The 144,179-nt window shown below is 43.3% G+C and overlaps 5 protein-coding genes across 13 annotated transcripts; 1 reads left to right on the plus strand and 4 right to left on the minus strand.

The window, feature by feature from the left end:
- Positions 1-15,310: 15,310 nt before the first annotated feature.
- LOC135504244 (cartilage intermediate layer protein 1-like) lies at positions 15,311-22,711 on the plus strand. Its single transcript, XM_064922628.1, has 10 exons — positions 15,311-15,528; positions 16,103-16,186; positions 16,614-16,759; positions 17,871-17,936; positions 18,178-18,447; positions 18,632-18,829; positions 18,991-19,305; positions 19,397-19,505; positions 19,615-19,772; positions 19,953-22,711. Exons 3-10 carry the CDS (start codon positions 16,699-16,701, stop codon positions 22,301-22,303), a joined length of 3,528 nt encoding a protein of 1,175 aa, XP_064778700.1. The 5' UTR covers positions 15,311-15,528; positions 16,103-16,186; positions 16,614-16,698; the 3' UTR covers positions 22,304-22,711.
- Positions 22,712-22,882: 171 nt separating this feature from the next.
- Positions 22,883-27,486, minus strand: LOC135504250 (eukaryotic translation initiation factor 3 subunit J-A-like). Its single transcript, XM_064922636.1, has 8 exons — positions 27,382-27,486; positions 27,142-27,233; positions 25,625-25,676; positions 25,281-25,372; positions 25,092-25,197; positions 24,829-25,005; positions 24,527-24,600; positions 22,883-24,276 (listed from the first exon to the last, which is right to left on the minus strand). The coding sequence occupies exons 1-8, from the start codon at positions 27,401-27,403 to the stop codon at positions 24,145-24,147; spliced, it is 747 nt and encodes a 248-aa protein (XP_064778708.1). The 5' UTR covers positions 27,404-27,486; the 3' UTR covers positions 22,883-24,144.
- Positions 27,487-36,278: 8,792 nt separating this feature from the next.
- LOC135504259 (CTD small phosphatase-like protein 2-B) lies at positions 36,279-74,641 on the minus strand. 8 transcript variants are annotated; one of them, XR_010450119.1, is made up of 20 exons: positions 74,288-74,641; positions 71,450-71,523; positions 64,694-64,884; positions 59,113-59,251; positions 58,810-58,974; positions 58,309-58,542; positions 58,097-58,190; positions 53,099-53,210; positions 52,683-52,769; positions 52,414-52,476; positions 52,218-52,297; positions 51,809-51,935; positions 50,301-50,396; positions 49,925-50,048; positions 42,217-42,282; positions 41,175-41,284; positions 40,842-41,003; positions 40,316-40,551; positions 38,993-39,108; positions 36,280-38,750 (listed from the first exon to the last, which is right to left on the minus strand). XR_010450119.1 is itself a non-coding variant. In XM_064922649.1 (14 exons), exons 3-14 carry the CDS (start codon positions 64,859-64,861, stop codon positions 49,983-49,985), a joined length of 1,431 nt encoding a protein of 476 aa, XP_064778721.1. In that variant the 5' UTR covers positions 64,862-64,884; positions 71,450-71,523; positions 74,288-74,641; the 3' UTR covers positions 47,192-49,982. The 8 variants fall into 8 exon arrangements, 2 of the variants coding, with proteins under 2 accessions (XP_064778721.1, XP_064778731.1); XR_010450120.1 differs by having other exon boundaries at positions 36,279-39,108; positions 40,316-40,501; XR_010450115.1 differs by having other exon boundaries at positions 36,279-39,108.
- A 1,398-nt stretch (positions 74,642-76,039) lies between these two features.
- LOC135504282 (protein GOLM2-like) lies at positions 76,040-92,988 on the minus strand. Of its 2 annotated transcripts, XM_064922692.1 has the most exons (10): positions 91,497-92,988; positions 82,398-82,452; positions 81,962-82,064; positions 81,710-81,800; positions 81,360-81,465; positions 81,166-81,246; positions 80,764-81,060; positions 79,408-79,554; positions 78,345-78,512; positions 76,040-77,489 (listed from the first exon to the last, which is right to left on the minus strand). In XM_064922692.1, exons 1-10 carry the CDS (start codon positions 91,821-91,823, stop codon positions 77,413-77,415), a joined length of 1,452 nt encoding a protein of 483 aa, XP_064778764.1. In that variant the 5' UTR covers positions 91,824-92,988; the 3' UTR covers positions 76,040-77,412. The 2 variants fall into 2 exon arrangements, with proteins under 2 accessions (XP_064778764.1, XP_064778774.1); XM_064922702.1 differs by lacking the exon at positions 78,345-78,512.
- A 16,632-nt stretch (positions 92,989-109,620) lies between these two features.
- Positions 109,621-121,101, minus strand: LOC135504290 (protein ENTREP2-like). Its single transcript, XM_064922714.1, has 6 exons — positions 116,020-121,101; positions 112,381-112,459; positions 111,529-112,212; positions 111,262-111,333; positions 110,700-111,019; positions 109,621-110,550 (listed from the first exon to the last, which is right to left on the minus strand). The coding sequence occupies exons 1-6, from the start codon at positions 116,176-116,178 to the stop codon at positions 110,335-110,337; spliced, it is 1,530 nt and encodes a 509-aa protein (XP_064778786.1). The 5' UTR covers positions 116,179-121,101; the 3' UTR covers positions 109,621-110,334.
- Between the last annotated feature and the right edge of the window lie 23,078 nt (positions 121,102-144,179).

Here is a 144,179-nt window from a genome sequence, read left to right on the forward strand (position 1 = left end):
TGGCTCAACAACCCTAGCCATAACCTTGACCCCAGGCAAACTTGTTGCATGTCAACAGAGTTGTAGTTGATCATTTCTTATTAGTTTGAGCATCTATGTACCATCTATAGGTGACTATCCTATTAAAGTGAGACTAATTTCTCAGCTAGTGCAGTATGTGGGAATTCCAGCCCGAGTTAAATTTAATTTGTATGCACTTTTCTCTCTACGTGTATTCTGATCTTGAATATAAGCATGATAATAGCATGCTATTTACCCGCTATTCATTTGGGGTGGAGATCAGCGAAATGAAGGTGTGTCAGAGGTGTGTCTACAGATACACCGTATTCTGAATTTGACCCTCATAATTCCACCACCTTTACGCACTATGAAACGATGAATAAGGTCAGCAACCTTTCGGTTTCAAGTGGAGCAACATCTACTTCCTTTTTTCGATATAAATAACACCATTCTCCATGCACTGTAATTTACAAATTGATAAGAGCTATTGATAAGAGCTAGCCCACATGGCACAGACGTCAATTCAACGTCTATTCCACGTCGGTTCAACCTAATTTCATTGAACTGAAATGTAGATTCAACCAGTGTAAGGTAAACGTCGTTTGAATAAGGGGATTGTAAATATAAAATACAATTGTTTTAGATCTATTTGACCTTATGATCGCTGGAGATAAATGTGAAACCAGTCATATGACAGCAAACTGAAGCACGCGGTATCAACACGTCACCTTTTCCACAGTGAAATGTATGAAATGCTGGCTTTATAATTTGGGATGAAATGTAGAGACCCAAGTTATAGGCTTAGGTAGCCATGCGCAAATGACAGTATAGCGCCAAACCTACAAAGTTCATTTAGGATTTCTAGAATAATATATTGAATGAAAACTCAATGAGAAAATCTGTTGGCCAGCAAGTGTTCTGATGACATGTATTCAGCGCGCACAACGGAACCACGCCTGCAAAGCCCTTCAGCGATCTGCATAAGGCAATGCCAACTACTGAAAAGTGCATAGGAAAGGCAGAAATTATGTGAGAGATCTTATATCAAATCAGATAGATGCGGTAAAGAGGTCAATGGAACGCAGACTGTGGGGATAGAAGAAGGACGCTGGATTGGTACACATTGAACAAATCTGATCAAACAAAGTGGATATTAATCAAATCCGTCATGATTGATGTATTGTAACAGGCCTACAATGTGGTTACTGAAGTCCGATTTTGATATATTTAGCTGTTTTTGCTGCATTATATTTAGAAGTAGTCCATTTTACAGTTTATTAGATATGAATGCTAAATGCTAACTCCCGTTCGTTTAAGCTGGTAGCATAGCTAGCCCAGAGAAACCGGTGGTGGTAGTCAAAGTCGTTTTAAAAAAACTGTAATGCAGTTGATTGGTGAAGATGACATGAATATTGGGATTGATATCCGTACTCATGTTGTTACCTCAACATAGTGTGAAATACACATATAACAACAGCCTGAATGTAGGCTCATTTTGTTGGGGAGAAATTCTGGATCTGTCCCCCAAGGCATCTTTCCCCCACACGTTTCCATGGCCTTTCCATTGACTTCTTTATAGATGCCTATGGGAAAGTGAACTAAGATCCAAGATTTCAATTCTACCCTGTTTATATTGAGCAACCACAGATGTCTTTACACAGAAAATTGGCCAGTGTACATTTTTCAGTGTATAATTTCTAGTGTTGATTCAGGAGTTAAATTCACTCTGTAAGACTCATTGGTGTAAAATAACCCCCAATGTTGGTGTTAATAACCAGAGTTATTGTGTTACACTTTGGAAAGTAAAACATTCCCATCAAAACCACACCCATTATTATCATATTTCCCAGCATGCTCTACTGCAGGTAGATTTTTTTAGGATTGTTTTTAATATCTGTGTTTTTGCATGTACATCGATTGGTTAATATCTTGCAGCAAAGATAAATAACAGTCATTTTTCTAAAGTAATCAAGTTAGTAAGATTCATTGCACCCGTTACTGAAATTGTTTGTTCCAGTTTAAGTGGTTTAAGTAGGCTTATACACAAACTTTCCAAACCCTGACAGTTATTCTAAATTCAGGTTGTGGGTGAATAAAAATTCCAACTGTTGGATATCCTAACTGGATGGATTTCAGTAGGAATTACATAGCACTTTGGGTAAGGGTAAAATGAGGCCATCAAGTAAGGCCCTATGATGTATTGTCATCGTTACATTTTTATGATAGCATTCACCTAGGTACTCACTTGGTGAAAGCCACAGACCTTTAAAAGGATAATCTGATAATCATGTCTCTGTCACGAACAAATACAGTCATGGGTGGTAACTACAACTCACTCGAAAAGAAAAGGCACTGTGGGAAATGTGCACATTTGGTTTTACACCATACAGTGTTAAAACAACACCCAAAAACAATTTACTGTAACAATACAAATGTTAATTTCTTACACTGAGAAAGTGTAACAGGGTCAGCACTAAGCAAAGTGACTCCAGTTTACTCTAAATCAAGTGTTATGTTTTACAATGTAGGTGTTGCATATTACTCTACAGTAGAGCTATGCAAACACCACCATCAAGTTCATTTGAACACTTTAAAAGTTGAATGGGGAACATTGCAACAGAGTTCAATCTTGAACACTTTCAAAACACAGGAACGTTGCCTTCAAACGGTGTATTGTCAACAAAGCAACATTGGATTGAATCCCAGCCCAAAAGTGTATGAGGAGTTGTTTCATTGTTGCTCCTTGTCATGAACATACTAATCTAGATAGATTGTAAATACTACTTTTTAGACAGTGCTTCCTTCATAATATGCCTATGATAGTGGTTATCCCTGTTGGATAACACACTGAGCTCTTCCATCACTTCCTCACAGACTACCCTGTAATAACAGTTATTGTTCCGCGTTAAAAGATTGGCCAAAGCCCTTTTGACAACATTCACCACTCTTCTTTGTCATTATATGTGCTGCCTTGCCAGGGAAGCCAGTTGAAAAGCTATAAGTGTATTTGCAGTTTTGTGCTTCGAAGATTCCAGACCACCTTTTATGGTCGCATTTTAGTATGAGAGCACTGTGTACATATCACTTTTTATTTCGGTAGGTAATTGTTTTCCTTTCAATGTTATTTTCTCTGGTACAGTGTTTAATTTTTTTTTATCTAAAGGAGTCCACTTGAAATACATTGAACTGTAGGGAGGTCAACTATGACAGCATTGAAAACCTCATTTACCACAATCTTTATGTCATTGTCTTTGTGCTCATATTTTCAGGCTCAGATCACCAGACAATACAGGTATTGTAAAAGCATTAAGCTGGAGAAGCATTGGGCCCCGAGAGAGACACACAGACACATTTGATAGGGTGCTCCCTCCAGACCAGGTTTCATAAGGACCTGTGAGAGTGAGTCATCTGATTCGGGGAACAGGGTTCACCAGCTCCCTAAGAGGATCCTTCTCTTTCCTGCTTACTGACGGCTCTTTCAAGCCTAGATGAGGCTCTAGACTGAGCAGCATGAAACCATTCGCAACCCTTTCCCATGTCTTCAAATGGTCTAAAGCTCCTGTCTTCAGAGGTCTTGGAATGGAGACAGAGTAAAGGATTCGTCATGGTGTAGGTTGGGCTATTTATGGTGTATGGATCGTCTATGTCCTCTCAGAAGCATACCATTTTGTTTCTATTCTTATTTTGTTGATGTATGAGTTAAGGTTCTCCTAAAGATAAGACACATTTTAAATGTATGCATCGCTGCTCTGGGATCTGATTTTCCTTTATTCCCTGCTTCTAACTGAGGAAAGTCTTTCTGAGGGCTTCAGAATGTGTTATTTTCATATCTGTAAGGAATAGGATCAAATAAAAATAAAAACATGCAGTATGAGACACCTGTGCAATGTTGTACTTTCAACAAAACATTTTCTCTGTTTTTCTTCTCCGGAGTGAGTCAATACCTCCTGACCTTTAGCTGGAGGCCTCAGGGGTCTCCGGCAAACAAGAGCGGGCAAAAGATGGATGACCTCGTCCTGCTGATTTCATGAAACACATACCATCCGTCTTTCAGGTCACCCCGCGTGTTTTTAATCTGGCCATTCTTACATGCCTCCATGGTTTATAGCTGTGAGCCAGGCCCGGGCTGGCTAACACCATAGAGGATGTGCCTGAGCCTTTACTTGTGGTCTTTAAATGATGTGTGGGTGTACGTGTTACTCGTGTGGGAAAGTGAAACATATGTCCTCTCAACTCCATGTGCTCAGGTAAAGGGTCTATATAGTGGTGTAAGTGGAACTAGGTTTGCACTTGGTGGTGTGTGTGCATGTCAATGAGTGCACCATAGATCCTTTACAGGTTTTCTTATCTCTGTGATGTTTAGTGAAGAGATCAGGCACCTGTAGGAGAGCAGATGACACTACCGTTTCCTACACAGCTGTGGACGGGGATCTCTGACGCTTGAAGAGTTGACGTGCTTAGGTCCACAGTTGGAATACCGGGTCTTCAATGATTTCAACCTTAGAAACGAGGGTCCAGTAATGTATTTCACCTTTGTTTTTTTTTCTCCCAAAATACTATGAAATCTGAAAGTCACAATGAGACTCACTTGCCCATAGTAGAGGCTAAATTAGATGAGATTTTGTTATATCTTGAATCAATCATTGTTTAGCACCTAGGAGCATTAATTACCAAAAGCTTTCCATTTTCTTTTTCAAGTTTTCTCACTCTTACCACAGCGTTTTCCTTTCGGTCTCCTTCTGTTTTCTATTTCATCACACCTTTTAATGCTTTCAATTCATATGGCATTGTTTTTCGCCTGCTCCTTTTGAAAGGCTTAGACTGAATGACATCTTCGAAACGTTATTGCCCTATTATTATGTAAGTGCTTAAGTACACATTTTGAAACAGTTACTTTTTCCTCGCTTTAATAAAAACAGCCTGTTAAATCTGAGAGAAATCTTGTTGTCAAAGACCAGTCCCGCTTCATCACATGGCAGTTGGAGACTGACCTCTCAACCCTGTCTCCGCTCAGCTCTTAATTATGCACGTCTCTCAGCGGCACACACTGTCCCAACTGTTGGGTTCCAGCAAGACTTTTCCCATTGACGATTAGACAAGAGACTTTGTTTTATAGGTCTGTCAGTGTTAATAGCAGGCATTGATTTAGTCTGAAATGATGATTGTGTACAAGCCAAGATAACGTTATTCAGTGTTTTCTGAAACGGCTAAGAGATTACTTATCCAGGGGCACACATCATCTTGACGTACCTGTGGGTGTGTAATGGAATTTCAAATATCAAAAGCATCCAAACAGGAGTTTGCTTGGCCTAGAGTATGAAGCTGAACCACCCCATCCATTGGCTTTTAACTTTCTAATACTTAAACCAACGGGGAGACGACAAAGAACACAATGAGAAAAGCATTCACAGTTGGAGACGTTGTCCATTTACATTACTGACGTCATTTCTGTAGCCTACATCCATCCATTAAACGTACGCACGTTGACATCCGCAAATGGCGACGTCTTTCTGAACATGTCAGGAAGAAGGTCTCTCTCCTCCTCCATGTCCTCCTCCTGGGATGCGGGCCCCTAACGACAGAAACAGAAGCTGCTCTGGTGGAGTCATTAAGCCCAGGTTCCCCATGAACCCCCCCCCCAGTCCACACCGATACAAACCACTGGAGTCTCCTGTCTGCTCTGGTTAGGTATGGTTTCAACTCCACAACGCTTCAGGGAGACGTCTACTGTTGATGCTTGGCTGGGCCTCAGCAGAACTAGATCTTGGAGGTGAATATCACTGTGAAAATGGGGGTTAGACTGTAAATTGAAGAAACTCTTGAAGTAACGCATTACTTGAACAGATTTGGATTATATCGCTCTTATCCGGGGAAAATGATTCATCCCGTAACGTTTTAATGTAAAATCAGGAGTCATGGATCATGTTTTGGTTCAAAAATCCAGTTCACAGAAAGTTTATCCTTCACCATGCTGCCAGATTGTATTTCTAAGGATCTGATGATCTTGTTGTCATTTATACTTAGGTAATTGTATGGGAGCCATATCATTTTCTGTGCAGAGTACGGAGATTATGGTTATGTTGGCTGTAAAACAAAGCATACAGACCAATTTCAAAAAGCATATCTCCATCCTGCCATAACCATAACAATGTTTGCTCCTCATACTGTTGTTGGAACACTTCTTTATCAGGAACTGTATAGCTGCAGCCATTGACTTCTAAACGATGACGTCATACATACAGACAATGAGATAATGACTGTCACCCTATTAAACCAGAACAACATAAAACAACAAATAAAACTGGACACAGCTTTGGGAGAACTGGAGAATGTCGTTATAAACATGATCTGTCTGGAGTCCAACTGAAGGACAGACCATGTGATGCCCCAGACTGTTGCCTGGAAACGTTGAGTGTTTGCTTCTGTTTTTTTTTGTCCTTATCCCACTTCCTTTCCCCTCCAGCCCGTCCTCCTCATTTAGTGAGAAAGAACTGCCTTTGAAGACTGACAGAATGTCATAACGTTGTCCCCTCTTAACAGCTTGTAAATTGTACAGTTAGTAAAATACACCTTTATAGAAAATTGCTGTCTGGGTGTTTTAGCTGGCAGTACAGCGACATGGGAAATGTGGTAGGTAGCTAGGTGACTGATGGGGGCATGTCATCCAGCCCTGTGAGAGTCCATCTAAGACCACCACTGTTAAGGGCATAATGCTCAGTGAGGTCCTCTTCCTTCAGGTCCCAGTTTACTGCAATCCAAAAAATGCATAACCACACCACATGATTCATTCATAATGTTAAATAACACATGATGTAAAATACGTTAACATGCCTTCCATATAAACGCACCATGCGAAGTCCACCAAGCTACTGTACTGGTCTGCCTACCATAGCATTTTTCTGCTAATTAATGGTCCATCCTCTGTATTTCCCTTTCATTAGTTGCTATCAGTGAAAAGTACAGGAGAGTTTAGGAAACTAGTGGAACACTGTCTGGAAAGAGCTTCAGCTCCCTGGGACCATGTGTCTGGCTCGAAGCCCCGTTCCAAACTACTTACTGATTTTACTATTCTAATGACCTCACACCAAACCAAATCACTGCACAGGAAATGCAATAATTGGTGGCAGGTAAACATGAGGCAAGACAGTGCAGGCTTTTCCATTTGGACATGGCTCTCGGGACACTCCGTAGGAACTTCCTTTTCGACTTGGACAAGCTTTGGTCTGCATCTTTTCATTTGACACAATCTAATAATCTATCAATGTCAAGATCTAAAACCATCGGTGAACATCAAACACAAAGCTCATTAATATCAGTATTTATCGGTGAGGTTAGGGATATAAATAACAGCATCAATACAGCTGTGGTTTCTCTCTGCCACTTCCCCTGTGTGTAAGACTGGCCCCCGACCCAGCTCTAGATGTAGACATCTCTGGGAGAAACCCTCTGGTTCTAGCACAAGCATTTCGCTACACTCGTGTTAACATCTGCTAACCATGTGTATGTGACCAGTAACATTTGATTTGATTTGCTGTCCATTTGAACTTAAGTTCTGTTGATATGCCAGCGGGTGAGTGGCATCCGTCCACTACTCCTGCTGTGCATACTACGCCTTGTAATTTACATGATGAGGTAAGTTAATGAGGCTCGTGTGGAAAACCATCAGACTAATAACTGTCCAGGACCGTTTAGTAGAGTCACGCTGACCAGGTATTTTTAGTAGGTTTCCACAGTTCCGAAAAATGCCAGTCTACCAACCAGCCTTTTCAACCAAGCAATCTTAATGACTTCATCAATCCTAGACAATCCATGAGAAAACCTCATGTCCTTTTACTGATGACCAATAATTGATGAGTGGAGGCAACGATTGCACGATGCAAACATAATGAAGTAGACGTTCATTTCATAAGAACCCTATCTCTAAAGTTGTTTATGAATGTAAATGACTCATGTGAAGGCTACTGCCATTCCATTTCCAAGATTGTGCAGGCCTGCTATAAGGTGATTGAGAAGATAGGGTTAAATGTCTCATACAGGATCCCCGATGATGATGGAGCGTCAGTCAACATTCATCTCTATTAAGGGTTCATGTTTGGTTTCACCGCGATTTAGTGGACGATGAAGAGTGAGTGACAGCATAATGACAAGTGGATAAGTTGTATAAATACAGCCTTTTATTTGGCTTTGATCTAATGTTCCCATAATTACATTTTCTGATCTTAATGAGATTGCGTCTATGAATAGTTTTTTTTTAATATAGTGGATTTGAAAGTTAATTTATCATGTTTAAATACACCTTGAGTCTCTTAAATTCTCATTAGGTAAAGAAACAAACTCGTTCAATTGGATCCAGCTGTTGTAAAATTTTGCACTGATGCCGCACTGTGCTCAGGTGCTAAGTGACGGGTTTCTGGTGTCGACAGTGCAGGGTAGTCTGGTGGTGAGAGGGATGTTAGTAGAATAGGATTCACATGAATAAACCGATGAGGGGCTATTCTGTTCTGACCCACCTTCTCGCAAATGGTGAATCAATGTATGAATGTGTCCACTCCACTGGTTGAATAATGTCAAGTTGAATGTTGTCCTACTCGTATATAGTCGCAACAGACTCCTAAATTGGTAAGTACTTACGTTTACATTCATCATTATAATCAGATAATTTTTTTGTTAACCTTAACCTTCGTTCAGAAACTAAGCAATGAGTCATGGAAGATTTTCCATCACCCGTTCTGTCACATCTTCTCTACAAACTAGCTAGATGTGTGATCGCTATGAACTCATGTTGTTGGGCTACACATGTAAATCAAATCAAATCAAATATAGCTGTAGTTTATAGCTTTTAGTGCTATCATACGTCAATATATTGCTGTTGGCACGCCATTACGGAAAATCACAAAGACACTGTTTATCAACCAATCGAAGTCTGGATAAATGAAAACCAAATCAAATCAAATTTTATTTGTCACATACACATGGTTAGCAGATGTTAATGCGAGTGTAGCGAAATGCTTGTGCTTCTAGTTCCGACAATGCAGTAATAACCAACAAGTAATCTAACTAACAATTCCTAATCTACTGTCTTATACACAGTGTAAGGGGATAAAGAATATGTACATAAGTATATATGAATGAGTGATGGTACAGAGCAGCATAGGCAAGATGCAGTAGATGGTATCGAGTACAGTATATACATGTGAGATGAGTATGTAAACAAAGTGGCATAGTTAAAGTGGCTAGTGATACATGTATTACATAAGGATGCAGTCGATGATATAGAGTACAGTATATACGTATGCATATGAGATGAATAATGTAGGGTAAGTAACATTATATAAGGTAGCATTGTTTAAAGTGGCTAGTGATATATTTACAACATTTCCCATCAATTCCCATTATTAAAGTGGCTGGAGTTGAGTCAGTGTCAGTGTGTAGGCAGCAGCCACTCAATGTTAGTGTTGGCTGTTTAAAAGTCTGATGGCCTTGAGATAGAAGCTGTTTTTCAGTCTCTCGGTCCCAGCTTTGATGCACCTGTACTGACCTCGCCTTCTGGATGATAGCGGGGTGAACAGGCAGTGGCTCGGGTGGTAGATGTCCTTGATGATCTTTATGGCCTTCCTGTAACATCGGGTGGTGTAGGTGTCCTGGAGGGCAGGTAGTTTGCCCCCGATGATGCGTTGTGCAGACCTCACTACCCTCTGGAGAGCCTTACGGTTGAGGGCGGAGCAGTTGCCGTACCAGGCGGTGATACAGCCCGCCAGGATGCTCTCGATTGTGCCTCTGTAGAAGTTTGTGAGTGCTTTTGGTGACAAGCCGAATTTCTTCAGCCTCCTGAGGTTGAAGAAGTGCTGCTGCGCCTTCTTCACGATGCTGTCTGTGTGAGTGGACCAATTCAGTTTGTCTGTGATGTGTATGCCGAGGAACTTAAAACTTGCTACTCTCTCCACTACTGTTCCATCAATGTGGATAGGGGGGTGTTCCCTCTGCTGTTTCCTGAAGTCCACAATCATCTCCTTAGTTTTGTTGACGTTGAGTGTGAGGTTATTTTCCTGACACCACACTCCGAGGGCCCTCACCTCCTCCCTGTAGGCCGTCTCGTCGTTGTTGGTAATCAAGCCTACCACTGTTGTGTCGTCCGCAAACTTGATGATTGAGTTGGAGGCGTGCGTGGCCACGCAGTCGTGGGTGAACAGGGAGTACAGGAGAGGGCTCAGAACGCACCCTTGTGGGGCCCCAGTGTTGAGGATCAGCGGGGAGGAGATGTTGTTACCTACCCTCACCACCTGGGGGCGGCCCGTCAGGAAGTCCAGTACCCAGTTGCACAGGGCGGGGTCGAGACCCAGGGTCTCGAGCTTGATGACGAGCTTGGAGGGTACTATGGTGTTGAATGCTGAGCTGTAGTCGATGAACAGCATTCTCACATAGGTATTCCTCTTGTCCAGATGGGTTAGGGCAGTGTGCAGTGTGGTTGAGATTGCATCGTCTGTGGACCTATTTGAGCGGTAAGCAAATTGGAGTGGGTCTAGGGAGTCAGGTAGGGTGGAGGTGATATGGTCCTTGACTAGTCTCTCAAAGCACTTCATGATGACGGAAGTGAGTGCTACGGGGCGGTAGTCGTTTAGCTCAGTTACCTTAGCTTTCTTAGGAACAGGAACGATGGTGGCCCTCTTGAAGCATGTGGGAACAGCAGACTGGTATAGGGATTGATTGAATATGTCCGTAAACACACCAGCCAGCTGGTCTGCGCATGCTCTGAGGGCGCGGCTGGGGATGCCGTCTGGGCCTGCAGCCTTGCGAGGGTTAACACGTTTAAATGTTTTACTCACCTCGGCTGCAGTGAAGGAGAGACCGCATTTTTCCGTTGCAGGCAGTGTCAGTGGCACTGTATTGTCCTCAAAGCGGGCAAAAAAGTTATTTAGTCTGCCTGGGAGCAAGACATCCTGGTCCGTGACTGGGCTGGATTTCTTCCTGTAGTCCGTGATTGACTGTAGACCCTGCCACATGCCTCGTGTCTGAGCCGTTGAATTGGGATTCTACTTTGTCTCTGTACTGACGCTTAGCTTGTTTGATAGCCTTACGGAGGGAATAGCTGCATTGTTTGTATTCAGTCATGTTACCAGACACCTTGCCCTGATTGAAAGCAGTGGTTCGCGCTTTCAGTTTCACACGAATGCTGCCTTCAATCCAAGGTTTCTGGTTAGGGAATGTTTTAATCGTTGCTATGGGAATGACATCTTCAACGCACGTTCTAATGAACTCGCACACCGAATCAGCGTATTCGTCAATGTTGTTATTTGACGCAATACGAAACATGTCCCAGTCCACATGATGGAAGCAGTCTTGGAGTGTGGAGTCAGCTTGGTCGGACCAGCGTTGGACAGACCTCAGCGTGGGAGCTTCTTTTTTTAGCTTTTGTCTGTAGGCAGGTATCAAACGAATAATACGTTGACATTCATCAGAGTAAGTCGGATTCCCGAAGTTGACACTGCATGGGACTATTTTTATATGAAATTTGTGTGGATTTGTGATAAGCATGCCCCTGTGAAGAAATTTAGAATCAGTGGAAGGGACAGTCACTGGTTTTCAGATAACTTGGCAGAATTCATTAGAAAGAGGAATGTCTCTTGAGCTCAAGCTACCCCTGTTGACTGGGCCTCCTTCAGAGCACTAAGAAACAAATGCGCAGGATTGATCAGGATGTCCAAATCATATTTCTATCTAAATGCAGTCACAGAGAACCTGAGCAACCCTACCAAGTTCTGGACGCTCATCAAATCAGTGTCTTCTGGCCTTCCTGACCATTTAACGATGGATTCTAATGAAGTGAAGGATAAAGCCGACATGGTAGGGGTTTTTAACAAGCACTTCATATTTTCTGGTTCAGTTTTTGATAATGGTGGAGCTCTGTTACAGTAAACTATGATATAGGCCCTCATGTGAACCATTTTAACTTTGAGCCTGTTTCTTATGCTGAGGTCTATAAAGCACTAAAGGCAATAGACACTAAAAAGTTTGCAGGTCCAGACAACCTGGACCCCTACCTCTTAAAGGCAGCTTGTATTATTACTGAACCTGTAACTCACATTTTCAACTTGAATCTCTTGACCAATTCGATACCCAGCATTTGGAAATCAGGTTAATTCCTCCCATTGTTAAAGGGTGGTGATCCCACGGATGCTAATAACTATCCTCGCTAAACTCCCTATCCTGGACAATGTCTATAAACCCCTAGTGAACTCACAGTTTAAAAAACTACAACTATGGCAGTGGCATATGACATCATAAATGCACTTGATAAAAAGCAATATTGTGCTGCTCTGTTTGTTGATTTATCAAAGGCATTTGATTCTGCTGACCGTGAATTGATGCTAGCTCGACTCAGTAACATTGGTCTCAGTGAAGGGACAGTAAATTGGTTTAGGAACTATCTTTCTGACAGAACACAATGTGTATATACTGACAATCACAAGTCTAGCTTTCTTGAGATTAATAGAGGCGTGCCCCAGGGTTCCATTTTAGTTCCTGTGTTGTTCTCAATTTTTATGAATGATTTGGGAAATGGGATGCAACCAGCAAAGATACATCTATATTTAGATGATACAATCTATATGCAGATGATAGTCATATGTGCTCCTTCTCTGGTCCAGACTGTTGAAGAGCTCCAGACTGCTTTTCAGTCACTGCAGGCCTCCCTTTATGCGCTCAAACTGGTCTTGAATGTACAAAAAATAAAATTCACGACCTTTACCAGAGCTCTTGCTCAGACAGAGAAAGTTAGCAATGTCACATCTCGTGGCTTATCCATTGAAAAGGTGTCATACTACAAATACCTAAGTACATGGTTGGATGACTATGGATAATCTTGTGAGGAAGCTTAAATTTGAAATTGGGTTTTTATTTTCGTAATAAGGCTTGCTTCCCGCTTATGGCTCGAAAAATCTTGTTCAGGTCACTTTTCTCTCTGTAATTGATTATGGTGACTTGTTGTATATGCATGCAGCCTCCTCCGTCTTACAGAGACTGGACTGTTTATCATGCATCCTTGTACTTTATTACAAATGCCAGTTCACCATTGCACCTTGTACCAAATGGTAGGTTGGACCTCACTTTATATGCGCAGAAAGCTGCATTTAAATGTGTTCATCTACAAAGCCCTTTTGGGTCAACTCCCTCCTTACCTTTGTGGTCTAGTCACCACAAGCAGTTACCATACCTGGTCTGCTAGGTTATTGCTACTTAAAGTCCTCAGGACATTCACAGTATTAGGCAAGACTTCCTTCTCGTCTTGTGCACCAGATGCATGGAATTCTAAGTCTACAATCCATGCTTCATCGAGATATGTTAGTGTCACTGAATGAATTTTAAATACTGACGGAAGACTCTGTTACGGAGTGTAAATGCTTTTTTTTAGGCTGGATCATGTTGTTGTATTGTTGTATGTTTAAATTCTGTAATGTATTGATTGTTGCTGCCTTCTTGGCCAGGTCTCACTTGAAAAATATACTCAGGGTCTCAATGGCTTTTCCTTGTTAAATAAAGGTTACATTTAAAAATATATATATAATAATCACAGAATTCTTAGTTAACGTCAACCTCTGTTCAGAATCTAAGCAGTGAGTAATGGAAAATCTTCCATCACCCGGTCTGTCACATATTCTCTCCTAACTAGCTAGATGGGTGACCGCTATGACCTCATGTTGTTGGGCTACACATGTTTATAGCTTTTAGTGCTATTGTAAGTCCGTATATTGCTGTTGGCACGCCATTACGGAAAATCACAAAGACACTGTTTATCAACAGATCGAAGTCTGGATAAATGAATACTAATAATAAAAGGCACGAATCTGTGTGTTTACTGTCCTAACATGTTGTTCATAATAACTGTTTTCATGGCCTCTAATCTAAACTGTTGATGGGAGCAGCTTCAGAGAAATGTTACTGTGTGTTGATGTTGCACATCAAAAGACAACCACACATGGGATGAAGCCATTGTGATTACCAATTCACATTAGAGGCTATTGCTGGCATTTCAACTTGAAACCATTAATATAATCGTTTAGGAATGGGTGTGTTGTGTTCTTGTCTGTGTTGGAAGGTCTTTGACTCTCTCTTTCTCACTATAGTTACCACAGTATCCTACTCTCTTTTTGTTTAGTAGAATACTGACATGGACCTACTCCAATGTGAAGGGTAGGAAGTACCAGACCATCCATCGCATGTACTTTAGGTGGTTAAAGATGGAATCCGCAGTATGGGGAATCAGCTCCACTCAGCACAACTGAGGAGCTTCGCGCAGCATGGTTAAAACATAATTAAGTGTTGTCAGTCAATTCTTTGTTATAGTAATATCCCAAATGGATGGGATAGTTTCACCATTAACCCTTATCACTTGTGGGAATTAGACTAGGGCTAGGGCTTACAGAATAAATATGAAAACCATATGCATAACCATGGTAGCAATTGAAATGGAATAGCATGTTTATATTTGGTAAAATAAATAAATATGGGAGTTAGAAAATTATTAGACTAAAGGTGAGGACACAACAGTTGACAAGACTCAATCCAAACATTACACTGTTGATTTTATGCACATTTAACATTTACTGTACTTCTCACCGCACTTGTCTGTAACATCTTAAAATACGCTGGATACATTCAGTAAAATGATAAGAATATTCCTGAGAAATGCAGTGTAGGTGCAACATAAGACATCAAAATGACAAGGGTTTGAGTCTGAGGACTAACTGGTGTCTCCAAGTGGCCACTCACCTCTCCAAAGTGTACACAGTTCCCAAGTCATTTCAATGAGCTTTCGTGACTTAAAAAAAGAGCCTTCAACTATAAGGTGCTTTGTTTTGCTCTCCTCGCTGTGGCATTGAGAAACTAGAGCAAGCACATTACTGTTGTTGTTGTAATCTGGGTCAGGTGGGCCTAATTTAAAAGCTTGTTCTATTGCCAACATGACTAGCAAAGTTATAAAATATGATGTTCCAGTTTAAGGCTTTTACAATGCAATTCAGGGAAACAGATCATCATTTTGGTGCGCATAGAAAGGGGTCAAGAGTGCATGCGCGTTGAGATACATTTTCTTCACAATAGACAAACATGTTCAGAATACCCGAGAGGATGACCCCATGTCATCTTGTAACTGTACATCAAACACAGAGATCATAAACGCTTTAACTAGGTTCCATGTCCACTTAAAATGATGACCCACCTGACTGAGGTCAACTCTCCCTTGTGTCTATGTCTAGACCTGGGTATCCTCATCTATAGACACAGAGGTACAGCAGGTTACAGTAAGCCCCCGACCTTCCCAGAAGCAGCAGCAGAGAGTGGGCTCAGTCATACTTGCGGTCTCCAGTCTTCACGCTCTCAGCTGGCTTCCTGTGAATAGCACAGATCCGACCCCTGGGCTCTGCACTGAGCTATATAAGAGAGAGAGCAGCAGGACCGTCAGCACAGACACAGCACCCTGCATACAGGGAGGAGAGAGACTACTCAACACTACTATACAGAGGTACTCACAGGGTAAGATTGAGATCATAGCCACCTTCTCTTTCCCTCTCGTTCCCTGTTGACCCATCTTTGAACTTTACTGTTCATGTTGTTCTTTAAACAGACAGATTTCTTACAAATGATTTGGGGGTGCTGAAGCGAGTTCAGCTTCTGTTCTTTGAGTGTTGGTTTATTGATGATATAAAATTGTTCAACATTTGTGAGTTCAGACATTTCATAAAACACTGTAAGACATTCTCATTAGTCTGTGTGAACTTGAAAGAAAGTTTGACGTATTGACGGACAATAGGTTTCAGCTTGCATGTGTGTAGCTATGAGTGTTTGTGTGTGATTGTGCAAGGAGGTAGCCTGTTCATGGGAATAAGTAAGTGTGTGCGTGGCTTTTCATGGGATATAATTTGTGTATGTAAGTGTGCTTGTGTGCGTGTGTTTTCTATTTGGCTTGTGTAGCCTTGTGGTTGGTCAATGGAGGCAGAAACGTTTTAGTGTTCCCTTGACACCAAGTGATGGCTAGCACAGATGTGTCATTTGAGAAGGTTTCTCCATAATGTTCTTTCATTCTGTATGTGTCTGCACCCACCTCTAGTGTCACCCCGAGAGACCTCAAAGCGTGATTGTTTTATTTGATAAAGCTGTCATTCTGCTTGGGGTATTTAACCACCAATATACTGTAAGTTTTTTCACATTTTATTTTTAAAAATCTCTTCAGTGAAAAAAATGCATTTAATAACTGTCACCGGGATGAAGATCAGTGGAGGCTGGTGGGAGGAGTTATAGGAGGACTGTCTCATTTTAATGGCTGGAACAGTCAAACGTAGTTGCCATATGTTTGATACCTTTCCATTTATTCCATTCCAGCCATTACATTAAGTCCGTCCTCCTATAACTCCTCCCTCCAGCCTCCTTTGGTGGAGGTCCTCTACTTGATATATTTGAGATATTTATGACCTAATATTCCATCCAGGGAATCATATGCAATAGAAAATAAAATCATTAAATTTAGTACTGTGGAACACAAAGTTACATTTGACTGTTTTTGTTTGTTGTTAATCTGCCAGCAATGATCCTGGCTAAGTATTTATATTTTCCCTCTACAGGAGTTGCTGGACTACTCTCAGTGCCCTCGTGCCTGGCGTGTGAAGGTCATTACCACAAGGTCAGAGGCAACAGCAGTGTGCCAGGATGTGCTGCCTGTCAACATGGGCTCTCCTCCTAGCTCTGGTAGTCACCACTACGGCACAAGGTCGGTCTTCATTAGCAGTTATTATTTAAATTCTTACTGTCCCCAATACACACACACAAACATCCCTAACATGTACACACACACACACATCCCTAACACACACACACACAGCTCGGTTTGGAAGCTATAACTCCATAATTCATTCACAAGGCTCAGCTTGGGAATTGTAACTATTATTTCAACTGGAAAACTTTTACATTTTTTTCACCATGTGTCAAAACATAAACCAGGATGATATCCTGTATGTGGAAATTAGTTTATCATTGATAATTTCATTATACAGTTGAGAGTATTATCTACTAATGTGAATTTGAGAAGTCAGATCAGAGGTCTCCTTCTCACATTGACAGCAGCCTGGTGATCCTGACTCTGCAGAAGCCTATGCTCCTTCTTCTCCCAAACCGTTAGTAAACAGAGGCATGCTGTTGCATGTCCCCATTACGGATTTTGCTCCACATCTTTAAGTAGGCGGGACATGTAAAAGCCCAAGACTAAGGAGACACCTGTCTGCAATTGGCCACACAAGTATGTGCCAGTAGCGTGCTTATACTGAGCCCCAATGTGAACTCAGTACAATTAGTGTTTGGTGGGTACTGTAAATGCAATGGTCTGGGAAAAAAAAATCCAAATGTGCATTATGTAACACTGTACACTAGAAATGTCAGTCTGTAAATTACACAGCAATGAGAATGAATAAATGAGTATCAATATCTTGGGATCAGTGACATTAGTATGAAATGGGACATAAATGGAAAAGAAATCAACTCTTGTAGCATTTTCACTGTTGGTCCACAACATATTTCCTTGACCACTTTGAAATGCCATTGGCACATTCATGTGTTGGAGCAATTCATTTTATTTCCAAAGTACAGGGCAAATCACCAGAAATAGATTAGAGTGTGGCATAACATGAAGAGAAAGTCAAAGTCGTAATATATTGTTCCATGACTCAGAGTATAGTTGAAAAGTTGAACGATTTGAAAGATACAGATTCTTTCCCATTGCTTTACGGGTGGCCAGACTACTCTAGGAAGAAATAACCAGAGGTTTGGCCAGTCTGGTCGGCATTAAGGAATTGGTCTGATGTCACAACAGGTGTGATGTTTTACAGGAACATGGAGGAGAGACCGTTTGAGAGCTGCGAGGCAAAACAACCCTGCAGTGTACCACTCTGAAGGTAACATCCCAAAATACATATCTTTACACAATTGTCACTACTGTGGCTTTAAGTCCAGCTTGTGGCTTTCAGTCTGGTTAATGTCCATGTAATAATATGGTATGAAGAACTATAACTTTCAGAATCACAGCCCAATGGCAAGAGTGAAAAGAGCTAAACAATGTAATGCCATTATTTTATGGCCAAAGAGGAAACACTAACATTCTGAAGTAGTACTCACTGTGCGACATTCTGTGTCCAGATAACTATGAGTGGACCACTTGGTTCAACGTGGACCACCCTGGAGGTCGAGGAGACTATGAGCAGTTGGATGCTATCCGTTTCTACTACCGTGCGCGGGTGTGTGACGCCCCCCGGGCCCTGGAGGCTCGCACCACTGACTGGATCTCCGCTCGCAACACAGGGGAGAAGATCCACGCAGACCCTACCCTGGGCTTCTGGTGTGCCAACGCTGAGCAGGCCCCTGGCCGCAACTGCTCCAACTACGCTGTGCGCTTCCTGTGCCCTAAAGGTCAGTCTGGTATGTGTGGCTGGGAACCATACTTTAAATACAGTTGAGAAGAGTAGCTACTGTATTACGTCAAATAAAACTGTTCTATAATAGTAAAAGGCTTCATTTATCCTCCAAGTAGCATCTCTATCTACTGCAATTATATCGGTCTTTTGTAATGGAGTGAAAACCTGTTTCCAATCAGGCAACACTGGGTCAGAAGGCTCTCAGGATGCCTGGGGTCCTTGGTCAGACTGGAGTCATTGCTCTGCCAAGTGTGGTCAGTTGGCAATGCAGGTGCGCTCCAGGAAATGCCAGTCCCAGCCTAAGCAGTGGGATAAGCAGTGCAGCGGACCTACAGTGGAGGGTAGAGCCTGCAAAGGACCTGAATGCCCTGGGACTGGTAAGTCGCTATCAACATCTCCATTACAGCTATTAATTATGATGGAAACTTCTGTAATGTCAAGGTACCATTAGCATTTTATACTAGAAATGTTCATGATCTAAACCAATGTACAAAGTCCCTGTCTGACATGTTAAACTGTATTGCTGCGGTTGTTCCAGGTTGCACACAGCACTGTGAGATGGGTAGGGTGAATGCGGAGTGTGACGCCTGCATGTGTCAGGACCACATTGTACTGGGCTCTGTCCGCAGTGCTGGAGGTCTCCCTGCCCCAGGGGCCACCATACTCCGCTTCGGCCCCAGCTCCAAACTCCTCACCCTCACTGACCACAATGGACACTTCCGCGTCCCAGGGATCTGTCCCGACGGCAACGCCACACTGACCGTCCAGCTGCGGAACCACGCCCCTCACACAGTCACTGTGCCCCACAGCACCGAACACACCTCTGTCCTCAGTATCATGCTGAAAAGAGCAGGTAAAATGGTCACAAAAAATGAAATGAAAGCTGACATTGTTACATTTCTCTGTTTTACATTGGTCTCAGACACTGTAATGTGATCCCTCAGAGAAGCTCCATGTGGTGAAGAACCCTGAGAACAAGGCAAGAAGAGAGGGCCAGACAGCTGCTCTCTGCTGCAAAGTGGGTGGATCACCAGAGCCAGAAGAGTACCAGTGGTAAGCCAATGGGTCTCTAATGACCGCTTGAAAAATGTTATATATACCATATCAAAATCAAACAGATTTAGCTGAGTATAGTGTTCAACAGTCTTCTGTGACTTGGTAGGTTTCACAACGGCAGCCTGCTGGACAGGAAGCAGCTGAACTATGACAGCACGCTGGTCTTAAGAAACCTGAGCATGGAGCAGACTGGGGAGTACTACTGCAGAGCCAGCAACCAGGCTGGGGCCATCAAGTCCAAACCAGCCATAGTCACAGTCTTAGGTCTGCTCCCAAAGCACCACGGTTGATATTTACTATGTGAACAGCCATTAGCATGACATCAGTCAATGATCAGATGGAGAATGAAAGGGTATTGATTTTCTCAAAATAATTCCATTGTATAATCAGATTGTCAATCTTTTAATATGGGATGTTTTCTTTTCTATCCCTTTCTCCTCACAGGTAAAGATCAACCTTCATGTAACCCAAAACCCGAATCCTACCTTATTCGCTTACCTCATGACTGCTATCAAAACAGCTCCGACTCACTCTATTACGACGTAGGAAAGTGCCTCTCAGGGACTTGTGCAGGACAGCTGGACAATGGAATCAGATGCAAAGACTCCGTGGCATACTGCTGTGGGGTGGCAAAGATGGAGGAGAAACAACTGAAATGCCAGGGCTATGAGCTCCCCACCATGGTGGTGACCGAATGTGGCTGTCAGAAGTGTGTGGAGACCAGAGTCATTGTGCGTGGGCGGGCGGTGGCCGCAGACACTGGGGAGCCCATGAGATTTGGTCACGTCTACATCAATGGAGCCAGAGTCAGCCGCACAGGCTACAAAGGCACCTTCTCCATCCAGGTCCCCCATGACACTGAGAGGCTGGTGATGACCTTTGTGGACAACATGGATAAGTTCGTCAACACCACCAAGGTTCTTCCATTCAACACCAAAGGGGGCGCCGTCTACCATGAGATCAAGCTTTTGAGGAAGAAGGAACCAGTGACCATCAGCTCAACAGAGCTCAACAATCTTCAGCTGGGAGAGGTGGAGGGCCAGGATCCTATTGCTGAGATCCAGATCCCACCCAACTCCTTCTACAAGCAGAGTGGAGAAGTATTTGTGGGTAATGTGAAGGCTAGCATCACTTTTCTGGACGCTAGAGACGTGTCCACCGCAGCAGCCGCACAGAGTGACCTCAACTTCGTAGGAGATGAGGGTGACACCTTGCCCCTAAGAACCTATGGTATGTTCTCAGTTGACTTCAGGGACGAGGAGGCCGGAGAACCACTGAACGCCGGAGAGGTGAAGGTGAAAATGGATTCAACACAGGTGAAAATGCCTGAGCACCTGGACACCATGAAGCTGTGGTCCTTGAACCCCGACACAGGCATGTGGGAGGAGGAGGGGAGCTTCCAGATGGAGAAGAAGCAACGTGGTAAAAGGGAAGAGAGGACCTTCCTCATTGGGAACATGGAGATCAGAGAGAGGAGGCTGTTTAACCTGGACGTCCCAGAGAACAGGAGGTGTTACATCAAGGTGCGAGGCTTCCGCAGCGATCGCTTCATGGCCAGCGAGCAGGTAGAGGGAGTGGTGGTGACCCTGATCAACATGGAGCCCACTGCAGGTTACTCCTCCAACCCTCGTGCCTGGGGACGCTTTGACAGCGTAATCACTGGCCCCAATGGTGCCTGTCTGCCTGCCTTCTGCGACGACCAGAAAGCAGACGCATATTCTGCCCATGTCATGGCCAACATGGGAGGAGAAGAACTTGAGGCAGTCCCATCTGCTCCCAAGTTTAACCCCAACATCATTGGAGTCCCTCAGCCATACCTGGGCAAGCTGAACTACAGACGGTCAGACCACAATGACCCCAGGTTAAAGAAGACATCCTTCAGCATCAATGTGGCCAAGCCCAGCCCAAACACAGCTGAAGAGCTCAACGGACCTGTGTACTCATTTGACCAACTGAAAGAGTGTGAGGAAGCCCCATTTACTGCAGGCCACTTCCGCTTCACCAGAGTGGAGGGAGATCGCTACGACTACAACACAGTGCCTTTCAACGAAGACGATCCTATGAGCTGGACAGAAGACTACCTGAGCTGGTGGCCCAAGCCCATGGAGTACCGAGCCTGCTATGTCAAGGTCAAGATCAATGGTCCCCATGAGATCAATATGCGCTCCCGAAACCAGGGCGGCACTCACCCCAAGACCGTTGGCCAACTGTATGGCCTCCGCGACACCCGCAGCATCCGCGACATGGACCAGTCCACCGTCTCTGCTGTGTGCCTGGAGTTCAAGTGCAGCGGCATGCTCTACGACCAGGACCGAGTGGACCGCACTCTGGTGAAGGTGATCCCTCAGGGCAGCTGTAAGAGGGACAATGTTAACTCCATGCTTCAAGAGTACCTAATTAATCACCTGCCTCTAGCCGTCAACAACGACACCAATGAGTTCACAATGCTGGCACCACTGGACCCTCTGGGCCACAACTATGGCATCTACACAGTGACAGACCAGGACCCCCGCACAGCTAAAGAGATAGCACTGGGACGCTGCTTTGATGGCACCTCTGACGGCACTTCCCGTGTCATGAAGAGCAACGAGGGAGTGGCACTTACCTTTACCTGTGGCAACCGTGAGGTGACCCGTCAAAGCGTGTTCCAGGCTCTGCAGAACTCCCCCGGGCAGTCTCCGGCGAGGGCAGTGAGGGATGGCCGAGGCAGGAAGCAGAGAGCAGGGGCCAACGCACTCCGCAACAGCCGTAGACGCAGTACACGGAATCCCACTGCCACACGCACCTCAGGCTAAAGGACAGCACTACAGATCAGGGTCTCCACATCAGACATGTTGGCAAATCACTAAAGAAAGTGGGTATTGGTGATGGGATTCAAATGTATATATTTTAGCCCTTTAGTAAAGATTTAAAAAAAACTGTCTTCATAATGTACCGTTTGTAATAACATTTCATGTTACTGAAAGATGTTTTTCAATTGTAAGGCCCATAACCATAAATTCATAACTGAACAAATATGTGATCTATAACACAGGTAACGCCCAGGGAACATTTTAATGTTACTGCAAATATTGTATTTTCTTCACCTGTGGTGTGATTCATATTTACTACTTGAAATTGTAAATAATGGGATATTTATTACACATGCCATTCAAGAATGTAACCAGTGATTAAGACACCACGCCCAAAATAAAACAAGAACAACCTGAGAACATGTGTCAGATTGCTGATTCGCTTGCACAAGTCTTTGTTGGCGCACATTCACAACATAGCTGACAACATTGTGAAGCGCACACCAGACAAGCTACTTCTAATTCACGAAAGCCATAACGGTCAGTGAAATCAGGTAGGGGAAAAAAAGTAAAGAAATTGGATCATTTCGACCAGTGATTTTATTCAATTAGATGCATATAAAACACTGAAGAGCTGGTAATCTTTTATGGTATATTGTACACCATTTCCAATTTCCTTAACGATTTGAAAACTATCAAATGTTAGAAAAAAGGAATAAACATGTCCGTTTCTACCAGTATGAAGACACTAAGGTCAGCCCATAAGCCCCCTCCTCGTCTCACTTGATACAAGCCCGCAGAAGCAATGTTAAGGAGACCAGTTGTGTGAGAACATGCCAGATCACAATTTTATCTGCATTAGTAGCATTTGATGAGCAAATTCTCTTTTTGTCATGCACACATATGAACTAAAATCACTCAACTGTTCAAGGATATTCAAGAGGTGTATCCAGAGGATGTCCATGAGGTTTGAGTCACATCTATGGTAAAAATGAATTAGGCTTGGGCGGTAAAACCATATGATTTTGAATACAACTGCTTAGAACAACTATCGTAGACATGCCAAATAATCTCCAGCTATACATTTGGTTTGCTAACTTACTAGATCAGTGGCTAGCTTGCATGATCAAGCTTCTTGGTTAAAGCAGAGACAATCAATTCCCTCCTGGATAAATCCCTGCCGCTTAAAATGTATTTTGAGCGTACAGGACCAGTATGATGGTATGAAAATCAAGATACCGCCCAACTCTAAAATGCATTACGCTTGTCTATCTATTTTTACAGTGAATGCATAAGCCCCCTGTAAAATCTCCAACTACTAAACATGTAGTGTCAGTTTCAAAGCATGAACGCAACTTTCAATGGATAAAGATAACATGTGTATTTGGCAACCAACGTTATAGATACTATATACTTTCCTGTAAGAAACCCATCGACAGGTAAAGCGAAACACCTATATTTATAGACATTCTGGGTGAAATTATTTGCATAGAACCTAATTTGTTTAGATGTCACTGCAGTAGCAACTGGAATTTGACATGAGCGTATCATTTCTCAAAATCAAAAACGTGCTCTACAAATCGCATACAGCGTGGAAAGTATTTTTCACTGTTTTGGATCTTTTTATGAAGTTTGGAGGCTGAATGAGAGAAAAGGCCATTTCATTATGTAATAACAGAAGTGTTGGTACTGGATGCTACCTGTATAGTCCCTCAGATCATTGAAGCAAAATGAAAGGGCGACACATTGTTCAGGTTTTTCCAGGATGACACTGGATAGCATGAGAAGTACAGCTGCATTTCTGAGGGTTAAAAGGTGAAAGGGCAGTGGGGATATAGCCGTCGTCACATGAAGTCATCATAGTCTTGGGTGTAGCCACCATCGAATTCTCCATAGTCTGCAAGGTCATCTTTCCCCTTGGCTTTCATACCGCCACCAAGTACAACTCCTTTCTTCTTCTTTTTGCCTTTGATTGCCTGTGGAACCAAAACAAAAAACTTAAATCATTGCTACAAATAAACAGTTGGTGTTCTTCAAAGTGAATTTTCATGTAAATGGGGCAACCAGGGTGTAAGTTAATTCCTTGAGCAGAGTCCAATGAAATGCAATATGGAGGTACTGGTAGAGGGCTCCCTCCACTGAATGTAAGGAGAACTACAATTCATGAATACTCCAGAAGGATGACATCATTTTTGTTCCGCATGAATAAGACGATCAACAACTTACCTTTTCTTGCTTCTGTTTTTCATTAAGTAGAACTGTCAGGGAAGAGCTGATTTTCTTTAAGTCTTCAACTTCCACTGTGTAGAAACAGGACATTTATTTTAGACACATTAACACAATGGTTGAGCCTGAATGTTAGTGAACTCCAAATATGTTGAGTCAAACCATTTGTTGAATGGCTTATGTATATAAACATACTGACATGAGATATTACTTTAAAACAAATGCCAAACTACATGTCATAAGTGCACAAACCTAAAACACGGAATAATAGTTTCATAATTCATGAAGGATGTTGAACTCACATGAAATACAAAGCTCCCGAAACAACGACTCCAAGAAGCTTGAATAATGCACAGATTTTTCATACTGTAATATCTTCACTTTCAGCAACTTTTCAAACTCTGTGAAGTCCTCTTTAGAAGATGGGCACATGGCTTCAATTCCAGAAACATTGTTTGTGGTACTACCCCCTGAAATTCCTGAAATGACAAAAACTAAATGAGAACACACAATAACAGTATGGCTGGCTAGTGGGTAAACCTGACAGGATACTCCAGGACCTTACCAAACGCCTCTTTTGCCAGCTCCAAGTCTGCTTCCTCCTGCATCTTCTGAACTTTCAACTTTTCTGCTAGCTGTTGTTCAGGTGTAAGCTCTTCCTCTTCATCCAACTAACAACAAGAAAAAAGTAAAGGATCCATAAGAGAGAAAAGATTCAGAACTGCAAGGTTAATCCAACATTTCCTAAACTCACATTCTTTTTCAGCTCTTGTTGCTTTTTCCTTAGCCGGTTTTCTTTCTCCTTTATTTTTTCGGCCAGTTTTTTCTTCTCAGACACTTTGGCCTCTGAAATAAAGAAGCAACGTTAGCGCAAATCTCTGGAACAGAAACCACCATCAAATCAAGTTAAAAGTACACATTTTCAGCCAGTACATGATAATAAAAAGACAAGGCAGCAGCCAGTATGACGCAGGAAAATGTTTGTGATTTATTCACAAAAATATATACAGGTATGTGCAGATCAACATATGATATATGACAACAGGCTGCAGCCACTACTTTCTCAAACCATTGGTTGTAAGTTGTATATTTCTGCACCTGATTTCTTTGCCTCTGTTTTCTTCTCTTCCTCTTCATCATCCCAGTTATCCTGCAGAGGGAGAACAGACGAATGAGTCAAATGATGTGACGAGGGGTAGTTAAGTGGTTGGTTCTGGGACTTGTCTAGAGTAGGTCTCGACTTAATTTTCAAGGAAATCAACAAGATCTGAGGTCGAGACCAACTGCATTATCAAACATCAGAAGACATGTCAGAACCAGTCACATCCACATTATCACAAAATGTGGTTATATAAAGCATTTCAACCAATATTTGGCAAATGTTTCATATCCACTGAGGCCCCAATAAGGGAATAAGACAGGTACCTAGCCCAAGTCATATAAAAATAAAATAAAAAACGTTTCACTCGGTGTAGGCCATCATTGTACATTTTACATTTTTTAAATTTTACCTTTATTTTACTAGGCAAGTCAGTTAAGAACAAATTCTTATTTTCAATGAAGGCCTAGGAACAGTGGGTTAACTGCCTGTTCAGGGCAGAACGACAGATTTGTACCTTGTCAGCTTGGGGATTCGAACTTGCAACCTTTCGGTTACTAGTCCAACGCTCTAACCACTAGGTTACCCTGCCGCCCCAAATAAGTTGTTCCTAACTGACTTGCCTAGTTAAATAAAGGTTTCATTTAAATAAAAACTGTAGGCCTACTGTACTGATCAAGTTTTGCTTCGAGGACATGAAAACACCATACGACTTGAACACTACCTATATTCGACAGAAACTATGGTCAACAATTGAAACTGCTTTGCTAGCCTTTTCCACAGCTGTATGATCCCATAGTAACGCTATACATTCGGATGACTTTCTAGACAAATGGTGAAAATGAGTCAACGGGATGAGTCTGCTGAAGATTCTCGAAAACACACTTTACGTTTAGCATATGTCAGAGTTGGAAGCATCTAGTAGTAAGGCTCAATTCAGTCATATCATCATCAGGGAAGATTGACGTTGGCAACTAACGTTAGCAAGCTAACTTACATTCAAGTGCATATCAAATGTATAACAAAGCCTTGAACTGACTTCAATGGACAATCGCAGACAGATTATGATTCATGTTTATCTTAAAAGCTAGCAAGTCAACACATTAGTTGACATACCTTGCCAAGTTAGCTGCTAAACTAAAAAGCTAGTTCAGTAGCTAACGTTAGCTAGCTTCTAACAAAGCCCCCCCCCCAAAAAAAGGAACTAACGTTGATCAATTCCAAAATAAAGTGTCAGAGAACGAGTCTATGCTCAGCTAGAACCAAGAGACACGCTGACAGTTCTCACATGTGCGGCCTCACAGCTTGTACAAGATCGAGTTAGCTAAGATATTTCGGTTAACGCTAACTAGCTAGAAACGTGGATAATGCTATGCTAGCTGGCGGCTAGCTAGCTAATGTCCACAGACTAACTAACAAGGCGTGTTGTGTTAGACACAACTAACGGGTTAATGATGACCTGAAATATGGCCTTCATCGTGTAAGTAGCTAGTTAGCTAGTTAGTTGTTTGGTTACCTTCACATCTTCATCTTCGTCTTCGCCTTCCCATTTGTCCAGCACTACCGCCTTTTTGATCGGTGCGACGTCCGGCTCGAAGTTGTCAGCGTCTATAAATACACATTGTAATGGTAACTAACAGTTATCTTACACGTTCAGAAACGATAAACGAGCTATTATCAATAACAATGTTACACATATTTCCCAAAACCCTAAATATAGCTTGTCGCACGATATAATTTCGAACTTTCTTCTCACCCCAATCGTCGGCATCCGCCATCTTGGCTGTGTGTGCGGGTTTGACAGAACTCTGAACTGAAAGCGGCAAAGCAGATGGAGAAAGTAGACAACGAGGCTCTGCAATGCTAGAATTGCTTATCTATTTAAAAAAACAAACATTTTTTTCAAGAAAGGAAATCCCCTTCATGGAAAAGTATGCCTTTTATTGAGTAAAAAAAAAAAATCGCACTGTCCCTTAATCTTACATTTTAATATGAAATATTTAATTAAAAGGCATAATCTCTCATTTCAACACCATGAACCTGCCACTTTGTTGAGGAAATGTAGGCGAAGCTGAGATGATTGACAGCTCCATGTTAAACGTATTTTTCAGCGAAACATTTTGCTGCCAGAAAACAAATCTAAATTAAAGGAGTAGAATGCAGAAGTTATTTATTAGAAAACATTTATATTTTAGTCAATGCCACTCTGACATTGCTCGTCCTAATATTTTTCTTTATTTTTAGATTTGTTTGTTAGATATTTTTTATTTCACCTTTATTTAACCAGGTAGGCAAGTTAAGAACAAGTTCTCATTTACAATTGTGACCTGGCCAAGATAAAGCAAAGCAGTTCAACACATACAACAACACAGTTACACATGGAGTAAAACAAACAGTCAATAATACAGTAGAAAAATAAGTCTATATACAATGTGAGCAAACGAGGTGAGATAAGGGAGGTAAAAGCAAAAAAAAAAGGCCATGGCGAAGTAAATACAATATAGCAAGTAAAACACTGGAATGGTAGATTTGCAGTGGAAGAAAGTGTAAAGTAGAGAGAAATAATGGGGTGCAAAGGAGCAAAATAAATAAATACAGTGGGGTGGGGGGGTAGTTTGAGCTAAATTATAGATGGGCTATGTACAGGTGCAGTAATCTGTGAGCTGCTCTGACAGCTGGTGCTTAAAGCTAGTGAGGGAGATAAGTGTTTCCAGTTTCAGAGATTGTTGTAGTTCCTTCCAGTCATATTGGCAGCAGAGAACTGGAAGGAGAGGCGGCCAAAGGAAGAATTGGTTTTGGGGGTGACCTGCTGGAGCACATGCGACAGGTGGGTGCTGCTATGGTGACCAGCGAGCTGCGATAAGGGGGGACTTTACCTAGCAGGGTCTTGTTGATGACCTGGAGCCAGTGGGTTTGGCAACTAGTATGAAGCGAGGGCCAGCCAACGAGAGCATACATGTCACCGTGTTGGTTAGTATATGGGGCTTTGGTGACAAAACAGATGGCACTGTGATAGACTGCATCTAATTTGTTGAGTAGGGTGTTGGAGGCTATTTTGTAAATGACATCACCGAAGTCGAGGATCAGTAGGATGGTCCGTTTTACAAGGGTATGTTTGGCAGCATGAGTGAAGGATGCTTTGTTGTGAAATAGGAAGCCAATTCTAGATTTAACTTTGGATTGGAGATGATTGATATGAGTCTGGAATGAGAGTTTACAGTCTAACCAGACACCGAGGTATTTGTAGTTGTCCACATATTCTAAGTCAGAACCGTCCAGAGTAGATGTTGGACGGGCGGGCAGTGATCGGTTGAAGAGCATGCATTTAGTTTTACTTGCATTTAAGAGCAGTTGGAGGCCACGGAAGGAGAGTTGTATGGCATTGAAGCTCATCTGGAGGGTTGTTAACACAGTGTCCAAAGAAGGACCAGAAGTATACAGAATGGTGTCGTCTGCATAGAGGTGGATCAGAGACTCACCAGCAGCAAGAGCGACATCATTGATGTATACAGAGAAGAGATTCAGTCCAAGAATTGAACCCTGTGGCACCCCCATAGAGACTACCAGAGGCCCGGACAACAGCCCAGCTGTCAAGCCCAGCTGATTTGTACAGGTCCGGGTTTTGCAGCTCTTTCAGAACATTTGTTATCTGGATTTGGGTAAAGGAGAAGCTGGGGGGGCGGAGCTGTTGGCAGAGGTTGGAGTAGCCAGGAGGAAGGCATGGCCAGCCATTGAGAAATGCGTGTTAAAGTTTTCGATAATCATGGATTTATCGGTGGTGACCGTGTTACCTAGCCTCAGTGCAGTGGGCAGCTGGGAGGAGGTGCTCTTGTTCTCCATGGACTTTACAGTGTCCCTGGAGTTTGAGCTACAGGATGCAAATTTCTGCTTGAAGAAGCTGGCCTTTTCTTTCCTGACTGACTGTGTGTATTGGTTCCTGACTTCCCTGAACAGTTGCATATCGCGGGGACTATTCGATACCATTGCAGTCCGCCACAGGATGTTTTTGTGCTAGTCGAGGGCAGTCAGGTCTGGAGTGAACCAAGGGATATATCTGTTCTTAGTTCTGCATTTTTTGAATAACCATCCATTACAATAGCCTTACTCAAATATATTACATGTATTGTTTAACATTGTAGTTGTGTGGGAGAGAGTCCTCGTGGCCCATTGAGCGTGAGAGGGTTACACATCAGAAGGGGAGGCCATTACAGAGCAGAAACTAACAGCACCATCAGCAGTCCCAGAAGGTGACAGAGAGGACTAGGGCACAGTGCTAGCCCTGGTGACCTACCTGCATGGGGACACACAAACACAAAAGCAACAATAACTGTATGGAGACAAAGTCAACAACATCAACTCAACAATAGAATTAGCATACAATTGCATCTTACATCCAACACTCCCTCAAACCTTGAGCTGTCCTTCCACTCGATCCTGATTCCTCTTCTTATTCAGACTCAAAGTTACAAAATATACATGCTGAAAGTATGTACTTACATAATACCTATTTAATTTAATTACCCTCTACTAAGATCAAGACAATGTTAACTTCAGTGAAATTTGCAAGATAGGTAGCCTAGTGGTGCAAGATCGAATTCCCGAGCTGACAAGGAAAATTCTGTCGTTCTGCCCTGAAAAAGGCTGTTCCTAGGCCATCATTGAAAATAAGAATGTGTTCTTAACGGACTTGCCTAGTTAAAAAAAAAAAGACATAGCTATCAGCTGCACACGTCACAAAATCAATCGCTGTTTATAGGAGAAACATTCTGGGCTGGATCAAACACGACATGGACACAAAGAACAACAACAATTTGATATGAGGAAATACAAAACATAAACTGACGTGTTTTTGAATCCTCACACTTGTCTGCCCGGATGAGGGACACAGCCAGAATGGTGTCAGTCCTTCAACCTTCACCAAAGATGACATGGCCATATCTGGGAGGCCAGCTGCAGATAGTAACAAGTTAAGAGGATTTGAAACTAATTTCAGGCACTAGACATATTTGTGGTAGCAAAACAACAAAAGGCATGTTGCACCTGCCAGTGCTCCAACCTCAATGAAGACCTCAGGGCGCCAGGAGCTTATGGGTCCAAATGCCAGGCTATGGCTCAGCAGTTAAAGCTGCTGCTCTTCTGAACAGGTCAGCCTCAGACGGCCCAGCTTGAAGCCACCGCGCCCCCATCTTGGCACTCCTATCATAGTAAAAAACGTTTTGGAAGTCATAGAAATGCATTTATTAATGTCTACATTTATTTTTGCCATGTTTATTCTATTAGTCACCTTCATGCATACTTTTAAATTATATTATGTGAGCTTAACATAAAATAGATGTTTTGTGTCCCCTTAAAGTATACATTTTAGAAAGTACACATTTTACTGTCCCCACTACAACAAAAATATGTCATTATATTAACATAAGGGGGATCATAGCTATAGTAAAAAAAAATCACGAGTTTATTTAAACCTACTATATGTTTAACCTTTTATCATGGTTGGTGTCTTGACTGATTTGTCCAAAATAGTGTGACATAAAACATGACTTTTCTGTCCTTGCATTTATGACAGTGTAAGTTATTGTTATATAATATATTAAGCAGTATTAGCTAAATTAGCCGTTACACTTGAACCCTGTAAGAATCCTGTATCGAGCTGTCGGACAGTTTTTTGTATAGTGATCTCAGAAATGTAGTGTAACTACATAATTTAGTATCTCCTTATGTTGTGGGTAAAAACAGTTTTCATGGGCATACAAATCCCAAATAATATATGCATTGCAAAATCGAATGTTTCTGACCGAAAGAGTCACCCTACCTACAGTTGAAGTCGGACGTTTACATACACTTAGGTTGGAGACATTAAACTCGTTTTTCAACCACTCCACAAATTTCTTAGAAACAAACTATAGTTTTGGAAAGTCGTTATGCAAGTGGCAAGTCTCCTTTGTGCAGGACAAGTAATTTTTCCAACAATTGTTTAGACAGATTATTTCACTGTATCACAATTCCAGTGGTTCAGAAGTTTACATACACTAAGTTGACTGTGCATTTAAACAGCTTGGAAAATTCCAGAAAACTATTGTCATGGCTTTAGAATCTTCTGATAGGCTAATTGACATCATTTGAGTTAATTGGAGGTTTACCTGTGGATGTATTTCAAGGCTACATTCAAACTCAGTGCCTCTTTGCTTGACATCATGGCAAAATCAAAAGAAATCAGCCAAGACCTCCACAAGTCTGGTTCATCCTTGGGAGCCATTTCCAAACGCCTGACGATACTACATTCATCTGTACAAACAATAGTATGCAAGTACACTGCTCAAAAAAATCAAAGGGAACACTTAAACAACACAATGTAACTCCAAGTCAATCACACTTCTGTGAAATCAAACTGTCAACTTAGGAAGCAACACTGATTGACAATAAATTTCACATGCTGTTGTGCAAATGGAATAGACAACAGGTGGAAATTATAGGCAATTAGCAAGACACCCCCAATAAAGGAGTGGTTCTGCAGGTGGGGACCACAGACCACTTCTCAGTTCCTATGCTTCCTGGCTGATGTTTTGGTCACTTTTGAATGCTGGCGGTGCTTTCCCTCTAGTGGTAGCATGAGATGGAGTCTACAACCCACACAAGTGGCTCAGGTAGTGCAGCTCATCCAGGATGGCACATCAATGCGAGCTGTGGCAAGAAGGTTTGCTGTGTCTGTCAGCGTGGTGTCCAGAGCATGGAGGCGCTACCAGGAGACAGGCCAGTACATCAGGAGACGTGGAGGAGGCCGTAGGAGGGCAACAACCCAGCAGGACCGCTACCTCCACCTTTGTGTAAGGAGGAGCACTGCCAGAGCCCTGCAAAATGACCTCCAGCAGGCCACAAATGTGCATGTGTCTGCTCAAACGGTCAGAAACAGACTACGAGGATGGTATGAGGGCCTGACGTCCACAGGTGGGGGTTGTGCTTACAGCCCAACAACGTGCAGGACGTTTGGCATTTGCCAGAGAACACCAAGATTGGCAAATTCGCCACTGGCGCCCTGTGCTCTTCACAGATGAAAGCAGGTTCACACTGAGCACGTGACAGAGTCTGGAGACGCCGTGGAGAACGTTCTGGTGCCTGCAACATCCTCCAGCATGACCGGTTTGGCAGTGGGTCAGTCATGGTGTGGGGTGCTCGCCAGAGGTAGCCTGACTGCCATTAGGTACCGAGATGAGATCCTCAGACCCCTTGTGAGACCATATGCTGGTGCGGTTGGCCCTGGGTTCCTCCTAATGCAAGACAATGTTAGACCTCATGTGGCTGGAGTGTGGCAGCAGTTCCTGCAAGAGGAAGGCATTGATGTTATGAACTGGCCCGCCCGTTCCCCAGACCTGAATCCAATTGAGCACATCTGGGACATCATGTCTCGCTCCATCCACCAACGCCACGTTGCACCACAGACTGTCCAGGAGTTGGCGGATGCTTTCGTCCAGGTCTGGGAGGAGATCGCTCAGGAGACCATCCGCCACCTCATCAGGAGCATGCCCAGGCATTGTAGGGAGGTCATACAGGCACCACACACTACTGAGCCTCATTTTGACTTGTTTTAAGGACATTACATCAAAGTTGGATCAGCCTGTAGTGTGGTTTTCCACTTTAATTTTGAGTGTGACTCCAAATCCAGACCTCCATGGGTTGATAAATTTGATTTCCATTGATAATTTGTGTGTGATTTTGTTGTCAGCACATTCAACTATGCAAAGAAAAAAGTATTTAATAAGAATATTTAATTCATTCAGGTCTAGAATGTGTTATTTTAGTGTTCCCTTTATTTTGAGCTGTGTATAAACACCATGGGACCACGCAGCCGTCATACCGCTTAGGAAGGAGACGCGTTCTGTCTCCTAGAGATGAATGTACTGTGGTGCGAAAAGTGCAAATCAATCCCAAAAAAACAGCAAAGGACCTTGTGAAGATGCTGGAGGAAACAGGTACAAAAGTATCTCTATCCACAGTAGAACAAGTCCTATTACCACATAAATTGAAAGGCCGCTAACTTGAGAAGCAACTGCTCCAAAACCACCATAAAAAAAGCCAGACTACGGTTTGCAACTGCACATGGGGACAAAGATTGTACTTTTAAGAGAAATGTCCTCCTCTGGTTTGATGAAACAAAAATATAACTGTTTGGCCATAATGACCATCGTTATGTTTGGAGGAAAGTTGTGGCAAAATGGCTGAAGGACAACAAAGTCAAGGTATTGGAGTGGCCATCACAAAGCCCTGAAAATGTGTGGGCAGAACTGAAAAAGCGTGTGTGAGGAAGGAGGCCTACAAACCTGACTCAGTTACACCAGCTCTGTCAGGAGGAATGGGCCACAATTCACCCAACTTATTGTGGGAAGCTTGTGGAAGGCTACCCAAAACATTTGACCTAAGTTAAACAATTTAAAGGCAATGCTACCAAATACTAATTGAGTGTATGTAAACTTCTAACCCAGTGGGAATGGGATGAAAAAAATAAACGCTGAAATAAATCATTCCCTCTACTATTATTCTGACATTTCACATTCTTAAAATAAGTGGTGATCCTAACTGACCTAAAACAGGAAATTTTTACTCAGATTAAATTTCAGGAATTGTGAAAAACTGAGTTTAAATTTCTGGCTAAGGTGTATGTAAACTTCCGATTTCAACTGTAAGACAGAGGTCTCAATGTGAGACAGAGTGGCACTCTCGTGTGACCTGCCCCACTTTGAGAAAACTCAGGAAGTACTGAAGAACAAACTGCTGCCTCTCAAAACATCTGTGTCTGTTCACCCTGGTCCCGGCCCTGAATGCAGAGGGCTCTGACTCAGAAACAGCCTCGCTATACGCCCCTGGATCATTAGGGTCATCAGCCTGACTAGGGGCCAACAGGCCAAGGCAGCATAGCACCTGGACACCTCTAGGAGTCCTGTCAGTGGACACCTGAATCCTTTCCTGATTCCTGGTGTCGTGTAGCAATTGTAACACCTCTCAATAACTTTAAGGACACCCAAATTATTGAATCATGACAATGGTCAAATCAATTGCAGAGGAACTAACCTTGAATAAATAATGGAAATGGATGTGTTTAAGACGGAGGGAAAAGTGAAGCAGGAAACGCACCTGGGGAACCTGCTGCAGCGTCGCTTTGGGAAGGAAGAAAGATAATAACCTGTCCACTTGATTGAGTATCTTCAGGGGTCCAGTTCTGGATGGGGCTAAGAGCACACAAAAAGGCTCATTTTTCATTTGATGTGAGGAGACAAGAGTTATCACGAAAGGTTAAATGGGGTGTGTGGGGTGGTTGTTTAAGAGGGTGCTACAGTACCCGAAGGTGCCTGGCTCCTGTAGGATCTGTGCGACGATGTCCCTCTTGTTGCTGTTGTAGCAGAACTCTGAGGAACTCCAGGCTCTCCACAAAGAAGCTCCGCACCAGCTGCACAAACACCTCATCCACTACATAGGTCGCCATGATGCCCAGTGAGCAGAACTCATCCTCAGTGAACTCTACTGTGTACATGCCCTGGGGGAGAGAACATTTTCAATTTATACCTGTAGATTATTTTCAACATAAAGATTTAAAATCGAAGACACCAAAGTTAAACCCCAGTCTTAATGTGTTGGCAGTAATGGGGTACAGGAGAGGGTACTGACAAGTCTCTGCTCCATCTTGTCCACCTGAATATCCTGTTTTGTACTGGGTAGGAGCAGAACGTGATGGGAGTCCTGCACAATCATCTTCCTGAAAGTATCCGTCATGTCAGCAGGGAACTTCTTAATAGTGCTCACCCTGCAAATGCACGCAGACAAGAGCATGCACACACACAGGAACACACACACACACAACGTTGACAGTGATGCATTGTTGATGCTCAAACCATCTGTAGTGATGATTAATGACAGTAAGACCGACTCACGGCAGGGCCAGAGCGATCTGAGCGCCAAGGTCTCCCAGCAGCTCAAAGAAGAAGTCAAAGTAGTACAGCTCCGCGACGAAGCTCCGCGATTGAAAGTGGATTTCAATGGTGACTAAATAGGCTTCTGACAAACACTATCGGAACACACAATATGTTGGTGGAATGTAAATACATGTTCACAAACCATTTAAAAAATATCTCGGGCAAACAAAAAAGAGGGGTACCTTTCAAACGTCTGAGTGACCTCATTCATACATAGTTGGCGCCTCCTCTCTCAGAAACAGCCCAATACTGAGCCTGCCCAGTGTGTCAGTCTATACCTGGCTCGGGTCCTTATGGAGCATACAGCTCCAGCTGGCACAGGGACACAGCACCCCTATCTGACTGTCATGCAGGGCAAGAAGCCTGGGTACACCTGGGCATACCAGCTGTGGTCCCCCTCTACACTCCACCTTGCACTCTTCCTTACCATTGGTTATGGTCATGCATGCATACTGACAGAGCCTTGTAAACATACAGCCCACTGAGCCAAGAGTAGCAGCGTACTGCCGAAACCATGTTACTGTGTACCTTGTCGATTGTCTTAATTTAGTATGAGTGAGCATGTCGCTGTTTGTGAGTGTTACGAATCCCTTTTGGCCCGGCAGTCTAGGGGGGATGGTAATGAGACCCGTAACATAACTCATGCAAATTATTATTGTGACAAAGTAAAAGTGTGAACGAAATAACCACGACAACAGAAATCTACCGTCAAACTCCAGGTTTATTTAGAAACACACGGTAATGGGGGGAGCAGGAAAAGGGGCTGAGCTGGACCCAAGGAAAGAAACAATAAGTATACAAAAACACCCCTAAGCTAGACTAGCCTACTTTAACAACAGCTAACTAACTAACCAAAAATACAGTGGGTGGTCCGCCCAGTTCTAACTAGTGTATTTAACAAAGTTCACCTACGGGTAGTGTATGCCCATGGGCGACTTGTCTTGGTTTCCCCCTTTTCCCACCAGCAACAAACAGACACCATAACCAAAAGCAATACTCACAGGTGATGACAAAGTGCTATGAGGTGCTTAAACAAAAGAGAGGTTAAGACACAAAGCGAGAGTGAAACACAGAGACCTACAGACATGGCATTTACAGAGAGATTGAGCTCTAGAACAAACAAATGAGGTTTTTAAACCATGGGGAAGGAACTGTGATAGGTTAGGAAATAGGAGGTGTGTCTTCTGATTGATGATTGATTGTTGACTGATTGGGGAGTGATGATTTTCACCTGTGAGGGGAGAAGGAGAGAAAAGAAACACACACACAGGATACACACACACACAGGATAACTGTATCCGTAACAGTGAGGATGGGGGTCAGTGTTGGTGTGTCCCTCTAAGGCCGTACCCAGAGTAAGGTGGTGATGGTGTTGGCCTGTGGGGGGGGGGGGTTGAGGCCGGGCATGTGCAGGGTGACATCAGAAAGAGACGACAGCAGGATGTCAGAGGGCAAGCTCCACAGAGTCTCAACCTTCACCACACTCACCAGAGAGCCCAGCGTTTGCATCTATCCCAGCTAGAAGGACCACAAGGAGGGAGAGAGCAGGAAAGAGCGACTTACAAATTGGTGAATTCACCTTCTGACATCCAGTGGAACAGCCACTTTACAATAGTGCATCTAAATCATTTAAGGGGGGGGGGGTGAGAAGGATTACTTTATCCTATCCTAGGTATTCCTTGAAGAGGTGGGGTTTCAGGTGTCTCCGGAAGGTGGTGATTGACTCCGCTGTCCTGGCGTCGTGAGGGAGTTTGTTCCACCATTGGGGGGCCAGAGCAGCGAACAGAGTAACTCATCATTCAAACACTTTTAATAATGCAAAAATCTGTTAAAGGAAACTAGATACAAAAGATCTGACAAATTGTCCTTGCTCTTTGTAACACTATACAGCTATTAGATACTTAGCTAATACAGGTAGAGTCATCTGGTGTATAATGAAGTAAGGAAACACACATCTTGACAGGGTTGTGTGGTTTGCCATGGTGATAGTGTGTGTCCTTGAGTCACCCCTGGCCAGACTGCTCTAGGCTTTAGGCCAGCTGGCTCAGAATGGACCATTACTATGCACAGAACCATTACACTGAAACAGAGACATTCTCAAACATCTAGCATACCATATCTGAGACAATACGCAACCCCGTTTACAATCCCTTTCTGAAACAGAAAGCCATGTCCTTCAAAAACAGAAATAATACTGTTGTTTAGAGACACTTTGTCCACAATTACACTGGCCTAGGATGACATCACAAAAAGTAGACGGAACAAATCATTATGACCGGTCTCAACTCTTTTATTAACATCTGTATTATTGAAATGGAAACTACTTGGGAAAATGAAGAAAATCCGACTGGGCTCAAAACAAAAGCTTTATTTTCTGCTTCTGTTTCCCCACCCTACCATTCCATTGACTAAGGCCCCTTATGGCACATGGCAGGCAGCAGCCGTAAGGCACACGTTGAAAATGTGGGGTTAGTTGTGCTTTTGTAATCAAAGGGTCAAGGCACCTCCAGAACCCCCCTCACCTCACCTGGGGTCAGACTGCTGCAGACTGGCTGCTTGTCATCGGTCACAAAGCCCCTACTAACCAACCCCCATTCTAACCCCATAATCATCCCCACCCTCTGTTACTGAAGCCGGGCAGCACTGAGCAAACCCAATCAGGTATGAAAACCAAACAGAAGGTGCTCCATTAGAGCTCTCTCTCTGATGAGAGGATGCTTGTGACGACTGATGATGATGATATTCTACCTGTGCAGGAGTGAAGGGCACAGAGCTGAGCTGGGATTGGCGGAGTTTCTGCAGGAAGTCCACACGCTGACAGGGCAAGAAGGGAGCCAGCTGAGACACTCAGCAGGCAGAGAGAGAGCCAGGAGACTGAAGCTCACTCCCATTCAGGAACAAGCTGGAGATCTGAAGAGGGATGGTCACAAGCACAACACACGCATATATACACAGGAATTACACAAAGTGCAAACACAAGCCATTCAAACCATAGATTAGTCCACTTCACTCATACCCATATAAGTTTCACCTTCAACTTTGCGGTGAAAAATAAAGTAGTTCCAGGGGCTCCTGAGGCCCTGGACAACACATGTCCTAATGTTGTCCTGAATCACAGAGAAGGCCTCTGCGTCTCTGTACACCCGCAGGTCCTTTGGGTCTAACAGACACGTCAGGTTGCCAAGCATAGGGAGACAAAGATGATAATTACTCAAGCATATCCAAAGATACTTTTGGGACCCAAACAGTTGGTTACGTCAGTGTCTACCAGAGTGTGGAGTTTCATAGCACTAGGGAAAGTATTTTCTTGAAAACGCATACACTCAAATCAGATTGTTTGAAACCGAATCTTTCTGCAAGAGAGGATACATGAACAACCATCGATCAAATAGTGACACTGACCTCCTGAATTGTTCTGCTGTTAGATTTCTGAACGTCCCTATGAGGCTCTCAGACACAAACTCCTGCTGTAGGTGGTTTAGGGTGTTCATCAGCAACACATCCATTCCATCCAACAGCTAGGAGAGAAGAAACACCACCCAACTCTGGTTTACCGTGCACAATGATGAAAACGCACTGTATACCGTTTGAAATTAAGACAATGAAAACGCATTGGCCTAAACGTATACTGTTTTGCACTGTATACACGTGCAATAACATGTCACCTGATTTGTATTTCAACCAGCAACTATCAGGAACTCACCCTGATCACGTTCACACATTTTTACATTGTGCGTTTTATCAGCTGTTATACAATATGATAAAAACACAGGAATTTTATCTGCACTGGGCCTTTAAGGTCAACAACTTAATAAACCTAACCCAGTACCAGGACCAGTGGCGTACCGCAGTTTCGTGGAGCACTCAGCAGTTTCTGAGAAAGGTCTAAGCATTTCTTATGGGGGAAAATACCTAACGTCCTACAATTCAACACATTTTGCCATGGGGCAAATTAGATTATTCTTTGCAGTTTTATAGCTAATATCATGCTATTTTGCATTTTTAAAGCTGATTTCCTCCAATTATTGCGGGTGCTGCAGGAGGCTGTGGTATCCCAGTGACCAGGACATCTAAGCCAAAAACCTAGATGCCTCTGCCAGGAGGTTGAAATTTGGCCACAAGTGGATCTTTGAGCAAGACAACAACCCGAAGCACACATCAAAATCCACAAAGAAATGGTTAATTAACCAAAAAAAAATCAACATTTTGCCATGGCCATCTCAGTCTCCAGATGAACCCCATTGAAACCTGTGGTTTGATTTTAAGAGGGCAGTCCATAAGCAAAAACAAAGGATATCAAGGATCTGGAAAGACTCTGTATTGAGGAATAAGATCCCTCCCAATGTGTTCTCCAATCTCATAAAAACATTATCCAAGGTTAGGGATTGAAAGGTACTGAGAAAATAAGTACTGTGCAATAGTATAAATAGAAATTCTGTATACAATACAGCTCAGTATTTGTATTATTTAATTTATACAGTATTTTTTACTCATCTTTATCAAGGGTGACAATTATTTTGGATCTGACTTAAATGCAACGATCATATTCACATTTTAAGCATTGAAAGATCACTCACTTTTCTTCACATAGCCAACCTTAATTCATGCATTCCAATGTTTACTTTCTGAACATTGGCTATGGCCACAACCACAAACACAATGGAGACCACTGACAAGTGTCTGGCTGTGGCGGCTCTGGTTTCACAGAGGTTTCTTGTCTGTTACCTGAGCAGGTGAGAGGTGCTGGAAGCTGTGAAAGGGCAGGTAGACGATCAGGTTACCAGTGTCCCTGATGAAGGAGGGGCTGCCGGCTGTCATGTTGAGGGAGCTGAGGGCTTGGCTGTACCACCTCCCAAGGCCCTGCGCTGCTCCACCGACAGGCTCCTGATGTTGCTGTTGATTGCATTTCTCCTGAAGAAAGCGAAAGCGACCATAGAGGAATGTAGGACATAGTTGTTTACCTGAACAAAAAGCAGAGAGCAAAACATGACTGGGAAAGCACATCTCTTTCAGAGACTCATATGACCCAATATAAACGAAGGCCAAAGCAGTAGTTTCAATAGAAAATGACTCCAATATTGGGAGTCTGTCTGAATAGAGAGGTTATTTAACTGTGCAAGTCCATGACCTTTGACTCTAGAATAAGAGTTCTATAGCCATTCAGTACTATATGTACATCTATAATGCAGAAACCAACACACAAAGACATCTTGACTCATGATGACTTGTATCAGAAGCCTACTTAACTTACACAATGAGGTTGGTCTGTAAGGGGGGCAGTGATGTCAGACTGGATGTCTGCAGGGTTGATCAGGGAAAGTAGGGGTACCAGTTCAGGAAAGAGGCTCCTGTCCCTGACCAAGTGGGTATGAAAAAGCACAGATACCATGGTGCCTAGGTAGTCATCTGTAAGCTGGGACAGAGAGAGAGGTTAAGTGATTATCCTGTGTGAACATAGAGCTGAAAAGGTTTCGCTACATTATTTTATAAAAATGTATTCAAATCAGGTTGTCCCAAGTGACCTCAGTATTTTCCATGGAAGACCTGTCTAAGAGGACAACTGATATGAAGTGTGTTGTATTACCTGCAATGTCCCCTGGTTCCTGCTGAAGTACTGTAGTATCTGTCGGACTGTGGTGATGTCCAATCACTCAGCACTGCCCTCCGAATGGTCGGAGGGATACGGAAATACTCCTGTAACAGAATCACACCACGTACTAAAACCAAGCACCCATAAGCCCGACAAGAATATCATAAACACTGTCACCAAGTAACAATAAACAAACTAAAAAAATCTCTACATTACAGATACTCTTACCTAGCCATCACTATGCCTTGAGACATCTCCAGACATGTCTGAAGAATTACACTCCCCTACGTATTTATTTGGACAGTCATGGTAAACCTTTTTACTTTGGATCTATACTCCCGCATTTTGATTTGACGTCAAGTATTTTATGAGGCGACAGTACAGAATGTCACCTTTTATTTGAGGGTATTTCCATACATATCTGTTTTACTGTTTAGAATTTAAAGCACTAGGTATCTAGTCCCCCCATTTGAACGTGTCATAAGTATTTGGACAAATTCACTCATGGTCTAAGCACGCAATGACTACGTCAAAAGCTTTTGACTCTACACACTTGTTGGATGCATTTCCATTTTGTTTTGGTTGTGTTTCAGATTATGTTGTGCCCAATAGAAATGAATGGTAAATAATCTAGTGTGTCATTTGAGTCAGTTTTATTGTCAATAAGAATATAATGTTTCTGAACACTTCTGCATTAAATGTAGATTCTACCATGATGCTACTCATTGGGTGATAGGAATATGGGACCAAACACTAAACTTTTGTCCTCAAATGGGGGGACTAGATACATTAAGTGCTTTTTTTCCCTAAATGGTAAAACAGATATGTTTGAAAATACACTCAAATCAAAGGGGACATCCTGTACTGTCACCTCATAAAAAGTTTGATCTCAAATTCAAAATGCTGGAGTATAGAGCAAAATTAAAAGTTTTAGCTTCACTGGCCAAATAAATACGTTGGGGAGTGTATTTGTTAGTACCTATATTACCAGTCACATATATAAAAAGACCTAATAAATATCAGTCCTACTTGTCACCTTGATGAGGAAAAATCCGTCACTGGTCACATGTCTTCCTGTCTGTGTCAAACTGGTCAGTACTATCTGTTATGGAAAAACAAACAAATCTTCAAAATCAAGATGGACAACAGCAACACAGTATTAACAACAATAAATTAGAGATTAGTGTTGGCTTGTCATTCAATCACATCAATGTCAGTTCATCTCATCCAGAGGAAGCGATTTAATGTCCCCTATCAATGACAGGTGTGAAACTGTGTACACCATCTGTTGACACAACAGCCCTCATGGTAATTGATATAAACTCAGCAAAAATAAATAAAACGGCCCTTTTTCAGGACCCCGTCTTTCAAAGATAATCCGTAAAAATCCAAATAACTTCACAGATCTTCATTGTAAAGGGTTTAAACACTGTTTCCCATGCTTGTTCAATGAACCGTAAACAATTAATGAACATGCACCTGTGGAACGGTCGTTAAGACACTAACAGCTTACAGGCAATTAAGGTCACAGTTACAAAATTTAGGACACTAAAAAGAGGCCTTTCTAAAAACACCAAAAGAAAGATGCCCAGGGTCCCTGCTCATCTGTGTTAAAGTGCCTTAGGCATGCTGCAAGGAGGCATGAGGACTGCATATGTGGCCAGGGCAATAAATTGCAATGTCCGTACTGTAAGACGCCTAAGACAGCGCTACACGGAGACATGACGGACACCTGATCGTCCTCGCAGTGGCAGACCACGTGTAACAACACCTGCACAGGATCGGTATATCCAAACCCCAGAAATGTCCGGGAACTTGCAGGTGCCTTGGTGGAAGAGTGGGGTAGAATCTCACAGCAAGAACTGGCAAATGTGGTGGAGTCCATGAGGAGGAGATGCACAGGCCTTGTGACCTGAGGGAAATGTATAGATGACCACCATTCATTCAGGACTGTTCAATGTAGCAGTTTACAATACACACAATGTTGGAATTCTTTATCTGCAGATAGTCTGCCCAGCCCACCTACCCCAAAGCACTGCAGCAGGACCCTCGTTGTCAAGGTTGGTCTCACTCTACATAGAGCACCACAGACCCTAGCACATTGAAGCGGATGTTTTCAGCCACACGTAGGGACGTCATTTGGCTCTCCTCCAGGGCCACGAGCAGCACCACGGTTACACTGGTGGCCTGGTCCACCACAGAGGCCATGTGTGTGGTCAGGAGCCCCTCCAAGCGAGGCTGCAGGGCCTCCACCCCGCAGCGCAGCAGCAGAGCCTGCGTCTGACTGGAGCCTGGCTGACAGGCTAGCCTCCTCACAATGTCTCTGACCAGGCAGGGCTGGGAGTCTGTGGAGGTGCTGTTGGTTTTGCCCTGGCGGTTTCCTTTGGTGTAGTTGGTGCAGAGCGTGCCCACCACCCACAGGCTGGAGGGCTCCTTGGTGAGCAGGGAGAGGAGGCCATTGTTGGTGCAGACGGATGATGCAAAGTTGGCCTGGTCGTAGTCCCAACACAGGGCCAGGAGAGCAGCGTCAAGAAGTGCCGCTGCCCAGCTGTGGTACTGGCATTGTTCTACTGGCTTAAACCCTATCAGGTCTCATTTCCCCCCTCCCCCCCAGGGCCAGTGTGGATAGCACAACACGCCAATAGCCATGTATTGTCCAGGTTGGCTAGCAGGTTCTGGAGCACACCTTCTGAGTGAAGTTCAGAGAGTCCAGCTCAGCACAGAGAGCCAGGCCAGCCATGTCTACAATGATGGGCTTGTTCCAGTCAGATATTGGCACACCTGGGGCAGGATGTCCTTGGTCTCCTTGTTGACACAGACGGACACGAGCCACTCGTCCTGGTCTCTAAGGTGAGCTTCTCAAACAGGGGCATGTTGCAGCACACGTTCTTATTAAAACCCATCTGGTCGTGTTGCCAGCAGAGCTCCACCATTGACAGGTCCACCAGCACCTTGCTCCACTTATCATCGTTGCACCAGTCTGGGATGCTGAACACCACAGGCGGGTTGGTGGGTGGAGAGTTAAGGGAGACAGTACAGTATTCTCCAACCCATACAGTAGCACTATTACGGAGCAGTTCATTCAGAAAGGTGGCATTGGCACACCTCCAGTACAAAACCCTTGTCATCATTCTGAATGCAGGTGGATATCAAAATAACAAAACAACCATTACAGTTTGCCAAGCTCAAGTGATACAGCCTTTGTCAATTCTGCCTCCAAACCACAGTCCGTTCTCCCAGACAAAATACACACAAACGTTTTGGGAGGTTTTCTATGAATCCATCTTCTATTAGTGGTCTATACATGGCAAATGCACTGCCCAGGACACCATAATAAGCGCTCAAGTCAACGCCCTCTAACATGGTGCCACCTGTCCTGACATTTGGGTACTCTAAAAGTCTGGGCCGATGCCGCTCCTGGCATTGGCATGAACGTTGTGATTTTCGTTGGATAAATCGTGTATTCGATCTATCAATTCTTCGGTTTCTGTCGAACACGCTGGCGTCCGTGGGACCTTTTCTTGATACAGTGGGTGGCAATGAGCGCACTGGTCTTGCGGCATCGCAAACCATCCCCATAATACAATTTAATACAACTAGTAGATTACAAGATGAAGATGAACAAAAACATTAACACTAAAAAAACAATACATAGCATGCTTCAAACAAGTAAATTCGCTTTATAATTATTATCGTATCAAAGTTGTCAGATTAAGTAACCTAATTTACTTACCAAGGATGCTAAGGGAAAAAAAATAGCATTCTCAAAGTACATGGGGAAAATAGCTTGAAAAGTCCACAAAAAAATGCTAACTATCCAGTGTATTCAGAAATATATTCACATTTAGGCCTATTATCCAGGCGCACTACAAAGGCAATAGTTATGCCAATCATCCTTAGCTCTTTTACATTCCTGGAACCAAAATCAAAACACCGGTCTTTGTCAAAGCAATTTGGTCGTTTCCCCTATAACTGTTCTTGCTTCCCTACTTCAGATTCCTTTTATGCTTTGCCAAGTAGTGGTCCACTTACATAGCGCGCTAAAAGAACATCTCTTCCTGCCCCTTCGCCTCCATCACGGCTCCCGTGTCCACCTGCAAATCTATCCATGAGCTAAAAGTAGCTTGATTAGAAACAGCGGCAAAAAAAAAATAGGTACGAACAAAAAGGGCTGTGAAATGCACATTACGGATTTAGCAAACAAACTTCTGCCGGTTATGAAATATTAATACGTCGTGTTCATTAACTCAGAGATCCTATTCAATTAGTATTCTAATTCCTAATTATGGATTAAACCCTCTCAGTCGAACACGAGCCTCTTCTCTTGAAAGGTCAAAAGCGCTGGAGACACCGGACAGGATGGTGGTTGCCCAAGTCAATTAGTGTGGTTGAACAAAAATATAGAATGGGGGCTGATACTGAACATTTAAAAATGACCTTTTCATGGATGATCATGCCAAGAAATGCTGTCGTTGTTTACAATAAACAAAGATTTAATAAACACATTAGAACGTATGAAATAGGCCTATATAAACCTTATCCAATAATACAAATGTTTAATAAATCCTATTCTTATTTTTTACCTGAAAATTACATACCCAAATCTAACTGCCTGTAGCTCAGGCCCTGAAGCAAGAATATGCATATTCTTGATACCATTTGAAAAGAAACACTGACGTTTGTGGAACTAGGAAATTAATGTAGGAGAACACCACATTAGATCTGGTAAAATAAACAATTTTAAAAAGTTTGTTATTATCATCATCTTTGAAACGCAAGAAAAGGCCATACATGAAGATCGGAGCCTAGGTGTAATTTAGATTGTCCACAAGATGGCAGCAGTGTACCGCAAAGTTTGATCTCACAACACAATATTTTGCAGCAAGTCTGCCAGGAGTATGCCGAATTTGTCAATTAATACATTTTAGTACATAACTAAAGAACATACAAAAATGATATGGTACTAAACATTTTAAGTTTACATACTTCCAGAAAGTCACAGATCAAGATGGGCGGGAGGGAGGGGGTGGAGCCAGACACAGCAGTGGGGTCAAACTGTAAACCCAATTCCCAGCTCTGGGACCCTCAGGATGACACATTCAGTAATCTTGCTCTGATTTAAGTACATCATTTACCTTCAGAGGTGAATGTATCAAACCAGCTGCCATGCGTTTTGTTGTGCACCAGTCTAAAACAATAGCATGTTATTTTTTTGTAATAGCTACCGTAAATTGGACACTGCAATTAGATTAACAATAATTTAAGCTTTCTGCCCATATAAGACATGTCTATGTCCCCGAAGGTTGGCTGTTGTATACAACGTTTTCTAGTCACATTATCGCATATTGAGCATCAATCGTCCCAGTTTAGGGATACCGATCCTGTAAGAGGTTTTAAGTAGGCTATTTAGTCTGGTGTTTGATATAGGCTCAAATAGGATAAGGGACTATATGTTCAAGAGTGGCTAGTTTCTCAGTGTTTTAATAGCTGGAAACCAGTAGACCTGCCTACCCGCACCTGTCCCCCCCCCCCACAAAAAAATCTTCCTTTCTCAGTAAAATGAATGGAGAATCTATAGCCCTCTAACTCAACACAGCCAGTTCCACTGCATTTTTTCCATTGTTACCCCCTAATCTGGGACTGATTTAGACCAGGAACACCAGATGCAATTAATTATCAGGTAGAACAGAAAACTAGCAGGCTCCAGACCGCATAGGGTAAGAGTTGAATACCCATATCTAGAGTAGGGTTTCCCCAAACTCAGTCCTGGGGTCCAACTGGGTGCACGTCTTGTTTTTTCCCCTCACGCCACACAGCTGATTTAAAGAACTCATCAAGCTTTGATGATTTTAACTAGTTGTGTAGTGCTAGTGCCAAAACCAAAACTTCCACCCAGGGGACCCCAAGGGCAGAGTTTGGGAAAACCTGGTCTAGAGATAATCAAGTGAAAATAAACTACCAAGAGTTACAATACCATGTTCAATAGGAAAGAAAAACAGCATGCTGGATGGTTTAACTTTAAAACTTTGTTCAATACTTCAATGCAATTGGGTATGTACATTTTACAACATGGTTAACAAAGATGTATTTTTAAATGCTTAAAATTACATTTTAAATACACCTTAATGGAAATTGAAAAAAGTTAATTAACACAGTTGCTCTTTTCTGCAGAAAAAGTGCCAAGATTAAAATTTAATTCAGGACCTCCCCACAAAACAAGATTCTGTAGATACATGCTAGGTTTCTAACAGTTCAGTGACACTGCCCTAACTAAACATACAGATATTTGTAAGAAAAACACTCCATCTGATGTGAAGTTGAATCTTAATGAAAACATTTAAAAAGTAGAGGACATGCCTTTTGAAATAAAAAATACAAAAACATTTTCCTTTAAGGATTTTCTTTTAACGCAAAGCTGCATGTATTGACAATATCCATTGTACAATAAAACAGGTATAATTCACATAAAAATGAACTGGATGTACATGTCAAATAGCCCATCCTTAAACAATTACAAAGTAAGCTCTCCCTTGATAGAAGTGCCAGGCCCCCTTTAAGGAGCAGGTTCATCCTCCTAGGGGCCATGTCAGGCTTATGGGGCCAACTCTCAACCAACCGCTAAAGTGGGTATGGATAGGGCTGCATATTTGAAAATGCTATAGCATAGGGTGTCCATTATATATATATATATATATATATTTTTATAATGGTGAAAAATGTTTACTCAATGTGCACCGTTCAAAGCAGCAAAAATCTAAGAAATTGATAGATCCTTTGGATCATGGACTTTTGATTAGTTAATTCCCCCCTATTTTGGGATCAAGTGTGGGAAAAAAAATTACATTCATAGTCTGGAAATATTTAGGGTCGGCAAAAAACTAAAAACTATGCGCCCTGTAGTGTAACTCGTCTGTCAGTTCAGTTTTATAGGGCGATGATTTCCAGAAAGGCAATGAGAGAACAGGCTAAAAGGACTGGTATTCTACAGGGTTTTAACCCCCAGTCCTTCAGATGTTTGGCAAAATGACATGCATGATTAGCTGGGATAGGGCACAGTTGGATTCACCTAACAACTTTGTTCGCATGGCACAATTAAATTTAGAACAAGAACAGAGCAAATGGACCAGAATTTCCTTTCCGATTTGAGTGTTTTGATATTAGAGGCTTGATTGTCTCCGACTTATAAAACACTTCCAAAGAGAGAGAGAGAGAGAGAGAGAGAAAAAAAGACGACATGGGTGGTGATGTTTGATCATGTTAGGAAGGAGGTTTGTATGGCACCATATACATGACCAGCTAATGTACAAGTCCATAATATCAACAAAAGGGCCAAATGGACATGGTACGGTAACCGTTTTAGGTGTAATTTTTTCCTTACAGTTTGTCATCAATAAAGTGTCTATGATCTGGTTAGGCCACATGAAATAACAAGTACTAGGTACAATATCTGACAATGCATTATGTTATATTTCTCTACAACTCTCCCAAGTCTGGGCAGAAACATCCAGACATACATAACGAAGGTTCTCCAATAACGCTGCTTCTTTCTACTGCATTTAAAAAGGCTTTAAAGCCATATAATAAAAATAATTCCTAAAACAAACAAAAAACTACTAGGCAGGTTGGGTTTATACCACAGTGACGAGGATTGCTGTTTATATGCTGGTGGTGCTACACATTGGGCTGTTTCAGGACCCAGCCATCCATCCATCCATCCATCTGCCCCCAGTAACAGACAGGGGTGAAATCTACATGAGTTATAATTCAATACGAGACATATCCATAAAAATAAAACCTTGGTTGAATAAAAATACATTGAAATATATGAATGACAAATAAAAATGTTACTATAAAAGAAAACATGTCAGTAACACATCACTTGAGAAGCGGGGAACATTTAGTCAAACGAACTGTCTGTCCCTTGATGCAAATTTCTTGAAAGTGATACTAATTGATTAGTTATTGGCAAAGTGTCCTATTAATTAAAGCCAACTATTGTTTAAACAGAAGTACAAATTATACAGGAAGCTGTGAATTTGTTCAATTTGATTTGACATAGCATGGGGATATCCTACCATAACATCAATGTTATTTTCCAATCAACAGCCTTGGAGAACACCTACATAAAACATAGGCAGAAAAAAGCAAATGCAACATTGTGAAATGGGGTAAAATAACACATTATGGTTACAACAAGTGTCTATAAAACAAAGAAATTCAGCTAGAGGAATGCATAATGAGATCCTATAGGCTACTGGTAAAAATGTTGTAAAAACCCCAAGCTGGAAAGAAAAGATAAGCTATGTACCCACACACAAAACACACACACTTTACTGGCCATTCCTGTTCAAATTCGTCTGTAGCCAATGAGTGTCACTGTCAACAGTCCCATGAAAGCACCAAAGGAAGCAAGTCTAATCCTCTTCTCTGTCAGCTAACACATTCAGTCCAGACAGACAGCACCTTGGCCCCTCCGAGAGGAAGCAGGGAGAAAGAAACTGCCCCTGAAAAAAAGACAGTTAAAAAGGAGGAGCCTTCTTGATCTTGCCCACAGTAATGTGATCTAAATGTGTGGCTTTGTAAATTATTTTTAACCAGATGTTGCTTCAAAAATGTGACTTTGCATTGTCGTTATCGATGGGGGAAAAAAAAAAAAAGAAAAAAAAAAAACCTATGTTAGGTAAAAAGAGAGAAGAAGCAGTAAACAGTAATGGCAATGTTGTAATCCAAAGAGGGCTTTTTACATGTCTGTGTTGGTTTATTCAATCATTCGTTATCTCTTCTGTCCATCTATTCCAGGGATCAGTCTGGGGGAAGAAGCTCGTGCAGACGAAACCGTTCTCGAACATGTGGCCTCACATCCTCATTCTGGAGCACAGGAGACAGACTATATTAATACCACAGTGATATGAACCTAAACCAATGATTTAAAGAGATGATTTCTCTGTAGTGGCGAGAACATTTCATTTTGTAAAAGACTTTGGGTTACTAAAAATGAATGTTGGGGGCATCGCAAAGCACATGTCAATGACAGCTCAAGCATGTATGACTTACAAATAAACAAATTATTACTATCTAAGCATTAGTAAAACACGTTTAAAACATGTAGTTTGTATGTACCAGCTCAACAAGCTTCTCCAAGAACGGGACAAGCTTCAGGAGTTCGTTGTCATTTTTGTCCATGAACCAGCTCTCAATGGGAATCCCATTGGAAAGCTGTAGGGATATAGGAAGGTATACTCTGTATTGGATTGTACAACAGCATATATCAATTCTCTGAATATCATTTAAAATGCAAAAAAAAAAAATAGGCTTAAATACGCTGTGCTAGGTTGGGTTACAGATTAGAGGTCGGCCGATTATGATTTTCAATGGCGATTAAATCGGCCGATTTTTATTTATAATAATGACAATTACAACAATACTGAATGAACACTTATTTTAACTTCATATAATACATCAAAATCAATTTAGCCTCAAGTAAATAATGAAACATGTTCAATCTGGTTTAAATAATGCAAAAACAAAGTGTTGGAGAAGAAAGTAAAAGAAGTGCTATGTAAGAAAGCTAACGTTTCAGTTCCTTGCTCAGAACATATGAAAGCTGGTGGTTCCTTTTAAAATGAGTCTTCAATATTCCCAGGTAAGAAGTTTTAGGTTGTAGTTATTATAGGACTATTTCCCTCTATACCATTAGTATTTCATTAACCTTTGACTATTGGATGTTCTTATAGGCACTTTAGTATTGCCAGTGTAACAGTATAGCTTCCGTCCCTCTCCTCGCTCCTCCCTGGGCTCGAACCAGCAACACAACGACAACAGCCACAATCGAAGCAGCGTTACCCGTGCAGAGCAAGGGGAACGACTACTAGAAGGCTCAGAGCGAGTGACGTATGAAACGCTATTAGCGCGCGCTAACTAGCTAGCCATTTCATTTCGGTTACACCAGTCTCATCTCGGGAATTGATAGGCTTGAAGTCATAAACCGCGCAATGCTGGACGCACAACGTAGAGCTGCTGGCAAAACGCACGAAAGTGCTGTTTGAATGAATGTTTACTCGCCTGCTTCTGCTGATAACAACTCAGTCAGATACTTAGATACTTGTATGCTCAGTCACATTATACGCAACACAGGACACACTAGATAATATCTAGTAATATCCTCAACCATGTGTAGTTAACTAGTGATTATGATTGATTGTTTTTTATAAGATAAGTTTAATGCTAGCTAGCAACTTACCTTGGCTTACTGCATTTGCCTAACAGTCACCTTGTGGAGTGCAACGAGAGAGAGGCAGGTCGTTATTGCGTTGGACTAGTTAACTGTAAGGTTTCAAGATTGGATCCCCCGAGCTGACAAGGTGAAAATCTGTCGTTCTGCCCCTGAACGAGGCAGTTAACCCACCGTTCCTAGGCCGCCATCGAAAGTAAGAATGTGTTAATTGACTCGCCTAGTTAAATAAAGAGGTATAAAATAAATAAAAAATACATATAAAAAATAAAAATCGGCGCCCAAAAATACCGATTTCCGATTGTTATGAAAACTTGAAATCGGCCCTAATTAATCGGCCATTCCGATTAATCGGTCAACCTCTATTACAGATGTCACTTGTTGCTGAAAGGCTCACCTGATATGCAAAGGCTTGTGGTGAATTGTCAATGATGACAGTCTTGGACAGGTCTCTTCCAAGGATGTTCAGGTCCTTGATGTAGTTCCCTTGTACACAGACACAATGCTCACGAAATAACCTGTGTCTAGGGATAGTGGAGAGGAAAATAAATCAATCTTTAAGTCTAAAAGGTCCGTTTATGAATATTTCAGTCAAAACAACAATGTTGACAACTGAACATCACATGCAGGCAGCACGTGTCCATTGCCCAGCCCCAAAACCACAATCAGACACAGCAACTGCAATCACATGCAAACAGAACACTATACATGCATGTCAAAGCTAAGGCTTGGTATTCTATTACAAAAACACAGCTGATACTTCCAATGCATCTAAATGTAGGGGTAGAAATAAACATTTAACTTACCTAACCAACTGTTTCTTGGGATCCAAGATGTTGAGCAACTTGTCTGCATAAACCTTCTTTGAGGCAGTGAAGAGAATGATCTAACAAGGAGAAGACAACCGAATACGTCTCTCATTTCAGAGTAGCTTAAAGCAAGTAACTGCACTCTTTCCATATACTGGTACAATTAAATAAGAGAAAAGGAAGCCCAGTTTACCTCATAGATTTGAGACATGCACTCCAGGAACTCTCGGAAGAACGGCCTTAAACGCACATACACCTGCAGACAAGCAAAGTATCAGTTATTTGTACAAAGTATTCAGAGGCCCCCGTTTCTCCTAGAAACTGATTCTGCATCTCCGACTTTCACCTGTGGCTGTCTACAATGGCACAGCTTTAGCACCCTCTGGTGGAAAAGTAATATGCTTAATTATGTCCCATTTAAAACAGAAACACCTCAATGTCAGATCAAGGACTTCTGTATACCTGGTAAATGACATCTTGAAACAGGACCGGGAAGGTAAGTGCTGCATCGTCCAGCTCATTCAAGCTACAGTGCACCAATGTCTCATCCTGGTAGGAATCACAAAAATAGCTGTAAGTTGCAAACCACCATAGCAATACCCGTTAAGTGGAAGTACCATTTACAGTAAAAATAAATAAATGTTTGACCAGAAAAATGTGGTCGGAGGCTCCATACGGAAAGTGTGACAATTGCAGAGCCTCCGGAGGCTGTACTAACAAACTCACTTCCTTCACAACAGCTTACTCAACAGCCCGGATCTGCTCCGGGAAGCGCAAGAAGTATGAATGCCCTGACATCTGCAGAGGCCGTATCACTGTAAAATATGCACGGCCAATGCAGATGTCGGATTGAAGTGGACCATGTTATCATCACTCACCAGGTCGAGAACCAGGGAGAACTCTGGCGTACTGCGGGTCTTCAGTGGGAGGGCAGGCTTCCTGGTCAGCTGTTCCTCAGTCAGTGGAGGTACATGCTTGATGAAGAAATACCTGGACCAACCCAAATCAAACCGTTCAAAAAGGTAAATACAGGACTTTCAATGAAATCACACAACAAAAAAATTAAACGACACTGAACAAAAATATAAACGCAACATGTAAAGTGTTGGTCCCATGTTTCATGAGCTGAAATAAAAGATCCCAGAAAAGTTCCATGAGCACAAAAAGCTTAATACTCAAGTTGAGCACAAATTTGTTTACATCCCTGTTAGTGAGCATGTCTTTGCCAAGATAATCCATCCACCTGACAGGTGTGGCATATCAAGAAGCTGATTAAACAGCACGATCATTACACAGGTGCACCTTGTGCTGAAAAAAAAGCAACTAAAATGTGCAGTTGCCACAACAATGTCACAGATGTCTCAAGTTAAGGAATCGTGCAGTTGGCATGCTGACTGCAGGTACAGTTGAAGTCGGAAGTTTACATACACCTTAGCCAAATACATTTACACAGTTTCACAATTCCTGACATTTAATCCAAGCAAAAATTCCCTGTTTTAGGTCAGTTAGAATCACCACTTTATTTTAAGAATGTGAAAGGTCATAATAATAGTAGAGAGTTCAGCTTTAATTTCTTTCATCACATTCTCAGTGGGTCAGAAGTTTACATACACTCAATTAGTATTTGGTAGCATTGCCTTTAAATTGTTTAACTTAGGTCAAACGTTTTGGGTAGCCTTCCACAAGCTTCCCACAATAAGTTGGGTGAATTTTGACCCATTCCTCCTGACAGAGCCGGTGTAATGGAGTCAGGATTGTAGTCCTCCTTGATAGCAGACACCTTTTCAGTTCTGCCCTCAAATTTATATAGGATTGAGGTCAGGGCTTTGATGGCCACTCCAATACCTTGACTTTGTTGTCCTTAAGCCATCTTGCCACAGCTTTGGAAGTATGCTTGGGGTCATTATCCATTTGGAAGACCCATTTGCGAGCAAGCTTTAACTTCCTGACTGATGTCTTGAGATGTTGCTTCAATAGATCCACATAATTTTCCTACCTCATTATGCCATCTATTTTGTGAAGTGTACCAGTCCCTCCTGCAGAAAAGCATCACAACATGATGCTGCCACCCCCGTGCTTCACAGTAGGGATGGTGTTTTTTCAGCTTGCAAGCCTCCCCTTTTTCCTCCAAACATAACGCCATTATGGCCAAACAGTTCTATTTTTGTTTCATCAGACCAGAGGACATTTCGCCAAAAAGTACGATCTTCGTCCCCATTTGCAGTTGCAAACCGTAGTCTAGCTTTTTTATGGCGGTTTTGGAGCACTGGCATCTTCCTTGCTGAGCAACCTTTGTTTGTACAGACGAACGTGGTACCTTCAGGCGTTTGGAAATTGCTCCCAAGGATGAACCAGACTTGTGGAGGTCTACAATTCTTTTTCTGAGGTCTTGGATAATTTCACCATGATGTCATGCAAAGAGGCACTGAGTTTGAAGGTAAGCCTTGAAATACATCCACAGGTACACCCCCAATTGACTCAAATGATGTCAATTAGCCTATCAGAAGCTTCCAAAGCCATGACATAATTTTCTGGAATTTTCCAAGCTGTTTAAGAACAAATTCTTATTTACATTGACAGCCAATCCAGGACAACTCTGGGGCAATTGTGCACCGCCCACTGGGACTCCCATCACGGCCAGATGTAATACAGCCTGCACATATGGTGCAGTCGGAAAGTATTCAGACCCCTTGACTTTTCCCACTTTGTTAGATTACAGCCTTCTAAAATGGATTACATTATCACATTTACATAAGTATTCAGACCCATTCCTCAGAACTTTGTTGAAGCACCGTCGGCCTTCTTGGGTATGACGCTACAAGCTTCACACACACACCCGTACTTGGGGAGTTTCTTACATTCTTCTCTGCAGATCCTATCGAGGATTGGATGGTTGGATGGGGAGCGTCACTGCACAACTATTTTCAGGTCTCTCCAGAGATGTTCGATCAGGTTCAAGTCCGGGCTCTGGCTGGGCCACTCAAGGATATCCCGAAGCCACTCCTGTGTTGTCTTGGCTGTGTGCCTAGGGTCGTTGTCCTGTTGGAAGGTGAACCTTCGCCCCAGTCTGAGGTCCTGAGCAGGTTTTCATCAAAGAGCTCTGCACATTGCTCCGTTCACCTTTCCCTCAATCCTGACTAGTCTCCCATTCTCTGCCGGTGAAAAACATCCCCACAGCATGATGCTGCCACCACCATGCTACAGCGTAGGGATGGTGCCAGGTTTCCTCCAGACGTGACACTTGGCAATCAGGCCAAAGAGCTCAATCTTGGTTTCATCAGAGCAGAGAACTTTGTTTCTAATGGTCTGAAAATCCTTTAGGTGCCATTTGGCAAACTCCAAGCGGGCTGTCATGTGTCTTTTACTGAAGAGTGGCTTATATCTGGCCACTCTACCATAAAGGCCTGATTTCTGGAGTGCTGCAGAGATTGGAGAACATTCCAGAAGGACAACCATCTCCACAGAGGAAGTCTGTCAGAGTGACCATGGGTTCTTGGTCACCTCCCTGACCAAAGCCCTTCTCCACCGATTGCTCAGTTTGGCAAGGCGGCCAGCTCTAGGAAGAGTCTTGGTGGTTCCAAACTTCTTCCATTTAAGAATGATGGAGGCCACTGTGTTCTTGGGGACCTTCAATGCTGTAGACATTTTTTGCTACCTTTCCCCAGGTCTGTGTCTCAACACAATCTTGTCTCGGAGCTCTACGGACAATTCCTTCAACCTCATGGCTTGGGATTTGCTCAGACATACTGTGGGACCTTACATAGACAGGTGTGGGCCTTTCCAAATCATGTCCAACCAATTGAATTTACCACCAGAGAAATCCAATCAAGTTGTAGATACAACAATGATGTTAAATGGAAACAGGATGCAAGAGTGGAGGTCGACCGATTAATCGGAATCGCCGATTAATTAGGGCCGATTTCAAGTTAACTGCCTCGTTCAGGGGCAGAAAGACAGATTTTCACCTTGTCGGCTCGGAGGATCCAATCTTGCAACCTTACAGTTAACTAGCCCAACGCAATAACCACCTGCCTCTCTCTCGTTGCACTCCACAAGGAGACGGACTGCCTGTTACGCAAATGCAGTAAGCCAAGGTAAGTTGTTAGGTAGCATTAAACTTATCTTATAAAAAACAATCATAATCACTAGTTAACTACACATGGTTGATGATAATACTAGATATTATCTAGTGTGTCCTGTGTTGCTTATAATCTGACTGAGCATACAAGCATACAAGTATCTGACTGAGCGGTGGTAGGCAGAAGCAGGCGGGTAAACATTCAAATGCACTTTCGTGCGTTTTGCCAGCAGCTCTTCGTTGTGCGTCAAGCATTGCGCTGTTTATGACTTCAAACCTATCAACTCCCAAGATGAGGCTGGTGTGACCGAAGTGAAATGGCTGGCTAGTTAGCGCACGCTAATAGCGTTTTAAACTTCAGTCGCTCTGAGCCTTGGGGTGGTTGTTACCCTGGCTCTGCATGGGTAACGCTGCTTCGGTGTGGTGGCTGTTGCCGTTGTGTTGCTGGTTCAAGCCCAGGGAGGAGCAAGGAGAGGGACGGAAGCTATACTGTTACACTGGCAATACTAAAGTGCCTATAAGAACATCCAATAGTCAAAGGTATATGAAATACAAATGGTATAGAGAGAAATAGTCCTATAATTCCTATAACCTCAACCTAAAACTTCTTACCTGGGGATATTGAAGACTCATGTTAAAAGGAACCACCAGCTTTCATATGTTCTCATGTTCTGAGCAAGGAACTGAAACGTTAGCTTTCTTACATAGCACATATTGCACTTTTACGTTCTCCAACACTTTGTTTTCGCATTATTTAAACCAAATTGAACATGTTTCATTATCTACTTGAGGCTAAATTGATTTTGATGTATTATATTAAGTTAAAATAAGTGTTAATTCACTATTGTTGTAATTATTATTACAAAAAAATAAAATAATAATAAAATAAATATATAAAAAAGTATATATATATATATATAATTTTAAAATCGGCAGATTAATCGTAATCGGCTTTTTGGGTCCTCCAATAATCGGTATCGGCGTTGAAAAATCATAATCGGTCGACCTATACAAGAGAGCACAATTTTCAGTCTCATAGCAAAAGGTCTGAATACTTATATAAATAAGGTATGTTTTTTTTATTTGTAATACATTTGCAAAAATTTCTAAACCTGTTTTCACTTTGTCATTATGAGTTATTGTATGTAGATTAACGAGGAACTTTGTTACTTAATCCATTTTAGAATGCTGTAACGTAACAAAATGTGGAAAAAGGGAAGGGGTCTGATTGCATTCCGAATGCACTGTAGATACGGTGACAAGATCCTGAGGCCCATTGTCATGCCATTCAGCCGCTGCCATCACCTCATGTTTGAGCATAATTCACAACCCAGTTCTTCCATGGCCTGCATACTCACCAATTGAGCATGTTTGGGATGCTCTGGATTGACATGTATGACAGCATGTTCCAGTTCCCGCCAATATCCAGAAACTTCGCACAATCATTGAGGAGGAGTGGGACAACCGGCCACAATCAACAGCCTGATCAACTCTATGCAAAGTACATGCGTCTCGAGGCAAATAGTGGTCACAACCTAATAACTGTGACTAACAGTTGCATATCTGTATTCCTAGTCATGTGAAATCCATAGATTAGGGCCTAATGAATTGATTTCAATTGACTGATTTCCTTATATGAACTGTAACGCTTCGAAATTGTTGCAGGTTGAGTTAATATTTTTGTTCAGTACATTTTCCTTTTTTATATTCACAAGATCAATATGAATTCTAAGTATTCATATTTTGGCCTTAACTAAGGCTGGAATATTTTGCATAGAGGGAGCAGATTTGTACTTACGGGTCAAAGACCTCCCAGTCCTCCTCGTATGTCCCTTCTGCAGGGGCTGTGGGCTGTGCATCCACATAGACTCCCACTGGAGGGGCGTCTGGGGCTGAGAGGATAGGAAGGAGGAGACCAAGAGAAATGGGCAGGAGAGAGAAGTGAGCATGATCCTTGTCCATAATGACACGGACTCTACACCAAGAAGACATTTCTTTATCTCCGGCTACCTGTGAGAGGAGGCATGTCTGTGACGACCTCCTCTTCCTCGATGGGTACTTCTGGAGGGTGTGGGGGCCGCAGGGGGGGCAGCATGTTGCTGGAGTAAAGGGGCATAGTCGTACACACTTCCTCGGTGGTGGTGCCAGTGCAGGTGGGGGTCTCCTCCACAGTCTCCATGTCCAGCTGCTTGACGATCTCCTCAGCCTCCAACGCCTGGTCTGGGGAGTCCGAACCTGACGTGGCTGAAAATTACATTAGATTACTATATTTATACTACTTATTACCGTAGTTCTGCAGGGAAGTTAGACTTGACCACAATATAAAAAATACAATAACATAAATGAGCATCATACAAGGTTGAATGAAGACCGAGGTAATATAGTAGGCCATTTACCAGTGCAGTGACTAGAGAAAAACATGGAACAATGTAGGCCAATCTATCATATTTTAAGTCAAGTTTCTGCAGAGTAGTTGGCACTCTTCGACCTAGCATCATTTTGGTGTATTACCATTTTTATTTGCTGGTGAGAAGAAGTTGAAGACTGGAGAGAAGATGGTTCCCAGGAGAGTGGTTCTTGGCGGACTGGTCAAAGTCTCTGCCGCCTCTTCCAGCTTCCCATTGGGCTTCACAGGCTTACTACTCGTGTCATGGTTCGTGTCATGGTTTGTCGCTTCTGTGGTTTAGGGTGAGGAGCAGGTAAGAACATGATATGTCGCTTTATCAAGGCATGCAAACTCCTGTAAAAAGGCTTGTTGGTGTGCAAGGTATGATTACTGAACAGAATAACGTTTCACTCTTTTTCCAAACTCACCCCCGTTGACTGAGTTTCTCCTGCTGACCCTGGAGATGGTCCTCCTGGGGGCATCGCCACCTTGTGGTGTGGAAGAGATCAGGTTGTCGTCTACGTCGCAGGTGAGCCGTGTCTTCTTTGCTGGGTTCTCCTGCTCTACCTGAAGTAGAAACACAACTCTCATATCAGAACTGACGGGAGGAGTATAACTTTAGAATAAAACCAAATGTAAAAAAAAAAAAAAATCTTAAAGTATTCAACATTTAATTTTGAATCTACCCACTAGCAGATGGCCAAAGGAATTCTGACTCATATCTGGTTGGATGAACAATGGACTTGTAGTATGCCAAGTGACAATGGTCCAAGACAAAGAACCCATATGCCTTCCCAGAGGGATTTTTTTCTCTCCTGAAATATTGTTTCAGCCAACCCTAGCTACTTACTTGGGCTGCATGATTAATCGAATTCAGATAGAAATTGCGATATTGATGTGCAATATCCATATCACAAGAGGCTGCGATTCTCTACGTTCTTTCACACTCTAGACTACGGTACCGGCGCCAATAAGAATCCCTAGACTCCATTCACTCTCTACATGCACAGAGGATGCTGACCAATCACAAGCGGGCTCTCACTCTCTGTAAGTCATGCTGGCTAATCATAAGCAACCCACAGAGCACACAGTTAGATGCTGGTGAGGAGAGAAAGGGCTTTACCTCAGAAACATGAGTGCTGCTAATGCTAACGAGAACAGCGATTTGGTGCCAAAGGGGTCATCTTCAGTGGCCTGGCAGTATTCCAGCAACAGGCAAACCGTTGTCAACCAAATGCATGTGTTGTGCAAAATGTGCCTCAGAGTTGTAGCGACAACACAACAAATGCATTCAATTGTTCGAAGAACCATCCCCTACTTCACGACGATTGCATGGTGAAAAAATAAATTTAAATTAAAATAAAAACACCCGACAGCAACAAAGCCCCTCAGCCACAGCTAGTCACATACGTTAACCTGTTACATCTATGGGGGTGCTATTTCATTTTTGGATAAAAAGACGTGCCCGTTTTAAGCGCAATATTTTGTCACAAAAAGATGCTTGACTATGCATATAATTGATAGCTTTGGAAAGAAAACACTCTGACGTTTCCAGAACTGCAAAGATAGTCTGTGAGTGCCCCAGAACAGAAGCTACAGGCAAAACCAAGATAAAACTGCAACCAGTAAATGAGCAGGATTTTTGAGGCTCTGTTTTTCATTGTCTTCTTATATGGCTGTGAATGCGACAGGAATGAGCCTGCCCTATCTATCGTTTCCCCAAGGTGTCTGCAGCATTGTGACGTATTTGTAGGCATATCATTGGAAGATTGACCATAAGAGACTACATTTGCCAGGTGTCCGCCCGGTGTCCTCCGTCGAAATTGGTGCGTCATCTTCAACTGCACGTCTTTTTCCAAGCGATTCACCGGAGAAAGGAGACTACCACGAACGATATATCAATGAAGAGATGTGAAAAACACATTGAGGATTGATTCTAAACAGTGTTTGCCGTGTTTCAGTCAATATTATGGAGTTAAATTGGAAAACAGTTCGCCGTTTTGATGACTGAATTTTCGTTTATTTTTTTTTGGTACCCAAACGTGATGTACAAAACGGAGCGATTTCTCCTACACAAAGAATCTTTCAGGAAAAACTGAACATTTGCTATGTAACTAAAGTTCTTCAATGATAAATTATTTTATTTGAATCCTTTTCTGGTTTTTGTGCAAATGTTGCCTGCTAAATGCTACGCTAGCTATCACAAATGCTTGTTTTGCTATGGTTCAAAAGCATATTTTGAAAATCTGAGAAAAGGCTAAGCTTGAGAGCTAGCACATTCATTTCATTTAATTTGCGATTTTCATAAATAGTTAACGTTATGTTATGCTAATGAGCTTGAGGCTATAACTGGATACAGGTTTTTTTCATAGACAAACGTGAACAAAACGGAGCGATTTGTCCTACACAAATAATATTTTTTTGAAAAACTGAACATTTGCTATCTAACTGAGAGTCTCCTCATTGAAAACATCTGAAGTTCTTCAAAGGTAAATGATTTTATTTGAATGATTTTCTTGTTTTTGTGAAAATGTTGCTGGCTCAATTCCTGGCTTATAGCTATGCTAGCTATCAACACTCTTACACAAATGCTTGTTTAGCTATGGTTGAAAAGCATATTTTGAAAATCTGAGATGACAGTGTTGTTAACAAAAGTCTAAGCTTGAGAGCAAATATATTTATTTCATTTCATTTGCGATTTTCATGAATAGTTAACGTTGCGTTATGCTAATGAGCTTGAGGCTATAAATAGAATCCCGGATCCGGGATTGCTCGACGCAAGAAGTTAAACAGGAATTGACGAGGGTAACACCCTACGAAAAAAACATCCCGCAGGACACACAGAAATCACCCAGCCAAAGAAAGGATTCACATTTAGTCAGCAAAGCTTTCTATTCATTTTTTTAAAGAGGATAAACAAGCTGGACAGGACACAAGATTCCATCTCTCAAGTCACCATCCCAACGCTGTATAGTGAAATTAAGGGATAAGTTGAAACAGAGCTCACATGATTATTACATGACTACAACAACATAGGCCTGTCTTTGGTCTATTACAACATAGGGATAGAAATTGCCAGGGACCTCACAATGTGATATTATCACTCTACTTTGGTGTCGATACGTATGTATTGCGGTTCGACACTGATTTTTATTGCTATTCAATGTGCCAAACATATTGCTGCCCATATGTATGCTGCAGAGGGATAAGAGAGCCATGAGAAAACAAGTTGAACAGTCAAGGAAATAAGTGATGAAAAACTAAAATTATTTTAAAAGATATCGAACGAGCTGTGAAGGGAAAATGCTGGAGTTTGTGCAAGTACAGCCAACTAGAGCAAAAATAATATTGTAATAGTCAAAACAATTCGATATAGTGTTACAAATAACCCAATATGTAATTATCCCGCCCATCACTAATAATAACAACCCTACATTAGTTTGACAGTAGGCTACATTTTATTGATAAGGAGTTTCAACTGAAAGGTCTGTGCTAGCAAACATCATAGGCTACTTCCCCAGAGATAACAAGAAGAAAAAAACATAGCTCTGTGGATAAGAGAAGCTTTAGCCACTTGGGGCCTGAACAAGGAGCATTAACCTGTTGATGCTCTGGGGGCGCTATTTCATTTTTGGATGAAAATCGTTCCCGTTTTAAACAAGATATTTTGTCACAAAAAGATGCTCGACTATGCATATAATTGATAGCTTTCGAAAGAAAACACTCTGACGTGTCCAGAACTACCAAGATATTTTCTGTGCGTGCCCTAGAACGTGAGCTTCAGGCAAAACCAAGATGAGACGGCATCCAGGAAATGAGCAGGATTTTTGAGGCTCCGTTTTCCATTGTCTCCTTATATGGCTGTGAATGCGAGAGGAATGAGTCTGCCCTTTCTGTCGTTTCCCCAAGGTGTCTGCAGCATTGTGACGTATTTGTAGGCAGATCATTGGAAGATTGACCATAAGAGACCACATTTACCAGGTGTCCGCCCGGTGTCCTGCGCCGAAATTGGTGCGCAAAAGACAGCTGCCAGTATTTTTCCATGGGATACAGAGAGGAAAGCAAGCTTCCACGAACTGCATATCAATGAAGAGATATGTGAAAAAACACCTTGAGGATTGATTCCAAACAACGTTTGCCATGTTTCGGTCGATATTATGTAGTTAATCCGGAAAAAGTTTTACGTTGTAGGTGACTGAATTTTCGGTTCGTTTCGGTAGCCAGACGCAATGTAGAAAACGGAACGATTTCTCCTACACACAGACGCTTTCAGGAAAAACTGCGCATTTGGTATGTAACTGAGTCTCCTCATTGAAAACATCAGAAGCTCTTCAAAGGTAAATGATTTTATTTATTTGGTTATCTGGTTTTTGTGAAAATGTTGCGTGCTAAATGCTACTCAAAATGCTATGCTAGCTTTGCATACTCTTGCACAAATTAGTCAATTTCTATGGTTCAAAAGCATATTTTGAAAATCTGAGATGACAGTGTTGTTAAGAAAAGGCTAAGCTTGAGAGCAGACGCATTATCTTCATTTTATTTGCGATTTTCAGAAATCGTTAACGTTGCGTTATGCTAATGAGCCTGAGGCTTTAGTCACGATCCCGGATCCAGGATGGGGAGTTCCAAGAAGTTACGTGTGCATAACGATCACGGTGTACACATGGTCAAGGCCATCGCGTTGAATGACTGGACCAGACCGCACCTTGTAAATTGGTAGGTTACAAGTTTTTAAATGAACTTTGACTTATAATGTTTCAGCCTACTAATACATAAATACAGGATATAAGCTTCCTATTCCATCTGCAACCTATGGCTGGCTGAATAAATAATGAACTTAATTATTTTAAGCTAACTTGAAGAACTCCATGGTAAAATAGGAACTCACGTTATTCATTGGTTAAATGAACAACATGCTACACTTACCGCACACAATATTTCAAGGATCATCAACTAGATTCAGCCGCGGGACAATTTTTTCTTCAGTGGATGGTCAGGAGGCAAGAACATAATTACAAATAACTTGTAGGCTGCAAATTGACCACAATGAGCTCCAAAAATATATAATATGACTAAAACATCATTTCAACCTGTTCACATTTGTATGCCTTCACATCTCTCCGTGCGTAGGAATGCTTGAGAAAATAGTTCCTAAATTAAAACCTCTTGGAGCAGATTTCTAGTGTTTTTACAGTCTATTATGTCCAACAATGGGGCTCAGAAAATAAATGAAACCACCTGCAAGCCAAATCTGACCTGCCAGTTGTGGAACCCTGCTATAGTTTGATGATCATGTTAAATTAGGTTTGTTAATATGTATGTGTTGTAATCCTATCACCCTATGTATAACAATGTTGGAAAATATTAGCTTAATTTGGTTTTGTATTCATTTAGCACAGTATGTATTAACTCATGATCTCATTTTAGAAATTATGTTTTCTACCCAGACACGCGTTTTAAACATGTCTGATGGAATTACCAAGTTTTCACCCATGTGTTAGAAAAAAATAATAATAAATAAAAATCGCAATTTTAATATCCCAAAAATTGCAATTATTTCCCCTCCCCCAATCATACAGCCCGACTACCTACTATCCTTCTACAATCTCTAGAGCCACCGCTAAAATTAGAACACTGCTGGAGTTCTAAGACAAGCTGCATTCCACCATGCATTTCTAGGGAAACATGACACTGGGGGTACTGAAACAGACTTTACTTCTTACATCTGGACAGGGGCTAAATAAAGGTCTAGGGGGTGTGTGTGTGGGGTGCAAAAAGGTGCTGCTAACATAACACGTTGCTAAGATGTTAAACTAAGGACTGCATGTAACTTTACTGATCAAACAGCTGTGGAATGTTTGAGGGGGGAATGTTACCATCCCGAGATGGCACCCTATTCACTATCTCGTGCCCTACTTTTGACCAAGACTCACAGGGCACTGGTCAAATGTAGTGTACTATATAAGGAATAGGATGCCATTACGGAGACATAACAGAGAGACGGCTCACCTTGACAGCATTTCCTCTGATTAATTTCTTAATGGTGGACAGCAGGCCTCTCCCGCCACCTGTCGGCGTGCACTCCTCCACTTCTGAATGCCTCCGCTTGGTCCGGGATGGGCGGGGCGCATGGGCAGGGCTCGACTGCTGAGATGCCTTCCGCATTCTCAGCCTCATTGTTTTAAGAGCCACATGTAAGACTGGAGGACAGATAGGGCAAAGGGAACAAATGGGGGGATGATTGGGTGGGAAGAGAGAAGGGGGGGGGCTGTTAGTGTAAGACCTGATTTTCCCCCTCTTCATGGGTTCACATAACATACAGCCTAACAGTTAAAATGACGTGGACAAGCTGGTGATTTGAAAACCCCCAGTGAACAAAAAACACCAGCAGAAAAAGTGCTGCTGCTAACATCTGCTTGCATTCAAGACACCATTTCCTTTGCATCACAGTACATCATTGCTGCCTCAGTGAGCCAAAGACCCATCACACGGCCCGACAACTGAGTACTCAAGACTATTTCAGTGAATGTGTTTATCTAACAACTGACGGGCCAAATTGATCAAAAAGTATGAGGACATTAGAGATAAGATAGACCTATGGTTTTCATTAACGAAAAAAACATGCACAAGGAAAGTGATTTTCTGTAAGTAACCACAGCTCTCTTCTCTCAAGGAGCACACCCCCCCGTACTTACTCTTACATGCTGACCAAACCAGCTCTGCACATGTTGATTTTGAACTATTCCCACCAGACAGGTTATATATCTAAACCAACTACAGTGGGGGGAAAAAGTATTTAGTCAGCCACCAATTGTGCAAGTTCTCCCACTTAAAAAGATGAGGCCTGTAATTTTCATCATAGGTACACTTCAACTATGACAGACAAAATGAGAAAAGAAAATCCAGAAAATCCCATTGTAGGATTTTGAATGAATTTATTTGCAAATTATGGTGGAAAATAAGCATTTGGTCACCTACAAACAAGCAAGATTTCTGGCTCTCACAGACCTCGGTACTCCACTCATTGCCTGTATTAATGGCACCTGTTTGAACTTGTTATCAGTATAAAAGACACCTGTCCACAACCTCAAACAGTCACACTCCAAACTCCACTATGGCCAAGACCAAAGAGCTGTCAAAGGACACCAGAAACAAAATTGTAGACCTGCACCAGGCTGGGAAGACTGAATCTGCAATAGGTAAGCAGCTTGGTTTGAAGAAATCAACTGTGGGAGCAATTATTAGGAAATGGAAGACATACAAGACCACTGATAATCTCCCTCGATCTGGGGCTCCACGCAAGATCTCTCCCCGTGGGGTCAAAATGATCACAAGAACGGTGAGCAAAAATCCCAGAACCCCACGGGGGGACCTTGTGAATGACCGGCAGAGAGCTGGGACCAAAGTAACAAAGCTTACCATCAGTAACACACTACGCCGCCAGGGACTCAAATCCTGCAGTGCCAGACGTGTCCCCCTGCTTAAGCCAGTACATGTTCAGGCCCGTCTGAAGTTTGCTAGAGAGCATTTGGATGATCCAGAAGAAGATTGGGAGAATGTCATATGGTCAGATGAAACCAAAATAGAACTTTTAGGTAAAAACTCAACTCGTCGTGTTTGGAGGACAAAGAATGCTGAGTTGCATCCAAAGAACACCATACCTACTGTGAAGCATGGGGGTGGAAACATCATGCTTTGGGGCTGTTTTTCCGCAAAGGGACCAGGACGACTGATCCGTGTAAAGGAAAGAATGAATGGGGCCATGTATTGTGAGATTGAGTGAAAACCTCCTTCCATCAGCAAGGGCATTGAATATGAAACGTGGCTGGGTCTATCAGCATGACAATTATCCCAAACACACCGCCTGGGCAACGAAGGAGTGGCTTCGTAAGAAGCATTTCAAGGTCCTGGAGTGGCCTAGCCAGTCTCCAGATCTCAACCCCATAGAAAATCTTTGGAGGGAGTTGAAAGTGTGTTGCCCAGCAACAGCCCCAAAACATCACTGCTCTAGAGGAGATCTGCATGGAGGAATGGGCCAAAATACCAGCAACAGTGTGTGAAAACCTTGTGAAGACTTACAGAAAACATTTGACTTCTGTCATTGCCAACAAAGGGTATATAACAAAGTATTGAGATAAATAAGTATTTGGTCAATAACAAAAAAAGTTTTCCAACATAATTTGCAAATAAATTCATTTAAAAAAAATCCTACGATGTGATTTTCTGGATTTCTCTCTCTCATTTTGTCTGTCATAGTTGAAGTGTACCTATGATGAAAATTACAGGCCTCATCTTTTTAAGTGGGAGAACTTGCACAATTGGTGGCTGACTAAATACTTTTTTGCCCCACTGTATATTAAATTTGTGGACAGGTCGAAACATGCATGGACATTTAGCTAGCTTATCGTCCTGGGAGATAAACAGTGGGTTATTTTACCTGAAATGTTCATGGTCTTTTTTTTGCTGGATCTTTGTAGAATTTCAACCATTGTGAGCAATAATCGTAGTTTCTCTTCAACAATTTCTCCACAGATAAAAAGGGGAAACTACATTCATTTGTTTTCTTTGATTCATCACTCCTTGTTTATTTCTCTGTGGATTTTATATGGCAACTTTAAGGTGCATTACTACAACCGAGTGGAGTGTGCACCTCATTCTTCTTTCAAAATCACCCACATGGGTTAGAATGCTCCTAAACACCAACGAGGAGATGGGAAAGGCGGTATTTGCAGCACTTCACGCATCTAAAATTGAACCAGGTTCTATTTTCGCACTTGGCTACAGACACCCATTGACGCGCACGCTCTTGAGGAAATTATAAAGTGCATTTTGCAAAAGCAAGTTTTGGTCAGCATCCTACATTACATAACTGGCTGAAAATGTGTTCAGACATGTCCAGGACCTATCAGGCACCATGCCAGACAGTGGACACACAGCCCTCTCTATCCACCACTCCCATTGCACTGCAGAGAAACCCACTGCTTCACTACACCTGCATTACATTACCACGGGGCCTGGCCTAAACAGTGAACACACTTTCTCAACAGATCCTAATATAACTAAGTCCGTTTACTTCTCAGATAAACCTTGAGGAATGTGAACACAACATCCCTATTTTCAGTCACTAATGTAAAGTTTCCACCCCTTGTCAAAACATGTGATGGACAATTTTTTATTTCACTAATCACATTAAATTAGCAGTTGATTACAGGGCAGGGTTTCGGGAAACGCATGTGCCTTCAACAATATTTACATAGACACAAGACAAGTAGCCAGACTTATTCAATACAAGTCACAGGAAGGATTATTTCCAAATGAACACTAGTCTTCACTGTGACGAAGCAACAGCTGTTATGTGGTACTATTGATGTAATATGACAGCATTAGTGTCCTTGTAATGACTGCAAGCCCCCATGGGCACAGGGGTGCCAGTGTGAGCAATGCAATGCAGAGGTTAGCTACAAATCAGATTAAAAAAGGCTTCAAATCCAGAGACTAAAAAAATATTATGCCTAGATAATAATATAGCCAGTAAATAAGACTATTTACGAATGAAGGAACGACCAAGCTCTCGGTTAGGCTAAGCCAGGCATCAAACAAGGCCCGTGGACAAAATCCAGCCGGCGCACTGATTTGGGGTGTCAATTCATTTTGGCCCGTTTTCCATACCGCCCATGATGCACTGCACTACAAGTCACAGGAAGCACTGCCAACACGATGCACACCAAACCACAGTGCATTGCCACACACACACAAAAATGCTGTATCATATCACTAAATGGCAGTGACCGAATCTACTGGACCGAAAGTTTAAAGGTGTGGTGGGCCATGTCAAGTGTCAGTTCCAACTGATCATTGAGGTAGCCTACAGAAAACAATTTTTGTTGGCATTTATTTAAGCGTAAGAACCGATAACCAAAATGCCAAACATTTCAATAAAACACCATGCAAAGGAGAAATGTTGGCCTACGACAGCATTTGAGCAGTAGGCTAGGCTACTTGAGCTAGGCTATTTGAGCAGTAGGCTGGCCCTCGCTTCATACTCGTCCCCAAACCCACTGGCTCCATGTCATCTACAAGACCCTGCTAGGTAAAGTCCCCCCTTATCTCAGCTCGCTGGTCACCATAGCATCTCCCACCTGTAGCACACGCTCCAGCAGGTATATCTCTCTAGTCACCCCCAAAACCAATTCTTCCTTTGGCCGCCTCTCCTTCCAGTTCTCTGCTGCCAATGACTGGAACGAACTACAAAAATCTCTGAAACTGGAAACACTTATCTCCCTCACAGGTTTAAGCACCAGCTGTCAGAGCAGCTCACAGATTACTGCACCTGTACATAGCCCATCTATAATTTAGCCCAAACTACTACCTCTTTCCCTACTGTATTTAATTTATTTATTTATTTATTTAGCTCCTTTGCACCCGATTATTTTTATTTCTACTTTACACATTCTTCCATTCCAGTGTTTTACTTGCTATACTGTATTTACTTTGCCACCATGGCCTTTTTTTTGCCTTTACCTCCCTTCTCACCTCATTTGCTCACATCGTATATAGACTTGTTTATACTGTATTATTGACTGTATGTTTGTTTTACTCCATGTGTAACTCTGTGTCGTTGTATGTGTCGAACTGCTTTGCTTTATCTTGACCAGGTCGCAATTGTAAATGAGAACTTGTTCTCAACTTGCCTACCTGGTTAAATAAAGGTTAAATAAAAATAAAAATGTATATTTTTTTTGTTATTTGGAGTTAAATCACATCTGCAAGCATAGCAGCAAAGGCTGGACAAATATTATTTAATATGGTAAAATGCTATAAAGCATCCTATGCACATAAGTGGTTATTATAAAGAGCCATATTTTTTTTGAGAAAAAAAATGGCCAGTTTGGGTCGCGGTTGTAGGCACGGTTTTTGTAAAAACAAACTACGCTGTGTTTTTTTCCCTTCCAATATGGCCCTTGTGCTGATTGAGTTTGATACCCCTGGGCTAAACCATACAAAGAGCAAGCTAATTTTCCAATGCAGCAGAAACGTCATGCCTCAATTGTGCCAACAGAACTCAGCATGGATGCAAGAGCCAATGAAGACGAATCACACATACAGTTCCTCCAGTCATAGCATGCCTATTTTTTACCATCTCAAAGCATGACTCATTCACAGCTTCCAACAACCCAAGGCTGCAGCCGGTAGCACCAGAAACACTATACTGGGAGAAGAGGATTTCCTTATTTCTCTTTCTAAGAACAAAGGAAATCTATGGATATATAATACACACATCAAGTAAGGTTGTGGATAAAGCTATATTTCAAAAACGTATAGTAGACTATCCATTTTCACTGCCCCCAGATTTCTGAAATTACAACCAGCTGTTACACATGCTACAAAGAAAACAACCTCTATAGTAGCTAGATGCCAGCTACTCACACATACACACCATTATACTAGAGTGCTTTCTAAAAACAAATGTAAAAAAATAATTTGAAGATGTGTGAGAACCATTGAAATTGCCTCATGCACTCAAAGCGGTGTGACCGTGCAGTAAGTTGTTAAAGATGTAAACGGGTATTACCTCTTTATCGTGGCTCAGTTTACCCTAATGTAGGGTTATTCAACTAAATTCTTACGGGCCTAATTTGTAGCATATCTCAGATGACCAGCATCAAATTCTGTCCCATTTTCAATTTCTTCATTATTTTACCCGTTTACTTTTGTTATTTTTATTTATTTATTTTTTGGTATATGTCAGATGACTAGTTTTTGCCGAGCAGTCTCTCTCCATACAGCATCGGTAGAGAATGGGTGCGTTAATGAAAAAGCACCACCTCTGTAGGGACTAGCTTTACAACATTTTATGAGTTTGCTTTCAGCTCATGTAAAAACTGCAACATCACAGGAGTGAAGGGAAGGGAAAATGGAAGGTTTTGTTTGAGCTTAAATCAGGAGAAAATAACATTTTGAAAGTCTGTTTTACCAATCATGTCAATTTCATCCCTCCCCTGTAGTCCCAAATTAAGTCAATTCAATTGATTTGAAGATGTCACAAAAACAAAACGTGATACGAGCTCAAGCATTTTCACTCGATATTTGTTGGCTTTCTTGTGGCGGCAATCACGGAGAAAAGCAACCATCTCCTCCCAAAGATCACAATGCTCTCGAGCGCATTACCCTTTCTTAGCCATCGAACATCATTGCGTAAAAATAGACCATGATGCTCAGCAGACAACAAAACAAGCAATGTTGCAGGCTAGGATGTTGATCGGATAAAGTTAATGGTCGTTTTTTAACTCACAGCCGAGTTAAGCACAAAACACGCTCTGGTGTAGCGATCTCATCTGTGGTGAAAGAGCCGATAGGCAGGCAGAAAGACCCTGTACCCCTGTTAGCAGTGCTGATTGGCTGTAACTGGTATGTTAGGTGATATTAATTGACAGCACTTAATGGGCAGGACTACAGGAAAACATTTCTTCCATTGGAGAATATTGAACGAGGGCTCCTTTTGGTACTAAAAATCCAATTTTTGCTGGAAATGGTTTGCTTTTTTTATACGAATGTTCAGAAATGTATCAAATTGCCATTCTAAATTGATAAACAGCCAGTTGAATAGCCCTGCCCTAGAGTATGACCAAATTAATAATTTTCCCAGGAATGCATGAAAAGTTCAGTTAAATTGTTTGCATCAAGACCAATCTTGAGTTGATCTGGTTTCCAAACTGAGCATTAATATTCATTTTGGATTAACCACCAACACTCCATGTTACTCACCAATATGATGTGTTCAAAATGTGAGCTTGCGTAATGTAGTAACACATTGTCCACATCAAGGAAGGTACCGCAACCTAAAATAATAAAATAAGGCAACTTCAATATTTTAATTTAGTATGAAACAAACTCAGATGCACAATTTAAGTTGTGTAGCACTTATTTCTCAATGCCAGAAATGCATATAGATTTAGAGCACCCCAAGAAAACATTCCCAAATTACAAACTGTTCAACCAATTGTTATATTATAATGTTGATCAAACTCAACTTTCAGAGGTCTCCAAATAAACTAACTTCAGAAAGAAAATACCACAACGCCCCGCCCAACGGTCAGCGTCACACGATGAATGTAAAACTTTGTAAAAAAGTGGGATTAGTGAGAGGGAATAAACTGGGCATTTACTCAATTTGCAGGTCACATTTCATCCCTGAGAACTTCCACAGCTATCAACAATGGAAGGAGTATTTCAGCAAGAAGTTGCTTCTCAAAGTGGATGGTGCACCTACCATCAATGTGGCTTTAAAGCATCTCAAAACAGGCAGCTGCACCAGCCGAGCATGAGCATCATCATGGGCTTCAGTTAGCATGGAAGTCAAGCAGGTAAGTGAAAGAGCTATGCTAACGTTAGCTAGCTTTAACAGATTTAGATCACATCATCTAATAACACTGAAAACTAAAATGCTTTAGTTTAGTTCACGCAAGTATGTTGACACAAATAAATATTTCCACATATAATTGATTAAATTACATTTCTTCTATAAAGATTGTAATTGCGTCAATATTTTAGAAAATGTGTTTTCCATATTAAAGAGGAAGTGCCACAAACAGTTCACCATATACAGTAGGCTACAGGCAATGTTCATCCACCATGTACAGTAGACTACAGGCAATGTTCCTCCACCCGTGTAGAGTAGGCTACAGACAATATGTTCCTCCTTCATGAACAGTAGGCTACAGACAATATGTTCCTCCATCATGTACAGTAGACTACAGGCAATGTTCCTCCTTCATGAACAGTAGACTACAGGCAATATGTTCCTCCATCGTGTACAGTAGGCTACAGACAATATGTTCCTCCATCATGTACAGTAAACTACAGACAATATGTTCCTCCATCGTAGACTACAGACAATAGTTCCTAGACTCCAGACAATATGTTCCTCCATCGTGTACAGTAGACTACAGACAATATGTTCCTCCATGTACAGTAGACTACAGACAATATGTTCCCCCACCATGTACAGTAGACTACAGACAGACAATATGTTCCTCCACCATGTACAGTAGACTACAGACAATATGTTCCCCCACCATGTACAGTAGGCTACAGGCAATATGTTCCTCCCCCAAGTGAATCATAGAAATTACAATCTTGCTTTCAGGGCTTTCCTTATATGCGGGGAGCATAAATTGTAAACAAAGATATTTTAGAGTTAAAACCCATGTATATTTCAGCAGTAAGGCAAGAGGGGGTGTAGTAATGTCCAATATACCATAACCATGGGCTGTTCTTAAGCACGATGCAACACGGAGAGCCTGGATACAGCCCTAGTGGTATATTGGCCATATACCACGAGGTGCTTTATTGCTATTATTGCCCTGAATGTCGATTGGCTGAAAACTGTGGTTTTTCATACTGTATACCACGGGTATGACAATACATTTATTTTTACTGGTCTAATTGCTACCTGGACTTTAATTGGGGGCTCTAGAAAGAGTATCCATAGTGACTGCAGCAGCCCATTCATTCGCCCTCACTAGTAATCGTTTGGTGGTGGCGGTGCATCGTTCCATAACAAGTGGAAGGTATGGTTAGATGAGGGGATGGTCGATCAACATGGGTGGCAAGTGGGAACACCACGCACACTTCATTGAAATAGCTAGTTAGCTAACTAGACAGTCTTCTGGCAAGTTAATCGAATTGTCACTGTTCGAAATGTTACTGACTCCTTCGTGTAATGGGTCAAAGCTGGTTACAATTCAAAAGAAAACATGTTAAGTTTTCGCATGTTCCACAGCTAACCGAACCAACTAACTTTTTCTATGTCCATGGACTGGTAGCCCTAAGCAGGCTTGTATACACAAAGTGGGCGGGAAATTAAAGCTTTCTACGGAACACTCGTGTCCAGGTAGAAGGCCGTAAAAGCAGGACGCCAATAGTAACTAACTAGCTAAACATCACGCCAGTTCGCTGCTAGCAAGTAACAAACATCGTTCGAAAACAGCGCGCGATGTTAGTTCACGTTAGCTAGCAGTGGCGGCTACCCCGCTAGCTAGCAAAAAAACACAGCACCTAGATAACTAGCTACTGTACCTGCCATTTCTCACTGTCCATTTTCAACTGAGAAATGTTAGCGGTTTAGCTATGCAGTTAGCTATTAGAACATCTAGCTAACGAAATTGAACTTAGGTTGTGAGAGGCTGGACAAGCAATATTTAGCCCCTTCTGTCCAAAGGCACATTTGACTAGCTAACTAACATTAGCTAAACTTAATTAGCTAGCACTACTACTACCTAAACTTTGCTAGCTGATTAGTTAGCTACCTAGCTTGGCAACATGGATCTAGTTAATTAGCTGTCTTAGGCAATAGTTAGCCAAGACTGTTGTAAATGTAGAAGAAATCAGACCAACATTTACAAAAACATTCAGTAATTTTCTGCTGCGAAATGGTTACATGTTATCAAACCAGGAGGCCGAGATTGTTGCAAGACATAGGGTCAAATTGGCTGGCTAGCTACTGTAGATAGTTTTTGTCCATGCCTTGGGGGCGAGAAAGGAAAATATTTATTGTACGTCATTCACACATGCTGAAAGACGCTTGAAATAATCCCTACTTACTTTACAGTACTCCACTTTATCGAGAAAGCGAGTTGACTGATCAAGCACTGCTGGCTGCCACGGTGCGGACAGCAGCTGCTTCTTCTTTTTCTTCTTATTTCCTCTCTGCTTTGCTATTTTTATGAACGGTCTAGTAGCTGATACTGCGATGTGCTCCCAGACGCCATTTCCCGCCTCCTCACCCACACTCTCTCGATGGCAGATACCCGGATGACAGAGGACCGCTTGAGCCAGAGGCGTCAATGAGGTGGTTCGTTTATCTGGCCCGGGTTATCCCGGTGAGAGGAATTTGTTCGGGTGAATTGATTGCATTCATTGTGGAACCGTACTGCTTCCGGGCGTGAGCCAGGTTCCCCGCTCTGGCGGACAGCTCAAAACAAAAGTAACGTAATTAAGCACGAGTTCTAAGTCGAGTTGTGTTTTCACATTCAACAGTGATTGCTTTGGATAATAACCCTTTACCTGCCTTCCCAATGAAAACTAGAAAAGAGATGTATGTTTCTGGACGATGCACCATACTGACATGACCAAACGGCGCAGATTACTATTTGATTTGAGAAGGGCGCTCCACCCTCCCGCTTTCGCCCTATGATGTGCCGGGCCATTGCCCGGTTCAACCCGGGCCAGCGTAATATAACTCAGTTTCCTTTGCTTGTGTACACGAACTCACATCCCTTTTATTTGAAAAACAGTAGCCCAGAGATACTCTGACAGTACATACCGTTAACTGGTTCTGAATCCCCCGAGCGTGTGGTTCTTTTCGAGGTCTCTTCACTCCCGGGTATTTTCTTGCAATTGCTTGATCTTTTGGGGTCTTCTATGCAGACTAATAACGTTTACGAATGTTGAAAAAAAGAGGGTGTAGAATACTAGAAATGTTACGGTGGCTTTATGGGCATTGAACTAAATCAAGATAAAAATCCATATCACCAGATTATTACAATAGAAAGGCTTCTGGTAACACTAACATAGCATACACCCATTTCCATAACAGACTGACCAGGTGAAAGCTATGATCCCGTATTTTTTTTAACCTTTATTTAACTAGGCAACTAAGAACAAATTCTTATTTTCAGGAACAGTGGGTTAACTGCCTATTCAGAGGCAGAACGACAGATTTGTACCTTGTCAGCTCAGGGATTTGAACTTGCAACCTTTCGGTTACTAGTACAAAGCTCAAACCACTAGGCTATCCTACCGCCCCTATTGATTTCACTTGTTAAATCCACTTCAATCACGGCAGATGAATGGGAGGAGACAAGGTTTAATAATCCTTCTTTGACCTGAGACATGGATTGTGTATGCGTGCCATTCAGTGGGTGAATGGGCAAGGCAAAAACATTTAAGTGACTTTGAACAGGATATGCCAGGCGCAACAGTGTGTCAAAAACGGCAATGCTGATGTTTTTTTTCAGGCTCAACAGTTTCCAGTGTGTATCAAGAATAGTCCACCACCCAAAGGACATCCAACCAACTTGACACAACTGTGAGAAACATTGGAGTCAACATGGGCCAGGATCCCTGCCAGAATCACATGCAGTCTTCCCATTACCTGAGAATGTGACTGACTGGCAAAGTACAGTTCACATGCACATTCCCAAGAGGTTAGAGAACAAAATCTATATTTTTAACAAAATCATGGATCAAAAGGCATTCAGGGGCAAACAGAAACAATCGTTTAATTACTTGCATCAATGACCACTTAAGAATTATTTATTCTTCAGTATGAAATGATAAATGAATTACCCAAGATCAGTGATCAACAGCTTTTAATAATCCCCAGATCAGTAACACGGAATTTGAGAGAAAGCTTAGCTCGGAAAAGACTGACTCCACAGTTTACCCATTAGCATCTAAATTGCACAGTTAGCTCGGAACAGACCGACTCCACAGTTTACCCATTAGCATCTAAATTGCACAGTTGTAACAATTAACTACCCAAAATATCTTAATTATGATGATCTTGAAAAACCAAACATCAGCAGCGTACATTCAATATGCCGACCTTCCATTTGAAAATCACCAACTTTTAAAACACACAAAACTGATTTTATGCTTATTATTCAAAAGGAAGAATAGTCCCAAGTCCTACAGTTAAAATAGAAACAGTTCTAATATGTACATCTATGCCTACTGTAGTCCATTCATAATAGCAGGACAGATGTGCATTAGTCTTCCACAGGATTCCTAATTCTAAACTGGTTTAAGTATTGCCTCCAGCTTCAAGACGTTCTTCAAGTTGATTAATAAAAATCACATGCATTAATAGCAACAGCATAATTGTAAGACAGATTGAGCACTTTGGAGACTTATGTCTGTGACAGAAATAAGGTGAACAAATAGGTTTAAGAAGCCATGAGAAGTCCTTGGCATAAGCGCTGCGTTGGTTGGCGCAGCTGTGTTCGAAGTGTGGGCGTCCATACAAGAGTCCAACAATACGAGAGAATGTGCCAAAGAAACCGTCCTGTCAAATTCATTGACAGTTTGGAGCAATAGTTCAGGTTCTCTCTTTATCAAGCAACAGCTGTCCCAAATCAAAGGGAAACATATTCCCTTTTAGGTAAAAGACAAGCCAAATTAAAAGTTGATCATTTCAAGCAATATGCCATGCCTGCAAGTCTAGGTGACCGGGTCAGCAACAGAGTCATCCAAGACAGCGAGGTTCTGACCCAAATGGTCTCTCCCAGACCACTTCAGTCTATTCTTGCAGCTGACAGTTCATTTAAATTAGTAAATAAAACAAAAGTATCCATAATCTGTCATGAAAAAAAACAAAATGTACACTGTATAGCACTCTTGTACATTATATCATTGTAATCGCTAAGGAATTCTAATACCAAATAATTTATAAAACAAATATAGTTGCAATTCAACAGCTGCACAGAATGATATCATGAACTGTTTTATAGATTCAATGATACATGGTTTTAGGTCAAACTGATTCATGGAATAATCTGTAATCGTGTCTTCAGAATAGTCCATCGCCATAAGAGATGCACCTAAAACGACTTCATGATTTCAACCAGTCCTAAGAATGACATCTGTAGCACCATTGAAACAATGCGGAGGAATAAACGCTTTTGTTCGAATGTTCTATCCCAGATCCTAAAGCAAGTTGACAAGGTTTACAGAATGTCGATGGCTTGACGTCTCTTCCCATAGTCCACTGCCCGGTCTCCCTGCATGTCTCGATCTTCATCATCTGAAAGGAGATTGACGAAAGAACAAAATCAGGGAGTAGTCATCTCGCTCATCCCTAAATTACATTTGCTAGATGGGATTTCCTTTTTAAATCTAAAAGATTATCATTAGGAATGCTCCATGGAAGAGCAACATACAGTACGTATTAGTCTGGTACCATATTGGCCATAGAATTCCTAACACTACTTTGTTATCACAGTAGCCTATTCAATGGCATTTTCAATAGCAGGGACAACAATAGCTGTTATAAATGTCAAGATCAAGTGGTTAAGTGACTAAGGAATAAGGACCTACATGGAAATCTGTTCCATTAAAAGGGCAACACACAAAACACTTCACAACTTAACCTGTCATGGAGAAATGAATGATAGCCGTACAATAATGATAACACAAGAATGCACATGCATTTAAAACTTCCAAGTACTACCCAAACACAGCATCTATCAATCTACTGCAGGTGTACACAGAGATGACCAGTGGGCACAAACAGGTCGTGGAGCACAGATAGTGGAGAAGCGCACAGCTGGATGAGGCATGCAGACATTGGAGTCACAAAGAACCATAAGTCACTGAGGGGGAGAAGTGCCCCCTACCACATGTAGAGGTAGGGCTTTATTGTGGTATACAATGATGGGAGGCTTGCCCTCCAGCCTAAATGACCCACTGAACAGTCCTCAGGCTTAGACCCTGAGGGGCAGTTGGTTATGGATGTTCCTGAGACAGGAATGGTGGGTAACTCAGGGTGCTGTGAGCTCTGGCCGAGCTGGTGGTACTCAGTCTAATGCAGGGACAGCAGGAGTGGAGGAGGGAGAAAATGGTGATACAGCTGGACTTGAAGACCCCTGGCCTGGCTCACCTTGGACGTCTTCCTCCCCACCATCACCATCCTCTTCCTCATTGTAGGCCAGCTCGGCCTGCTTGTCCGCCTCGTACTCACCCACGTTCCCATCGTCCCCATTGTAGTCCGCCAGCTTAGAGCCGTGCTGCGGATCTACAGGGGACTCGTTCTCATCAAAGAAACGGCCTGTAGAGGCAGAGAAGGGCCCCATCAGGAAGGGAGGGAAGCAAAGAGATTGTGACAGAGTCACAAGAGAAAGGTTGGAGAGAGTATGATGAAACTAAGAAACGGAGGGGATCAGATGGACTGAAGGAGGTAGTGATGGGTTGGACTGTAAAAGGTATGGGAGGGAGGCATAGTGTATATGTTTAAGGGGATTTTGGGGGGGACAAAAGTCTTTGGCAATGAAGTGATATGTGTAAAGAAACTTGGGAGGAAAACATGACGAGTGTGTGTATGTGTGGTGCAGAGTGTGTGTATGTGTGGTGCAGAGTGTGTGTATGTGTGGTGCAGAGTGTGTGTGGTGCAGAGTGTGTGAAGATGAAGCAAGGAGAGGGGTAGCTGGCAGGGCAGCTGGTTGGGGTGTTGTTTGGGAGCGTAGGCAGCGAAGGGAGGGAGGGAGCAGAGCTGAAGCCAGGCAGGCAGCAGGAAGGAACACCCTGAGACCCTTGAAGTCAGGCGGCCTCTCCCACTGTGTGCACTCTGACATCTGGCCATCTCTTTCAGTCTGTGGCGACAGCACCTCTAATATGTATGACTTTATGAGCAGTGTTGAAGGTTTGTTCAAACCCTGATAGCTAGGGAACGCAGTCACTTATAGTGGACCTAACGCAGCCTTGAGAAAGAAAACTCGAGATAGGGCTCGGACTGTAGAGTGCGTTCAAAAATAGCATAACGTATTTGTGAAGGTTATGTTGTAACCTTGACACATCTGCAAGTGAGAGAAGCTCTTCTTACTGGGACGCTGCAGCTAAAGGTCAGAGGAAAGACACAACCACAGTTTCCATGTGTCACATCTCCTGTGTACTGAGAGGTAATCAGTCTCCCCCTCCCATCCCCACCAGCCTTTGGAGGCACTCACTCTGTCTGTGACGCAGGGGCTCAGCAGGCTTGGGGTCTCTGGCATGCAGAGGTTCTATAGGGTTAGGCACCTGGGCGAGGTTAGGAGGCAGAGGCAGTCCTGCCCCTTTCTTCTGTACACCATCTGCTTTCATCACATTGGCAGGAGCTTAAAGGAGACATCGAAACAGAGGTAGCATCAATAATGACTTTTATTCCCCTGTTAAAAATATTTCACCTGAAATTTGGTCATCCCTTTTGGGCTTTTCATTTCTAATGTACAATAGGAGAGAGGTTTAGGGTGCACTCTCTCCTGTAGTATGGAACGTGCTCCTTCACAGAGAGCTTGCCTACAGTCTGAAGGAGCATGTTTCAATCTCCGGGAGAAAAGGATGAATCACCTTTAAAAACACAGTTTGCCAAACAGAGAGCAGAGCACTGTGCCAACGATACGTTTCCCTCCATTTTCTACACAAACAATCCATGAAAAAAAATCTGAACTGAAAACAGGAAGCCAGCATGGCTCACGTTTTATAGCAGCTCGTGTGGAGTTGGCGAGGCCAAGAGCAGCGGGGCCTCTGCTGTACAGACATTAAGAGCCCAGTCAGAGCAGTATTTCTCCCGTCTCATCCAGTGTGAACTTTAATATATATTTATTCTCTCTCTCCCCCTAACCTCCCCTACCTGGCCTGATGACTCCTTGCTGTCCCCAGTCCACCTGGTCATGCTGCTGCTCCAGTTTCAACTGTTCTGCCTGCGGCTATGGAACCCTGACCTGTTCACCGGATGTGCTACCTTGTCCCGGACCTGCTGTTTTAGACCCTCTCTCTACCACACCTGCTGTCTAACTCTGAATGATCGGCTATGAAAAGCCAACTGACATTTACTCTTTGAGGTGCTGACCTTTTGCACCCTCTACAACCACTGATTATTATTATATGACCCTGCTGGTCATCTATGAACATTTGAACATCTTGGCCATGTTCTGTTATAATCTCCACCCAGCACAGCCAGAAGAGTACTGGCTACCCCTCATAGCCTGGTTCCTCTCTAGGTTTCTTCCTAGGTTTTGGCCTTTCTAGGGAGTTTTTCCTAGCTACCGTGCTTCTACATCTGCATTGCTTGCTGTTTGGGGTTTTAGGCTGGGTTTCTGAACAGCACTTTGTGACATCGGCTGATGTAAAAAGGGCTTTATAAATACATTTGATTGAGTACCCAGGCCATGGCCTCAGGTCTCAAACTCAATGACAGACACACAATAACAAGTCACCACTAAAGCATTACTGCTCTAAGTAAGTGGCTTTGTCCCTGGGCAGCAAAACTAATCAAGTGAACTGAAAATGCAAATATGGAGTGTGTGGACTGTGAGTTGACATACCTCTAAGCGGTCTGTGCTGCTCTCCGAACTCATCTGCCTGGATGGCTGCCTTGTTGTCCTCATCAAAGAGGATGGGTCTGTCTGCCACCGCCTGGGGGGGCTGCTGCTGGAGGGCCCCCGCTCGTCCCTCCTTCCCCAACCCTAGGACCTTGTCCTGGATCTGGAGCACAGGCAGGTCCAGAGAGAGGTCTCGACCAGCCCCCTCACCTGCCCCTGCTCCCATACCGGCCCCCACCTCTCTTAACCCAGTATCAGGTATCTCTATGTGGTTCTGGGTGATGGCTGGCTTCTTCAGGGCTGGAGAGAATGAGAGGGGAGGACAGTTCTAGTTGAAATTTGACACCAATCTTACTGACAGAATTGTTATCAAAAGTAGAATAACCAGAGAGAATAAATACTCACCAAATTGCACATCATCTATTTTTCCCACTTCACTGTCCTCAATACCAGGCATGCCAGCATCACTGCCAGGCTTGCCCAAACCTATCCCAGGAGGGAGAGAGAGAAGAATGGATGGGGTGGAGGGAGAGAGGGTGGGTTAGCTCTGAAACTTTACAGAAGCAGAACGTGGCAATATGAGCTGGTCGTAATGTTACCTTTGAGGTCAGTGTCTCGGTGTGTGGCCACAGTTGGGTGCTCTCCTGCGGTCTCCACCTCAGTCCCTCCTTCTGCAGCTCCAACCTTCCTGCTATCCAGCACACTCTGCAGAGGGCGGGCGGGACAGAGAAAAATACAGAGGGGAGAGATGAATATAATCACCTTTACTATTGCTGGGTAGGTAAAAAAAAAAAAGTCACAATGACTAAGTGCAGAGCTGCTGACATCCACAGCAAAGGATAATCCATGCAGTGTATGATCTATGAACACCAGCAGGGTTGGTAGACAACTTACATTACAGGAAGGAAAGGAAAGGACACCATGATTAGGTGCTCTGACAGAGCCTCACCTTTCTCAGCTTCACCGCCTCCTCTTCCAGGGTCTTTTTAGCTTCTTCATACTCGTCCATTAGTTGTGTGATTTGACGCCCACACTGCAAGCTATCATACACAAAAATAATTCAGAGAGAAAAGCAACAAAGCTCGTGTCAGAATTCACACCAATGGCTATATTGGTGCGATAGTCATCATAACCTGAACTTTGCTGTGACTGAGAGCCTAGAGCAAAAACATGAAAGATGTGTTGAGTTCATTCTCTGTACCTCTCATACTCCAGCTTCCTCTCCAGGTTGGTGCTGTTCTTCTTCACCTCCCTCAGCTGGATGTCCTGCCTCATAAACTCCTGTTTCAGCTCCTTCAGCTGCTCTACACCCACCCAAATAACACACATTATAACCTTAGGGTTCATATTCTATGAACGAATGCATTTTCAACCATGTAGTGATATTAGGCTACAGCGTTAGTGTTGAACAATCGTTCAATAAAGAAACTAGGATTGACAACATTGCAAATCTGTATGCATTAGAGTTCACTTGGCACACGGGGGACTTGAGAGAAGATGTTTTAACAGCATTAAGCAAACTGCTGTTAATGCTCCAGGCTCCATCTATGGTAATACAAGCCCATACTGCTTTCTGCTAGCCTAGCCACAAGACTCCAACAGAAATGTGCCCTCTGCTGGCCAGTGTCTGCTCTTACCTTTCAGCCTCACAATCTCTGACATCTGTGCTGTGACATCACCCTGCACCTTCATCTGGAAAGGAGAGAAAAGAACATCAGTCTGAGGAAAGGTCACCAGAACGCTGTGTTACCAGAATCCTTTATGTTCATTGTTACGTTCCCCAGTCTCTGTGTTGTTGTGGGTTTGCAAGTGTGGGCATTTCAGGAAATGGCTTCCTGAAGCAGCTGACTGGTTGGCCCCATCGCTGATTGGAGCTCTGACCCTCCTCTTTCTTCAGGGGATACAGCTGTCTCGGCAATTACCAACTCCTTCTCCAGCTTGATAAAAACTAGTGTTCCTTTGTCAGAGAAAATAGCTTATTTTTTATGTCCTGTGTTGGTTGTTGTGACGGGCAGTAAAAGTTTTGTTGATATTATTTTGTAGCCGCTCCTTCAGGAGGTATGTGTATGCCAATAGGGCGTCGAAATTTGACTTAAAGTATTCTTTCATTTGTTCCCAGGGGGGGGGGCATCTTGGGAGTGTTTAGGCGAGAGGACGGCGGGCATACATAACCCGTCGTATTTAATCTACCACCCTCACTAGGTAAGACCTGGGCGGACCACCCCCTGTATTTTGGTTAGTGCGCCAGGTGGTGCTTAAGGTTAGGTGGGAAGGCAGGTAAGGTAGGAGAGGGGACTAACTTACTTTGGTTCCTTCCAACCCCTTTTCCCCACGTTACCGTGTTAAGGAATAATAAATTCCCTGTATATGGTATTTCTCTCTGCCTCTGTCGTTCTTCCCCGCACCTACGATCACATACAATTTTCACTACACGGGGAGTTGAGATGTAGCAGTGTGCTGCATTCCCTCCTCCAAGAGGCGTACGTAACACTCCTAAGGCCAAATATAAACCGGTTGAACAGGACATCTAAAGTATTACATGGCTGAAGTAGCCTAACTGGAAAGATATCCTTTTTATACTATGTTCCGATGCAATAGTATTTCAAACGTCAGCTCGGCAACAGTAGAGACATCTAGCTGCATAAAAGGTTCTGTGGAGTGAAAAGTCTGCTGGCAAAAGACTCCCATCTCATCCATTGCGTCTGACCAGCCGAGTGACTGGTGGACCATCTGCAGCCAGATATCGAGTCAGATTAGATGGATGAGAGATCCTAGGGGACAGCCAGGCTGAGGCAGTCAGAACAGACCCCAGCCTTCATAATGAAGCCTGATAGAGACCTAAGCTGAACGTATCTATGGCTCACTGTAATAGGAATATTTAAGATGAATAAGTTCACATTTAGAGTGATTGTATAAATATGTTAAACATTCTCTTTCTGTAATAGACTATTTGCATTGCACCCCCTCCCCTCTTTTACACCGCTGCTACTCTATCTATGCATAGTAACTACCTACATTGACATATTACCTCGACTAACCACATCGACTCTGTACCGGTACCACCCTGTATATAGTCTCGCTATTGTTATTTTACTGCTTCTCTTTAACTACTTGTATTTCTTATTTGTATTTTTTAAGCTGCATTGTTGGTTAGGTGCTGGTAAGGAAGCATTTCACTGTTGTGTTCAGCGCATGTGACTAACACAATTTGATTTAAAATGGTTTCTAGTGTTTCGTGACACTTGTGGTGATGCACTGTTATGGATCAAAGTCATATCTGTTGATAGCGATTGATGCCAGACTGGAGGACACTGATTACAATTGTATTCTGTAGCAGCTGACCAAGTCCATGCCTTTTGTTTTGACTTCCTAATAGCTTCTCGGGTTTACAGAACAATTGGGTCCTGTATAGGATAAGGGCTGTCTCAGAGAAGGCCTGTTAGACATTTTCTCTGCTTCTGTGTTCGAGGTGTCTCCCTGTTGCAACTTGTAATAAACTGGATTGATTTTCGATTGACTTTCTGTGACTGCTCTTTTGTGCATCGGGAAATTCATAATACACCCCCAGACCGCTTAGAGTGAAACCACCTTAGTCAGAACAATGCGCTATTGGCCCATTACACATTATGACACACTGACTGGCTAAGGGGTTATTCAATTTATTTTCATACATGTACAAAAAAAAGACAATTCAATCTTGAGGGTTTTGGTTGCCTCAACCAGAGGAGAGAGGCTGTGGCTTTGAGGTAGATTTAGGGAACAGCGGGAGGGGTGCAGGCGTTTGATCTCAGGAGACTGAGGGGAGGAGGTGAATGTGAAATGCAGCTGGTAGAGAAACAGGAAGGAAGGCCAACCCTGGGGCACTATTTGTGCATGCTTCGAGGGACAGAGAACATGAAGTGTCCACATGTCTGGGATCTGTATCCATATGCCCACGTTTGACAAATATTAGCCTACGTGACCACACACACCTGAGCTGTATGCAGTTCTTTGTATTGAACATAATAGAACACTGTAAAAAGAGGCGAGTGTGTCAACATTATGCTACACCAAATAAGAGTAGGTATTTGCGTTCTGTTAGATGTGGCACATCACATTTGCAATAACCATCTTTTTGAATACACCAAAGTATATCTAATTGAAAGCTGTCCAAAAATCCAGCACAGGCCATATAGGTCCAGTCAGGTCAGTGGCTGAGAGGCCGCAGACGAAGTGAGAATGTCAGACGAGAGAGTCTGTCCTCCTGAGCCCGACTGATTCAGACAGGCCCCTCTCTGCCCTCCACCCAATTATGCCATCTCTTATCTGGGGTCTGACTAAGTCTCTACAGCCCAGCCAAACATAACCACTCAGAATGAGCAAAAATGTCACCAGCGTAAGGACAGGAGATCCCAGCTGCTAGAAACACTGGCAAAGGACCATCAAACCTAGGAGCTTCATAGACCTACTGTATTCTACCACCCTCAATGCATGAAATGAACATCAAGACACAAAAACATCAAACCCAGCCCGGAGAAACCAAATCGATTTGAGCATGGTGCAGACACCAAGGGGATGCCTGGCTGGGATTACCCTTCCCAGGTAGCAAGTAACCACGTGTGCAATCCAATACTAGTCTCTCCCAAAGCAGATTCGCTCTGATAGCTCCATTGACCCAGTCACTAAACATTTTATAGCGGTGTGGCATAGTGGCTGAAGGAACTGTTATTTATAGGCTAAGGAGGGAATAGTATCCAGTCAGGCACCCCTATATATATATATATGACTGTCCCAGAAACAAACTCCTCCACCACAAATGAGATTCACGTCCCCATCAGTTGTCACTAGCCATCAATCAAATCACAGGGGTGGATACTCCAGGGAGATCCAAGAGCTTGAATCAAATCCACACAGAGAGGGAGGGAGGGAAAGAGGGGCTCAGAACTTTAATGAGGCAGAATGCACAGAAGAGGAGTGTCAGTAATTACAGCATCAATGTCAGCCATTGTGGAGATAAAAGCTTCATGCTGTCACCTTCCTTGAAGAGAAAGACACTGAGTGGTTCACAGTCTCTCCACCAAATCTGCTGTGTGGAAAATAACAGTACTCTTTCTAGGCACCCACAAAGCACACTGCAGATGTGGAGACCGAAACATTAAAGCAAAACACCTCAAAGACATGTATATTGTGTTACTTCTCTATCCTTCAGCAGTACGAACATGAGAGGAGTATTGGCCTAACTAGGCTATGCTAATACAGCTTGATTACTACTACCACCAAAACCACCACCGTAACTCAAATCCCATTCCTGATATGGTGTGTGACTGACAATTGCTAACACACTATCCTAGTAGTAGAGTTGACAGAGGGGTGGAACACCTGCACAGGAGGAACAGAGAAGTACAGGATGCTGGTTAGGGTTGGGCGATATTACGACAGCATCGTCGATCGACGACGACGACATCATGATATGACAGACAGTTTATTAGTCACATGCACAGGGTCGCAGATGTAACCGCAGGGTAAAGTGAATTCTTATGTCCTGAGCTATAGGCATTATCTGCCTACTTCATTACATGTTAAGTGTCTTCAGAAAGTATTCACACCACTTGACTTCTTCCACATTTTGTTGTGTTATAGCCTGATTTTTAAATGGATTATATTTCGATTTTGTGTCACTGGCCTACACACAATATCGGTGGTTTTATGTTGACTTTTTTTTATTAATTAAAAATGAAAAGCTGAAATGTCTTGAGTCAAGAGTTCAACCCCTTTGTTATGGCAAGCCTAAATAAATTCAGGAGTAAAAAACAAGTCACATAACTGGCATGGACACTTGTGTGGAATAATAGTGTTTAATAGGATTTTGAAATAACTACCTTATGTCTGTACCCCACACATACAAATAATTGTAAGGTCCCTCAACCGAGTAGTGCATTTCAAACAAGGGCCCATTTCACCCATTGGTAGATGGGTGAAAATGTCCCTTTGAGCATGGTGAAATGATTAATTACACTTTGGATGGTGCATCAATACACCCAGTCACTACAAAGATACAGGCGTCCTTCCTAACTCAGTTGCCGAAGAGTAAGGAAACCGCTCAGAGATTTCACCATGAGGCCAATGGTGACTTTAAAACGGTTCGAGTTTAATGGCTGTGATAGGACAACTGAGGATGGATCAACAACATTGTAGTTACTCCACAATACTAACCTAAATGACAGATTGAAAAGAAGGAAGATTGTACAGAATACAAATATTCCAGAACAGTAAGGCACTAAAGGAAAATTGCATAAAAATGTGCCAATTTATTTTTACTTTATGTAAGGAATGCAGTGTTATGTTTGGGGCAAATCTAACAACATCACTAAGTGCCACTTCATATTTTCAAGCATGGTGGTGGCTGCATCATGTTATGGGTATGTTTGTCATCGGCAATGACTAGGGAGTTTAAGGATCAAAAGAAACTGAATAGACTTAAAAATGGCAGTCTAGCAATGATCAACAACCAACTTAACAGAGCTTGAAGAATAAATTGTGAAAATATACTACGATCCAGGTGTGCAAAGCTCTAAGAGACGTACCCAGAAAGACTCAGTTGTAATAACTGCCAAAGGTGATCCTAACAAGTACGGACTCAGGGGGTTGAAAAGGTAAGTATTCATTAAATGTTAGAATTTTTATTCCACTTTGACTGAGTATTTTTGTGTAGATCGTAAACAAACAAAAAAAGACAATTAAATATGTTTTAATCCCACTTTATAACAACAACATGTGGAAAAAGTCAAGGGGAATGAATACTTTCTGAAAACACTGTATGGGCAAAGCACCCCATTGTGGCATCATGACTTCACATTTACTGTAAACAATGTCACTTTTCACACAAATCAGCTACTTTGACCACTTTACCAATAAATTTGACAAAATGTTATAGGGTATGACAGCTTTGTCTACTTCTCTGCTACTCAAATTTGGAACAGAAATATCTTGTAGAGATTAAACAATACAGCTGTTTTAGTATCTGCACCAGCAACTTTTTTGTGTGTGTGTGTGTGTAAATATATACAAATATTTTTAAACATAAACAAAATGTGGCTGAGACAACTTTTCCTAACAAGTTAGACACAATGTTAGAGGATATGACATCTTGGTCTACCTCTGCTATTCAAATCTGGAATCAGAACAAAAATATATTGTACATATCTAACGATACAGACGTTTTAGTATCAACATCAACTTTTTGTATCATTTTTTAAACTGCGGTTTTGACCTCTTTCCAAACTGACAAAAAGTTAGAGGGTATGAATTCTTCCTCCACTTCTCTGCTATTCAAATCTGGAAATAAGAACAGAAATTAGAGGTCGACCGACTATGATTTTTCAACGCAGAGACCGATTATTGGAGGACCAAAAAAAGCCGATACTGATTAATAGGCCGATACATACAGTGCCTTGCGGAAATGGGAAAAAATGTCAGTCTCTCGATGTGCAAAACTGATAGAGACATACCCCAAGCGACTTACAGCTGTAATTGCAGCAAAAGGTGGCGCTACAAAGTATTAACTTAAGGGGCTGAATAATTTTGCACGCCCAATTTTTCAGTTTTTGATTTGTTAAAAAAAAGTTTGAAATATCCAATAAATGTCGTTCCACTTCATGATTGTGTCCCACTTGTTGTTGATTCTTCACAATAAAATACAGTTTTATATCTTTGTTTGAAGCCTGAAATGTGGCAAAAGGTCGCAAAGTTCAAGGGGGCCGAATACTTTCGCAAGGCACTGTAGATAGATGTGTAATAATGACAATAACAATCATACTGAATGAACCCTTATTTTAACTTAATATAATACATAATCTATTTAGTCTCAAATATATAATGAAAAATGTTTAAATAATACAAAAACAGTGTTGGAGAATTAAGTAAAAGTGCAATATGTGCCATGTAAAAAAAGCTAACGTTTAAGTTCCTTGCTCAGAACATATGAAAGCTGGTGGTTCAATATTCCCAGTTAAGAAGTTTTAGTTATTATAGGAATTATGAAGCATCACTATTTCTCTCTATACCATTTGTGTTTGATATACCTTTGACTATTAGATGTTCTTATAAGCACTTTATTGCCAGCCTAATCTCGGAGTTGATAGGCTTGAAGTCAGAAACAGCCCTGTGCTTCAAGCATTGCTAAGAGCTGCTCGCAAACGCAGTAAAGTGCTGTTTGAATGAATGCTTATGAGCCTGCTGCTGCCTACCACCGCTCAGTCAGACTGCTCTATCAAATCATAGACTTAATTATAATAAACACAGAAATACAAGCCTTTGGTCATTAATATGGTAAAATCCAGAAACTATCATTTCGAAAACAAAACGTTTATTCTTTCAGTGAAATACGGAACCGTTCCATATTGACAAACGGGTGGCATCCATAAGTCGAAATATTCCGGTTACATTGCACAACCTTCAATGTTATGTCATAATTATGTACAATTCTGGCAAATGAATTACAATCTTCGTTAGGAAGAAACACAGTTAGCAATGAGCCAGCCGACCCAAACTGTTGCATATACCCTGACTCTGCTTGCACTGAACGCAAGAGAAGTAACAATTTTCCCAGTTAATATTGCCTGCTAACATGCATTTATTTTAAGTAAATATGCAGGTTTAAAAAATATATACTTCTGTGTACTGATTTTAAGGTTGATGTTTACGGTTATTTACATTTGTGCAACGACTGTGCTTTTTTTGCAAATGCGCTTTTGTTAAACACCCTCCTGTTTGGCAAAGTTGAAGTAGGCTGTGATTCGATGATAAATTAACAGGCGCCACATTGATTATATGCAACGCAGGACAAGCTAGTTAACCTAGAAATATCATCAACCATGTGTAGTTAACTAGTGATTAAGTGAATATATATTTTTATAAGTTTAATGCTAGCTAGCAACTTACCTTGGCTCATTGCAGCTACAAGGTCCTTTTGACGCTGCACTCGAGTAACAGGTGGTCAGCCTGCCACGCAGTTTCCTCATGGATTGCAATGTAATTTCAAGAAATGTTTCATAATTGTTTTACGTGGTTGCGTCACATTTGTGTCGATGCATGCTTAAAAATATGTACAAACAATGCCTCCTTGTTTTTGTACTCTATTATTACATATACACTGTGGTATTGTAGTAAGACAGCAGAAAAAAGTGCAGTAGGCTAGTCAGTATAGTATAGTTATTTGTGATGAAATATGGGATCTAACTGCCTCACAATCCAAAGTAATAAGGTTAATAGCTTAGTCTATCAAAGCAAGACCAATTATTTTACAAAATGTAACTTTTAATATATATTTAACTGCTTTGGCTTAAGTAAAACATTTAAAACTTCTTCCACAAAAACACTTGTAAAGAGTTAACCTAGATAAATTGGTGGGACTTGCTTTATTTCCCTCTAAAATAATAGAAAAATTAAGCAATTATTAATCAATTCTGAAGACTGTAGATTGCTTTTATCCAGCCCATGATCTAGGCCTATAACCTAGCACACTATGATAAGACAGCCCGTTCCTCATCAGACAGTCACTGCTGCTCCATCATGTGTTCGCCACAGACAGACACAAACAAACCTGCTCTGCCCTTCCACCAGAAAGGAACATTAGAAAAGATTTGCCATTGCCTGCACTTAGCCTTTGTCCAGGCTTTTAACATGATATTTCATCATGATTCATCCAGTGGCATTCAATTTCACGACAGAGCCCAACTGTCGTTTAAAAAAATAATAATAATATGGGGGACGGGGCGCAATAGAGGCATGTTTTATGGGTACATAATCACAATTGGAATAAGGATGACACCGACCAAACCCTAACACTGGTAAACATCAGAAAATTAGATCCCGATACAGGACAAAGAGTAGATTAACGCTGGGGAAAATCTGGGATTGGCCTTACACTACGACATCCCTCATGTTGAACAGAGGATTTGCACTGTTGGACACCATTAACATTCAGGAAATGAGCTGTAATTAAAATATACAATCCGGTTTGGGCATGGCAAGCCCATACAATCCGAAGAGCAAACATCCGTGTGGGTATGGCAGAATGCTAATGAAAGGTAGGCCCTCCCCCTCAGCTGTTCCACACCTCCTATGCAATCTGGTGAGGCACGTAAGCATACATTGAGGCTGTTGGGACAGGGGGGGAGCTGACGGTAGTAAGGGTAAGTCTGGTCCCCAGCACTGGGCACACAGATGGGCCCTTGCAGAGGGGACCCAGCTGGGACTCATAACCCCCATGTCTGCAGGAAGGGAGACTACCTCATGTAAAATTACTAATATAAGTGCACAAACACACACCAAAAAACAATGTGCAAACTGCAATGCCAGGTTAGCAGGCACTTTTGTGATGGGGGAAAAATGAGTTAAGCTGTTACATGATATGGCTTTTGAAATCACCTTTGAGATTCAAAGATTCTGATGGGTATCACAGCTGAAGTAGATAAACTAAAATACTGTTTATGAATTTAACCTACATTTAAAATTACATCAAGACTAGAAAGTCAATAAAAAAGGCGTCACTTAGGTACACATCAACCCACTTTCAACTGCTCACTAGGTTGACATTGGTTTTGCCCTCCACTGTAATACAACAATAGGATGCAGGTGCAAGCCTGCTTTCCACCTGTCAAACCTATGCAGTTAGTTAATAAGCCTGATATCTGCAGGAACTATGAATCATAGGTACTACGGATGGATGAAGTGGTCTAGTATCGAGTCCTACCCACCTTTTCATCCGTACACTTTTTGATGAGAGCTTCGCGAGCTTGCAGCTTGCTCTCCAGCATGCTGTTATCTCCGTCCTTCTGATCGATATGTTTCCTGTGCGTGTCTACCTGCACCATCAGCTCCGAGTTGCGCTTCTCCAGTCGACTGCGCGCCGCGTCGGTCCGCTTCACCTGTGTCTGCACCTCCGCCAACTCGTCCAATAGGTGCCCTTGCTTGTTGGACACAGTCCAGTAGTTGAAAGACAGTATGGCAATAATCACCATCAGCGCGATCAGGATGAAGGAAGGGAGACGGCCTCCTCGTCGGTTTGCGCCAAAGCCAACCATTTCAGAATGTATTCGATAATTGATCTAGAAAACTAAAAAAGCCGATGCTTCCGCTGGTTAACAAATTGGTTAGGTGACATGCCGTTCAATTACGGCAAAAATACAGCCACTAAGAAAGTCTATAAAGAAAGCATTTTTATCAAACCCAAAACGAGATTCTTGCATTAGTAAGCTTCAGGGAATGTGGGGAAGTTATTCACGCGTCTTCCCTCTTCCGCACAGTTGTCGCCTGTCTTGTTTGCATTCATCCAACGACGCTGTCAGTGGAGGAAATGCATCTGCAGCGACGTGGCCTAAATGCAACAGCAAACGTGGACAAACACTAGCCAAGCATGCAAGTGACAAATTATTTAGCTATCTAACGAGTCCAGTGTCATTATCTGTGCGATTCTGGTGGGCCCTGGATCGTTTCAAGATAGATAGAAAAAGTGTATTTATCCACCAAATCGTAAACCTACAGCAGTTAGCTAACGCGTTAGCAACCTGACTGCGCTAACACAGATGAACCAAACTGGTTTGGCTAGTTGGTTGCACTGAAAGTGCTAGTCAGACACACTACAAAGCAACTATCGCCATCCTAATGATACATCTTGATTATGGATCTTAATTATGTATATATAAAATACTGTATTCAAACGTTAATCTAGCGATATCCAATGCAATTCAACGTAGTTGCTACGCGTTAACTGCTAATCCTAGGCGCTACTACGCCAGATAACGTATTGGTACCCTATATATATAGGCTTTCTTTGTCGCTAGCTACTCGACCCATTGAAATGAGGTTACACGTGGTAAACGCTTATTTTACCGAAAGATAAATTTCCATTATTAGCTGGTTAGTTTGCTGTCAGATTCCCAATCCGATCAATTTTGTTTTACCCCTGTCCCCTAAAGATAGTCCCCAGTCTTGAGCCCGTCTTGTCTGTTGATATGGTTACTTTAGCTACTTCCACCTTGGCTTGGCTGGCATATCCTCTGTTGGTGCCTCTTGACTCGTGGATGCGAAACGCAAGCGACGTTGGATACAGTGATTAGCTATGTCGTTATAAAGGTTAGACAGTTAACGTTACATTGACAACTGCCTAACTCATGTAGACACACAATACAGGCTAGTTCGTCAAACCACCAATTTCAGATTTCTGAAGTGTAGCCAAGGCATGCAAGGTGCGTGGTTAGGTTAAAGTGACAGTACAATTATCCAATCATGACATACGTCTTGCAATAAAGAACACATTCTATTGGGTAGTTCTTGCACGTTTGGAAGCACATTGGATAAGATATTTTTTTTTACAGATCATGAAGGGGTGTTGGATTCTGATTTCTAACGCGCTGAAGTTCCGTGTTCGTAGGCAATGCAGAACACAGTGGACAGAAATATGATATGATTCTGGATCATCAAGTTAAATGTATCAAAACTGCTGGTGTCTGACTCTGGTGGAAACGTGTGTGTGTGAAGGGACGGTTTTCCAGGCATACGCGAAACGGTCACTTAAGGGGCCCCAACCAATTTTATATATATTTATATTTCAGTTTATGTGATAAAACAAGCTATGTCTAGTGTAGAGAATCATTGTACCCTCTAAACCGCTGTGCAATATCTTTTCAGTTACCAAAAATACTGTATTTTCAGCTGTTTGAAGGTGTTGTACAAAACCGGAAGGAAACGATGCAAATACCAAACTTAAGCACGGGACAAATAAAAATAGCGCACATAGAACAGATCTACCACTTCTTAGACTTGCTTTCAATGTGAATGACAAGCTATGTCTAGTGTAGAGAATCATTGCTTTCAATGTGAATCCACATTTCTATGTGGATTTGGTCACCACCCAAAAAGTTACATATTGCAGCTTTAAGAATAGTAGATTGCACCAGGTGCAATTTTGAAATGTGGTTGTGCATTAGCAGTTTTTCTCTTATAATGTCAGTCACTGACGGTCACTCAATTATCCAGCTAACAATTTTTTATTAATATTTAGTCTAGCCAGCTATCTAAACTTGTAGTAATCATGGCCAAACACCAACCATACACATGCCCAGGGGCCCTGACCTCAAGGGGGGTCCCATTGATTGTGTTAGTCACTGTCACTCAAATATCATATAAACATGGCACAAGTCATTACAAAATGGGTAGAATTGCAGGAAATTAACTGTAAAACTGCTATGTTTTTCCCTGCCCCAAGGCAAAATGTGTAAAGGTACAATGCAGCGTTTTTATCTATATCAAATTATTTCTCGGTAACAATTAAGTACCTTACTGTGATTGTTTTAAATTAAAATTATGTAAAAAATAACAAAAATAGCTTCTTAGCAAAGAAAAATTTCTCAAGGAACCATTTTGATAGGACTGTCTGGGAGTGGTCTGAGTGGGGAGTGAAAAACAGATAATGAACTGTTATTGGCAGAGAGGTTTGGAACTCTCTTTCTTATTGGTATATTTAAGAAATAAGGCACGAGTGGTCGTAGCATATGGCCAATATACCATGGCTAAGAGATGTTCTTTGCAAGACCCAAAGTAGATGATGAAAAAAGATGGCCCCGGAAAACAAGGCTGAAGTTTTACGTATTCCTAACCAATTGTGGGTTTTTTGTTTCTTTGCATTGGTTGTAACTTTTTTTAAACTTATTTTGTACATAATGTTGCTGTTACCGTCTCTTATGACCGAAAACAACTTCTGGACATCATAACTGCAATTACCCACCATGGACTGGCACAATCCTTTTTTCCTTTAACGAGTCTGACGAGCCTGACGTGAATGATATACTGCTTCCTCGGGAACAGGCCCAGATCCCCATCATTTACGTGAAGAGAAGGTAGAGAAAAAGGGGCCAGAGGGCAGGCTGCCTTCTGAGAATTCGTAGGCGATCAAATAAACCCCCACTTCCTTCCATTCTGCTAGCAAAAGTGCCTTCTTTGGAAAATAAAATCGATAACCTGTGCGGAAGATTAAACTATTAACGGGACATTCAAAATGGTAAAATCTTATGCTTAACGGAGTCGTGGCTGAACGTCGACATTATCAACATACAGCTGGCTGGTTATACGCTGTATCCGCAGGACAGAACAGCGGTGTCTGGTAAGACAAGGGGCGGTGGACTATTTATTTTTGTAAATAACAGCTGGTGCACGATATCTAAGGAAGTCTCAAGGTTTTGCTCACCTGAGGTAGAGTATGTCATGATAAGCTGTAGACCACACTATCTACCTGGAGAGTTTTCATCTGTATTTTTCGTAGCTGTCTATACATACCACAGACGGATGCTGGCACTAAGACCGCACTGAATGAGCTGTATTCCGCCATAAGCAAACAGGAAAACTCTCACCCAGAGGTGGCACTCCTAGTAGCCAGGGACTTTCATGCAGGGAAACTTAAATCCGTCTTACCAAATTTCTATCAGCATGATAAATGTGCAACCAGAGGGAAAAAAACTCTGGACCACCTTTACTCCACACACAGAGACACATACAAAGCTCTCCCTCGCCCGCCATTTGGCAAATCTGACCATAATTCTATCCTCCTGATTCCTGCTAACAAACAAAAATTAAAGCAGGAAGCACCAGTGACACGATCAATAAAAAAAGTGGTCAGATGAAGCAGATGCTAAGCTGCAGGACTGTTTTGGTAGCACAGACTGGAATATGTTCTGGGATTCCTCCGATGGCATTGAGGAGTACACCACATCAGTCATTGACTTCGTCAATAAGTGCATTGATGACTTCGTCCCCACAGTGACCGTACGTACATACCCCAACCAGAAGTCATGGATTACAGGCAACATCCACACTGAACTAAAGGCTAGAGCTGCCGCTTTCAAGGAGCGGGACTCTAACCCGGAAGCTTATAAGAAATCCTGCCATGCCCTCCGACGAACCATCAAACAGGCAAAGCGTCAATATAGGACTAAGATCGAATCGTACTACACCAGCTCTGATGCTTGTCGGATGTGGCAGGGCTTGCAAACCATTACAGACCACAAAGGGAAGCACAGCCGAGAGCTGCCCAGTGATATGAGCCTACCAGGCGAGCCAATCTACTTCTACACTAGCTTCGAGGCAAATAACACTGAAACATGCATGAGAGCATCAGCTGTTCCGGAAGACTGTGTGATCACGCTCTCCGCAGCTGATGTGAGTAAGACCTTTAAACAGGTCAACATTCACAAGGCCACAGGGCCAGACAGATACCAGGACGTGTACTGCGAGCATGCGCTGACCAACTGGCAAGTGTCTTCACTGACATTTTCAACCTCTCCCTGTCAGAGTCTGTAATATCAACATGTTTTAAGCAGACCACCATAGTCCCTGTGCCCAAGAACACTAAGCTAACCTGCCTAAATGACTAGCGACCCGTAGCATGTCCACATCACCAACAAACTAACATGGTCCAAGCACACCAAGACAGTCGTGAAGAGGGCACAACAAAACCTATTCCCCCTCAGAAAAGATTTGGCATAGTTCCTCAGATCCTCAAAAGGTTCTACAGCTGCACCGTCGAGAGCATCCTGACTAGTTGCATCACTGCCGACCACAAGGCACGACAGAGGGTAGTGCGTACGGCCCAGTACATCACTGGGACCAAGCATCCTGACATACAGGACCTCTACACCAGGCAGTGTCAGAGGAAGGCCCTAAATATTGTCAAAGACTCTAGCCACCCTAGTCATAGACTGTTCTCTCTGCTACCGCACGGCAAGTGGTACCGGAGCGCCAAGTCTAGGTCCTAGAGGCTTCTAAACAACTTCTACCCCCACATAGACTCTGCACATAGACTCTGTGCCAGTACCCCCCTGTATATTGTCTGTTACTGTCCTGTTATTTTACTGCTGCTCTTTAATTACTTGTTACTTTTATTTGCTATTGTTTCTCATATTTTTTTTAAACTGCATTGTTGGTTAGGGGCTTGTAAGTAAGCATTTCACTGTAAGCCTAGTGATTAGAGCGTTGGACTAGTCCCCGAGCTGACAAGGTACAAAACTGTCGTTCTACCCCTGAACAGGCAGTTAACCCACTGTTCCTAGGCCATCATTGAAAATAAGAATTTGTTCTTTAACTGACTTGCCTAGTTAAATAAAGGTAAAAAAAAAAAAAAATAAAAAGTCTACACCTGGTGTATTCGGTGCATGTGACTAATATCATTTGATTTGAGTGCCTGGATACAGCCCTTAGCCGTGGTATATTGGCCATATCCCACAAACCACGAGGTGCCTTATTGCTATTATAAACTGGCTACCAACATAATTAGAGCAGTACAAATAAATGTTTTGTCATACTCGTGGTATACAGTCTGATATTCCACGGCTGTCAGCCAATCTGCATTCAGGCCTCAAACCGCCCAGTTTATAATAACTAATTTAGCACATGGGGATTTCACCATTGAAGGCCAAAACTCTATCACACCAAATATGGCTGACATTGTTGGTGGTCTTTTCAAACGACTCTTACACTAAAATGGTGTTATCATCCATTTCACAATTTCACAGTATTATTCCAACCTCATAATGTGGAAACATATAAAATACAGGACAATCACCTTTAAATCTGCAACGTTTTCTGTACGCCTTATGGCAAAATGTGTGGAATTGCAGTAAATGAACTTTAAAACAATTTTTTTTCCCTCCACCGTCAAGAGGGGGGCCGCTAAAATGTTTTGCCGAGAGGTGGGGGCCTCCCAAACAAGTCTCGCTTTGGGGCCCTAAAAGGCTAGAGCCATCTGTGTGTGTGTGTGTGTGTGTGTGTGTGTGTGTGTGTGTGTGTGTGTGTGTGTGTGTGTGTGTGTGTGTGTGTGTGTGTGTGTGTGTGTGTAATTTCTCATTGTATCTACAACCTCAAAGAATAAGAACCAATCAAGAATCAGAATAGACATTACACTGAAGGTGTCAGGGTGGCAATTGACAGAAAATAAGAAATTTGATCGTTTGAGATGGTGTTCAGCTTTTTTCTTAACTCTCAATGAGATTTAGTTTATACTCAGACAAATGTTATATTTATATTGAGTGCTATTGATGTGTGGAAATGGTACAAAATGCACCAATCCTGTTTGGAACACAACAACCAATGTCATACCTGAGGGGTATACTACAAAGCAGGATCAATGAGTTAGCCAGCTAACTTTGATTAACAATCAGAAATAACTCCACCTACCGATTTTCTGGTTCATTAAGAAAGCTAAACTTAGATATGTGGTTTTGGCCGTTGAGTCAATTACACTATGTTATTTCAGAATATTTGGGCAAGTTATCCGGCTAACTCATTAAGCGTTGTAGTATACCCCTGGTTAGTGGTTTGGCTCAATAACCTCATTTTGAAATGAAACAACCCTGTCACATTAATGTAAGATACAATAACCAGGTTTCCATCCATTATCTGTGTACAATGACGAGATGCTCATATCTCCACACTTACTGTAAATCCAAAATAAGCCCATAGAAACGCATTGGGTTTATTTTGGACAGATTTTGTTGAGTGAAACCTCTCGCTTTGTCTCTTGCTCTTGGTCTCCATCCAATCATTTCATGCAGATGGAACGTTTAAAATAAGTCACGAGAGGCCTTATGGAAACAGCATATCTATCACTGTAGCTAAATTTCCATCCAATTGGCAACAGACTTTCATGCGAATATTCTAGAATCCACATAAAAGAAAAGTGAATTTCCCCACCAGTTGTTTCCACCAAATGGACACGTTGCAGATAAAACTCAGTGTTTGTGATGACGTAGTGCACACAAAATGTACTTCTGCACTTACATTTCCATTTACCAACTAAAAATCTAAAGTTCAATGTGTTTCCATCACATTTTGAACGTTACTAATAGTTTTGTCACAAAAACGTTTGCGTTAAATAGCCTACTCTGGTCTTGGTACGTGCGCTCTAGACAACAGCTTGCAGATAGCCTACAGTGCAGGTGTAGTCTAGTCTACATAATGAGATTATGGATAAGAGCAAGAATGTTTTTAATTGTCAACCTGCAGTCAAGCATCGATCATCATGTAACCAGAATAAGATTGTCAATATTTATTGGAAAGGAGCATCAAGAGCACTTTCGCCACCCTGTGAAGTTCATCATAGCATGTCATCTGTAGCCTAATAAACGGCATATTTTCTCAAGTTGTGGTGTGAGGACACAACATACGCATATCATCATGTGACTCCAAGTTTACTGGTTATTACAGTGGCTTGCAAAAGTATTCACCCCCTTGGCATTTTTCCTATTTTGTTGCCTTACACCTGGAATTTAAATAGATCTTTGGGGGGGGTTGTATATTTTGATTTACACAACATGCCTGCTACTTTGAAGATGCAAAATTCTTTTTGTTAAACAAACAAAAAAATAAGACAAAAATATAGAAAACTGGAGCGTGCATAACTATCCCCCCCCCCAAAAAAAGTCAATACCACCTTTTGCAGCAATTACAGCTGCAAGTCTCTTGGGGTGTGTCTCTATAAGCTTGGCACATCTAGCAATATTTACGTCATACCACAGATTCTCAATTGGATTGAGGTCTGGGCTTTGACTAGGCCATTCCAATACATTTAAATGTTTCCCCTGAAACCACTCGAGTATTGCTGTAGCAGTATGCTTAGGGTTATTGTCCTGCTGGAAGATGAACCTCCATCCCAGTCTCAAATCTCTGGAAGACTGAAACAGGCTGGAGCGAGTGGGGTTGAGACAGGGTGAGCAGGTCTAGAGGGGAATCCAAGGGGGTAGTTGAGTGAGGAATCCAGGACAGAGGAGCAGGATGAGACATGGAACAGGAGACAGGGACCAGAGTCCGAGCAGGCAGAACTGTAGCGGAGAGGAAAACAGCATCAGGCAAGGAAAACATGTACAACAGGATAGCAGGCTCTGAATATTAACAAACGGCTAGCCCATAGACTGACTGAGCAGCAATTACAATCCAGCAGCATGGAAGTGGCAGGGCTGAGTATTTGTAGAGGTCTTAATTATGGAACAGGTTGCAGCTGGATCTGCTCTGACTCCAGCACACCTGTCTCCGACCACACAATCACACAGAGAGGGAGAGGGAGAGGGAGAGGGAGAGAGTACTGGGGGAGTGGCGGCAGGTCAAGGAGACATAGGATGAGCAGTAGAGTGCGTTGCAGGAGCAGATGTGACACTTTATTTAACTAATTATGTGACTTCTGAAGGTAATTGTCACATCTGCTCTACTCTTCTTGACCTGCAGTTACTCCCCCTGTACACTCTCTCTGCTCCTTGTCCCTCTCTGTGTGATTGTGTGGTTGGAGACAGGTATGCTGGAGTCAGAGCAGATCCCTACCAGCTGCAACCCGTTCCATAATAAAGACCTCTACAAATACTCAGTCCTGCCACTTCCACTCTGCTGGATTGTAATCTCTGCTCAGTCAGCTCATGAGTCTAGCCATTTATGCTTATTCAAAATCCTGGTACTCTGCTGTGCCTGTTTCCCTGCCTGACACTGTTTATCCTCTCATTGCAGTTACCGCTCTGTCTCTGACTCCTGTTCCACATCTCACCACTCAACTACCTTGCTCTCAATGTTACTCACCACCACTACCTTGGATTCCCCTCAGGACCTGTTTACCCTGTTCTACTCAGCTAACTCCAACCTCAGTCTCCACATCTCACCACCACTACCTTGGATTCCCCTCAGGACCTGTTTACCCTGTTCTACTCAGATAACTCCAACCTCAGTCTCAGGACCTGTTTACCCTGTTCTACTCAGATAACTCCAACCTCAGGATCTGTTTACCCTGTTCTACTCAGCTAACTCCAACCTCAGTCTCAGGACCTGTTTACCCTGTTCTACTCAGATAACTCCAACCTCAGGATCTGTTTACCCTGTTCTACTCAGCTAACTCCAACCTCAGTCTCATGATCTGTTTACCCTGTTCTACTCAGCTAGCTCCAACTTCAGTCTCAGGATCTGTTTACCCTGTTCTACTCAGCTAGCTCCAACCTCAGTCTCAGGATCTGTTTACCCTGTTCTACTCAGCTAGCTCCAACCTCAATCTCAGGATCTGTTTACCCTGTTCTACTCAGCCAACTCCAACCTCAGTCTCAGGACCTGTTTACCCTGTTCTACTCAGCTAACTCCAACCTCAGTCTCAGGACCTGTTTACCCTGTTCTACTCAGCTAACTCCAACCTCAGTCTCAGGACCTGTTTACCCTGTTCTACTCAGCTAGCTCCAACCTCAGTCTCAGGATCTGTTTACCCTGTTCGACTCAGATGACTCCAACCTCAGGATCTGTTTACCCTGTTCTACTCAGCTAACTCCAACCTCAGTCTCAGGATCTGTTTACCCTGTTCTACTCAGCTAACTCCAACCTCAGTCTCAAGACCTGTTTACCCTGTTCTACTCAGCCAACTCCAACCTCAGTCTCAGGACCTGTTTACCCTGTTCTACTCAGCCAACTCCAACCTCAGTCTCAGGACCTGTTTACCGTGTTCTACTCAGCTAACTTCAACCTCAGTCTCAGGACCTGTTTACCCTGTTCTACTCAGCCAACTCCAACCTCAATCTCAGGACCTGTTTACCCTGTTCTACTCAGCCAACTCAAACCTCAGTCTCAGGACCTGTTTACCCTGTTCTACTCATCCAACTCCAACCTCAGTCTCAGGACCGGTTTACCCTGTTCTACTCAGCTAGCTCCAACCTCAGTCTCAGGATCTGTTTACCCTGTTTTACTCAGATAACTCCAACCTCAGGATCTGTTTACCCTGTTCTACTCAGCTAAAAAAGGATCTGTTTACCCTGTTCTACTCAGCTAACTCCAACCTCAGTCTCAGGACCTGTTTACCCTGTTCTACTCAGCTAACTCCAACCTCAGTCTCAGGACCTGTTTACCCTGTTCTACTCAGCTAACTTCAACCTCAGTCTCAGGATCTGTTTACCCTGTTCTACTCAGATAACTCCAACCTCAGTCTCAGGACCTGTTTACCCTGTTCTACTCAGATAACTTCAACCTCAGTCTCAGGATCTGTTTACCCTGTTCTACTCAGCTAGCTCCAACCTCAGTCTCCACATCTGGTTTTTCTACAACTCATCCGAGCTTCCCTGGATCTGCACTCCATATCTCCCAGTGTAACAATAAATATTTTGGTTCATTCATCCCTGTTTCCTCATCTGAGTCTGCTCTTGGGTTCCCCTGTGTTGTTCCACTTAACAGTAATTGGTTGCACCAGATCTTATTTAGGGGCTTCATAACAAAGCATGTGAATAGATATTGACGCACCACTTTTACATTTGTACATTTTTTTTTAATTTTTTGAAACAAATTCTTTTTTTCATTTCACTTCACCAATTTGGACAATTTTTTGTATGTCCAATACATCAAATCCAAATAAATATACATTTTAATGACAGATTGGAATGCAACAAAATAGGAAAAACGCCAAGGGGGTGAATACTTTTTCAAGTCACTGTATATGATTTTTGTTGTCAATTGGCAGTCAAGCATCTATAATCATGTCACCAGAATAAGACCCTCGATATTTATTGGAAAAGAGCATCAAGCTCATCACCTTATACTTTCACCACCCTGTGAAGTTCATCATTTATTTAATCTGTATCCTAATAAACTGTATGGTTTCCCGAGTCTTAGTGGGAGGACCACACATCAATATTTGCATAAAGGCGTTTCCACCTCATAATTAATTTTATCTACACAAAAAGATCCCACCATGTCGAATGAACAAATTATCTGTTTGCATTTATAAAAGTGTACCAAAACATCCTTTCCATCACAGCTGTCAGGATTTGTTTTATGTGCTATGACTTTACTCTCATAAAAACTGTGGATGGGTCCATTTGTATTTCCAATTGAGTTTCAGCAGCTAAATGCTTCCATAGTATGTAAATGTGGTTAAAGAGCGACTGCCTTTAAAAAGCAACAAATCCCTTTGAAAACGGCCTATGTGGCATCGATATGAACCAGAAAGTTATTCTAGTGTCAAAATCAGGGGTGCAACATTCCCTGGGGACGGGGAACATGCCATTGTCGTCCCCCACTCCCCCAAAACGAAGCATCGGTGTGCTTTAGGAAAATGCATATGCCTCTGGGCAGTCGTGTAGGCTGTTTGGAGTGTTTGTCCAACTGGATAAAATAAAAAAATATGTCCCCCCACTTCTAAAACCAAAGTTGAGCTTCTGGTCAAAATGGACTACAAATTGTAAACAGGATAATTTTGGTTATAAGTCAGTCTTGTCTAAAATGGAGATTGGAACATCCATGTATCACGACCATTTTGAATCCCACCGTACCTTCTCCGCTATGCAATCTGGTTTCAGAGCTGGTCATGGGTGCACCTCAGCCACAATCAAGGTCCTAAACGGTATCATAACCGCCATCGATAAGAGACATTACTGTGCAGCCGTATTCATCGACCTGGCTAAGGCTTTCAACTCTGTCAATCACAACATTCTTATTGGCAGACTCAACAGCCTTGGTTTCTCAAATGATTGCCTCACCCGGTTCATCAACTACTTTTCTGATAGAGTTCAGTGTGTCAAATTGGAGGGCCTGTTGTCCGGACCTCTGGTAGTCTCTATGGGGGTGCCACAAGGTTCAATTCTCGGTCTGACTCTCTTCTCTGCATACATCAATGATGTCGCTCTTGCTGCTGGTGATTATTTGATCCACCTTTACGCAGACGACACCATTCTGTATACATCTGGCCCTTCTTTGGAAACTGTGTTAACTAAAGACGAGCTTCAATGCCATAAAACTCTCCTTCTGTGGCCTCCAACTGCTCTTAAATGCAAGTAGAACTAAATGCATGCTCTTCAACCGATCGCTGCCTGCACCTGCTTGCCCGTCAGCATCACTACTCGGTTCTAACTTATAGTATGTGGACAACTACAAATAACTAGGTGTCTGGTTAGACTGTGAACTCTCCTTCCAGACTCACATTAAACATCTCCAATCCAAAATTTAATCTAGAATCGGCTTCCTATTTCGCAACAAAGCCTCCTTCACTCATGCTGCCAAACATACCCTCGTAAAACTGACCATCCTACCGATCCTCGACTTCGGCGATGTCATTTACAAAATATCCTCCAACACTCTACTCAACAAATTCGATGCAGTCTATCCCAGTGCCATCCGTTTTGTCACCAAAGCCCCATATACTACCCACCACTGTGACCTGTATGCTCTCGTTGGCTGGCACTCGCTTCATACTCGTCGCCAAACCCACTGGCTCCAGGTCATCTATAAGTCTCTGATAGGTAATGCCCCGCCTTATCTCAGCTCACTGGTCACCATAGCAGCACCCACCCGTAGCATGCGCTCCAGCAGGTATATCTCACTGGTCACCCCAAAAGCATTCTTCCTTTGGCCGCCTCTCCTTCCAGTTCTCTGCTGCCAATGACTGGAACTAACTGCAAAAATCACTAAAGCTGGAGACTCTTATCTCCCTCACTAGCTTTAAGCTCCAGCTGTCAGAGCAGTTCACAGATCACTGCACCTGTACATAGACCATCTGTAAATAACCCATCCAACTACCTCATCCCCATACTGTATTTATTTATTTATCGTGCTCCTTTGCACCCCAGTATCTCTATTTGCACATTCATCTTCTGCACATTCTACCATTCCAGTGTTTAATTGCTACAATGTAATTACTTCACCACCATGGCCTATTTATTGCCTTACCTCCCTTATCCTACCTCATTTGCACATGCTGTATATAGACTTTTTCTACTGTATTATTGACTGTGTAACGGCAGTTGGTAGAACCAGGTGAGGACCAAGGTGCAGCGTGGTACGTGTTCATCGTTTATTAGTTGAACTGAACACAGAATAGCAAAACAACAAAGAGAACAACCGAAACAGTTCTGTCTGGTGCAGACACAAAAACAGATAGCAACTACCCACAAAACCCAGGTGGGAAAAGAGACAACGACAGACAGCTGCCTCTGATTGAGAACCATAACCGGCCAAACAACAAAGAAATCCAAAACATAGAAAATGAACATAGAATGCCCACCCTAGTCACGCTCTGGCCTAACCAAAATAGAGAAAAAAAGCCTCTCTATGGCCAGCCTGTGGAGACCCTCGCAGCGGGTCCCAGACAGGCGGGAGACTCTGGCAGCGCTGGACAGGCGGGAGACTCTGGCAGCGCCGGACAGGCGGGAGACTCTGGCAGCGCCGGACAGGCGGGAGACTCTGGCAGCGCTGGAGTGGATGCCGACTCTGGCAGCTCCGGAGTGAAGGGCGACTCTGGCAGCTCCGGCCTGGAGGGAGAACCTGGAGGGAGGAGACGGAGAGACAGCCTGGTCCTTGGAGGAGGCTTCAGGATAGACTGGGCTGTGGAGGCACACTGGAGGTCTCGAACTAAGGGCCTGCACAACCCGTCCTGGCTGGATGGTGATTTTAGCCCAGCACGTGTGGGGCGCATGCACAGGACGCACTGGGCTGTGCAGATACACGGGAGACACAGTGCGCAGCGCCGACGCAGGATATCCTGGCCCAAGAAGACGCACTGGCGGTCTGGAGAGCAGGGCTGGCACCATCCGTCCTCGCTGGATCCTCACCCTAGCCCGGCAGATGCGGGGAGCTGGAATGCAGCGCACCGGGCTCAGAGCACGTATTGGAGAGCTGTAGCGCCGAGCTGGCACAGGACGTGCAGGGCTAGGGAGGCGCACAGGAGGCCTGGTACGTGGGGCTGGCACAGTCTTCACCAGACGGCTAGCACGCACCTTAGGACGAGTATGGAGAGCTGACTCAGGTGACATCAAATCGCGGACACGCTTCGTCGGACGGATGTCGTGCCTCATGTACCAACACAGCAGCTCTCTCATTGCTCACTCCTCCAATCTCCCCATCAACTCCTTCACAGTCTCGGCTTCGCTTCCTTTGCTCACCTCCAATTTCACCCCATAGCCCGAGGCCTGACCAGTCCCATGATCGCCATGGTAAGCACGGGGAGTTGGCTCAGGTCTCCAACCTGACTCTGCCACACTCCCCGTGTGCCCCCCCCAAAAAATTTTTTGGTGGGGGGGGCTGCCTCTCGGGCTTCCTTGCCAGCCGTGTTCCCTCGTATCACCGGTTCCCTTTTCCTGCTGCCTCCGCTCTCCTGGCTGCCTCCACCTGTTCCCATGGGAGGCATCCCTTCCAGCCAGGATCTCCTCCCATGTGTAGGATCCCTTGCCGTTCAAGATGTCCTCCCATGTCCATTCCTCCTTTTCACCACGCTGCTTGGTCTGTTGGTGGTGAGTAGTTCTGTAACGGCTGTTGGTGGAAGAAGGTGAGGACCAAGGTGCAGCGTGGTACGTGTTCATCTTTTGTTAGTTGAACTGAACACTGAGAACTGGGCGGACCACCCACTGTATTTTTGGTTATAGCAAAAAACAAAGAGAACAACAGTTCTGTCTGGTGCAGACACAAAAACAGAAAGCACTACCCACAAAACCCAGGTGGGAAAAGGCTACCTAAGTATGGTTCTCTGTTACGGATACAGTTATCCTGTGTGTGTGTGTATCCTGTGTGTGTGTTTCTTTTCTCTCCTTCTCCCCTCACAGGTGAAAATCATCACTCCCCAATCAGTCAACAACCAATCATCAATCAGAAGACACACCTCCTCCAATTTCCTGACCTATCACAGTTCCTTCCCCATGGTTTAAAAACCCCATTTGTTTGTTCTAGAGCAGCCCAGCCCAGCTCAATCTCCTGTAAAACAGTTCTGTCTGTAACCTCTCTTTTGTTTGCAGACACAAAAATTGCAGAAAAAGACAAACTGGGCCCACAAAACTTTGTTAAATACCTAGTTAGGTGGGACCACCCACTGTAAGTTAGTTAGCTACCTAAGTCTAGCTTAGGGGTGTTTTTGAATACTTATTGTTTCTTTCTTGGGTCAATCAGAGTTTATAAATAAACCTAGAGTTTGACGATAGATTTCAGCTTTTTTTTTTTGTTCACACTTTTCCTTTGATTTTGAGTTATGAACTCATTACCATCCCCCTAGACTGTCGGGCCAAGCAATTCTCAAAGAAATCCAAAACATAGCAACAAAGAAATCCAAAACATAGAAAATTAACATAGAATGCCCACCCTCGTCACACTTTGGACTAACCAAAATAGAGAATAAAAGCCTCTCTATGGCCAGGGCGTGACAGATTGTATGTTTGTTTATTCCATGTGTAACTCTGTGTTGTTGTATGCGTCAAACTTCTTTGCTTTATCTTGGCCAAGTCACAGTTGCAAATGAGAACTTGTTCTCAATTAGCCTACCTGGTTAAATAAAGGTGAAATAACATTTAAAAAATAAAAATAAACAATGGATAAATGATGGTTGGGTTTTGATTTGACATGTCCATTTGCCCACTAACATGGGGTGAACAGCTGCGGTGATTGCTCTCTATCCAATAGCACAGACAGTGTGACAGACCTGCTCAGCAGTGCCGACTATTTACATAAGACAGCACGTCAACATTTTTTCACTTGAGAAATACTGCACCAAACACCTTAGTTAGATGTAAAATTGCGCAACTAAAACATCCTCTGCAAAAAGGTAAAAAATAATGACAGATTTTTTTTATCTTGGATTCATTATGGGGATTTTGAGGAAGTGATATAGGCTTCCGTGTCTACAGTGTCTCATGGGGGACAAACATCATTAACTAAATGCGGAATTGGTCTGGAAACACATTGCCAAGACTGAAATATCATTTTTCTAATTAGCAACAGAAAAACACACGTGCCAATCAGTGTGCTCAGTTGCTCTGAAATGTCAACAATACTAAATACGCTAGACAAGGGTCCTGGATAAAAGGGACCATAGACAATGTGGGATGTTGGCTGAAAATAATGCTGCACAGTGATTGGCTTGAATTTACAATGACCCAGGTAGCTTAAAGCGACAGCTAAGGCTGGACATTAAGATTCAACAAGATATGTTGTTTGTGTTGCTCTCAAGAACAGGGCGCAATTGAAGGGAGTAATTACTGGGGTAGAGGCAGGGGTGAACATGGATCAGCTGAAGGGGAAGATTCCCAGTGTTTGTGATGCCTGCCATTTGATGCGACAGAGACCCTGTGGAGAGTGGGGTGAAATAGAGTCACTGTCTGTTCTTTTGAGTTATGATGTTGAGTCTTTACTTGACTAAGTCATGTTAGGATATATCAGTTATCCAGTACGAGGTTTTGTGCTGAACCTGCTGCAGTATTTCAGGTGCCAAGTGTATGGTCATGTTGCAACGGTGTGTAGGAGGAAGATTCCTAGATGTGAGTAGTGTACAGGAGGGAATGAGACAAGGCAATATGTAGTATATCGGTGGGAAAAGTTGTGTGTGTTAACTCTAGGGGTACCATGGTTCTGTGAGAGAAAGGCAGGTTGAGGTTGCCAGGATCAGCATAGTACAGAAGATGTCATATGCTGAAGCAGTGAAGAGGATCCCTGTGAGTAGGATAAGGCCAATAGATATGGATAGGAATAACATGTGCTTCAGTAACTGTGTTTCTTAGGGTCCATACCCATCGTTATCATCTGTACCCCTGTAATATAACGTAAATCAGCGAAATGAGATGTTGTGCTGGCAGCTGCAGAAAAACACTTGGTTGTACGTGATTTTACTGCAGAAGAGTTACAAGGTGTGTTGAACGATAGTGTCCCATCCTCCCAGGCTGCTGGTCTGCTGTAGGATCAGATAGTGGTGAGGTTTTAAAGGGTTCGTTGGTATGGCAGTTTTACTCCCTTTCCCCCATCTGTTGTCCCTTTTTGTCTCACAAAGTGTAATGAATTCACACTCCAGGACAGTAGACAGAAACATAGGGCTGCATAAGATATATAGATGAATATGTGTGATGTGTGATGTCTACTGTTAATTTTTATTGTTTACCTTACTTGCTTTGGCGATGTTAACACATGTTTCCCATGCCAATAAAGCCCCTTGAATTGAATTGAATTGAATTGAATAGGGAGGCTGTGACAGTACAAATTTAAAGGAGGTCGGGGCAGGTGAAATACATTATGCATTACGATGGACACGCTTTTATGCATGTCGTAAGTGATTATGTTGAGGCCTACTACCACCAGGCCATGCTAAAGCAGAGTTCATAGGCAGAGGGAATAAGGTATGATGAACTTCATAACTTATTTCCTAACTTCTAACTTACGGTGGTTATGTGCACAGTGATGAGCTTCATGCACATGTTCTAATAAATATTGAGGGTAGGCTATCATTTGAATGATGCTGTAGCTAACAGATTGTAATGGGCTAATGTGATGCTCCATTAGCCGTTACAGGATAGGTACTGTTTGGTGTAGCAGCAAATTTTTGACAAATCTTATTAACTTGGTGAAACTCTCTTAGTTCATGATTCGGCAAAACATTTATCTTCTAAAATGTCTGTGTCCAGTTGTAGGTGGTTCGCTAGTATTTTTTAAATGCTCTGTTATTAAAATAAATACATGTTTTGCTCCATGAAGTAATGCAACAATGTGTACGCCGCCATCTTGTGTATTCCAAATCCTCGCTCATTGCTTGAGACAGGTGCGTCCATCCAGGGTTGAAAGTAAGGTGGTACGGTCTGGTACAGAGTCCCAGCAAAATAAATAGTGGGGGTGCACCATACCAGTAAAACATGAGCCTATCATAGTAATTAAAACAAAATGTTAACAAAACTGTAGGCTATTACACCATTATTAATCATTACCGTTATGTCAGAGGCATGAAAAATGTGCGATTGGACTTGAAAACGGGTGGTATAGCAGCCTATACACTCAAAAATGCGATATGGTTCAATGAGAACACTGACATTTTGCCAAGGCAGAGATGAGTAGTGGTGGGATCCGAGACGCAGGGCAGCAGTGGATGCACACATTCTAGCCTCATGACAAACCACAAGTTTTTGATATTTCGAAAGTTACAATGAACAAGGTTTTCAAAATATTACACAATTTGTGTGATTTGTACATACAGTATTTTCATAATGTTTTTTTTACTATTCAGTTGCGCCATGCATATTCTGTAAGCATGGCTTCTGTGTCTCTCGCGCCTCCTATAAATGTATGTAATGTTCAAATGACATACCATTGTTGAAAGGAGGTCGACTACAACATAGAAAGTCATATTTTATTGTAACACTGATAAGAACTGTAACACATTGAGGTAAGTTAAATAATCCACTTTTGTAACATTCTCTGTCCTGCAGTGGCACACAGTATTCAGCCAATCAAAATCCACAAAGTCTGCTGGAGCTAGTACCATCCCAAAACTGTCCAGTTCACAGTTTTAATACAAAGTCGTTTTTCTTTCCTTTTCATAAAGTAGAGCACTAGTTTTTCATCATGACGTCTCCATTTAGTTGGCTTACAAGTGTGTTTACAGGGTTGAGACTTAAAAAATCCCCTGAGGGAGAAGAGAACATTCTGCTGTTTTTGATATGAGAGAGAGAGAGAGAGAGAACAGAAGCCAATCCACTCCAGACATGACCTACTGAGTTGGTTTCTGCTAAAGTCTTGGCACAGTCTCACAGGGCACTATGAGATAGAAATAGAGGTTGAGTCCTTGGTGGGGAGGGAGGGCAGTCAAAGGATGGTCTCTCTACACAAAAGGCTTTGAGTGCGTTCAGAGGGTGAGGGAGAGGAGTCCACGGAAGCAGGGGGGTTGGGAGGCCCTGGTACTGTAGGTGGACGGCGCAGGGATGAGAAAGGGGAACTCAAGGCCCCACAGCTTTGTAGGTGCAAGTCTTCATGGGCACGCTTCCTTGGGCTGCCGATGATGCGTTGTGACTGTGTCATCACCTGTGCAAAGTAACAGACACAAACAAACAAATCCATCAATATCACTGACCAACAGTTTAGACCAGAATGGTCCAACAATGGTTTCATTAAGTTATCAGACCAGCTTATTTTGTATATGCATTCATACTCATGCCCATCAATAGGTGTACCTGATCTATGACATTGGCACTGAATATAGCTTCCTCCATGTGTCTCTCGTCAGACTTGATGACATACTTGATGCTGTTGACCACCTGCTGGACCTCTGGAGGTAGACTGCAGCTGGAGTGCTCCAGGAATTTGGCCACCAGGATTTTGGTGTCTTTATACGTCTTAAGGTCAGCCAGAGAGTGTGGGCGCTCGTTGGAGACCGTGTGCAGGGCTCGCGGTTTGAGGCGGATGTCCACTTTCCTCCCCTCCTTCTGCTTCCTACCACTGCGGGTGCTGACTTTGGCAGCGGCGTGGGGAGGAGCTGCCACCTCTGTGGACTCTGAACACACCAAAGACACAAACATACAACAACATCCAATCAGGCGGGACTCAACATATTCAACACATTTGCACATTCTGTAGGTGAACGCTCTTTTCTCCTACGAGTCGCTGGTCTAAATGGGTGTTTTCGCCAGGGGTATGTGTAGACTGCTAGGTTAGGTGGGGAGTGATCTGGTGGGGAGATGTGAAAGGCGTACATAGTGGAGAGGTGGTAAAAGGCTCTGGTGGGGTGGGCGTTACCTTGCTCTGGTGAAGTCTGAGGAGAATCTTCAGGAGGAGGGTTGCTTGCAGAGGGGCTGCCACAGCTGTCACCTGCAGAGGGAGATGTTAGCCTTATGGTGAACAAGTACTTATGTGAAAGTATATTATTTGCATTTCACCAAATGAAGTGATGCGAGCTGCCTATGTGGTCTGATTAACCCGGTTCATCTCAACAGTAATGACAGGATCTTCCCTAAACAACACATGGGGAGCAGTGTCGTGCCGACACAGGAACAACTCACGTACTTCCAGATATGGAGGTACAGGAGATGGGGTCGCTGGTGGAGCGTACGATGCGAGCCAGCTTGCGATACCTCCTGCCAGACCGGAGCATGCGGGGTCGCTCTGCGGGCGCTGAGGTAGAAGGGGGCTGCGAGGCCGGGGAGGAGGAAGAGGAGGATGGGGACCACACACTGAAGCACAGCCGGGAGCCACGGGGCCGGGCAGGGGGGGACAGGGAGGGGCAGGCAGGGAGGCTCTGGGCTGCCTCTATGGAGGCTGTGGCTGCAGAGGGGGAGGCAGAGGGCAGGGAGGGAGGAGTAGGAGGGACAGGAAGAATCAGCTGCTTCCTACTGGCTCGTTCTATGAGGTTTGCGTGTAGCTTTGCTCCTCTCTTGGGCTCATCGTGCTCCAGTATGTTGACGTTCTCTATGGACCAGTCTGGAGAGCGGGGTATGGAGTCCTGGGTGTGGGAGGACTCGCTGTAGCCAGTGTCGTTGAGCCGGGCCGGGCCGCCGTGGCGGTGGGAGAAGCGGGCACTGAGCTCTAGACTGATACAGCTGCCATCAGTGGGGGCGGTGTGCAGCATGCCATAGGGAGAGGAGTCAGAGCCCTGCACCTCCAGGGAACAGAGATCCTCTGAGGAGCAACTGTTGTCTGGAATTTCTGCCACCTCCTCTGATACCATTAGAGAAGCACTGTCCACCGAGGCTGGGACAAGACACAGGAGAGCACAAGCATCAGCTGCACCAAATTACAGTACAGGCATAGATATCAAACATGGCTCACCCCTATGGGTGAGATACACCAACCTGTTCATACACACAGTCAAAGTGGTGTGAGGGGTTGCTGTAGTGATAGTGATTAAGCCTTCCTTACCCTGAGTACTGAGACCAGCTGTGGTGTTTCTCTCACAGAGGCTGGACTCAGTGGCCTGCTGATCAATGCTGGTAGTGACCTGCAGAGGGGAGCAGGCAGGCAGACAGACAGACAGACAGGATTAGTTTTTACAGTTGACAAAGGAGACACACATTTCCAAAGGGATAGTGAGTTAGGGAACCAAATATTTCTGCCATTAGTGAAACCCTTGTTAAAGATGAGGAACAGGTGGGCGAGTCAGAGAATCCTTTTGGAGAACATCTGTCAGAGGCCGCTGCTTCTTCCCGACACATCTGGCAACCATGTGCTCAGTACCACACTCTGGCCAGTAGAGAGCTCTCTATGCACACCCACTCTACATCAGGAATTCCATTGGGATTTTAGAGGTGGTGAACTGTCACTATAATGTGGTTTTCTTAGGTAATTGTATGCTTATGACGTTATGTGTAATGTGTGCTTTCTTTCTCATCTCACCATGATGAGTATTTCTAAATCATAGCAGTGAATATGAAAAAGGATAATCAGGGTCTTAGAAGAATGTAATGCCGTGTAGTGTCTTTAGTACCATTTAATATAAAGTATGTTCCAATACAATACCTCAGTCTTACCGTTCATAAGCTGCACAAACTGATCATTTCGGGTCTATACCTCTATTCTAGTCAACCTGAGCCTGAGCGACGAGTGTCTATTCAAGGGGAATCTAGATCCTCCTATTGCAGCTGCTCCCCTATGAGGCATACATCTAACAGCAGCCAGTCCCCTCAGGTGCTCTCCCTGCATCAACACTTCAAAGGCATGTACTTCAGGTGAGAAAACTCTATATTGATTTGACCTCATTCACAGAATCTTTGTTGGAAGATCATTTTCAGGAGATCTGTGTGGAGAACTCTAAAAGACGAGGGGAAGCCTTTTGGTATGACATTTTAGAGCAAATAATATATCTTGTTCTAAAATGTTGGTGCCCAATGTCTCCTAGAATATCAAAGGGACACAAAAGGCACTCTTTTTGTGGAACGATGCAGCTTTGTTACAGATTGGATTCCTCTATCTTTGTCTCCTGTGGTTTCCCTTCACTGTCATGTAAGAGACAAGAGATCTTGTCTGTCTTAGGAGAGCCACAAAGCACCACTCAGCTCTGAACAGATAACTGTGCCAATGATTGAATGTCATTTTTTGTTAAGCTTGCATTCAATTGCCACTCCCTGTTGCACACAACAAGCTTCCATTCCCCCCTGTCACAAGGCTGATTTAAGATGAAATCGTCAACCCTGTTACAGTCAACCCTGTTACTTTATTTGGCACTTAATAGCCAATTACTATAGTATTTTTTTTTAAATTTAACCTCAAGAGATGGGAAAACATGTTTTTTATGAAGTTGAATATGTGCTCTTTATGTCAATATTAAAATGGGATGATTTTTTTTTTACCAAGTTTGACTTCTCAAAAGAATCCCAATTGGTGGAACGACCCAGCTGCATTCAACAGAAAACCAACTATATTCCTTGAAGAAGTGACCTCTCACATTTTCTCCAGGTAGACAATGATAGTACCTCCATGATTGAGTTCATAGGACAAACACCAAACTGAAATCTATACCTGCTCTGAAGTTCTACCAGACGTGTCTTCTGTATCTCATCTAAATGAGACTTTCCCATCACACCTATAGTGCATTCGGAAAGTATAACTTTTTCCACATTTTGATAGGTTACAGCCTTATCCTAAAATTAATTAAATAAATTGTTTTCCAATCTACACACAATACCCCATAATGACAAAGCGAAAGCAGGTTTTTAGAAATGTTTGCACATTTACAGTATAAAAAAAGATATCTCATTTTCATAAGTATTCAGACCCTTTGCTATGAGACTCAAAATTGATCTCAGGTGTATCCTGTTTCCACTGATCATCCTTGAGATGTTTCTACAACTTGACTTGAGTCCACCTGTGGTAAATTCAACTGGACATGATTTGGAATGACACACACCTATCTATATAAGGTCCAACATTTGACAGTGCATGTCAGAGCAAAAACCAAGCCATGAGGTCAAAGGAGATGTCTGTAGAGCTCCGAGACGGATTGTGTCAAGGCACAGATCTGGGGAAGGGTACCAAAAATGTCTGCAGCATTGAAGGTCCCCAAGAACAAAGTGGCCTCCATCATTCTTAAATGGAAGAAGTTTGGAACCACCAAGACTCTTCTTAGAGCTGGCCACCCATCCAAACTGAGCAATCGGGGGAGAAGGGGCTTGGTCAGGGAGGTGACCAAGAACCCGATGGTCACTCTGACAGAGCTCTAGAGTTCCTCTGTGGAGATGGCGGAACCTTCCAGAGGACAATCTCTGCAGGACTCCACCAATCAGGCCTTTATGGAAGTGGCTAGATGGAAGCCATTCCTCAGTAAAAGGCACATGACAGCCCGCTTGGAGTTTGACAAAAGGCACCTAAAGGACTCTCAGACCATGAAAAATTAGATTCTCTGGTCTGATGAAACCAAGATTGAGCTCTTTCACCTGAATGCCAAGCGTGACGTCTGGAGGAAACCTGGCACCATCCCTACGATGAAGTATGGTGCTGGCAGCATAATACTGTGGCAATGATTTTCAGCGGCAGGGACTGGGAGACGAGTCAGGATCAAGGGAAAGATGAACGGAGCAAAGTAAAGCGAGATCCTTGATGAAATCCTGAGTGCTCTGGAGCAGGTTCTCAGACTGGGGTAAAGGTTTACCTTCCAACAGGACAACGATCCTAAGCACACAACCAAGACAACGCAGGAGTGGCTTCGGGACAAGTCTCTGAATGTACTTGAGGGGCCCAGCTCGAGCCCGGTTTTGAACCCGATTGAACATTCCTGCAAAGACCTGAAAATAGCTGTTCAGCAACGCTCCCCATCCAACCTGACAGAACTTGAGAATATCTGCAGAGAAGAATGGGAGAAACTCCCCAAATACATGTGTGCCAAGCTTGTAGTGTCATACCTAAGAAGACTCCGGGCTGTAATCGCTGCCAAAGGTGCTTCAAAAAAGTACTGGGTAAAGGGTCTGAATACTTATGTAAATGTGATATCTGAAAAAAAACTGTTTTTGCTTTGTTATTATAGGGTATTGTGTGTAGATTCAGAAGGCTGTAACGTAACAAAATGTGGAAAAAGTCAAGGGGTCTGAATAGTTTCTGAATGCACTGTACGTGTGTGCTTCTGTCTTAGGGGAGGCCTTATGAGGTCTGCAGTGAATTGGGTCATCTGCATAAGGAAATGTTACACATCTTTATTATGTCTCCTTTATTAGAGCCTGTGGCAGCGATTTACACAGAGAGAGAGAGAGAAAGGAGCATAAAATCCTCTCACCTCACTAATCCTCAACCCAAATAGAAACTTCAACTGAGTCTCTAACTCTAACTAGCTTCTCTCTGTGTACTTCTCCTTCTCTCTTTGTGATCTCTCACAACAACTTCTTCTGAAGCGAAAATGCCTCTCTTCACACTCTCCTTTGTATTTGTGTTCTTACAATGTGCATGTAAACAGGGACGTATTCAACAGTGAGAGGTGTTCTAAACTACTCTGACTGTGAATAGTGAATGTGTAATGTTAGAAAGAGGCTGGCTAGTGGTATTTTATGAGGGAAGGATGGTAGTGATACTCACCTGACTGGCAGGGGTCTGCCCCATCCCCACCACAGACTCGTATGACGGGGGCAACTCAGAGGGGTAGAGTGTCCCAGGGCTGTTGATGGGCACTCCATAGATGGCACTGAACGGGGAGTGTGGAAAGTCCAGATGTAGACTTCTGAATGTGAGAAACATTAGGGAGGAAAGGTGTGAGGAGAGAAATACAAATATCCTCTTCTTCCTCAATCCAGCAACACTTCATTTTAGAGTAAACAAACACATTCAATTGGTTGAGAGACACATTGTTTTTCATGTGGTGTTAATTAAACATATCTCACCCATGGAAGAGCCATCTTTTTGAATTAAAACCCATTCTCCTGTGAAGTGGCAGAGTATAAAATACAACCTGAGTGTCTGAATCAATCATCCAGCGCATGATGATGTCATGACATGTTTCTGCCCTCAGCCTATAAAGGCTTCCTCTGCATGTTTCTATTTACAGCCTAATTGACAAGAACACATGGCATCGAGCCAAGCAGCTGGATCAGCATGCTGTCAAGGATGTGGAAATGGAACTGATTCTCTTATACCAATTGGAAGGAGATCAATGACACATTTGCACAAGGCCATGGATGTTACCTGTGCTCCTTAACAAAGCACGACAACATTCTGACAGTCCATTCTAAGCATTGTGAGTGGCTTGGCCCAAGGGCTCCACAGAATACATATTTAGGACTTGCTATAGCCACTTGCAAGATACCTATTTTACTAAAACATATGTGTTTAGTTTCAGCTCTGCCGTCAATCACTAAAATAGAATATGATTCTGGGCGAGGACAAAACCATATAATCAAACTAGGGAGTTGTATCAAACCTCGTCGTGAACCAGGCTTCCCTAAAACAGGAAACCTGGGGAAGTTCCATGGCAAAAATCAGCTACAGAGGGGTGCAAACCAGGTGTAAATCACAGTGCTAAACACGCCAACACGGGAGCCTGGGCGAGATTCATCGAATCCCCTCAGTGCGTGAAGACTAAAAAAAAATCTATAAAACAAACACTGGTGACAAAACATTTCAGAAGGTTAGCGACACATTGGTTTTTACAGAATTTCTCTGTTGTTTTGAGATGAAATGAAGCTGCAACAAGAGGGGAGAAATGGTCAACAATGCTGGCCAGTTCAATATTTCTTATTTTGACATTTCTGGAGTGATATTTGGGTGTGCAGGGTTGCATGAGCCCCGGGACAAGAAGTAGCTAGTCACAATGAGGTTGATTTTGAGAAAAGTCAGTTAACCTTCTAAGCTACCTAGGTATAACTAGCTACAAGCTAGTTCAATTTCTCTCAGGATTATAAAGGCAACAAAATATTAATAAAAACAGCATATTACTGACCTAAAGGTTAGCTGTGTTAGCCCAGTATTTAGCTTATTCAGGGTCAGTGATACATAAACCAACCATGTCTATCTCCCTCTAACTCAACTCTGGACCTAGAATCCAGTTCCACGGCAGGGACTAATTTAGACCTGGGACACCAGGAGGATGCAAATAATTATCAGGTTTGAAGAGACAACCAGCAGACACCGGACCTCATAGGGTAAGAGTTGAATACGCCTGGTCTACCTACTATGGGAACAACAACAACCTCGTTCTGGATGAGACAGCCAGATCGAGGCAAAAAGGTAACAATATCTGGATTAACTATCTAATGTTAGCTAAATTTAGTCATGAATAAATTGGCTAAATGTTTTTAAATTAATAATTCTGTGAACTGTCTAAAGCAAGTTTTAAATTGACACAATACCTGTTAGCAAAGGTGTCCGCTAGAGGTGATGTGCACAAGCTTGCAGGGATTTGTAGTCTTGAATGATCTCTACTTTGATGCTAATTAGCATGTTAAAATCTGAGAATAAATAAAGCCAAATATATTGATAAAAGCCACCTTGTCCGAGAGAGTTTTATATGTTTATCAAAAAACATCACGCCAGGATAAGCCTACACGACACACAGCCCTTATTTGATTTGTTTCTAAAATCAAATGGTTGAAAAAATGTTGGAACATTTTCCCTGTTTGACCACTAGGTTTTATGGGTATTATGACACCTCCACTGTGGGGCTCTATTTGAGTGTCCCGGATGTATGTTTACTATGTTACGTCTAGTCTATGAGACCAGCCTGCAGCACTGGTATATGGTTGGATTCAGATAGCTGATATACTGAGACAGCGTGACAATCAAATAAAACAGATTGGAGATCTTACAACTAGACAGGCAAAAAAGACATGTTCATTTGAGAAAACAACACAGAAACAGACATTTTAGAGACAGAACCCCTTCCCCTCTTTAATGCAGGATTGTGATTCATCAACATTGACACTAGTCCATTTTGAATAATATTTTAACAATTAAAACAAGTTTAAACGCTTCATCAAAAACAAAATGTTCAAATAATCTAACTCATATGTAAAGATTAGACATCGTAGTCGAAAACAATAGAAAATTGAGTGGTAGTAACACGTAGGCTATTATTACTAAACTAAACACTCCATTATTATTACTAAACACTCCATACCAGCGGTGACTAACCTTGCGACACTGATCCCTGATCTACTGGGTGAGCAGACTTCTGTTCCAGCCCGGCAATAGCACACTTGATTATCAACTCATTAGGTTTGATAAGTTGAATCAGGTGTGTTATTTCTGGGATGAAACAGAACCCGTCACACCAAGCAGATCCCCAGGAGTGTTGGCCTCCTCCAATTCTAATAGGTTTATACATTGTGTGTGATGTTCAACTGTTTTTGTATACAACATGTGCTAACATAGGTAGGCCTACCCATATAACCCAGGGCATATACAGTTGAAGTTGGAAGTTTACATACATCTTAGCCAAATACATTTCAACTTAGTTTTTCACAATTCACAATTTAATCCTAGTAAAAATTCTCTGTCTTAGGTCAGTTAGGATCACCACTTTATTTTAAGAATGGGAAATGTCAGAAAAAAATAGAGGAGAGAATGATTTATTTCAGCTTTAATTTCTTTCATCACATTACCAGTGGGTCAGAAGTTTACATACACTCAGTTAGTATTTGGTAGCATTGCCTATAAATGGTTTAATTTGGGTCAAACATTTTGGGTAGCCTTCCACAAGCTTCCCACAAGTTGGGTGGATCTTGGCCCATTCCTCCTGACAGAGCTGATGTAAATGAGTCAGGTTTGTAGGCCTCCTTGCTCACACACGCTTTTTCAGTTCTGCCCACAAATGTTCTATAGGATTGAGGTCAGGGCTTTGTGATGGCCACTCCAATACCTTGACTTTGTTGTCCTTAAGACATTTTGCCACAACTTTGGAAGTATGCTTGGGGTCATTGTCCATTTGGAAGACCCATTTGCGACCAAGCATTAACTTCCTGACTGATGTCTTAAGATGTTGCTTCAATATATCCACATAATTTCCCTACCTCATGATGCCATCTATTTTGTGAAGTGCACCAGTCCCTCCTGCAGCAAAGCACCCGCACAACATGATGCTTCCACCCCGTGCGTCACAGGTTGGGATGGTGTTCTTCGGCTTGCAAGCCTCCCCCTTTTTCCTCCAAACATAAACATGGACATTATGGCCAAACAGTTATATTTTTGTTTCATCAGACAATCTTTGTCCCCATGTGCAGTTGCAAAACGTAGTCTGGCTTTTTTATGGCAGTTTTGGAGCAGTGGCTTCTTCCTTGCTGAGCTGCATTTCAGGTTACGTCGATATAGGACTCATTTTACTGTGGATATAGATACTTTTGTATCTGTTTCCTCCAGCATCTTCACAAGGTCCTTTGCTGTTGTCCTGGGATTGATTTGCACTTTTCGCACCAAAGTACATTCATCTCTAGGAGACAGAACGTGTCTCCTTCCTGAGCGGTATGACGGCTACATGGTCCCATGGTGTTTATACTTGCATACTATTGTTTGTACAGATGAACGTGGTACCTTCAGTTGTTTGAAAATTTCTCCCAAGGATGAACCAGACTTGTGGAGGTCTACCATTTTTTTCTGAAGTCTTGGCTGATTTATTTAGATTTTCCCATGATGTCAAGCAAAGAGGCACTGAGTCTGAAGGTAGGCCTTGAAATACATCCACAGGTAAACCTCCAATTAACTCAAATGATGTCAATTAGCCTATCAGAAGCTTCTAAAGCCATGACATAATTTTCTGGAATTTTCCAAGCTGTTTAAAAGCACAGTCAACTTAGTGTATGTAAACTTCTGACCCACTGGAATTGTGATACAGGGAATTATAAGTCTGTAAACAATTGTCGGAAAAATTACTTGTCATAGATGTCCTAAATGACTTGTTAACAATAAATTTGTGGAGTGGTTGAAAAACCCGTTTTACTGACTCCAACCTAAGTGAATGTAAACTTCTGACTTCATCTGTAGCTACCTATGTTAGCACATGTTGTATACAAAAACACAGCTGGTGTGAGAAGGTGTTAATATTAATCATTGTTATGTACATTTTGGCTGAAAAGTACCAGTGGCCTGGCTTTGGCCCCAAGTGAGAGCAGGTCCACTGAAGTCATGGCCCAGATACGGGTGCCGGCCCACGTCAATGGAAACAAAAAAGTCTGAGCCTTTTAGGTAAAACATCCTGTATGGAAATGCGCCATTAGTCTCTTCCTAGGCTGTTATCAACTAATGCATTTGGAAACTGTTTTTACATTTACAATGATTACATCAAGATACTCTAGTTAGGTAATAGAAAGTTGTCTAGATGATGACATTTAATTCACTTAGCTAAGCAGTGTGTAAAGTTAGCTTGCTAGCTAGAAGCGTAGTTGAGTTAGCCTACAAAGTGGTCTACTAGAAGTCTAATACATAGTTTAACATTTCAAAATATATTTACTTACTTGAATCGTTTTTTGAGCCCTTATCTTTTATAATAATGGGCAATCTTCAAGATTTTTCAGTGGTAGCAAAGCGCAGCCATATGGACAAATGGAGACAAGGTAAAAAGTGTGTTTGTCGAAAGAACAGTTTAGAACGTGTTGTGACGTTTGACTCAACTAAGGTAATCCACTTTCAATTCCAACAAATATAAATCGCAGACTGTCGGCCCCACCTGATCATTTGAAACTAGCAAACGCAACAACTCTACAAAATGTGTCCTACAAAAATGGAAAACAGTGGCACACAACTACCCCCCCCTCTACGGATGTGTGGGGAAGGGTTCTTTAAATGTAACAGCCAATCAAAATCTTGCAGAACTATTCAAACCGTTTTTGCAAGGTATTTTGGAGGTATGGCAACGCAAGACTATATCAAACGCAATGTGACAGGTGCCGAAGGAGATGCTACAGCCAGTCATTCAAACAGGCATGTTGCTATGTTGGTCAGCCAACACTCAGTCTGGTGAAGGGTTGTTAGGAGGTCAGAGTGTTGTGCTGCAGCCAGTACATCTGTACATCTATCACCGAGGTGCAGGTGTTGTGTTGCTTTGCTGTAGTACCTCAGTTCGCCCATCACCGAGGTCAAGGTGTTGTGTTGTGGTATGTTGTGTTTGTTCTGTTCTGTTGTGTTGTGTGATGTTTTTTTGCGATACCTCTGTCCGTCCATCACAGGGGTGCAGGTGTACTCTGGAGGGTAGTAGGGTGGTGGAGGGATGGGTGGGATGAACTCTTCAAAGTCAAGGTTCTGGTGCAGGATGGTGCCGTGGGGGGTCATGCAGTCAGCGCTCAGGGCTCGTGCTCTGTGTGGCATGAACTGAAACAGACAGACAGACCGAGACATAAACCCAGCTTTTACTTCAGAGACAGGAAATCTTTGTCTATTTGTCTCATTTTGAAAGCTTTATACTGGGACCATAGAATGTATCAATTTCAACAACATTCTGTAGAAAAAAGGCATCCAGAATAAGGTTATCTAGCAGACACAATGATGTTTATTTTTGGAGACTCGGCTAAAGGAACTATGCGGTAGCATGCGTCGTTATCGGTGGCAAAGTCGTTAATGGCCGGGCTAATAAAGCCAGACACAATGGAGCAATGGATGGAAAAAACGCTGGCTAGATGAATACGTGTCAAGTGAAGGAAGCCTGCCCTGACCTGGCCAGCACGTTGTGCATTGAGTCAGTCAGGCTTTAGGAGGCAGCCAGCTTTGTTCCTGGGAGCTGAAATCTTTCCTTGTGAAATGGGAATGAGGCCAGATTGAGAGGGGCTCTGTGAGTGTACTGGGAATAGGAGGAGACAGGTCCTTTGTCATTCACCCTCCTGTGACCTTACGGCTGTACAGGCCACTTTAATCTCTCCTGGTCTGTGTTTTTAAAACATTGGCGTGTCTCACATTCCTCCTGCTCACAACTAGACGACGACGTGCCATTGAGAAGTTCCCATTCGGGACGCACTGCAGTTCAGCCTGTCTACTTTGAAGTTTAAATCTGACTTTGAAAAATGTGCCCATCTGTCGCTTTGCGTCTGCCATCAATCATGTGTCATACAAGAAAAGCATTGAAAGTTTATATAGATATATTCATTATCAGTCAAGGACAAAGACATGAAATTCAGACAGAAATTCTGACTAAATAGTAAAACCTTGCCCTTACCAACCAAATGACTGAGATCTGTATCATTTTAGCTTACAAAATGTATTGATCTGCAATATTCTTCTTGCCACAAAATATGAAGAAACTGAACCAGGTGCAAAATCAAACATATTGTCCTGCTCTTAAGCTTCTGGTCCCGTAGCTCATTGTGCCTGTGCGGTGACTGTGTAGCTGGGATCACTAGTGATGTCTTGCATTGCCACCTTGTCCTCCGAGATGAAACTAATCCTCTATTGCTCCAGTAGGCTGCAGCCTTCACTCTAGCCTCTGCAGCAGTCCCATTGCTAACCCCTACATCTGCATCAACGCCAGGCAGTCCCAGCCCCTGTATCTGCCCCAGCTCCAGCCCCAAACTCCTGCCTCACTAATATAATTCAGCTCTATCAATCTCCCACTCTGGGCTTATCTGTCATATACCCATCTAAGAGGCCACACAATTTACAGCTCAGCTCATAAACTGTGTACAAAGCCTTCTTGTATAGAATGTTAAAACGTTATTTCTCCCCTGTAAAAAATTGCCTAGAGATATTAATGGGGTGCAGACATGGTATCGCTAGTGTCGCTTTGTTTTAATGGTGGCTATGAAGGCGCTACAGCCCACCAATCATCTGGGAAAGTCATTCTAAATGGGCTGAGAGCATTGCTCTGAAGGGCAAAGGGAGCACCCCGCCACATTGATTTCCCTGATGACAGCAAAGCATTTAGGTTTTGGGCACAGTTGTTGTTTCCCTTGTAATGCGAGAGGGTCGTTTTAAGGACAGCATTCCTTTTAAGGTGTACATATTACCAACTACAGTGAGGGAGAAGAATCATTATTTCCCCTTTAATTGGTTTCTTCAAATCCTTTGTGATTTTTAGCGTGATGTGGAGGTTCTGAATTGTTCTGGGATGGGTGCCCTTCGTGATGAAGGTTCTGAACTGTTCTGGGATTGGTACCCTTCATGATGTGAAGGTTCTGAACTGTTCTGTGATGGGTGACCTTCGTGATGTGAAGGTTCTGAACTGTTCTGGGATGGGTGCCCTTCGTGATGAAGGTTCTGAACTGTTCTGGGATTGGTACCCTTCATGATGTGAAGGTTCTGAACTGTTCTGGGATGGGTGCCCCGTGATGTGAAGGTTCTGAACTGTTCTGGGATGTGATGTGAAGGTTCTGAACTGTTCTGGGATGGGTGCCCTTCGTGATGTGGAGGTTCTGAACTGTTCTGGGATGGGTGCCCTTCGTGATGTGGAGGTTCTAAACTGTTCTGGGATGGGTGCCCTTCGTGATGTGGAGGTTCTAAAACTGTTCTGGGATGGGTGCCCTTCGTGATGTGGAGGTTCTGAATTGTTCTGGGATGGGTGCCCTTCGTGATGTGGAGGTTCTAAACTGTTCTGGGATGGGTGCCCTTCGTGATGTGGAGGTTCTGAACTGTTCTGGGATGGGTGCCCTTCGTGATGTGGAGGTTCTAAACTGTTCTGGGATGGGTGCCCTTCGTGATGTGGAGGTTCTAAACTGTTCTGGGATGGGTGCCCTTCGTGATGAAGGTTCTGAACTGTTCTGGGATGGGTGCCCTTCGTGATGTGGAGGTTCTAAACTGTTCTGGGATGGGTGCCCTTCGTGATGTGGAGGTTCTAAACTGTTCTGGGATGGGTGCCCTTCGTGATGTGGAGGTTCTAAACTGTTCTGGGATGGGTGCCCTTCGTGATGTGGGGTTCTGAACTGTTCTGGGATGGGTGCCCTTCGTGATGTCTGTTGACATTATCTAAGATGGTCAGACTGAAGACAATTTATTCCAAATCTGTATGGTACTACAATACTACTGGTACTACTACCACTAAATGAGGGGGAGAATGATGAAGCCAGCATTAGAAGGCCAGGCGTGTTTACCTTTCATGATGGTTCAGAGCTGCTCTCCATAAGGCTATAGATCAGTCTCATTGAGTCCAGGTCAGACAGAGTTAGAGACAACGTGTCCATTGTGTTCTCTGTCACACTACTTACGATCTGTAGCACATCAGTGGAGACCATCTGCATGCAGCACATGGCAGTGGCCAGGGCACAGACGATGGTGGAGATGACATTCAGGGCGCACACACTAAACAGGAGCTCCTACAGGACCCAGGCAGAGGGAGAGAGGAAAGGGGCAGAGGGTGAGAGGGAAGGGGAGAGAGGGGAGGGGGAGGGAGTCACATTTGAGCCACAGTGAGGAAAGCTCAGCAAATATTACAGCATGAGAACACAAGAGAGGAGAGCAATATATAGAGGGAACAAATGAATGAGAGCGGGACTGAAGGTGACACAGACAATGGTGATGTCATTACCATGGCGACACAGCACAGCAGGGACTAGCTAGCAGGGGAGCACTGCAGAGGAAGGATACAGTACATCATAACAGCAGCAAATCGCCCCTTAAATCTGAGAATGATCCAACCAGGAACACAGTCACCCTCATAGCTCAGCACTGCATTTCCTGCAGCGCCATCCTCTTCCACTCATTAAACCATGTGGGAATGAAGCAATATGAATCCCTGCCGGCCCTGCCACTTCAGGTCATAAAATCCTGTTTACAGACAGCGAGCTAACTGCAGCCCAGACTGGCTGCTTTGAACCCCGAGTCAGCAGCACTGCTTACAACCACAGGAACAGTCTTGAAAGAAATGAAATTGTGTGAGTTTGACATTTGCCCAAGCTCTCTTTTTATTTTGACATGTGTTCACCATTGGGAGCAACCGATGTTGAAAATTGTTGAGGTTATAGCAATGGATTCCAATTGATATGACAGGTGAAATCTCTGATAACCTTGGTGTTCTTGCGACCAGAGAGCTAGAGACTCGCACAGCCTTTCACAGATACAGCCTACATTTGGCAGGTGAGGTCCCGAGTCCGTGAAACAGATTCTTTCTCAGTCCCTTTGAGAAACATATTGTGTGATGAGCAGGCAGCTTAAAGCTAATGCCTGCCTCTCTGGAGACTGACAGGAGAGGGGAATGAGTAGGGGCCTACCAGAAACACTGTGAAATACAACATCACGGCCCATGGTAACCAACCAAGACCATGAACAGTGCGTTCTACTGTTGAGGTGTGATATAATAGGACTGCATGGCTTAAGGCCCAGATGCTCAGATCGCATGTCAAGAACAACTCTTGTCCCGAAAGAAATCTCCTATAAGGTTGGTATGTTGAGTACTTCAACACAGCTTAACAATAGTAGCGCCATTGTAAAGAAGCATGGCTCAACAGGGAACCATCTCTCTTCCTAGTCTCTGTGGGTGAGGTGATAAAAGCCCCCTGAAGAGGTGTCTGTGTTCCAAGGTTATGCACTCACATAAGCTGATTTATTGAATTCTCAGCAAGAATAAATATGCATAGTAGTGAAATTGAACCCCATGCAACCTGAAAATAGGCTCTTGATTTCCTTCCATGTTGCTTTTCTTTGTTACTTTGCTAGACTTCAAGGTGGAATAATAAGCCGGAAGGTGTCCTCAACCATACAGTGCTTTTTCTAATTCTAATCTTCTGGCCATCTGATCATGTGGATACTGGATAGGGAGAAATGCACAGCCTGAGCTAAGCACAGTGAAGACCACAAATTACCATGGTATTTGACTAAATACACTATTTTCATTTTCAAACAGACAATGGAGGGCTATTATGGATGAACAATGTTTGTTTGGAACACAGTATTATTTCCTAGTGATATTTACCATTGTCAGGACTCCTACCGAAGGTGGCTCATCTCCCTGCTCGGGTGGCGCTCGGCGCTCGTCGTCACCGGCCTACGAGCTGCCACCAATCCCTTTTCTGTTTGATTTGTCTGTTTAGTTTCACCTGTTCCTTGTTGAGGTTGATGAGTTGGGCTATTTAAGCCGGTAGGCCCGCCTGCTCTTCGTGTGGGCTTAACTATGCATCCCACTGTGTTGCAGTACGTATTGTGTTGGGCATTTGTTATTGTGCGCCCGGTATTCTTGGCGAGCGCTATTTGTTCCCTGTGGGTAATAAACGCTATCCTGAACTTTCTGCCTCCACACCCACTACGCCCAGATCGTTACAACTATACATACTAGTACCACAGTATAGAGTAATGTCATTGAGGCTTTGGAGAGAGATTTGACAAGCAATGTAGACAGACCTATAGGTCAAACAAGTGGCAGATCTGTCACTTCTGGCCTTCAACTATGTTCTATCACTTCCCTGTCTGGCCTAATATGATCTAACCCTAACACGCATACAGGATGTTATTAGTTCTGACTCAGTCACTTTATTTGACACTTGGGAACAAAGTGCTAGCTTGGCAGAGATGCGTCTGTGTACCTAGAGAGGTGAATAATACATGGAGATTGGTACTTCAGTATAAACATGCATAGTAACTCTTTTCAAAGAGGAGACATTTTTGTTTATTTTCCTTTTCTTGTTTGAGGTGTTGACACAGCTGATTTCTCCTCATCTTTTTGGGATATGTTCCTGTTCCATGCCTTGCTAGTCACACAAACCCAATCCAGATACTGGGAGTCACAGGAGACCCATGTCCTCATTCAGCGTAGCCTATTTCATTATTCAGTTCTCTTTGCAGTGTTGTATCACCTTGTGCATCAAATCTACCAAACAAACCGGCATCAATGGTGAGTTCGAATGGCTCACTCCGGGGAAAGGAATAGAGAGAAAAGGATGCCGAATGAATCATTATTATTTGTTATTTTTTTATTATTATTTTTTGAATTCTTACCCCTTTTTCTCCCCAATTTCGTGGTATCCAATTGTTGTAGTAGCTAGTATCTTGTCTCATCGCTACAACTCCCGTACAGGCTCGGGAGAGACGAAGGTTGAAAGTCATGCGTCCTCCGATACACAACCCAACCAGCCGCACTGCTTCTTAACACAGCGCACATCCAACCCGGAAGCCAGCCGCACCAATGTGCCGGAGGAAACACCGTGTACCTGGCAACCTTGGTTAGCGCGCACTGCGCCCGTCCCGCCATAGGAGTCGGTGGTGCGCGATGAGACAAGGACATCTAACCCGGACGATGCTAGGCCTCCCGGTCGCGGCCGGTTACGACAGAGCCTGGGCGCGAACCCAGAGTCTCTGATGGCACAGCTGGCGCTGCCGAATGAATCATTCTTGAGCTTCACTTAGAATTTTAAGGAGAGAGAGAAAATTGACTGAGATCTATCTAGGCATTGAATATGTACTGTACATGTCATTGTCCAGTCTCATCAAAAGCATAATGTGAAATAAAAAGTATAGACTGGAATTCAAGTTTTGAAAATCTCAATGGTATGTTTTGTGGAGTTTCTGGTAGAATGTTATTGCTGTTTTGTTGCTGTGCGAAATCATGCTGTTGCTTTGTGAAGAAAGATTAGTGTGTGTAGCATATACATTTACATTAAATCATACATTCATAAAGCAAAGAATAAAAATACCCTTCATGAGTCTTGGCTATATTGAATATAATGACTTCTTAGTGTTTCTAAATGCTACATATGTGTATTTCCTGTTGCACCCCTAAAAACTAAAAACATTTCTCATAAGAAACTAGCACCCTCCGAGCTCTGAAGCAAGCTTTCAGAAAATTGGAACGGAAATTGCGCCACACCAAACTAGAAGTCTTCCGACTAGCTTGGAAAGACAGTACCGTGCAGTATCAAAGAGCCCTTACTGCTGCTCGATCATCCTATTTTTCCAACTTAATTGAGGAAAATAAGAACAATCCAAAATTTATTTTTGATACTGTCTCGCAAAGCTAACTAAAAAGCAGCATTCCCCAAGTGAGGATGGCTTTCACTTCAGCAGTAATAAATTAATGAACTTCTTTTAATGAATAGATTATGATTATTAGAAAGCAAATTACGGACTCCTCTTTAAATCTGCGTATTCCTTCAAAGCTCAGTTGACCTGAGTCTGAACAACTCTGCCATGACCTAGGATCAAGGGAGACATTCAAGTTTTTTAGTACTATATCTCTTGACACAATGATGAAAATAATCATGGCCTCTAAATCTTCAAGCTGCATACTGGACCCTATTCCAACTAAACTACTGAAAGAGCTGCTTCCTGTGCTTGGCCCTCCTATGTTGAACATAATAAACGGCTCTCTTTCCACCGGATGTGTACCAAGCTCACTAAAAGTGACAGTAATAAAGCCTCTCTTGAAAAAGCCAAACCCTGACACAGAAAATATTAAAAACTATCGGCCTATATCAAATCTTCCATTTCTCTCAACATTTTTAGAAAAGGCTCTTGCGCAGCAACTCACTGCCTTCCTGAAGACTGGTCTGGTTTTAGACCCCATCATAGCACTGAGACTGCACTTGTGAAGGTGGTAAATTACCTTTTAATTGCATTAGACCGAGGCTCTGCATCTGTCCTCGTGCTCCTAGACCTTAGTGATGCTTTTGATACCATCGATCACCACATTCTTTTGGAGAGATTGGAAACCCAAATTGGTCTACACGGACAAGTTCTGGCCTGGTTTAGATCTTAAGATATCAGTTTGTCGCTGTGAATGGCTTGTCCTCTGACAAATCAACTGTAAATTTCGGTGTTCCTCAAGGTTCTGTTTTAGGACCACTATTGTTTTCACTATATATTTTACCTCTTGGGGATGTCATTCGAAAACATAATGTTAGCTTTCACTGCTATGCAAATGACACACAGCTGTACATTTCAATGAAACATGGTGAAGCCCCAAAATTGCCCTCGCTAGAAGCCTGTGTTTCAGACATAAGGAAGTGGATGGCTGCAAACTTTCTACTTTTAAACTCGGACAAAACAGAGATGCTTGTTCTAGGTCCCAAGAAACAAAGAGATCTTCTGTTGAATCTGACAATTAATCTTAATGGTTGTACAGTCGTCCTCAGCATTACTCTGGACCCTGATCTCTCTTTTGACGAACATATCAAGACTGTTTCAAGGACAGCTTTTTTCCATCTATGTAACATTGCAAAAAATCTGAAACTTTCTGTCCAAAAATGATGCAGAAAAATTAATCCATGCTTTTATTACTTCTAGGTTAGACTACTGCAATGCTCTACTTTCCGGCTACACGGATAATGCACTAAATAAACTTCAGTTAGTGCTAAATACGGCTACAAGAATCCTGACTAGAACCAAAAAATGTGATCATATTACTCCAGTGCTAGCCTTCCTACACTGGCTTCCTGTCAAGGCAAGGGTTGATTTCAAGCATTACATGGGCTTGCTCCTACCTATCTCTCTGATTTGGTCCTGCCGTACATACCTACACGTACGCTATGGTCACAAGACGCAGGCCTCCTAATTGTCCCTAGAATTTCTAAGCAAACAGCTGGAGGCAGGGCTTTCTCCTATAGAGCTCCATTTTATGGAATGGTCTGCTTTCCCACGTGAGAGACGCAGACTCTGTCTCAACCTTTAAGTCTTTACTGAAGACTCATCTCTTCAGTGGGTCATTTGAGTGTAGTCTAGCCCAGGAGTGTGAAGGTGAACGTGAACATAAAGGCTCTGGAGCAACGAACCGCCCTTGCTGTCTCTGCCTGCCCGGTTCCCCTCTTTCCACTGGGATTCTCTGCCTCTAACCCTATTACATGGGCTGAGACACTGGCTTACTGGTGCTCTTTCATGCCGTCCCTAGGAGGGGTGCGTCACTTGAGTGGGTTGTGTCACTGATGTGATCTTCCTGTCTGGGGTTGGCGCCCCCCTTTGGGTTGTGCCGTGGCGGAGATCTTTGTGGGCTATACTCGGCCTTGTCTCAGGATGGTAAATTGGTGGTTGAAGATATCCCTCTAGTGGTGTGGGGGCTGTGCTTTGGCAAAGTGGGTGGGGTTATATCCTTCCTGTTTGGCCCTGTCCAGGGGTATCATCGGATGGGGCCACAGTGTCTTCTGACCCCTCCTGTCTCAGCCACCAGTATTTATGCTGCAGTAGTTTATGTGTCGGGGGGCTAGGGTCAGTTTGTTATATCTGGAGTACTTCTCCTGTCTTATCCGGTGTCTTGTGTGAATTTAAGTATGCTCTCTCTAATTCTCTCTTTCACTCTTTCTTTCTCTCTCTCGGAGGACCTGAGCCCTAGGACCATGCCTCAGGACTACCTGGCATGATGACTCCTTGCTGTCCCCAGTCCACCTGGCCGGGCTGCTGCTCCAGTTTCAACTGTTCTGCCTGCGGCTATGGAATCCTGATCTGTTCACTGGACATGCTACCTGTCCCAGACCTATTATTTGACCATGCTGATCATTTATGAACATTTGAACATCTTGGCCATGTTCTGTTATAATCTCCACCCGGCACAGCCAGAAGAGGACTGGCCACCCCTCATAGCCTGGTTCCTCTCTAGGTTTCTTCATAGGTTTTGGTCTTTCTAGGGATTTTTTCCTAGCCAACGTGCTTCGACACCTGCATTGCTTGCTGTTTGGGGTTTTAGGTTGGGTTTCTGTACAGCACTTTGAGATATCAGTTGATGTACGAAGGGCTATATAAATACATGTGATTTGATATCCATCGCTGCCCAAATGGCCCGGGAGAGGCGAAGGTCGAGTCATGTGTCCTCCGAAACAGGACCCACCAAACCTCACTCCTTAGCATCCACCAGCTTAACCTGTAAGCCATCCGCACCAATGTGTCGGAGGAAACACCGTTCAACTGAAGACCGAAGTCGCCACAGCGCGATTAGCCACATAAAGCCAAACCCGGCCAAACCCTCCCCAAACCCGGGGCGACGCTGCGCCAATTGGACTCCCGGTCACGGCCGGTTGTGACACAGCCTGGAAACGAACCTGGGTCTGTAGTGACACCTCAAGCACTGAAATGCAGTGCTTAGACCGCTGCACCTTTGGGAGGCCCCTGTATTGCCTGTATTTTATTGGATTGAGAATCATTGAAAAATGTATAGGTGAAACTGTGCACAACGTATCTTGTAATTAAAGCTCTGCCTTTTCCTACCAAGGAAATTAGGAAAACCAATGCAGGAAATATAGGTCTGTGAAAGAAATGAACACATGCATTTGGGCCGTGGCAACACACTATAAATCACATCTTTCTAAACCAAAAATACAACTACATATTATTGTTCCATTTTCATTGGTTTTGGGCGATCCTAAAACACAGACAGCACATTTGTGTTGCAGCTGTGTTGTATACATCTGCCTCGCAGATGTGAGAAGAAATATTACTTGTGTGTGTTTTCCCTGGCGACTAACATTTGCATATTGACATGGTAAATCATGTCAGGGTAGAAACTGTAGCAATACCTTGAAGGAAGCTGTTAATAAGGTGTTCATACAGAGTTGAACCTCCCTAAACACAACAGCCCTGCCTGCGTACCGGGAGCCAGGCTGGGGTCAGGCTGGGGTCAGGCTGGGGTCAGGCTGGGGTCAGGAGCTCCACTGCCAAGGTTACACACCCCGCCTTCACTCAGGAATCCACAAATTAACTGAATCCTCGTTCCACACTCATTACTCATGGCTTTGGGCAATGACAAGAACAATTCAGGAAGAGGAACATGTGATTGGAAGCACTGTGAATGAAACCAATACTTTGGGGTGTAAGTATTAAAATATCTATGGGGATATGAACCTATTCTGTTTTTTTACAGAAAAAAATGGTTCTGGTTATACTTGTTCTGGTTTGATATGGGTAGTTAACTGTGAACTACATTGATACGCCAAAGTGGTGACATACATTCTATGCATGCAACTGACATGTAAAGTAGAATTTTTCAATCTCGGCTGTGTATTGGAGGGATGTTTCGGCAGACAGCAGCAGTATTACTTAATAGTAATATCTAGACAGAGGATAATGGAGAGCCGCGATGGCCATTGCCTTATGTGACATCTGACATAACTCACCCGGTCTGACTTCCTTAGCACATAATACAGTTTTATAGTGTCCATTCTGACATCTTTTTAATGGTCTATGATCATGATGACTAACAGGGTTGGATCTTTCCTCTTTCATACCCATGCTTCATTTTAAAGGGACTTTTATTTCATTATCAATGTCTTCTAATCAATCAGTGGCATGAAATGAAAGCATTTGAACACTGTAATCCAATTAAGATGTAGTGGCATATAGATCACCGTGCCGACAGAAGGCTTTTCAGTTTATATCATCTCCAGAGATCATGATCTGAACGAACTGGCAAAGCCAAGCTGACAGACCATGCAATTAATATGACTAAGAGCTATGCGTGGATTAGAAGACAAATGCGGTTGCCATTCTCAATTTCCTGTTCTATTACGAGCCTATAAGTTTCCACTTGTGTTTTACATTGTCTGTGTATCAGCTAAGCTCCCATGACTTGTTATTCATTACAAAGAGGAATACCAGTACAGAGTAGGAGAATATTTCAGCTTGAAGAGGTTCGGAGGATCAAGTTAAATAAACAACATAACATAATAGGAATAATTTCCATAGAATGAGGCTATAGACTACACATCAAAAGAAGAAATGCTGTAACATATACATAACTGTTTATTCACACACACGCATGCGCACACACACACTCTCTCACGTCCACCCACCTTGAGGTGTTGGCGTATGGTGTCGCAGTCGCTCAGTGGGTTCAGTTTGAGCGTCTCTCCTAGGTTGTTGCAGCTGGAGCTCTGGTGCTGCAGTTCACAGCACACACACACACCGTCACTGTCAAACTTGATCTGGGGGAGAGAAAGGACACACACACACACCGTCACTGTCAAACTTGATCTGGGGGAGAGAAAGGACAGGGGCTATTGGATATCAAAGGGGCTATTGGATATCAATGAGAACTCACTGTACTCTTTCCCACACTTGATAATGTTACAACACATCCTAGCCCTGTGTCTTCTCTTCCTCCCTTTGCATAAAGCAGAATCTTAATGCTCTCTATGATGGAGATCAGACTTGCACCTCTGTCTCTACCCGCTCTGATACTTTCCTTGCCAGAATACACTCTTAGGAAAAAAAAAAAAGGTGCTCTCTAAAACCTAAAAAGGTTCTTCGGGTGTCCTCATAGGAGAACCCTTTGAAGAACCCTTTTTGGTTCCTGGTAGAATCCTTTTGGGTTCCATGTCGTACCATTTCAACAGAGGGTTCTCCCTGGAACCAAAAAGGGTTCTCCTATGCGGCCAGCCAAAGAACCATTTTTTCTAAGAGTGTCAGTCTCTAACATGACAACGGAGGAATCTACAGTGCAGGAGGATGACTTAACACTGTGAGTTGTAAGGCAGAGTTGAGATTTGTAAGGCAGAGTTAACAGGACCCACCAAACCTCACTCCTTAGCATCCACCAGGAGGATCTAGCCACATAAAGAGGTGCTGCTACAACGACTAACTATGTGACCCAGATTGTAAGGAGGCGGGACCTGAACCTACCCATCATGGGTTAATTGCATGGGGGAGTGAAGTCCATTAATATTTCAGTCATAGCGGGGTATGTATGGTCTCCAAGGAGACATGTACAGTAGTAAAGGGAACTGGGGAGAGCATTTAGTCTTGTATGCTAATCACTCAATGACAGATCTCTGGACCATTGTTGTAGTCTGGCTCTATACTCAACACACTATGAGCAACACAAGCTCTACAGGGCAAATCTCTCTCCTGATCTCGCTATCTCTCTATGCTCTCTCTCTCTCTCTCTCACTATGCTCTCTCTCTCTCTCTCTCTCCCTCTCTCTTTCGCTCTCCCTCGCTCTCTCTCACACTGTGGAGATCCTTGGAGGAAGTAGACTTGTGTGTTGATGGATGATGTGGTGTACATGATGACTAGATGGACACACAGGGGGTCTTGCAGTATGCCAGTGCCATATGAATGAATAATTAGATCAGAATATCTAAGTCAGCAGAGCAGCACAGCCATTGCAGTCTTGTTTCCATTTTGCTATTCCATTCATGCATTGATTTCATTTAATAGTGTAGTGTATGACAAGCTCTCTACCTCTGCAGATGTCTATGTTTTGGATGTGAAACGGCGCATGAAACAGTGAGCCGGACGTCTGATGTCACTAGACACAACCGGAGTGGTAATCCACCAGCCTTAGTCCCATGAGCTCTCCACATAGGACCCATCATGCATCCAAGACAAGTGGTTTTTCATTAGAACCACTTCCACCAACGGAGCAAAGCCTTCCAGTTCACACACACAAACACCTGCTCTGCTCTGGTTCCTGCTTTCCGTTCCAGAAGCGTTGAAAAATCTATTTCTACTCAGAAAGAAACTGCATAAAAGAGGTTGATCCTTGTCAAAAATGTGGGATGCCTTCTAAACTAGTTATGCCTTCTGAACAGATTCTGCACCTCACCTAAGCCCAGAGAATGCCCAGGGAATGCCCAGAGAATGCCCAGGGAATGCCCAGAGAATGCCCAGAGAATGCCCAGAGAATGCCCAGAGAATGCCCAGAGAATGCCCAGGGAATGCCCAGAGAATGCCCAGAGAATGCCCAGGGAATGCTACTGCCTTTTCCTCGCCATACCTTGGAACTCTATCAGGTAGGCCCAGCAGTCCTGACGGGGATTTTAGTGTACATCATGTGCAGGGCACTAGTGATACCTGTCACATCCTCGCTCATCCCTCCATCACGTTCAGATTCAGAAAACCTCACTGTCCTCAATGATGCAATTCATTTTGCAGCAATCACAATGCATACAGGTTAAATCCCATATTTAAAAACAATAACATCAGAATAGCAAAGGATATTTACAACAAAGTCCCTGAGAAAGAAGTCTGGTTCTCCTGCTCTCTGCAGATTGTTCCTCTTCCCAGAACCCCCCTTCTATGGGCCCAACACACCTTACATCACAACTCGTGTCACCCGTCCCTAGTGTTGATGGCGGACGTAAAACATGCTGACAAACGTCTTGAGATGTAATGCCACGCCAAGCTACATTGGGCATAAGTAAAACACGATTCAAGGAGAGGGCTTAGGCAGTGTGTCACAGGGAGGGGTGTGGTGCCATGCTAAAACTGATGACACACTCTCTGTGTGACCAGGTCCAGTAAACGATTACGTCACACCAGGAATAATACCATTTACAAAGATAGGTTTCAAGTTGAGTCAACAGCTCAGTATGACATTTATGGACTTTTAATGTATACATTATTTCGATGTATTCACTATGGAAGATGGAGGCAGTTGAATATGACATTGGCTGTTGATGGTGATGAAATACCCAAGTAAACAGGTGAATTACAGGAGAAAGGTCACCTCAGGAGCCTGGATGGAATAATAGATAGTCCTTTACTTATTCACCCTCTGTTTTTACTGCATAAGGAATGGACATTAATTCAATAAAGCCTAGCAGTGTTTATGTATCCACTGCAAAGCCAGCAAACAATGCCAGAATGTTTAATTGATTAGACCAACTAAATTAGAATTCCCATGTGATTAATGTGGCTAGAATAGCAGATCCTCAGTGCAATTACCAACAGCAGTCATGTGAGGAGAACCATCCTCAGTTTAACGACTATGATGATTCGCTTTCCTCTTATCCTTTCTGCTTGACAGATTTGTGTTATTTGCAATGTTCTAAAATGATAAGAATAAAACGTTCATTTTTTGGCAAAGAATCAATATAATTAGAGCCTAGTTGTCTTTGCTTCCCCTGCTACTGGGTCTGTCTGTGATACTGGGTCTGTCTGTGTTACTGGGTCTGTCTGTACTACTAGGTCTGGCTGTGTTACTGGGTCTGTCTGTGCTACTGGGTCTGTCTGTGCTACTGGGTATGTCTGTGCTACTGGGTCTGTCTGTGTTACTAGGTCTCTCTGAGTTACTTGGTCTGTCTGTGCTACTGGATCTGTCTGTGCTACTGGGTCTGTGCTACTGGGTCTGTGCTACTGGGTCTGTCTGTGCTACTGGATCTGTCTGTGCTACTGGGTCTGTGCTACTGGGTCTGTCTGTGCTACTGGGTATGTCTGTGTTACTAGGTCTGTCTGTGCTACTGGGTCTCTCTGAGTTACTTGGTCTGTCTGTGCTACTGGATCTGTCTGTGCTACTGGGTCTGTGCTACTGGGTCTGTGCTACTGGGTCTGTCTGTGCTACTGGGTCTGTGCTACTGGGTCTGTCTGTGCTACTGGATCTGTCTGTGCTACTGGGTCTGTCTGTGCTACTGGATCTGTCTGTGCTACTGGATCTGTCTGTGCTACTGGGTCTGTCTGTGCTACTGGGTCTGTGCTACTGTGTCTGTCTGTGCTTGGTGCTGGGGCACACTGAAGCTGGGGAGAGAGATGGTACAACGGGCCATATTCTGGATAAGGGAATGCAGGATATCCTGTGGAGCCGCCGCTGACTGCAGTGCTGATACAACCCCACACAACACAGTGGTCACAGAACAGAATAGGCAGGCTAAGGGCTTGAGCTGTTGTTCTGCTATAATAATCCCTTCATAGCCATCCATTCAGCACACACAATACACAGTATACAAGCACATTGCGCTATTCAGAGCTGGAGCAATGTAGAGAAGTACTGTATTCAAATATTTGCTTCCATTTTTAATCCCCTAAAAGCTATTCATTATTTATAGTTTATTAAACACTAATTAAATGGGTCCAGAATGTATGGATTTCAGTCTTTTCTTTTACAGAGAAAGCCCCTTTAGAGGACTTTGAGAACTGTGATTTTCTACAGCCCTAACAGCATAGCTGATCTAGGAACTTTACTCTTGTCATGAGTCTGTAGATTCATGTAATCTATGGAAGTATGAGGGAGGCAACTCCTTCCCCAGCCTGATCCTGACACATACGTTCTGCCATGCCGGCTGACATCGGGAACAGAGATGAAACCTGCCGCAGACAGCAGACAAATTGAAAGCGCTCACTCTCCCCAGACGGCGGGTTGTTATGTTTCTCTTAATAATTAAACTATGAGCTCCAGTGGGTAATCAGACAGACAGACGGCACTGAGCCCTAATATTAAGAAGGACGTGGGAGTGGCTGGTGTTAAGATTCATTTTACTGTGAGCTGGGCGGGTGGGGCGGGGCTCTGCAGACTGATTAAACTGGTGTGTGAGACTGACAGATGCCAGACAGGCTAGGGCCTTTCAACACCAGGTGCCACACCTCCTTCATATGAACAGGGGCCCCACCGCATCCACCGGCCCCTGTTAAGATGGGAGAGATAGGGAACCAGTACTGGCCCCTGTAGATGGGAGAGATAGGGAACCAGTACTGGCCCCTGTAGATGGGAGAGATAGGTGTTATGGGATTTTGATGAATAATGACTCAATTATGTATACATTTAGCTTAAAACTATAACTAAACAGAATACTACTATGTTACTGTATGGATGTATGACTCTTATTATAATCATAGTACTGAATATAATGTGTGTAATTATAATCAAGGACTGTCTGTTCCTTGTTAGAAACAAATGGAGTTATCGTCAGACCGGCTGGAATGCTGTGTTCCTCACAAGACATCCTGTCTCTACCCAGGGAGAGGAGATACCTTGTGCTAGTAGTAGATTATTTAACAGGTGGTAGACAATGTGGGAAGGCTTGTGAACTATACTGCCATTGTATCAGAGTGGAGGAAGGAGTTTTTAAAACCTATGATATCATTTTTAGTATATAACCTGATTTAAATTGTACTATGATCAGTACTATCGAGAATAAATGCTATTGATTGATTTTGAGACTGGTTTCTGTACATTTTATGCAAATAAGTATCTTACAATTTTTTAGAAATGGGCAGAGTGTTTTAATTGATTTGGTTGATGAACATATAGGAATGAAATTCCTTTAACAATAGGGAACCAGTACTGGCCCCTGTAGATGGGAGAGATAGGGAATCAGTACTGGCCCCTGTAGATGGGAGAGATAGGGAACCAGTACTGGCCCCTGTAGATGGGAGAGATAGGGAACCAGTACTGGCCCCTGTAGATGGGAGAGATAGGGAACCAGTACTGGCCCCTGTAGATGGGAGAGATAGGGAACCAGTACTGGCCCCTGTAGATGGGAGAGATGGGGAACCAGTACTGGCCCCTGATAGATGGGAGAGATAGGGAACCAGTACTGGCCCCAAGTAGATGGGAGAGATAGGGAACCAGTACTGGCCCCTGTAGATGGGAGAGATAGGGAACCAGTACTGGCCCCTGTAGATGGGAGAGAAAAGGAACTGGCCCCTGTAGATGGGAGAGATAGGGAACCAGTACTGGCCCCTGTAGATGGGAGAGATAGGGAACCAGTACTGGGGGTAGAGGGGGGAGAGGCAGGGAACCAGTACTGGCCCCTGACAGATGGGAGAGATAGGGAACCAGTACTGGCCCAGGACAGGATGGAGCCAGCCAGGGAATCCAGTACTGGCCCCTGACAGATGGGAGAAGAAGGTGAACCAGTACTATTGAGAGATAGGAGAGATGTTGGAACCAGTTACAGTTGAGCCCCAGATAAGGAACCATTACTGGCCCCTCTAGATGGGAGAGATAGGGAACCAGTACTGGCCCATTTAGATAGGAGAGATAGGGAACCAGTACTGGCCCCTGTAGATGGGAGAGATGAGGGAACCAGTACTGGCCAATCAGATGGGAGAGATAGGGAACCAGTACTGGTCATGTAGATGGGAGAGAAAAGGAACCAGCAGATTATCATGGGAGAAATCAGGGAACCAGTACTGGCCCCAAACGAATTAAGTCCATCTACGATGGGAGAGATAGGGAACCAGGCTGGCCCCTGTAGATGGGAGAGATAGGGAACCAGTACTGGCCCCTGTAGATGGGAGAGATAGGGACCCAGTACTGGCCCCTGTAACACTGGGAGAGACAGGACCAGTGCTGGCCCCTGTAGATGGGAGAGATAGGGAACCAGTACTGGCCCCTGTAGATGGGAAGATAGGGCACATGCATGGGGACAGAGGGGGTAGAGGGGCAGGGCACTGGTCTCTCACCAGCAATGACAGTCCTCCAGGGCCTGACCAACTGAGCGTTCTGGCAGGACAGGATGGAGCCAGCCAGGTTGAGCATTAAAAACAATGATCCGACAGCAGCATGAAGAAGGTGATCTATTGAGAGAATAGAGTAGAGATGTTGGGATTTACAGTTGACCAACACAATACAGCCATAACATGGGTTATTCCTCTAGGGAATGTACAGAGATTCACCCGTTGATTTAATGTGCATGTTGTCTTGTGGTAGGCAGTAATGTGCCTGTTTTTTACAGCCCCGGCTACAGTGAGAGGGAAGGCTTTACCAATCAATATGGAGGGAGGGACACAGGGGACACCAGCCCAGCCTGGGGGTGGGAGGAGGGAGGGGACTGAGCCTGGGGGTGGGTGACTGATTACATTGAGTCATCTGGGGGGAGGAAAAGGCAGCAGATTATCGCAGAAATCAATAACCCTTTGGGAAACGAATTAAGTCCATCTATGATAAACTTAAGGAACCCATGGACTAACCCAGCCTGGGGCTCAGAGGGAAGGGAGGGCACAAACACATACATATTGACATTTGACAGACCAATTCTTTACATTGCTCCAGCACTGGGGGTGGGGGAGTTACAGGACTGTCCTTGATACCCATATATATTTTCTCACGATGCCTTTCATATCCAGTGTCACCTGAAGACCTAAAGCCCTGATGATGGATGGTCAGGTAGAGGAACCAATCTCCAGCCTAATTCCTCAGCCCAACTCCAATCAACACTACTGGGACACCAGCCCAGCCTGATATATCTCTTCTGTGGCAAGGGGGACCCCCCTCTGCACTGTCACCACAGTAGCTACCTCTAGCCCCCTCTAGTCTCCCATTAAAAACAATGATCATTATTTCATAGCCGACAGTCCCGGGAAATACATCCTGTGAGGAGAAATAGAGTGAACATTTGGGCTCCTTTAAATTACAGTTCAAGTGTAATAGAATGGGTTTAAAGCAGTCAGAGGCCTCCGCCAGTAGATTACAAGGCAGAGCAGGGTCCTGTATATCAGGCCTGGCCTTCGTCCACACATACTGTAGCCTGTTTGATTTACAGCCCCGGTCCTGGTCCTGGTGCTGCCCCCAGCATTAACCCAGACTGGAGGGAGGGACACAGGGGACACCAGCCCAGCCTGGGGGTGGGAGGAGGGAGCGGGGAGGGACACAGGGGACACCAGCCCAGCCTGGGGGTGGGAGGAGGGACACAGGGGACACCAGCCCAGCCTGGGGGTGGGAGGAGGGAGGGACACAGGGGACACCAGCCCAGCCTGGGGGTGGGAGGAGGGACACAGGGGACACCAGCCCAGCCTGGGGGTGGGAGGAGGGAGGAGGGAGGGACACAGGGGACACCAGCCCAGCCTGGGGGTGGGAGGAGGGAGGGGGGAGGGACACAGGGGACACCAGCCCAGCCTGGGGGTGGGGGAGGAGGGACACAGGGGACACCAGCCCAGCCTGGGGGTGGGAGGAGGGATGGGGAGGGAGGGACACAGGGGACACCAGCCCAGCCTGGGGGTGGGAGGAGGGAGGGGGAGGGACACAGGGGACACCAGCCCAGCCTGGGGGTGGGGGGTGGGAGGAGGGGAGGGACACCAGCCCAGCCTGGGTGGAGGGACACCAGCCCAGGGGGGTGGGAGGAGGAGGAGGGACACAAGGGAACACCAGCCCAGCCTGGGGGTGGGAGGAGGGAGGGACACAGGGGACACCAGCCCAGCCTGGGGGCGGGGGGTGGGAGGAGGGAGGGACACAGGGGACACCAGCCCAGCCTGGGGGTGGCTGGTGGGAGGGACACATGGGACACCAGCCCAGCTTGGGGGTGGGGGGTGGGAGGGTCATAGGGGACACCAGCCCTGTGTGGGGGTGGGAGGTGTGAGGGACAAGGGGACAACAGCCCAGCCTGGGGGTGGGGTGTGGGAGGGAGGGGAGGGACACAGGGGACACCAGCCCAGCCTGGGGTTGGGAGGGAGGGGAGGGACACAGGGGACACCAGCCCATTCTGGGGGTGGGAGGGACACAGGGGACTCCAGCCCAGCCTGGGGGTGGGAGGGAGGGAGGGACAAGACACATTTACTGAAAAAGAGGTTGACAAACAGACACAAGTACAGATGGAGAGGAGGAGAGGGAGCGAGGGAACGAGGAGGGACAGAGGGAGAGATGGTGTAAACAGATGGAGAGATACGTTTAAGTGCTTTTGACCATGCCAGGAAATTGTAGAATTAAAAGGTTGATCGGTACGGTTCGATGGAGGTCGACCACGAAATCAGTGGAGAAACACACTACCCCAGGCATTATTCCCTGGCTGTGTGCTCTTGGAGGAAATGCCCGGGGTACAATAACACACAGGATGACACTGGCATGACACTGACAGTAGCTGGTTGTCAGTAGAAATATAACTACATCCAATTAACTCCATGTCTTTTCAATGAGAACCGTGACGTAATAGCCAATATGGGGTTGAGACGGATAGAGAGATGGTGGTTTCAGTTGGACTTTAAGATGCAGGTCTTTAAGACTCAGGTCTTTAAGACTCAATTCAGCTGCTGCAAATCTTTTAATTAAAAACTAAAACATGAGGAGGGATGAAGAACACAGTTTGAAGAGTTAGATCAGAAGATCAGAGAAAGAACATTGATTGAATATTTGTGTGTCCATGGGGCGGTTTCACAGACACAGCCAAATCCCGGAAAAGTATTTTCAATGGAGAATGTCCATTGAGGTATTTTTTTTGGTCCAGGACTAGGCTTAATTAATCTGCCCCTGTATGTATGTCTACTCTCTGCCCCTGTATGTATATGTGTACTCTCTGCCCCTGTATGTATATGTGTACTCTCTGCCCCTGTATGTATATGTGTACTCTCTGCCCCTGTATGTATATGTGTACTCTCTGCCCCTGTATGTATATGTGTACTCTCTGCCCCTGTATGTATACGTGTACTCTCTGCCCCTGTATGTATATGTGTACTCTCTGCCCCTGTATGTATATGTGTACTCTCTGACCCTGTATGTATATGTCTACTCTCTGCCCCTGTATATGTGTACTCTCTGCCCCTGTATGTATATGTGTACTCTCTGCCCCTGTATGTATATGTGTACTCTCTGCCCCTGTATGTATATGTGTACTCTCTGCCCCTGTATGTATATGTGTACTCTCTGCCCCTGTATGTATATGTGCACTCTCTGCCCCTGTATGTATATGTGTACTCTCTGCCCCTGTATGTATATGTGTACTCTCTGCCCCTGTATGTATATGTGTACTCTCTGCCCCTGTATGTATATGTGTACTCTCTGCCCCTGTATGTATACGTGTACTCTCTGCCCCTGTATGTATATGTGTACTCTCTGCCCCTGTATGTATACGTGTACTCTCTGCCCCTGTATGTATACGTGTACTACTCTCTGCCCCTGTATGTATGTGTACTCTCTGCCCCTGTATGTATATGTACTCTCTGCCCCTGTATGTATATGTGTACTCTCTGCCCCTGTATGTATATGTGTACTCTCTGCCCCTGTATGTATATGTGTACTCTCTGCCCCTGTATGTATATGTGTACTCTCTGCCCCTGTATGTATATGTATGCCCCGTGTACTCTCTGCCCCTGTATGTATATGTGTACTCTCTGCCCCTGTATGTATATGTGTACTCTCTGCCCCTGTATGTATATGTGTACTCTCTGCCCCTGTATGTATATGTGTACTCTCTGCCCCTGTATGTACTCTCTGCCCCTGTACGTGTACTCTCTGCCCCTGTATGTATATGTGTACTCTCTGCCCCTGTATGTATATGTGTACTCTCTGCCCCTGTATGTGTATATGTATGTACTCTCTGCCCCTGTATGTATATGTGTACTCTCTGCCCCTGTATGTATATGTATACTCTCTGCCCCTGTATGTATATGTGTACTCTCTGCCCCTGTATGTATACGTGTACTCTCTGCCCCTGTATGTATGTGTACTCTCTGCCCCTGTATGTGTACTCTCTGCCCCTGTATGTATATGTGTACTCTCTGCCCCTGTATGTATATGTGTACTCTCTGCCCCTGTATGTATATGTGTACTCTCTGCCCCTGTATGTATATGTGTACTCTCTGCCCCTGTATGTATATGTGTACTCTCTGCCCCTGTATGTATATGTGTACTCTCTGCCCCTGTATGTATATGTGTACTCTCTGCCCCTGTATGTATATGTGTACTCTCTGCCCCTGTATGTATATGTGTACTCTCTGCCCCTGTATGTATATGTGTACTCTCTGCCCCTGTATGTATATGTGTACTCTCTGCCCCTGTATGTATACGTGTACTCTCTGCCCCTGTATGTATATGTGTACTCTCTGCCCCTGTATGTATATGTGTACTCTCTGCCCCTGTATGTATATGTGTACTCTCTGCCCCTGTATGTATATGTGTACTCTCTGCCCCTGTATGTATACGTGTACTCTCTGCCCCTGTATGTATATGTGTACTCTCTGCCCCTGTATGTATATGTGTACTCTCTGCCCCTGTATGTATATGTGTACTCTCTGCCCCTGTATGTATACGTGTACTCTCTGCCCCTGTATGTATACGTGTACTCTCCCCCCTGTATGTATATGTGTACTCTCTGCCCCTGTATGTATATGTGTACTCTCTGCCCCTGTATGTATATGTGTACTCTCTGCCCCTGTATGTATATGTGTACTCTCTGCCCCTGTATGTATACGTGTACTCTCTGCCCCTGTATGTATATGTGTACTCTCTGCCCCTGTATGTATATGTGCACTCTTATGCGCTTTTCATGTTTAGCTT

Source organism: Oncorhynchus masou, chromosome 2 (assembly GCF_036934945.1).
Source record: "Oncorhynchus masou masou isolate Uvic2021 chromosome 2, UVic_Omas_1.1, whole genome shotgun sequence".
In the NCBI taxonomy this organism is placed as follows: domain Eukaryota; kingdom Metazoa; phylum Chordata; class Actinopteri; order Salmoniformes; family Salmonidae; genus Oncorhynchus; species Oncorhynchus masou.

Excerpts from the sequence above, each read along its gene's own strand:
- LOC135504282 (XM_064922692.1), bottom strand. The coding sequence starts at position 91,823 with ATGGTTGGCTTTGGCGCAAACCGACGAGGAGGCCGTCTCCCTTCCTTC. Across the intron at positions 82,065-82,397 it reads AGAGATTGTGAGGCTGAAAG|AGCAGCTGAAGGAGCTGAAA; the intron begins GTAAGAGCAGAC and ends GGGTGGGTGTAG. Across the intron at positions 81,061-81,165 it reads AATAGATGATGTGCAATTTG|CCCTGAAGAAGCCAGCCATC; the intron begins GTGAGTATTTAT and ends CATTCTCTCCAG.
- LOC135504250 (XM_064922636.1), bottom strand. The coding sequence starts at position 27,403 with ATGGCGGATGCCGACGATTGGG. Across the intron at positions 25,677-27,141 it reads ACGAAGATGAAGATGTGAAG|GATAACTGGGATGATGAAGA; the intron begins GTAACCAAACAA and ends CTCCCTCTGCAG. Across the intron at positions 25,198-25,280 it reads AACAAGAGCTGAAAAAGAAT|TTGGATGAAGAGGAAGAGCT; the intron begins GTGAGTTTAGGA and ends TCTTGTTGTTAG.
- LOC135504259 (XM_064922659.1), bottom strand. The coding sequence starts at position 64,861 with ATGAGGCTGAGAATGCGGAAGGCATCTCAGCAGTCGAGCCCTGCCCAT. Across the intron at positions 53,211-58,096 it reads GACTGGGAGGTCTTTGACCC|GTATTTCTTCATCAAGCATG; the intron begins GTAAGTACAAAT and ends GGGTTGGTCCAG. Across the intron at positions 50,049-50,300 it reads TGGAGAAGCTTGTTGAGCTG|AATGAGGATGTGAGGCCACA; the intron begins GTACATACAAAC and ends CCTGTGCTCCAG.
- LOC135504244 (XM_064922628.1), top strand. The coding sequence starts at position 16,699 with ATGTGCTGCCTGTCAACATGGGCTCTCCTCCTAGCTCTGGTAGTCACC. Across the intron at positions 16,760-17,870 it reads AGTCACCACTACGGCACAAG|GAACATGGAGGAGAGACCGT; the intron begins GTCGGTCTTCAT and ends GATGTTTTACAG. Across the intron at positions 18,448-18,631 it reads GCGCTTCCTGTGCCCTAAAG|GCAACACTGGGTCAGAAGGC; the intron begins GTCAGTCTGGTA and ends GTTTCCAATCAG.
- LOC135504290 (XM_064922714.1), bottom strand. The coding sequence starts at position 116,178 with ATGTTTCTCACATTCAGAAGTCTACATCTGGACTTTCCACACTCCCCG. Across the intron at positions 112,213-112,380 it reads AGCTGGTCTCAGTACTCAGG|CCTCGGTGGACAGTGCTTCT; the intron begins GTAAGGAAGGCT and ends GTCTTGTCCCAG. Across the intron at positions 110,551-110,699 it reads GTGCCAATGTCATAGATCAG|GTGATGACACAGTCACAACG; the intron begins GTACACCTATTG and ends TACTTTGCACAG.